General features: G+C 35.0%; 8 protein-coding genes across 12 annotated transcripts in view; 3 read left to right on the top strand and 5 right to left on the bottom strand.

Annotated features, from left to right (window-relative positions):
- The window catches only part of LOC110097283 (mitogen-activated protein kinase kinase 6), a 13,468-nt gene extending 12,132 nt beyond the window's left edge, over positions 1-1,336 (bottom strand). Inside the window, exons 1-2 of the mRNA XM_020823564.2 lie at positions 1,139-1,336; positions 878-962 (exon numbers count right to left, since the gene is read on the bottom strand). Of these exons, the coding sequence (XP_020679223.1) occupies positions 878-962; positions 1,139-1,212 (159 nt within the window). The 5' untranslated portion in view covers positions 1,213-1,336. The remainder of the gene's footprint in view (positions 1-877; positions 963-1,138) is intronic.
- Positions 1,337-4,307: 2,971 nt separating this feature from the next.
- Positions 4,308-19,703, top strand: LOC110097302 (transcription factor TCP24). Of its 5 annotated transcripts, none has more exons than XM_028695387.1 (4): positions 4,308-4,586; positions 5,790-7,047; positions 15,252-15,367; positions 18,884-19,703. In XM_028695387.1, the coding sequence occupies exons 1-2, from the start codon at positions 4,579-4,581 to the stop codon at positions 7,000-7,002; spliced, it is 1,221 nt and encodes a 406-aa protein (XP_028551220.1). In that variant the 5' UTR covers positions 4,308-4,578; the 3' UTR covers positions 7,003-7,047; positions 15,252-15,367; positions 18,884-19,703. The 5 variants fall into 5 exon arrangements, with proteins under 5 accessions (XP_028551220.1, XP_028551222.1, XP_028551210.1 ...); XM_028695389.1 differs by having other exon boundaries at positions 6,116-7,047; XM_028695377.1 differs by lacking the exon at positions 4,308-4,586 and having other exon boundaries at positions 5,645-6,442; positions 6,509-7,047.
- A 162-nt stretch (positions 19,704-19,865) lies between these two features.
- On the bottom strand, positions 19,866-21,310 carry LOC110097304 (probable glutathione S-transferase parA). The gene is made up of 2 exons (XM_020823594.2): positions 20,928-21,310; positions 19,866-20,428 (listed from the first exon to the last, which is right to left on the bottom strand). The coding sequence occupies exons 1-2, from the start codon at positions 21,246-21,248 to the stop codon at positions 20,084-20,086; spliced, it is 666 nt and encodes a 221-aa protein (XP_020679253.1). The 5' UTR covers positions 21,249-21,310; the 3' UTR covers positions 19,866-20,083.
- Positions 21,311-31,887: 10,577 nt separating this feature from the next.
- LOC110097299 lies at positions 31,888-32,615 on the bottom strand. Its single transcript, XM_020823588.2, has one exon. The coding sequence runs from the start codon at positions 32,563-32,565 to the stop codon at positions 31,984-31,986; it is 582 nt and encodes a 193-aa protein (XP_020679247.1). The 5' UTR covers positions 32,566-32,615; the 3' UTR covers positions 31,888-31,983.
- Positions 32,616-38,029: 5,414 nt separating this feature from the next.
- On the top strand, positions 38,030-53,852 carry LOC110097286 ((S)-2-hydroxy-acid oxidase GLO1). Its single transcript, XM_020823570.2, has 12 exons — positions 38,030-38,196; positions 38,424-38,577; positions 44,528-44,652; positions 45,065-45,111; positions 48,763-48,840; positions 48,923-49,047; positions 49,619-49,685; positions 49,755-49,817; positions 52,741-52,810; positions 52,914-53,014; positions 53,181-53,285; positions 53,664-53,852. Exons 2-12 carry the CDS (start codon positions 38,441-38,443, stop codon positions 53,850-53,852), a joined length of 1,107 nt encoding a protein of 368 aa, XP_020679229.1. The 5' UTR covers positions 38,030-38,196; positions 38,424-38,440.
- A 10,919-nt stretch (positions 53,853-64,771) lies between these two features.
- LOC110097296 (protein TIFY 5A-like) lies at positions 64,772-65,355 on the bottom strand. Its single transcript, XM_020823586.2, has one exon. It carries the CDS (start codon positions 65,292-65,294, stop codon positions 64,923-64,925), a length of 372 nt encoding a protein of 123 aa, XP_020679245.1. The 5' UTR covers positions 65,295-65,355; the 3' UTR covers positions 64,772-64,922.
- A 14,894-nt stretch (positions 65,356-80,249) lies between these two features.
- Positions 80,250-82,387, bottom strand: LOC110097301 (F-box/kelch-repeat protein At1g30090). Its single transcript, XM_020823590.2, has one exon. The coding sequence runs from the start codon at positions 81,776-81,778 to the stop codon at positions 80,561-80,563; it is 1,218 nt and encodes a 405-aa protein (XP_020679249.1). The 5' UTR covers positions 81,779-82,387; the 3' UTR covers positions 80,250-80,560.
- Positions 82,388-114,134: 31,747 nt separating this feature from the next.
- On the top strand, positions 114,135-116,324 carry LOC110097303 (9-cis-epoxycarotenoid dioxygenase, chloroplastic). The gene has a single exon (XM_020823593.2). The coding sequence runs from the start codon at positions 114,210-114,212 to the stop codon at positions 115,986-115,988; it is 1,779 nt and encodes a 592-aa protein (XP_020679252.1). The 5' UTR covers positions 114,135-114,209; the 3' UTR covers positions 115,989-116,324.
- The last annotated feature ends 5,150 nt before the right edge of the window (positions 116,325-121,474 follow it).

Here is a 121,474-nt window from a genome sequence, read left to right on the forward strand (position 1 = left end):
GAATTCCGACATCATTAAGGCCTCCAAATGTCCAACGAACGGTGCATGATCAAAGGATTCGATATCGGCCATCCATTCAAACCACTCCCAATTCGCCCCTGATCTCACGCCTATTTACGGGCTATGACACTCCAGAAAAACTATAAATAGTGCTCTCATTCTATACAAAGAGGACTCAAGTGAAGAGAGATAAGAATATGAGAAGAAGGAGGAGAAGGAAGAAGCTCCTCCTCAACCACCGCCGGAGCTCTTCCTGCCGCATGAAGACGCCGGAACTCTGCCGGATTTTCGAGAAACGCCAGGAATTTGCAGAACTTTGTAAACTTCCTGGAAGAAACAAATTGTATTATGATTGTCCCGACTTGTGGGACGAATTAGCCATTTGTAATATACAAAAACACTAGTTGAACTTTACAATTGGGCAAGGCCCCGTGGTTTTTTCCCTTTTTGGGTTTTTCACGTAAAAACCCTGGTGTTCACTTCTCTTTTCTGCTTGTGTGCTGAATACTCATATAACGCTAGGGCGCGAATTTACAAACTCTACCGCCGCGTATATTCTAGCACGCAACAAGATTAATTTCATTCATCATGGATATTATCATAGTCATTAAGGAATTTAATAACTTGGTTGTTTTCATCCAAGAAAAATCATGTAATTCTCTTTAAAGTCTCAAATCATCCATGCTGCGGTCAAGCAGTGTAGAGATTTGGCCAGATTTAAGAATTGGGCAACCCAGTAGTCATCAGGATTTAAACTATCATTATAAACCAAACCTAAGATTACAAATTCCTGCGTACATCCAAATGCCCCCTTAAAATCGGTTAAAACTGGGAATGAAATTTAGTTAGGAACGGATTAAGCGATAGATATGCGTACCTGGCTGCTGCTGTCTTCAGATATTAATCTCAACCCTTGCTTATTGAGCAGTAAATCCCCGTCCTGGAACGTCCCGCTCGCCGTCCTGACAACCCGAAGCCAAAATTTTCACATTACCCACCAAAATCAACGGAGGAATCACATAAAAATGGGGGAAGGGATAAACATAATTAATCTCCCACATAATGCACAGGCTTCCGTAATAACCCTATCGTGAAGATCACACACAATGAGACTGGTCAAGGAAGGCTCGATACTTACAAGAAATCCGTTACTGGCTTTTCTTGACAGGGCACCGCGAGCTTGAGCTGGCCCAGTGGATTCTTGGTCTTCATGATCGAGGGGTTTAAGTTTTCCTTCAAACCCTATTCTCGACTAGGGTTCTCTATTTTTGCCTAGACTGATGCAGAAGAGAGGGAGAAGAAGCGACGAAATGTTTTCCGTTTTTTTTTTTTTTTTTTTTTTAAATTAGAGAGCTGACGGGCGCATAATAAATTCAAATGACTAGACCGCAAAAAAAAAATTTTTTTTTTTTGGACATTTAGGTCATTTAAGACAAATTTACACACACAACGTATACATAAAGACTCGAACCCAAGATCTCTTAGTTGACAGCATAAGCTCTCAACCAACAGGCCAAGATGAGCTGTGTCAGACCGCCAAAATTTATCAAAAAAAAAAAAAAAGGTCCGCTAGACAAGAAATAAAGCAAAAAACGAAGTAGTCGACAACAACCGGAACACGAGGCAGTCGATTTATTTATTTGTTTGAGCCTTTGAGGGGGGCCAATTCATTGACGAAGGTAACAAAATACAAGTATGAAAATTTGTTTTAAAAAAAATACTCAACAACAAAAAAATACCGAGGATTCATAAATGAAGAAAAACTAAAGTTAAGGAGCATGCAATGAATTTATTGGAGGACTCCGGATACTAATAGAAAAGTAAGAGGCCACCAAATGGAACTTCAAAATACTCAACATAGAAGCATAGCCTCTAGTTGCCAAGAGGTCGTCTAAGGGGCAGCTGGAAGACATCAGCATTTATCATCATCCTTAAAAAAAACACCCCAGGCAACGACGTACGAGAAGCAAAACCGAGCAGGATCACTAATTGAATTACTACTATTTTTTACCGTAAGCATACTATTAATACAAACAATTAAAATAAATATAGATATATAGTTGAGCAATAGTTACGAGATGGTTATCAAGGAAAAGTAGTTGTGTAAAGGTAGTAAGAGGAATGTAATTAGGTAGCAAAGATTAGATAAGCGTCGTTGAAGGTTAGAGGGCCATAATTAGGAGGTAGTGGTCGGAACTATAGTAAAATGATTTTAGTTTAAGGATCGTAGGTGTGAAACCTCTAGGACATAGTACTATTCAAACTAGCCCAACCCAACTAGAAGTCAAGTAAACTGTTGAATGTTTGCATTTGAACTCTATTACATGAATATAAGAATAATATGTGTATGAAAAATATATCTACATATGCTTTAAAGTGGATTTTAGGGGTCTAAATGTTTGTTTGTTGAAATTTGAATTTAGTTTCTTGGAACGTTGGATGATAGGCTAATTTTTGTTCATAAAATATTCAAATTCACTATTCCACCCTGTATGGCTGTATGCTTAGTTTGAGCACCCTCCTATAGAGAGAGAGAAGCGTTTTAGTGAGAAAAACTCTATTTTGGGCTACTTTAGGTCATTTTCAATCATCGGACAAGATGGGAAAGTTGTTCGGGTCAAACTATGTTATATTTTTACTATCTCATTTTTTAATAATCAAATATTTTATTTTTTTTATTATTGAAATTATAATTTGGTTTTACAAAAAAAATATGATTTTCTAAAATTCTGGTAACTTTCATCGGTGTAACTTTTGATATGTTATCAATATGATCGTTCTGATCGTTTTGAATATTTATTCGAGATTTTTTATCAGACAATTTTTAAATATAGTAATTTTATAAAAAAAAATGATATATAAAAATATTGTTTTAGTTCAGTTAAAGCTTCAAAACACTATTATACACAATACATGGTAATGTGGCAGAATTCTAAAAACTTAGTTTTAACCAACTGTAGAATATCATGTGGGAAATTATTTGATAGTCATTAAAGTTTTTTTTTTTTTTTTTAATTATACAACAATAATGTGATTATTTGAATAGTGTAGAATGCACTTTATTTTTAATATGTGTGATTGAAATATTTGAATTGGCGACAAGAAGGGATTATGTTATCTATTATGTGTTAGAAATTTTGAAGTATGGGGGGCTATTTAGATATTCCCTATGAAGGAGTTATATTTGGCAGGGAGAAGGGATTTTGCTGGCGGCGAAAAGGAATTCCGTTGTTTGTTTGTATATACTGAAAATTGAGGTCTGAGAGCTAGTCTAATAATTACTATGAAATATTTGTTTATATTTTGGTTAGTCTCATTATGATTTCAGTTGTTATTTAAATGTTTATTAAAATCCAATATTTAATTATGTATGTTTCAGTTCCAACTTTCCATACGATATTTCAATTTATTATTTTAATATTTTTAGCTCTTCCGATAATTTCTATGCAATGTTATTTTATAGTTCAGTTAGTCTGTATATGATTTCAATTGTTATTTAAATGATTATTAAACATTAGTATTTGTATCTGTTTCAGTTTTGACTTTCTACACGGTATTTCAGTTTATTATTTTAATATTTTTAGCTTTTGTTTTAAGATGCCATAGCCTACTGAGCTATGTTGGCTCACTCTAAGTTTTGCTTTTATTTTCACGTTAGTGAAAAGGAAAGGAGCGAGCTTAGTGGTTTTGATATTAAGCTCTGATATGTTATATAGTTATGATTTTGGTTAGTCTTCCTTTTTGCGGGCTTGACTTTTTTAATGTCTGGAGTTTCCAGCCATGCTTCAAGTGTTTTATTTGGGCTCCTTTAGACTCGTAACGGGTCGCTTTTTTTTTGTGTCGATATAGCCATCTCATTGAAAGATTTAGTTTGACAATTCATTTGCTTAAATTGAAGTTCATGATTATGAATTTAAAATTGAAATTTCCATTTCAATTAATATGGATATATGTTGCTGATAAAGTCATTGATGATAATAAAGTATTCTTCACAATTTTTTGATCTAAATTTAAACCATTAAACAGTCATGTCTTAGACCTTACGACAGTTCAAATTATCAAAATTTGAATAATTTAATATCTTTTCTATAAAATAATTAACCTAAAATAAAAATTTTTAGCGGCATCAAATACATTTTTATCATAGTATAATTGCTTAACATAAAATTAAAATCACATTATCATTGGTTGATAAATCAATTAAATTAAAAAATGATAATTAGTTTTTTTAGAGAATTTTAATTAATTCAAATATTTAGCTAAGTTTAATATAAATATGATAGAAGGTATATTATTTGTTCTACGGCAATTTCAAGGACGGAGGTATCGCCCATCACTTCTCGAGACTCAGCTTCCGTTCTTTTTCTCTCTCTAAAAATAAATTTAATCTCGTTTAAAAACCTAAATAAAAAAGTCTCTCTTTCCCTTCTCATCCGCCTCTGGTTTGCCCTGGTTCACATCGAAAGCAACAGCGAATAATTTTCGGCCTCAATTCATGCTGGGAATGGGCTCGGCAGATCGGGAATCACGAGATGTGGTCGATCAATACGCCGAATCTGTAAGCAGATCGGCGTGGCCATGTACTGGTAAGCGTATATCTCACTGTCTTTTGCTTTTTTTTGGATTTTAAGTTTTTTAGTAGAAATTGGAAGACCCAAGTAAGTAAGAGAGTTGTACACTTGGTCAATACCAAGTTCCCCACAAATATCAAGCTTCTCAGGTGCTAATGGAGTGTTGTTTCGGCGTTGGTTTTCTTGCCCTTCACTTCTCTCTCCCTCCTCGCTTCTATTTCTTGAATTTCTTCCCTATTGACTGTCAATGGCGGTAGGTTTGATTTTACTTTTTCTTTTAATAATAAATTTGACCTAGATCCTTAAACCTTCACACCGAATTCCAGATTTATGCTAATACATATGATATCAACTGCTGCAAATCTTCCGATTTCAATATCTTTGCTGATTTCCTGCTTCGGCGGTACTGAAAGTCTGCAAACTGATTGCGCACAGCTGACAGCATTGAGAAAATAGTAGAGTTATGCAAGAAACACGTGAGACTGCTGTCAGCTATGGAGGACAGCTAAGCTCTATTTTGTTTATAATTCAAGTAAATTTAATTATAATTAAATACTTAATTAAAAATTTTAACTCTCCACCAACAAATCTAAAATGAGTTTCATAAACTCAGAAGTTATCTGGTCTCTACTCTGCGAGATCTTTTTAAAATTCTTTAATGATCTAGCTTAATTATATTTTAATAAAAGAAAATTCAATTCATAAATCACAATAAAATACTAAAAAAATATACAATTTTCGTAAAAGATAGTCATGAAAAAAAATTATTAGCAATAACATCATCTGCTGAGAATTAAATATCATACCAGATTTATATTTTTTTAAGGAAAAAATATCAGAACAGTAACTCAGCAGGAAGAGTTTCCAATTGTTCAGAACGGGAATATCAAGTGGGTTGAGTAATAAATAAGTCATTATCCCAAAAATCAGTGCTAAAATTCCGAATCAAAGCGTTAAGAGATTAGCAACAAATTTTATGATGCGCTCAAGAAAGCTACAGAAGGCTGCGAGCTGACATCATCTTCCACCTGCAAGCCTTGTCTGTCTATTTTTTTCTTAAATTTTTTCAAAAAAAATTATGTTTTCCTGTCTTTCATGGTCCCCCCTCTGGTCTCCTCTCCTTCTATTCATACACAACTCCAGCAAAATAACCCCACGCCATTGGCCTTCTGAATTGCGCTACCATTGTTCTTTCGATATTGAGTTATTGCATACACAGCATGACCTCGGGATGCAGATGGAGAATGGCAACGCTAGAAAGCGAGCCCGCTTCATCAACGGCGGTGATCCATCCATCGTGCTGGAACCGAAGGAGAGCCATCGCTACATTAATGATGGCTGCTCTGAGAAAAAGGTAAACATGGCGGCATCCAGTGCCGGCGGAAGTTTCCGGCCGTGGCAGCTCCCTTCGTCTCGAATCTTTCGCGTCTCTCGCGCCTCTGGCGGCAAAGACCGTCACAGCAAAGTTTTAACTTCCAAAGGCCTCCGTGATCGCAGAGTCCGTCTCTCTGTTTCAACCGCCATCCAATTCTACGACCTCCAAGATCGCCTCGGCTTTGACCAGCCCAGCAAGGCCATCGAGTGGCTGATCCAAGCCGCTGCCGCTGCCATTGATGAGCTCCCATCTCTCTGGAGCTCCTTTACTGAGCTTCCCTCCCCCACCGGCGAGCAGAACCAAGCAGAGCAGCCGCATCCCTCCAAGTCCGGCTGCAGCAGCACTTCAGAGACAAGCAAAAGCTCGGTTCTTTCCCTCCCTTGTTCAGAGATTTGCGTCAAGGCGATGGAACGAGCTCGCGAGGTATCTGCGAAGGAGAAGGAGAAGGACGGGGAAGACGGCGGGGAGCATTTCTCCGGCGCCGACCATCCTCATGGTTCGTTCACAAAGCTACTAACTGATCAATCTGATTCTGTTTCTGACTCGACTCCGGTGACCGCAGGCGGTCAATTTCAGACTTTGCTGCCGTCGGCCATCGTGACGGCGGACTACTTTGGCCAAGCTGGCTTTTTTACTCGACTGCCAGCCCAAACTCACTTTGTGAACAGCTCTCCGCTAGTGGAAATGGCAGCCACTGGAGACCAATTGGAGATGCAGCAATTCTCATTTATGCAAGATTACATTGATTATAATTTCAACTTTCCGGCCGCCTCAGGTCTTTCTGGTTTCCAGAGGGGGACCCTTCAGTCCAATTCATCGGTTCATTTGACACAACAGCACCTTCGTCACCAATTGCTACGGTTTTCTTCCCCTCCTTTTTCTGTCATGGTTGGACCAAACTTGCAGTTAATGACTCCGGCATCAGCCCCTTCATCGACCGAGAATTTCTTCTGCTCTGGATTAGAAGGTCGTCTACAGGTCAGCAGGGAGCTGCCGACTCCATTTTTGCTGGATGGTTACATTTCCTCTGATCTCAAAGGAAAAGGGAAGAACTGATGTCGCCATGGCAATGCCGGAGATTGCGAGGTCCTGTTTTTACCGGTAAGAAGCCAGAACGCTTGTTTTTTTTAATGATTTTTTAGCTGCTTTCATTAGTTGATAAGAAATGCTACTGTTTTCAGTAGTTATGGGAATTATTGTTTACACCACCGATTCAAATTAACATATTCTCAACGTTACTTTTAAATTGCATATTAAAAAGTTTTTTTTTTTTTTTTTAATGCCAAGCACATCACAATCCTTTCCTTTCAAGCTCAGAAGAAATAGATTTTATGAAGTAGAGATTACTTCTCGAAATTGATTTTAGTTTGTCCAGATGCGAATATGGCTGAGTATCGTGTCCCTTTTGATTTTTAAGTATTATTGACACACATGCTCTTTTTCGTGACCCTCAATCTTTGGCAGCCCTTAGTAATATTCGTATTGGTTTTTTCTCGAGCTTTTCTAGTCATTGAAACTTGCTAGCTTTTTGTCCAGCTGAAAACCGTGCTTCTTTTGGAAATTGTGAGTAGGTTTTGACGGGTGTCAAACTGGCGCAGGGAGCAACTGAGAAATGAAACACGCCAGAACACCGAGAGGATGATAAAGGAAAAGAGTTTCCACTATTCTTCCTGACTTCAGAGTAAAATCATTGCGTATATCAATCCGTTAGGAACACAGCTCACTTTGACCTATTGGTTGAGAGCTTAGGCTTTCAACTAAGAGGTCATGTGTTTGAGTCTTTGTGTATGCGTTGTATGTATGAGTTTGCCTTAAATGACCTAAATGTCCCAAAAAAAATCAATTTGTTAGGATATGGCTATACATCTGCCTTTGGGTTGCTGCGCTGGCAATGTTAAACCATAGAGTAAAAAGGTACATAGAAAACTATTAGCAGCTAATTAGAAGTAATAACAAAAATCACAAATTTAGTAATATAAGGGAAGGTGAAGTGGTATATGGTGGGCTGCATCAGGTCCCTTTTGCTTTGGAGGAACTGGACTCAAGTTTAGCAAGTTGGAGATTTCTTTCATAAGGAGGATGGCACATCACCAAAAGTTGCCTTGATTTGACACAAATCACGAGGCATATTTGAGTTGAAAATTTCCAAAATTGAAATAAGGATCATTCGAACTTTAATTTCAACAAACTTATAGTCGAACTGATTGGCTTGACATGATAAACACAATAGCACTAAAATCGGTCCAATTCGGACCTAAATCAAGGGTGTGAAGAATATTTAAAAGTTTTAGGCCATTAATTAGAAGACCAAATGATCTCCACATTTGGCATGCTTATTGTCAAATCGATCATTTCGACAAGACGAATCCAACAAAGCCCAAGATTACTTCATTTTTACATCATGAAGGCACTTAATTGCTAAAAAAAATGGTTTATAGTTGAGGGAATCAATTTAGTCCGTCTGATAGAGTGCTTCAGATTTTCTCCATATTTATGTGGCTTGCACTCTAAAAAAATCTATAGAAAGGTCCCCACTCCCTGCATGAAGAGGAAGATTGGGCCTTGGCTAAGCTTTGTGGCCCGAAAAATACTAGCGATGCACTCAAGTACCACCAACAACAAACACTTGCTGGCCATATGTTGCCAGATTTTTATCGCTCCGCTGCTGGGCCTCTGCCTGAATGCCTGACCTTCGCCCTGTGACAACCCTTCTCGATATAACCCATGGAAGGAACATGTCATATCATCTTGGACTATAATAGGACAAAAATCCTAAATCTAATTGGAGAGAGTTGCATAATTTTTAAAATAATTTATAAATTATAGAGCCACAATGTGACATATACATCACTGAATTGAACAAAAAGAGCCATCAATGTGTCCCTTCCCTTTATCCTCATTTGAAATAGATGCAGAATGTAGGCATGAGCAATCATAGCTCAATAAGTCTCATTTAACCTACTCAAATCTTTAATAGTAATTAACATGACATAAATAAAGCTGTAAAGTAAATGCATTTGTATAGAAGTTTGAATAGATTGCTTAGAACAATATATATATTAGACATCTATAGTGCAGTAAATAGTAATTCTATAATATCAATCGTAAGTAGTAAAACGGTGAGGTTGTAGAATAATAAAGTAGCAGAATAACAACACATCATATTTTTTTCTCAAAAAAGAATATTTTGCTCAAGCTATTATACCTCCCAATAGATATCAGAATCTTAGTCCTTATATCTCCTTGCCTAGCGTATCAAATAATAATCCTTTATAACTCCCAATGCATAACAACATCGACATTCAGAGATTTTAAGCTCTTGTAACTCCTAATAGACAACACATTAGAATCTATGCCATTCATCAAAATTTTTTTAGATTCACACTTTTCAAGTATACAAGTACAGAAATAAATGCATTTCAGGCTTAATACACAATATTAAATTTATTACAGAGTTTTGCAAAGTATCCTATTGACAGCCAAACAGACAGAAACTCGGTGGAAAGCAACATAAAAATAATCACATTTTTATAAATTAACCAACTTTCCACACACGTTTATAGCTATGTTTCAAATCTTTTATTGTACTATAATACTATTTATAGTGTCAGAATAATTTTCAGATCATTAAAATGACATATTTTAAAAAATAGTCAATGAAAATTCATAAATAAAATACAAAAATGTATAAAATATTATCAATTATAACATATCAAAAATTACCCGGTGAAAATTTATCGAGTGATCGGATATACTCGTTTTTACATCAAAACTTAAACTAAAATGTATGAAATTCTTTAAACTTTGAATTATTAAAAATTGATATAGACAAAACGTAATCTACCTCGACCCGGATAATTTCTCGAACTGACCCAATAATGAAAAATGTTCTAAAGCAACCTGAAATGAATATTCTCTCTCTCTAGTTGGCTGCCTAAAGGAGAAAATGAAAATAATATTTTGATTTAAAGCCTTAAAGCTATGAAAATGAAAAGGCCTTTCTTGCACACTCACATTTCACATAATGTCAAGGTGGCACCATATTGGCTCCAAAGTGGGCATTTGCCCACCTCTCCAATTTTTTTTAAGGAGATACTAATTTTTAGGAGTTTGCCCAATCTCAATTTATTATTTTGCCCAATTTTCATAAAAAATGCTCAACTTAACCCTCTACTTTACATGAATTGGCTAATTAATTAATTAAAATAAAAACTCATAACTTTCATAATCTTACTTACTTTATTGATATTATCATATTAATTCTTAATATTTTTCTTTAGAAACACTAATTTTGCATATTATTATTATTTATTTATTATATTATTCAATTACTTAAAATTTTAACTCTCCAATTCAAAATTCAAATTTGAATTAGGAGTTAAATGCCCCCTCAATTTCCTCCTTTATTAAGGAATTAATCTCAGCTTTAAATCTGAAATTTAATTTCTGATTTAAGAATTAATTCACTTAAGTAATTGGGGCCTACTTATTTGAAATCAAACCCCTCTCTCCTCCTCATTATTCTTTGCCATTAATGACTCCTTAATCACTCCCCCCTGAATTTTAGTTAATTCAAATTCAAATTGAAAGTGATTTAATCCAATCAATCCTAATTGAGAGCTATTAATTGAAACTATCTCAATCCCATCTAATTTCAGCCCAGCCAAAATATTCAAAGCTTAAGCCATTAATTACTTCCCAAACGTGAGAGGGGAATAAGGAAACAATTCCCTGAATTTTCTCTATATCCCGCCGTCCCCCCCCTCACTGGATCCTTCCTAAAATATGTCCAGATTTCACTGTTTCTACTTAGGAAGTTGTCAAAAGTTGCTGTTTAGACCCCTTGATTTGCTCTTCAAGAGCAATCTCCTACCCCGTTCTACATCAGTATGATGTTTGATTTAGTAATTTTCTTTCATGAGCAAATATTTAATCTTTTGTTTTATATTAATGATGTCTGCATCCACGCCAACTAACATATTGTTGATACCCTCAACAATGCAATATTCTAAGCCCATACAAGAACACAGCTCAACTTTAGTGGAATGTTTTTTTTTCTAAGAATCTGTTTAATGAGAAGACATCTCATTTGGTATTTGTAAGCTTACCTCCAAGCACCCATCTCTGTAGGGTCCTTGGAAGAACCATCAGGGTTAACTTTGAAGCATCCCACAGGCGATGATACCAAGTGATAACTATCAGATTACATTCCTTCTTGCTCACCAAATGGAAACCGATGTGATTAACAAAGTTTTTAAAATCTTTGAAATAGTCTGAGGTGTTATACTTAAAGATAATTAAATAATTAATCTCTTTATATATTATGTTGAAAGCATACATCTGTTTGTATTCGACAAATTTCTGTATTTCCATATCTACCAGGAGATTACACAAGGCAGAATAGAAGATCATGCCTTTTAGATGACTGATAGGAAGCACTTGAAAATTTCAAGTAAATCCTATCAATTTCGGACAAAACAACGAGAAAACTCTTCCAAACTCCAAAAAACAATAGTTTTTATTGCAATAATCAAAGACGCAAAAGGAAAATACCAAGATACAGTCGATCCTCAATTCAAGAGAAGGATCTATCTCTCCCAAATCTCTAGACACTAGAGCCCAAAAAAAAAAATAGAGATCTCAAATTCAGCCAAATTCAAGATGCCCTAACCCTAGGAAAACAAACTATTTAATGCATACAATTAAAAAGGAAATCTCTAAACAATCCCTACATTCAAATTTTCCTCCTAACTCCCTAAAAAATTCTTCCTAAACAACTCCCTTGGACCCGGCGGTCAGATTGGTGCGTACAGAAGGCAGACCCGTAGGACCGGTTGGACCAGTCTAACAAGGACTTGTTAAGAAAACCCAATATTATCAGTATTAGTCAAGTTAATGTTACAAAAGCTAGTAAAGTGATTCCAAAATTTCCTATGATATTCATTAAACTTGAAAACATGAGAAAACAATGTATCCACACAATAATAGCATTTAGAAATTTTTGAATCCCTCGTGTTTGCATAACTATCCACTAGGATGAGTTCATTAAAAATTCTCCACATGAAAATGAAAAGATAGGTATGACTTTTGTTTCATAAAGGGTAAAATTATTGTGATTTTCTTTGCTTAACGCTCCTGCAAGTGCCTTTTAAGGAGAAAAGCAATTTCAACTCATTGTTCCAAAAAATAGTGTCATTGTAATCACAGTTGATGTGCATGGGCGTGATGGTATCAAGCCAATCCCTAGGCAGTTAGTCTAATAATAGAGGTTTGTTCTAATACACATTATTAAAGCAATGATAAACCTTGAGATTAGAACTGAAATTTATGTGCAGATCAATAAGCCTCAAGAAACAACCCACCTATCAAAGCAAAAGGAAATATTCCCTTTCTTCAAATTTCAAAAGACATAATATCTAACTTATCTTTAATACTACAAAGAATACTTTAGATTGGGGAGACAATAATCTTCTTCACAATCAGACTTCTAATGTTTAGAGTAATGATATTTAACACACAAATATTTAATCCACAGAGAATTATTAAGCATAAATTTTTATTATTGAACACTAAAAATACGTCAATAATCAAAGCTGTTGAGACATTTGAATCATTGTTACCTAAAAAAGAGAAGGTATGATCCTCATTTCGTCAGATCACATTTAGATTTAAAAAAAGCACGAGATATCCTTGTTAATGATATATAATTAACAATTTGAGGTTAAAGTTTAAACCTATTAGTGAGACGTGGATGAAAACCAAATATGAAAGGTTACTGGACATGATTATAGGCCTTGTGCAATGTATAACAAGTATAGTTGAAGTGGACATGTTACATGAATTGAAGAAGGTGCTTTAAGTAGGCAGACCTGTTCCTCAGCGTCTTTAATGGAAACAAAGATATTATTATTCCAAAATCTAAGTTATCTTAAGCCCTTTATGCTTCAACCAGAGGTCAATAAGATCAAAGTCTCAATTGGAGCACTCCAATTATCATTGATAATTGAATTAAATCCTCATGTTTAGTCCACATATTACGGAACCTAAAAGGCTGAGTCCTTTATAAGAAAAGATTGTCATTGAAAAATAGAAGAGGAGAATGATCTGAGCCAGACCTATTAAGGTGTCAAATTGGGAGAGAGAAAAAAAATGGGCGGAAGAGAAAATATTCTATCAAGTCTAGCTTATTTCGAGCCATTAGATCATGTAAAAGGAGATCAAAAAGAATTTAGTTTCCATGAAACCACAATTAAGTCGTATCACAAAAGTGCTCCATAACTTCTTTATTATTTAATGAATAGCCTTGCCTTTGAATTCATTACAATATTGAAATCTCTCTCAAGCCCCAACCATGGAAGGAAGATTCATAATATGAACAATCTTGCAGAGTTCAGTCCAAAGGTTGATTCTACCATATTTTGAAATATAAATGAAATAAGCATTGATAGGCACATCATCAAAGAAGATTTTAGTGTGTAAAAGTTGATGTGAATAAAAAATAGAAACACATTAAATCGGTTCCTCTAGAAAAGCTTAATTTTATTGGATTAGTTTTTGAATGCATCCTAAAAACCTAAATGTTATTTTATAAATATTGAATTTAATTGAGCTAACCATAGGTTCTAACATTGTGATAATTTGTAGATTATTAATTTTAAGAAAATTTTTTGGTCTTGTCTTAGCTTGTAGTTTGACAATAGTTTTAATATTTCAAATCATTAACAATAACATTATTAACACTAGAAGATTATATAATTTTCATCTTAGGTGGTTGTGATCTCTCCATTCATATGTTAATTGTATGTCTTTTTAATTTATCAAAATATATATGAGTTTATTCTATCCAAATACATAATTTTGATGTTTAATGGAACATTTTGATCGTTATGCATCTATGAATGCCGGTGGATCTCACTGAATCATAAACATGTACTCGCTTCATTCATTTTGGTGGTTTACAAATTTCTGCATCCACTGCCATGGTTACTGTCGTTTCTATTCACAGCATGCTTGTTTGAGGTTGTGGTGAAGGGCCTCATTCAGTTGAAACACCAGCACAACATGCACACCCTACCATGCTGCAATCAATACTCAGCGAAACCGCCACTGCTATAGAGGTCCCTTGAAAAAGGATCTCAATCTTCGAAAGCTATCCCACCTAGAACCCCCGGCCATGAAAAGGACATCTCTAGCAACAATGAGTTCATCCCTAGCTATACTGGCAAACCTGCACATTGATTACTATCTTCTTTTGCAGACAGCTCAAATTCAATCATCATCTATGTACACGATAGGATATGTACTAGCCGGGTTGGAAGCCTTTCGCATGCTTGCAAGTGTAGCTTTTGAGCTTCTTCAATCATGGAAAAAGTCTAGTCCTCATCTTTGCAATTGGCGACTGCATTTTCTTTTAATTAGATAAAATGGTATCAAAGCAATGCACCAGTTGGAAGATCAGAATTAAGTTTCATATAAGACAAAGTGCTGTCATGGGAGCCACTTCTTGAACGCTGTATGAGACAAAGTGCTACATCATGAGAGTCACCACTTAAACTTGTAGGGGCCACAAGTAGAATCCCATCTGCCTGGTGGGTTATTCTAAGATAGGGATACTGATGAGGAAGTCAGTTATTTAAGTGGAGAAGATTGTGAAACCTCTTAAACAAAAGAAGCTATACTCTTAAACATCGAGGTGCCTTTTGGTGTAATGGTTGGAATTTCATTAAGAAACTTTGCATTTAAGTGTGCTTTGCATTTAAGTGTGCTCATTTTAGAGAAATCCTGAGATGGGTGATCTTCTGGGAAGTTATTCCAATATGACAAAACCGTGAGACCCTTAAACCAAAACGGACAATATATCGATAGGTAAGGGTTTTGGCTATCACAATCCTCACCTTTTAGCCACATCTTTTCTTCCAAAGGATGCAAATATGCAATTGTTGTGCTTAATATTGCATGCCATTTCGGTGAAAATCTTCATCATTACACCATATCTCACATATTACAGAACATAATTTGTTTATAGAGATCAAGCATGGCCAAATACTTTGGTTTGATCTGATCTGTAGCATATGTGATTGTTTTCCATTGTTCTCTTACACCTAAACAAAAACAAGTTGTATTCCTAGACTTCATTTGGGACAACTTTCTCATTGCTTTTTAAAGTAATTTTTTTTTACAAAAATTAAAAAATTTAAACTAAAAAATGCTTTAAAATGCGGTAAGAAAGCCGTCCCAAACAAAGCCTTAAACTTGACTAACCTTTCTCAATTCAAAGATTCTGAACAAGTTTATAACTGATGCAGATTGCAACAATGGTATATGCAGATGATGAGATGAAGGTGCCATTCCTAATCAGATTGCAAAGTGCAGCAGCTCTTAAATTACTGCAACAATTAGCGGTCTATTGCTGTTATTTAAGGTATGATTTTTCTATAATTATTTTTTAATTGTCATTAAGGGATATAACTGTTTATTGTAGAATGTGATCAAGCAGAAGCATCCTGATATATAAACACTCGGCAGCTCTTACTGCATTGTGTCAAACTGCGTAGCTAATGAAGTTCCTTTTTAATTAAAATATTGAGTCTTTTAATTGATATGAATAATTCAAAATAAATAAGAATGGAAATAAATGGAAAGTATTAAGCATAACAAACAAAATTGGAATGTGAGCGGTGAAAAATGCAACAAATTAATTAAGAATTTATTTATTACGATTGTAACTTTTTATAAGATGATTATAAAATTTTTATACGTAAAGTGAATTTTTTGAAAGCACTTTTAAAAAATAATTTTCTAGTATATAAATTCATGAAAATAGTCAAAAATTAATAGTTAAATAGAATTGTGATGGTAACCTTCATGATTTGGCATCTGTTGGCCCCATCTATATCTGGTACAATCAGAGAACTGTAAATCCCATTCATAATAAGTTGGATAGAATGCTTGTAAATGATGAATGGATGGAGATCTTTCCCAACTCTTATTATGTTGCAAAACCTCCTACATGCTCAGACCACTGCCCTATTGTTCTTTTGTCTGGGCATAGAGAAGTCACTCATCATAGATTTCTTTTCAAAAATCACTGGTCTAATCTGAAAGATTTTTGGTATATATTACTCTTCATATTCACAGGGAATACTAGTGATGGGCAACCTTTTTTAGCTCTTTGCTCCTTGCTTAAGCAGCTCAAACTTGCCATTAAAGGTAAAAAGTGGACAAATTCTAATTTGATGGCTGATCATCTTAGCTCTATATATGCCAAGCAAGAAGCATGTATCAACAAATTGAGCTTGGATTGTAACATTGAAGAAGTCTCTTTGTCTCTTAAAAACATAAATCATCAAGTGTCTGTTGTCTCTTCACACTGGCTCTTTTGGACTTCTCTTAGAGCAAAAATCAAATGGATCACAAATGGAGAAGAAGACCTAAATTTTTTATATTCCAATATTCGTATGAGAAGGAATTATATGAGTACTGCTATTTCTCTTTCTATGGCCAATACTTCCATCTCCTATGCTGAAGCTGCCAATGATGTTATTTCCCATTTTTCATAAGCTTTTTCAATTCCACCAATCGGTAGTCTTTTGACATCAATCTTTTTCCAGCGAGTAATTCTATTCCTCTTGAATATCTTATTTCTCTAAACATTCCTTTTACAGAGGTGGAAATTAAAAAAGTTGTTTTCTCTGGAGCATCCTACTCCACTCCGGGTCATGATGGTTTCAACTTTGAATTCTTTAAAAATACTTGGTTGGTGATGGGGCCTATGGTATGCAAAGCTGTAAAGTCTTTTTATCAAAATGCATACATTCCTCGCGCAGCAAAAGTCACTGTCATTACTCTTATCCCCAAGACTAGTCATGCAATGATCATCATTGACTTTAGACCCATTGCCTTGTGCAACACAATATACAAAATCATTGTCAAAATTATAGCTTCTAGAATGAAACCCTTTATGTCGCTCATCATACAAGGTAATCAATCTGGATTCATTCATTAAAGGATCTCCACTGATAATGTCATTCTAGCTAGTGAAATTATCTTTCACTCTAGAAATTCTTCAAAGCTTAATCTTATGTGTGCCAAATTGGATATCAAAAAAGCTTTTGATAGTGTATGTAGAGAGTTCCTTATTGCAAGATTGGTACAAAAAGGCTTCCCTAATATTTTTATAAGATGGATACTGCTTGCATCAAGGATGTCTGGTTTTCCTTATGCATTGATGTTGCTCTCAACGGCTTCTTTCCCTCCATTGCTGGGCTTAGGCAAGGGTGCCCTTTAAGCCTCTATTTATTCTGCATAGTCATGGATGCCTTATTTTGTCTTTTAGATAGTCCTATCAATGATGAACTTTTTGAGGCCCCTCAATTTGGTGGGAACAGAATATCCCACCATATGTATGCTGATGACCTTCTCCTTTTTGGTAGAGCTGACACTCACAACTGTGGCATTATTCGTAAGTTGCTTGATAAGTTTTCTGCTGCATCGGGTCTGGAAATCAATTTTAAGAAAAGCTCCATTATATTACCTGCCAACTATCACTATGCAGATAACATCAGTTATATTTTTAATATTCCCCACACCTCCTGCATTAATTATCTTGGGATCCCCTTATCCCCTTACAACCCAAAAATCTCTGATTTCGCTTGTCTTACGGAAACGATTAATCACAAGCTTGCTGGGTGGAAAGCTAAGTCCTTATCCTTTGCCGATAGATTACAATTTCTGAGGTTCACTATTTGGAATTCAATAGCTTATTGGATATGTGGCTCCATCATTCCTAAAACTATTATAAAGAAAATAGAGAAACATTGTGCTAAATTTCTTTATTTTGGTGAAACAGACTCTCACAAATTGCAACTGATTTCATGGAGAAACACTTGCAAACCAAAAATATTTGGAGGATTGGGGATCCCCTCATTACATGCTGTTCAATTTAGCTATTCTTGTGCCCTTATAAGGAGATTATACAATGGGAGCAGTCATTTAGCATCTTGGCTTTTGCATCATTATGTGTTCCCCTAGAAGCCTCCTGCCTCTAAGGCCACTTCTTTTTGGAAATACTTTTGTAAAATTGCTGCTATGGTTAAGACAAATTTCAGATTTATGGTATCTCACAAAGCCCCAATCTCTCTTTATTGGGATCACTAGGTAAACGATATGTTACTTAAAGAGGTGACTGTTATGCAAGCCTTAATTAACGGTTTTCTGGTAAATTCTAGAATTTATGTAATACTTCATGAGAACGGTTGGGACCTTCCAGCCGATTTATCGGCTGACCTCTTGTGTGCGTTATCCACAATCTTTGTTAATTCGACAAATAATGATAGCATTATTTGGGGAAATGAGGAGGTTAAACACAGCAGCTATATTAAATATCTTTATAGAAATGAGCTTATGGTTACTTGGCACCAATTTGTTTGGCACAAACATTTCTCTCTTAGATATTCTACCTTTTGCAGGATGGCCTTGGTTGGTGGCCTTAAGATGGCTAATGCTTTGAATATAAGGGGCATTACTATAGATTCATGCTGCTGTTTTTGTCATTCGGAATATAAAAGTGTCACACATCTGTTTTTTGAATGCACCTACACCTTTTCTGTGCTCACCCAGCTCATTCCTCGGATGAAGAATCATCTACTTAGACCCAATATTCTTCAAGCTTTTGAATGCACTAGTGGGACTAATAAGTGGACTATGACCTTTTACCATCTTATCATATGCTGTACGATATATCACATTTGGAGGAAAAGAAATGATAGGAAGCTTGGCAACTCCTTTGCCTCTTCCACTACTATTGCTCTCAAAATGAAAAGTATTGTTTTTGATAAGATTCTGAAATGGAAACAAGGTTGTCTACTTTTGGATTTGATATAATATATAGCAGGCGGTTTTTTCGGGTGCTCTTATTGGCTGCTGCGATGTTTTATAGGGATGGATGTGTTGTTGTATATGGGCAAGGATGATTGGATTGCCTTGGTTCTCCCTTCGGATGGCAGTATTTGGGGCTACTGCAACCAGGTCGTTAGAGCATTGGAAATTCCTGAGCCCGTGATGGGGAAGTATCTATCTTTCTTGTGATTCTAGCTATTAGTGGTTGATCACCTCAGGCTTTTTGTGGCTGTTTTTTGTTGGAGTTAATGCAATTTTTTTTGCAGTTTTTCCTTAACTCCTTGTAGGGTTTTGTAGCATATTTTTTGCCTAGTGCTATTACACCTTTTTTGGTTCTTTTACAGGTTACACATGTATTTTTCTTCATTTTAATGAAAATGGGCTAAGCCCTCAATTCTTCAAAAAAAAAGAAAAAATGCATAGTGAATTTTTTGTAATTACATCAAAATAAGTTAGGGTATATTACTATATCTACCTTGCAAAAATCATTAATATTTTGAATAAAACCAATTTCTTAAAACTAATATTGTCTTAATTTTTGACGTAACAGTTTATTCATGTTTCATTTGGGATAGACTTTTTACAGCTTTGTAAAACAGCTCTCTAGTACAAAAGCTTCTCTTTCTTGATATTTTTGTACTCGAAAATTGATTTAAAAAGAAAAAAAATTGTCCCAAAACAAAACTTTATTTTTATCGAACTTTTAAAAATTAATTCTATTCAAAATATAACATATAATCAATTAACAGAAATCAATAACGAAATTGGGTCTTATATTCTTTTGGAATGCCTATAAATTATAACACTTCATGGATCATAATTGACACCATTCAATCAATTGAAATTAGAACACCAGAAATTTATCTACAACTTCTTACTGTTTTTCAAAGCTATTTTTAACTACCAAATTTTTTTGGAAAAAAAATACTAAAAATTTATAATAAAAAAAATATTTCAAACAAAACCTTAAACAGATACATTAGCATATGAAATCATCTTAAAACATCAAAACTAGACCCAAATTGAACAATCTTAATTATCTTTTACTTCAAAACAGAAATGGATACAAAGCAACCTGAATTGCCAATCTTCTCCATCAAAAGAGAGACACAGATGGATGCAAAGCAACCAAAATTGCTGACATCCACAACAACAGACAAATAAGTAACAAAACACACTCAAACGGTAACTAAATTCAAATTCATATACCAAAGTCAGAAACCATAAATCCCACTTCACACTACTCTGCTCCATACTTCTTCCTGAGATAGCCAACGAACTCATGGATTTTCTTCGGTTCATAAAGGGTTTTGGCCACGCTCGCTCGCTCCTTGCAACGCTTCGCCCAGGACACCAGTTTGGAACACTCCTGCTCAATGCTGAATCCGGCGTAGGTCTCGTAGCTATAGAACCAACTCGTGAAGGGAACCAGAGCAATGTCGACTAGCCCGAAGGTTTCGCCCCCGAAGTACTTCTTGTCGCCGAGCTCGGCTTCCAGTGTCTTCAAGATCAGGATGAACTCTTCCTTTGCTTCCTGCAAGGCCTCGCCCTTTAGTTTCCACAGCCGGGTACCGCACTCATAGACCTGTAATTTGAATGGCAGAAGAAATAATTTTGATCAGAGTTTCCCATTCACTCGAGTGTGGAAGAAATGCTTGCTTTACTCTAAGAAAATTTTCAAACACAAAATTCCTCTGATTATATTCAATTAATGCATGTATTTTTTACTTGTTAGTGGATTTGATTTTGAATCCTTTCTATGATTTATCAATTCATTTTTGGATAATCAGAATAAATTCTGATCACTTGCAAAATGAATAACTGCAATAAATATGGCTACTTTAAGGCAGAAGAATGTAAGAATATATATAGTTGATAGCGAAGCTTGACCAACCAAAATTCTCATTCAAATAGAACAATTCAGAACAAAATCTTAGAAAATCTCATTGTTCTTTAAATTAAAATAAACTATTCGATAAGAATATATATCACCTCCACACAACACCGACATGCACTAAATCTCATTAGAAAAAAAATCCGAAACTGAAGCTCGCGATCGATCAAGAAAGAGATCCATTTCATACCTTCTTGTCGACGTAGTCGGCCCAGAATCTGGCCTGGGCCCGTGCGTACGGATCAGAAGGCAAGATGGGCGTCTTGCTGGGCCAAACCTCATCGATGTACTGAACAATGATAAGCGATTCGCAAACAGGTTTGCCATCGTGTATGAGAACTGGGATTTTCTTGTAGATCGGGTTGGATTTGAGAAGCAGCTCACTCTTATCCGACAGATTCTCCTCCTTGTACTCATACTCCACCTCCTTCTCCGCTAACGCAATCCTGCATCGTTGTCCGAAAGGGCTAGACCAGAGATCCAGCAACTTCACTCCCTTCTCCTCCGCCATTCTTCTTTTTTCTCGTTTGAGCCTCTGGGAAATATGCACGCAAGTTGTTTGATGAAATGGCCGCGAGGCTGAGGTATTTATAAGGGAGAATGAGGCGGCAAGTTGTTTCTGGAGTGTTCCGTTTTTGGGCTTAAATGTCATTGCTCGCGTCACCTGAGAAACGAAGTCGCGAGAATTAATTTTTATGGTGGATTCGTCAACTTCTGCAGGATCTATGGCTGTGATTCATTGGGATGCAACGTGCGTTATATTCACAGTAGCCACATTTAGGCGCAAGTCCTTTCAATTACTTTTTAAAAGAATTAAAGTTACAATTAATTTATAAAAGTTTATTATTTTGAGCGGGCACGAATCTCGATGCAAAATTGAATTGAAAGCTTCCAAAACTAAATCAGAGACCATATGAATTTCGATTTCAGCAAACTTATAGTTGAACTGAGCGTCTCGGAAACATGAACCCAACGACACCAAAATCGACCCAATCTGAGACCAAATGAGTCCAAATCAAATACTTGAAGCACTTTTGGAAGGATCAAACCACAATTTGGATTACCAAACGATCTTTAATCATGACATGCTTATAGTCGAATCAAGCAGCTCGATGAGACGAATCCAATAAGCCCAAGATCATCAAATTTTGATATCATTAAGACAATCAAATATCCATTGAACGGTGCATGATTGTAGGAATCAAGATTGGCCGTCCATACAAATCACTCCCAATTTACCCTTGATCTTCCACTTATTTACTAGCCATGCCAGTCAATAATTTTATAAATAGAACCCCATTTCCTCTTGAATGGGCCACAAGAGAAGAAGGAAGAAAGCTCCAGCTGTCTATCTCCTCCTCGATCACCGCCAGAGTTTTACCACACCATCGTCGGAGTTCTATCGCACCACTATCAGGTTCTGTCGAACCACCACCAGACCATCCAAGGATGTTTAAGGGCCACCCGAAGCCAGAGTGCCCCATGACGCTGTAATGCCACTACCGGACTACCGCCTGACACCAAAGTGCTGACAGACCACCATCTGAGACCTGGACTTCTGCCATACCACCACCTAACGCCTGGAGTTCTGCCGGAGTACCGCCTTATTACAAGGGTCTTTCTAACCGTAGTCTTCTACCGATTACAGTCCTTCTGACCTCCCTTGCCAGACAACGGTCTTTCTAACACTAGTCTCATGCCTATTACGATCTTTCCGACCTCCTTCGCCAAACAACAGTCTTTTTGACACCAGTCTCCTGCCGACTACGATCATTCCGACCTCCCTCGCTAGACAACATTCTTTTTGACTCCAGTCTCCTACAGATTACGATTCTTTCGACCTTCGTCTCCTACTATGGTGACCTCCCTCGCCAACTATGGTCTTTCTGACCCCGCTCTTCTGCCAACTACGATCTTTCTGACCTTCCTCACCACACAACAATCTTTCTGACCCCTATCTCCTATCGACTACAGTCCTTCCAACTTCCGTTGCCTACTACGGTCTTTCCGACCTCTATCCTATCAACTATGGTCCTGCGAACCAAACAAATATGTCTATGTTGATTATTGTAACTCCCACCATGTAATGCGCTCTATATGATATGTATTTGTGACATCAAGCCAATACCTTCTCCCAAGGATGGGCCTCATTTGTAATCAACTGCAAATACTAGTGGATTCATTCAAACTGGGTTAGGCCTCGTGGTTTTTCTCATTTTCAGGGATTTCCACGTAAAAACTCTGGTGTCTCTTATAAATACTACATCTCTCTCTCTTTCATCTGCTTGTGTGTTGGATCTTCGTACAACGTAAGACGTTAAACTATATACTTCTCTACCGCCACGAATATTCTAGGATGCAACAATCATATAATTAAATTAATATTGAGAAAATGAGTCTCGTGCATCTTAACCTGTGGTAATTTATTATTGATGTTTGAACAAGCAACACTATAGAGAGAATGCAACATCTTTATGTACCCTATGCTTCAATCATTTTAAATATTCTTGAAACTATTTTGAATTAAACCGAATAATATTTCTCACGTCACCTAATCTCTCTCTCTCTCTATCATGAGAATGGCTAAGGCAAAATAAATAAATAAATAAAGAGAATGACTAAGGCTCTGTTTGAGGCAACTTCTAAGAATTAATTTTTCACTTCTCTCAAAAATTTTGTACTAAAAAACTGTCTAAGAAGCAGTAAGAAAACTGTTCGAACAATATCTAAGTGATCATCCACACATTCTCGCCAAACTTTTACGTCTATACTCAAATATAAATATGGAATTACATAACTCCTCATAATACCACCATAGTAAATATCTCACTTATTTTATGAATGTTTCAGTATATTAATGCTTTAAAAAATTATATCCTATGAAATATCTAACTCACTCTAATATAACTATTTTCCATGATTTTTTCACTCCCTAAATTATATATATATATATATATATATATAAAATACATACTTTTTATTCATCTCATTTCTAACTTATTTTTTAATCATGCATATGTCATAATAAAAAAATCTATTAATCTAATTCTATGCCTAGAAAATATTAGGAGCTCGTAATAAAAAAATATTAGAATTTTAAAATTAAACACACTCCTTTTTTTATTTTTATCTTATTGTTCGAGTGATCATACATATGTAAAAATCATCTTTTCCAATTTGTAAATTTATTAAAAAAAATTTACATCTTTAAAAAATTATTAGGAACAGTATTAAAAATATTGTTACAAGTTAAAAATGTCTTTTGGTATAAAAATCTCTCATGCTGCAAACAAGCTTAAAATTGTTCTTTAGATGGACCTGGGCCAAAAATTACAGTTTTTTTTTGTCCTAATTTGGGCATCAAATTTGAGGAGCTCTTGGAGGCCCAAACGATCAAGCAAAATTCAGTTTTTTGGGCCTAATTTGGGTATCTAATAAGAGGAGCTCTTGGAGACCCAAGCGGTCAAGTAAAAGTTACACTGTATGTGTAATTTGTTTATCTTGAATATGATAAGAGGAGTTTTTTGAGGAGAAATTATTCTGTGTGAAGTACGGACAAAGAGAATCGTCTAGATTGTTGAATTTACTGGTATTTATAAATACTTAGAAAATACACTGTAAATAAGCAAATGTTAAATAAATACACACAAAATACACAACGAATACTTACAAATTGCTCAGTAATACTCACAAGTCACAATTGAATATTTGTCGAGTATTTACTGAGTATTTGCAAATACACGGCAAATATTCAGTAAATATGCAGCAAATTCGGACTATTCTCACCATCAAGGCTCTGCACGTAATAATTTCTCCTTTTGGAGGCCCAAGCGATCATGCACGCCACGTTGAGAGCTCATACTTAGGCTTCGTTTGGGACTGCTTTCTTACTGATTCTTAAAATAACTTTTAGTATAAAAATTTTTTAACTGAATATTTTTATTAAAAAACTGCTTTAGAAAATAATTATAACGTTGTCCAAACAAAATCTTAGTAAGCAGTTCTGTTTAGCTCACTTAAAAAATTTGCTTAATGAAATTTAATAATTGTCATCATTACTAACAAAGTTTTAACTATTAGCTCATTTTCCACAGGTTAAGCTTTAATATATTCAAAATAATATTTTTAATGTTATTCATATAGAATAAGATAATACTTTTCACGTTAGGCTTAGATGACTTACATAGCTCTACTTTATATTGTAAATATTATTAAATACCCCTAATCGATCATTACAACCATAATTATTGATGTTTGTCACATCTATATAGACGCTAATATCATATTAATAATGTTATTTATAAATAGTCCCCTAATTTTTCAAAGTATCAAAATAATTTCCGACTATATAAATGTATCAATTTGATTATTTGACTCTTTAAATATAGATCAAATTAATCATTTCATGAATTTATTTAGGTCCCTATTTAAAAAATGAAGTAACTAAAATAAAAAATTAAATAATTTATGACAATTTGGTCATTCTTAAATAGTGAGATTATCATTTTGATCATTATCACCTTAATTAGATAATGCTAAGTATTAGAATTTAGATATACTAATGTGAAAATATTAAAATTCTAAACTTGTTAGATAAAGCTCATATTTTTATCAACTCAAATTTATAAATGATTTATATAAAGCTAAAAACATTAAAAAAGCTTTCTCAAATAAAGCCTTAAATAGAATATTTTAGAATATTATGATTTATAATTTATAATTTTTTTTTTATAAAAATACATGATATTAAGTTCATCATTTATCAACATTAATATATACTATGTGGAGTTAACTACATGAATCCTTTTTCTCATTATTAAAGTATATAATAAATTGCTAATCCTCAAATTTTATGAAAAGAACAGTCATTATAAAAAATATCCTACTATTCAAAATATATTAAATGATTGAGATATTTAATTTCATCATTTGCAATTAAGATGATAATCAGGAACAAATTTGAATGAGGTTTATAACAGCCTCAATAATAATAAAAAATCTTAATTTTTAATCAATGTCTTGAAACTTTAATAACCCTAATCATTTTATAAATATAAATCATTATTTCATCTCTGGTTATAGATAATCATTATTTTCGATCAATCATTTATTGCCTATCAAATAGGATATAGATCATAATCGTCCGATTATCTTGATTAGGGAACCATCCAAATATAGAGGTCAGTGTCCTATGCATAGGGGTGTAATTGAGTCAAGCCGTTTTATGAGTCAGCTCAGGCTTGAAATGATAAATAGCTCGTGACTCGAGCTCAATGAACTGACGAGTTTAATTTGAGCGAGTCCCGATTTATCTTGTCTATTGATGAGCTAACTAATTCAAAATATATCAATATACTATACTTAAAATATATTAGAATTCAATATTTTTAGTATAAAATTACATAAAATATTTATAATTTATATTTCTCCTCCATGTTATTATTATTATTATTATTTATTAATTCATTTGAATTTGATATGTATAATTCTAATATTTTAAAATAATAATAATAATATAAAATATAAATATATTTTAGAGATTTTAGTTGATTTAAATTAAATTTTGTCTTTTCAGGCCAAAAAATAAAAAAATTGACTCATGATTTAACACAAAGTGATATGATTTGATTTTAATTGACACAAAATTTAAGACTTACTAAGATTGTCACCATTATGGCAAGTCTAAGCTCCCATGTGCTATGCTTCCAAACTTTGTTATTTTATTGTTATTATTATTATTTATTTATTAGGGGTGCTTTAGAACCTAAGATTGCATTATTTATGGAAAATAATATTTTTTTAAGAAAACAAACAAAAGCTTAAATATTTTTCTATTAAAAAAAAGGGGAGAAATGATGTTAGACTAAGACCATCACTTGATGGCTTGTTTACTTTATTTCTTTGTGGAAGAAGTTAGATATTCTTTGCTGAAAGACTCATGTAAGGGCCACCGATAAATTATTTTGTGTGGTCACCGAACGGTTAAGAGACGAATCAAAACGCGTCATGTCACCCAATACATCGGTACACAGTAGCAGTACGAAACAAAATGATATGACGTGCTCTCATTCGTCTCTGGATGCCGTTTTGGTGACTGCACATAATAATTTTTCCATATGACCATAGCCGTTGAGGTAAAATTGTATAAATGTTATATTATAGTTTCATTAGAGCTTAATTTTATTGTTAACAAGATTTTATATGTAGATTGGAGAGTTTTCAGCATATGAAAGCATAATTAAACTTATGATTAGGCTCAAATTTTATTTCTTTCAAGAAAAATAATTAATAATTACCATATATACATTAATAAAAATTTTATTTTTTTAATAGAAATTTAAATTTATATATACTTATGTTTAATATCATTAAAAAGCATATGTGAAGAGACAATTTAAGGTTCGTTTGGGACGACTTTTTTATTGATTCTTAAAGCAACTTTTTGATATAGATTTTTTTTTTAATTTCTTACAAGAAAATTGTTTTAAGAAGCAATAAGAAAGCCGTCCCAAATAAAATCTTAGTTATATGGAGTTGTTTGCTCTTGAAATTGCTTGATCATATTAGAAGCCATCAAAATTTATTGTAGTCACTAATTAAATTATTTTAACTAATTAAATTATTGCAGGAAAAGAGAAAGGAATCGCCGGCGGGAATATTGCCATGGGCCCACACGAGGGACCCACTCCGGCCTCATTGTGGTGCAACGGCACCCCCGAAGATTTTTCATATGGCCGTACAGATTCTTGTGATTGCAGCAATATCCACGCTTCATTGCCTTTGGCTATGGAGAATATATTATAAATTAAATATACCGTTAGCATTTAGCAGTTTCTTTCCTCTTTACAAAATTTATATAAGAATTTACTGCTGAAAATAAATTAAAGAAATTACAAAAAAAAATTAAATTTATTGTAAATGTTAATATCACATATGATATATTAAATTATTTTAATTTTAAATGTCAATTCAAAATTATTAAAATAAAATTTATTATATTTTATGTCAAAATATCTTAATATAAAAATTTCAACTAATTTTTGCTATTTTTATTACACTGCTATATTCATTGTTAGTTTTCTTTTTAATGAGGAGCAATATATCTTAAATTATGTTATTTAAAGTTGTCATTTTATAATTTTTTTTAAATAATTGTGCCATAATTTTTTGTTTAATAAGAGAAAATTATTTCGTTCGAATTAAGTCTTCGTTGGGGACAGCTATTTTATTGCTTTTAATATAAAAAATTTTAATTAAAAAAATTATATTAAAAAGTTGCTTTAAATGTAGTAAGAAAATTGTCTTCATTTGGACAACTTTCTTAAATCTTTTAAATAAAATTTTAATACAACAAATTTTTTGAAGGAGAAATTTTTTTGAAAGAGTTTAGATAAATGAAAAAATATATTAATCAATAACAAAATAATGATGGTTGACAATAACTTTAATGGTTTGAAAATTCCTTCTTTTTGAAAGAATAAAGATTTAAAACGAGTCATAGTGAATTTTTTTGCTCAATATTTTTAATAAAAAAGAAAAATAAATAAATTTATCTTATTTATTTTAAATATATTATTTTTCACTATTTTTATGTTTAAATTAATACTTCTCTAGAATCAACGAGCCTTTTTTTTTAATGAACATCTTTCAGGTCACCAGCTCTCTTCTTAAAATTTTTATATAAAATATTATCATTTTATATACTAATTTTTTTTAAAAGAAATGGCATTATTGAATATGCGCCTTAGCTTATCATATATTTTTTAAAATTTTTTATTAAGTGTATATCCTTAAAATTCACCGAAATTTCTCATAAATACTCTCCTCAATGAGTATATATATTCCACTTGTTGCATGTTGGAACATTCATGACGATACAGAGATAAAAAAGCTTAACATCTTAGCTTTTAATAAATATCCAACATAAAGACTGATAAGAGAGATGGTGCATCAATCAGAAAAGACACCAGATGTTTTTACATAGAAAACCCATGAAAAAGAAAAAACGGGGGGCCTTGCCTAGTTAACATTAGTCCACAATTTTTTTTCATTGATTACAAATGATTCCCTTCCTCGGGGGAAGGCATTGACTCAATGAAGCAGATAGTTATCATATAAGGTGAATTACATGATTGAGATTGGAAGAATCCAATGACATAAGAGATATTATCAAGAGAGCGTTGGTTAGTTTGTTTGGTTAGGAAGACTAAAGTGAGGCAATTGAGGTTGTAGGTACAATAGTCGGGTGACTAAAGTCAATAGATTGTTGTCTGGTGATGGAGGTCAGGGGGATTATATTCAGCTGATGGTAGTCAGAGGGAACGTAATTGGCGGGCAACTGTAATTGGAGGGATCATAATCAGGTGATGGAGGTCAAAGAGACTATAATCAAGCAATTAAGGTCGAAGGGATTGTTGTCGTGCAATAGAGGTTGTATGCACAGTAGCTAGAAGGCAACAAAGGTAAAAAAGATTGTAGTCGGTGTGCAACAGAGGTTGAAAGGACCATAATCGAACGACTGAGGTTAAAAGGACCATTGTTGAGCAACGAAGGTCAGAGGGACTGAAATTGGCAGGTGATGTAGGTTACAAAGATCTTAGTCAGCGAGTGATAGAGGTCAAAATGATCGTAGTCGAACGACAGAGGTAGGGGTGACTGTCAGTCGATGGTGGTCAGAGGTACCATAGTTGACAAGCGACTATGGTTAGAGGGACCATTGTGTAACGTTGGACAGCGGGATCGTAGTCGGCGGGAGACTATGATTGGAGGGATCATAATTATACGCAGGAGACTGATGTTGAATGACCATAGTAATAAGGATACAGTGGTTAGAGGATCGTTAGTGGGCGACGAAGGTCTGAAAGAGTTTAGTTGGTGGCAAAATTGTGGTCAAAAGAATCGTTGTGTGGTTGTGGTTTCACAACGATGGTTGGAGGGATATAGTAGGCAGGCGACGGGGGCCAAAAAAATCATAGTTGGGCAATTGAGGCTGAAGGACCGTAATCGAGTGACAATGGTCGTAAGAACCATAGATGATGGACGATGAAGGTTGGATGGATTGTAATTGGTGGCCGACGAAGGTCGGAAGGATCATAATAGGACGATAGAGGTCGAAAGATCATAGTCGGTGGGCGACGAAGGTTAGAAGAATTGTATCTGGGTGACTGAGGTTGAAGGATTGTACGGGAGACAATGGTAGGAAAGACAGTAGGCGGCGATGGTAGGAAAGAACGTAGTCGGCGGGCAATGAAGGTCGGGTAGAGACCAGTAGTTGGAGGCCAGACATAGGTCCGACAACGATGGTCGAGAGAAGTCCAACAACAGTGGTTGGGCTAAGGTACAACAACAGCGATGACTGGATGGACGTCCGACGACAGTTGACCGGTGAAAGTCGCACGACAGTGGCCGGGTGGCGAGGGATTGACGACGATTGTGCTTCAGGATTTATGTCTTAGAGGTCTCTGGAATCTCATGCCCAAGATCCCAGCTTCTAACGATCCCTTAATAATAGAATGTTTGTCAAGCATTTAAGTGCCTTAATAGTGTCAAAATTAAGCAATTTTGGTCTCGTTGGATTCTTCTCGTTGAGACGTTCGATTCAAATATAAGTAAGCCATACTTATAGATCATTTGATCATACACTTAATATTCTAAAGCTTTCAAATATGTATCAAATCATCGCTTTGAACCCATTTGGTCTCGGATTAAACTGATTTTGGTATCACTCAGTTCATCTTGTTGAGACATTCAATTTGAGTGTAACTTTGTTGAGATTGCACTTATGATGATCTCGAATTTAATTTTAAAAGTTTTCAATCGATATATATCTCAAGATTCATGCAGATCAAGACGATTTTATGTGACCTAACACCACTAAATAAATCCTTTTTAATTACAAAGAGGCAAACTTCCTAAAAATATCATTTTTAGTAAGATCATTAGAAGCGGCAATTTCATCATTACCTTAGCGTTCTGTTTATTACCAATCATTTTTGCCTTAAAACTTTTAGTCCTGAGGGATTCCATTGTGATGAGAAATATCTTGACATTGCATAGTCTCTTGAACATGATATTCTCATTTTATTGTCTTTTGATGATGCTGAGATGATTTTTATTATTTTATTTACTGTAATAATTATCACACTATCTTTATATTAATTTGAGACAAAAGTATAATCTATCAGGATGAGCTAAAGAGGTCTTAGATATATGCTGAAATTAGTGCAGTGTTGTATACTGCACTAATCTCAACATAAATTCTAAGACTCTTTAGTTCAAAATAAGTTTTGATGCAGCCACAAGTTTTAAAAAATGAAAAGTATGATTAGCTTTTCCTTAATACTCCAAATAGCTTTTCATAAAGAGCAATTCATACACTTGTCTTGATCAATCATAGACTTGTGTGACAAATAAGAATATTTTAATATATTTTTATGTTAGGATGTAAAAATAGATTATCAAAATTTAAAAATAAAGAACACATAAGGAAAAATAAAAAGTAAATAAATGCACAAATATTTGGTCCATGATATTTTTTTAAATTAAAAGGTTATTTTATTTTAATCATTTATCATCTTATTCAAATATATAAAAATGGTCCCCATACTATCTAATATTTTGTATGGTACAAAATCAATAAATATTTTAGGTTTTACAAGAAAATAAACTAAAATAAAAGCAATCCAAGTCAAATATGAATTAGTTAGGGTCTTATACAATATGATTTCTTAACTACGCAAAAGCTTAAGTGTTTTAAGGGCAAAAAACAAGTATTATTTTTGTTTTTATTGAATGTTTTCATGAGATGATGACGGCGATCGATGAGGACAGCCGGGGATGGTGGTTAGTAGTCATTAGAAGCAAGTAGTGGCTAGAATGGTTTTAGACTTCGTTTGGGACGGCTTTCTTGCTGCTTCTTAACTGAAAATCTACTTTAAGAAGCAGTAAAAAAAGCTGTTCCAAACGAAGCCTTAATTAAAATAAAAATTTGAAAACGTCTCAAAATATCTAAAAGTTATTTAAAATATTTTCGAAATTGACTCATTTATTTTTAAAAAAAAATCTTAAAAAAATATTTTTTTAACTAAAAATAAAAATAGACCAAAAAAAAACTCTTAGTAAGTTAAAATAATTGACAATTAAGGAAAATATTTGAAGAAACTAAACTTAATTACTATTATTATCAACATTAGTTATTTAACAGACTACAATAAGTAGATAAAAAAACAAAATTCCTAACTCAAATCTTACTTCCTCGCCTCTTGAAGCATAATCTCTCTATTAAACCTAATAAACTCCTCCACTCTTCTATTAAGCTCCTCATCCGACATACTCCAATAGTCACAATGCTCCTTCAACTCTGACCTCACAGAGTCCCCCAATGGCTCCTTCTCCTCTAGGCAAACCACCTCTTCTCTCTTCACACCTTCCTCAACAATCACTTCCTTTCTTCTTTCCTCTTCCTCTTCGCATGGCAAAGCCAAAGGCTTCTCCATTGGTACTATAGCCATCAAGCTTTGCTTTCTTGCTTTGTTGTGAAGCATGAACTCATCATAAATGTTGCGGCCGGTGTCGGTGCCCGTGTCATGATTGGAGAAGAAAGCGTCGGAGTCGGTGGCGACGATGACGATGATGATGGAGTTGGAGAGAAGGAACCAAAAGGCGGTGTCTTTGAGGAGGTTGGAGGGAGAAATATGGAGGAGAGAGATGTAGAAGATAGGGAGGGATATGACTAATAAGATGGTGATGGAAATGGAGATGATGGAGGTTAAGGGCTTGGAGGGAGTGGAATTTGGGAAGGAGAAGGATTTGAGGTTTTTGCACTCCATTTTTGGTTAAGTCGTGTGAGATTGTATGTAGAAATGGAAGTTGATTATCATTGATGTGTGAATTGTTAAGGTTGTGAAGTGGATGAGAGGGTTTATATAGAGGAGTGTAAAGGCAAATTAAATTATTGAGTTCAATTGGGACAATGATGGAAAGAAGGGGCCTTTGAGATTATTCCAACTTTATTATACCATTTTGGGAATTGAAAATTTTTTAGGATAAATGATAGAAATATTATTTTTAGTTTGACTTTTAGTTTGCCAATAATGTATTTCTCTTTATAAAAAAAACGAGTTATATTTTTATTTGATAACCAACTCTTTGATGGTTCTGATGAGCTCTTCCGAGGTTGGAGTTTGATCTTATTTGACGGTCCTCAAAATAAAAAATTGTGCTTGCTATGAATGATTGAGAAAGAAAACATTTATTTTATTTATTAAAAAATAATTGTAAAGCTTCTACTGCTATAAAAATGATTAAATGATTCATAAATATTAGTCCGTCAGGTCTTAATTGAGCACACAATATTCTACTATGATAACATAGTTTGGTTAACTTTATAGCATATGGAGAAAATTTTCTCAGTAGACCATCAATTGACGTAACAGTTAAACATAAAGCGTCAATATAAAAATTTTGAATGAACACGTAACTCACATATATATATATATATATATTTTAATATTTAACATTTCGAACCCTTTTAAATAATTGTAAAATATTATAAAAATATATTTATATAAATGCTTTACATATGATAAATATGATGAAGAGAGTAGGGCTTTTGAAGAGGGAGGTATGTGTGTGGGAGTGAGGAATTGCTTTGTGGTTAAGTTTTCACCAAGGAATGCCACTTTGGCTTTTTTTTTTCATGGATTCTTTGAGAATTTTGTGAAGGAAGTTAAAGATTATGGGCTTCTTAGTGGAATGGAGAATTTGGAAGGCATTGTTTTGTTGTCAATTGATCATTGTTATTGCTTTTTGCTTTTCAGATTATTCTTATTGGTTAGACAAAAAGGAGGAAGAGAAAAAAACAAAGCTCTATGCTTATAATCTTATGATTTGGTAGTTGAATTTCTATTACTCATTTGATTGAGTTAGTAAATTGTAAAGCTTAATTAATATTTTATAAAAAAATAATGCATATGGGAAATTAAAATTAATATTACAATTTTAAAATTCAATCATCATAGCTATTTATCGGTAGGTTTTGACTCAAGCGATATACTCGTTAATTTTTAAGATATTTATCTCGAGCTCGAGATTATGTAGACCCGATACGAAGAATTTTTTTTTGCTTTTGATGCAAGTTTAAAATCAGTAATTGACCTTGTGCTAATCACGTAAAAGTTTAAAATTTTGGTAAGATTTTTATAAATGTATCTTACAAATCAAACCCTATCTTTAAAAAATGTAATTTTTTGGTGTAAACAATCCCTTTAATATCAAATTACTTAGGGCATCTTCAACCGAAAAGCCCATTTTTCACTCCAAAATACAATAAAACTTCAAAATGCGGTAATTCATTTCCAATCAAACTCTATTACTTTCTTCTCTTTCGTGCGCTTCTTCATGTCACTGAGAAGGAACCGTCTTTCTCCTCTTTTGTAGGCTTCTTCCGCAAATCCCGTAAGCCAATTTTTTTGGCATTGGTGAACAATGCGTTGTTCACTCCCTGAGATTAGCGAATAATTTGGGTTGCTGATGGTCTTAGGAAAGAAAATATAGCTCAATTTTTCATGGACCAAAATTTTTAAGAATTACTGAAATTTGAGAATTTTGATCTTAAATCTTAGCTCAAGAAAAAAAAATTATATGTGGTATATATGCTCAACATTGATCAATATTGATATTAATACAATTATAATATCCATTAATTTATGATAAGCAGAACATTCTATATTTGTGTTAAGTACCATTAATTATGGACTTTGATAATTAAATGATAATACGCAATTTTAAACCTACTTATTTATTGCAACTTTATGCAGAAGAACGACATCTGGAAACTGCACACAGTATATAAATCGTTTGTTGCTGCCACTTAGAAAAAACTTTCACATCAAGCATGCTATAAGTCTTATAAGACAAAGCATTATATCCCACCGGGCTTAGGTGGGTTGGTGGGCGTGTTTGGTTGGGAACTCTCCATCCCAAGTTCGAATCCCCTCTCATACGGCACGACTCCTTAAGTGGAGAGAAAAGAACTGTGGGTCCTGCACTTGTGGGGTTGGTTGCTGGTAGACTCGCCGAGGGATTAATGGACATCGTCAAGCGCGTCACAAGCTGACGTGGCTGCGGGCTGATACCCTTGTTCCCAAAAAAAAAAAAAAAAGACAAAGCATGATTGAATCTGTCGATATAGAAATAGATAGCTTTGTTTCATCTAAAAAAGTGATATATATATATAGCAACAATGAAATATTTATTAGAGAGTTCTTAGACTTTATTTGGGATAACAGCTTTCTAAATCAAAGTTTTAATACAAAAATTTTTGAACTATAAATGTTTATACTAAAAATGTGATTTAGAAAACAATAAGAAAGCTGTTCCAAATGAAGGCTTTGTTTGGGACGGCTTTCTTACCGCTTTTTAAAGAAGCTTTTCAGCAAAAAGATTTTAATTTTGTACTAAAAAGCTGCTTCAAAAAGCAGAAAAAAAGTTGTCCCAAATTAAGCCAAAGTCTTAGGCTCCGTTTGGGACTGCTTTCTTGCTGCTTTAAGAAACAATAAGAAAGCCGTCCCAAACAAAACCTTAGACTTCATTTAGTTCAACTTTTTTACTGCTTCTTAAAGCAGTTTTATAGTTCAAAAAATAAAAAAAAAATTATACTAAAAAATTGATTTATGAAGCACTAAGAAAGTCGTTTGAAGTCTTAGGCTTTGTTTGAGACCGCTTTTTTATTGCTTCTTAAAGTTTAATTTTTATAGTAAAAAGCTGCTTCAAGAAGCAATAAAAAGCCGCCCCAAATGAAGCCTATAATCTTTGGTCTCTCCTCCTTAAAGAAGAATAATGAAATAAATAGCAAAAATCATATGAAGACAACTCCTACGCCACAAGGCTATTTCATATTACAATATGGAATCCCTTCTATATAGTTTATGTTTATTATATTATATAAGTATCTTTTATAATTATGGAGAAATATATCATTTCAATCGGGCTAGACTTTTGGTGTTTTTTTTTTCTTAATTTTTTACGTAAAAATTTTGGTCTCTATAATCTTTTTTGTTTATATAATGAAATAAATAGCAAAAAGTCATATGAAGACAACTACGCCACAAGGCTATTTCATATTACAATATGGAATCCCTTCTATATAGTTTATTTTTATTATATTATATAAGTATCTTTTATAATTATGGAGAAATATATCATTTCAATCGGGCTAGACTTTTGGTGTTTTTCTTTTCTTAAATTTTTACGTAAAAATTTTGGTCTCTATAATCTTTTTTGTTTATATATATGATGAATTTTCATACATAATTAAGATATTAAACTCTCTCTATTATCACGAATATTCTATCTTACAACAACATAATTAAAATTGGATAAGTATGAGCTTAAAGATTATTAAATTTATATTAAGATTAAATGCCATAAAATTTTTATGGATTGCATTAATCTCAAATTAATTCAGTGATTATGAGGATATCTTAACATTTTTTTTCTCTAAAATATTGTGAAGCACTCCCATTGGGCCTCCCACGAAAAAGAAAGCCCCAATGGGCTCCTGAATGCAAGCTCTGCTAGTGCCAGAGTCGGTCCATTTATAATTTGTGCTTTTGTTACAGAGCTATGTGATTCATTTGCGAACATTTTTTTTTTTTTTTTTAAATTGAAGTATAATTAGTAGGCAGATAGAATAATTATATTATTAAGAAACAAAGAGCGAACTGTTGAAATCTAATTGTGTCGATTAATAGGGTTGTACTGTTGCTTTGGACCTCAATTCCATCAGTTGAGCTTTTTTTTTTGTATAGCTGTATAGTACCCCAACGATGCGCACTCGAGCGCTCTAGTGCTGCATAGTTTGCTTGAAAAAGACAAAGAGCAAACTGTTGCGATGCTCTAGATGAGTCATTATGGCACTGTCATGCTGGCATGAGACAGAGTTGAGCACCACGACGCCCCAAATTTGGCACTACGATGTTGCAAGACGGGCTAGAAGTTTTCATTCTCGTTTTTCATTAAGTGTTGTGTCCCTTGGGGTTTCCATATCTATGTATTTGTTCTTGTGTAAGAATGATGCAATGGTGTCGAGAAACAAAGTGTAATTAAGAGAGAAGAGAAATCTATACTATTTATCCTAATATTTACAATGGATTTCTTGGGGTGGTGTGCTCCATTGTTTTTGCCTAGTTTAGGAATTTTCTCCGATAAATCCTTGTGTTATTTATTTCCATTTACTTCCCCAAACAATTTTAGACATATTTTTTCAAGAAATAAACATCAAACATATTTGACTACTTTAGAGGATTACCAGTTATATAAAGTAAAAATTTTCATATATATCATTTACAAATATAATAAAAAATTAGATGGTACCCCACCGGGCTTAGGTGGGTTGGTGGGCGTGCATGGTTGGGAACCCCCCATCCCAAATTCGAATCTCCTCTCATATGACACGACTAAGTGGAGAGAAAAGAACTGTGGGTCATGCACCTGTGGGATTGGTTGCTGGTAGACTCACCGAGGGATTAGTGGACATTGCCAAGCGCGTCACAAGCTGACGTGGCAGCGGGCCGATACCCCCGTTCCCCATGGGCGGATCCCCATAGTGTTTTTAAATTTTAGAGGGTATATTTTGAAATATTTTAGGTATTTTTGGTATTTTGCCCCCTCTTAAAATTTTTTTTTTGTCTAATTTTATCAATCATAATCATCTTTGTCCATCCCCTATTAAATTTTTTTTTTGCCCACCATAAAAAAATAAGTTGGATCCGCCCCTGCCGTTCAAAAAAAAAAAAAAAATGGGGTCCCATAAAAATACAAAGCGCAACTAAAGCGCAACCAAAGCGCAACTAAAGCGCAAGTCAAAAAGCGCAACTAAAGCGCAAGGTGACGCGGCAAATTTTTATTGGCTGTCCGAACTTATCTTTTGGCTCCGGTCACCTGACCCAATAATTTGCCCTTCACCTGAGGCGACCTGCGCATTGTTGGGGTAGACAAAACTCCGAGCGAGATAAGCCTCTTCCTTACGCGAAATTATTTATACTTATCTTCTTCTTCGCCTTTCATTGCGCCAACGAGAAGCTTGAGCACACAAATTAATTTATTTTTCATATTTTTATTCCCCATTTTCAAGCTTCTCTCAAATTTTCTGGAGATCAGCAATCGGACAAACGCGGGCTGAAAAAAAAAAGGTTTTTTTAAAAATCTGTTATTTGTGGATGCGAAGGCTGTGTACATTACCACCTTGTAAAGCTCATCTAGAATGTCGCCAGTTTATCCATCCTCCGTCATAGTAGCCCTCCTTGTCTCCATTTGAGTGATAACCCTTTCATCTCTCTCTCTCTCTCTCTCTCTCTCTCTCTCTCTCTCTCTTTCCTCTTCTAATCTCCAACTACGACATCACATTTCTTGATTTGTCAATCCTGGGGCATTTATTCCTGCTTGCAGGAGCCACTTAGGTCTGCTTCTTTTCTCATCAAATGCGCTTTTGAGGTTTTCGTCTTTTGGGAATTGATAAAAAACGCAATTTTTAATTTGAAAAAGGTTTCCTTTTCTGTTTTTAAGTTTTTTTATTCTTGATTCTTTTATTTTTTAAAGGCTGTAGATACTTGTGTAGCATGTTGCAAACTTCTGGAGAATATATTTTTAACTCATTGATTACTTAGATTTTTTTGGTTTGGTGTAGGAGATTTTACTGCGAGTATGGAGATAACTAATGTTTCCGAGTACGATATCATCGCCAAGCAGAAGTTGCCAAAGATGGTTTATGACTACTATGCTTCTGGTGCAGAGGATCAGTGGACGCTAAAAGAGAACATGGAAGCATTTTCTAGAATACTGTAAGCTTTTTTGTATTTATCTTTGCGTTCTTTCTCTGATGGTGTTTGTTTTTGCTGTTTTTGTTTGGAGTTAGTTCTCATTGCCTTAAGATTGATGGACATCTATAATATATATTTCTTCTCAGAAGCATTATGAGAATTCCCTTTTTATTTGTTTTTGTAACAAGGATTTGAATCAGATGCTCTTGGAATTTGAATTTGTTGGTGTGAGTTTCCATGAATTTTCCTTGGCTCTCAAAATCTCTCAAAATATTGGAAATAAATCACCAAAACAAGGCCGGCAAAATTTTGAGAAGGAGCATGTGTGAATCCTATCTTAACAATTGGAAAACAGGCGCAACAATAATATCAAGCTTTTATTCCACTACATTGGGTTGGCTTCATGAATCCTTTTTCTCCATTGTGTCTTATTAAGAGTCAAATTCTCATTTAAATCTAATAAATAGTCATTTCTAATATTTTATAACCAAGTCTTTTTAGGACTACGTCTCCCTTTCTTAACATTATCCAAATTTAATACATCTATTCTCATAGCAATTTCATGGGAAGGCTGACCTTTTATGTGATCAAACCATCGAGGACGACCCTTTCTAATCTTAACTGCCATTGGAGCTACTCCAACTTTTTCACATATTTACTCGTAACACATTCTATCTCTAAGAGTGAAGACACTCCACCTGAGCATGCTTATCTCTACAACACTTAACTTAATTTTATGTTTCTCTTTTAATGGCCAATATTTTGCGTCATAAAGCATTGCAAGTCTCACCACCATCTTTTAGAATTTTTTTTTAATGTTTGAGGGGTACTTTTCTATCATACAACAGGCTTGATGCATTCCTCCACTGCAACCATCCAACTTGAATTCTACTTATTTTCGGACTCCGAGAGTTTTGACGTTTGAAAATAGGGGGGAAATTGTTGCGTCTTGGAACATTCACGACTGTAGAGAGATATAAAGTTTATTGTCCTAGTTTTGTACAAAAATCCAACATACAAAAAGATAAGAGAGAGGGTTGCAACATTTATAAAAGAGACTAGAGTTCTTATGTGGAAATCCCTGAAAAGGGGAAAAAACCACGGGGTCTAGATCAGTTTGAATGAATCAACTAGTATTTGTAATTGATTACAAATGATGCCCTTTTTCGGGGGAAGTCGTTGGCTCAATATAACACATATACAGCATATTGAGAACTTTATATGGATGAAAGAATCCAATGATATGAGAGTTGTCCTCAAGAGAGTGTTGGGATGCTTATCAAATTGTTAGGGCAATATTTGGGCGATAGATGTTGGAGGGACTCTAGTCGGAAAATGATGGAGGTTGGAAGGACTGTAGTTGGGAGACAGTGATCAGAAGGATCATAGTCGGCTGTCAATGGAGTTTGAATGGATTGTCTTCATTAGTCAGAAGGACTGTAGTCGGGCGACGGTGGTCGGAGGGACTGTAGTCATTGGGCGATGGTTGTCAGAGGGACCGTAGTTGAAGGGAGACGCCGGTCGAAGGGATTGCAGTTAGACGACAATGGTCGAAAGGACTGTAGTCGGGCGATGGTGGTTGGAGGGACTATAGTTGGCGAGTGACGATGGTCTGAGTGATTGTAGCGGACAACAGTTGTCGGAGGGACCGTAATCGGCAGGCGACGGTGGTCGGAAGGATCGCAGTCAGACAATAATGGTCGGAATGATGGTAGTCGGGTGATAGTGGTCGAAGGGACTGTAGTCGGCTGACGATAGTGGTCAGAAGGATTGTAGTCGATGGGTGATGACAGTCAGAGTGGCCGTAGTTTGCAGTTGGAGCCTTGGAGGGATCTTAGTGGTGGGCGACAGTTGACGCAAGGACCGTAGTCGATGGGCGATAGTGGTCGGAGGGTTCATAGTCAACAAGTGATAGTGGTTGGAGGAAGGTTCATTAGTGGCTTCTATATGGAGGTCCGACGGTGATGATCAACCATAGATTCAACAACGACGACCTGGTGGCACAGATTCATTGGCGGTGGTGCTGGGATGGAGCTTCAAGATTCTTCAACCTCTAGAGCTCGTATCTTCTTACTTCTTCCTTCTCTCTCATATGAAGAATGTGGTCTATTTATAATTTTTTAGAGTGTCATGCTCAGCAAATATGGAGAAAGGACAGGACAAATTTAAAGTGTTCCATCAGATGGCTAGTATCAATTCCCTCGATCATGGATCGTTCCTTAAACATTTATATGTCTTAATGATGTTGGAATTAAATGATCTTAGGCTCATTAGATTCGTCTAGTCGAGCTGCTCAATTCGACTATAAGCATGTCATATTCATATATCATTTGACCATCCAATTGATGCTTTGAAGCTTTTAAATAGGCTTCGGTCAATTGATTTTGGTTCATTTGGGCTCGAATTGGATTGAATTTGGTGTTATTGGGTTTGTCTCATTAAGATGTTCAATTTAACTATAAGCTTGCCAAAATTAAAATTTGGATGGTCTGAATTTAATTTTGGAAGTTTTTTATTCATATTTGGATCGAGATTTGTGCCCGATTAAGGTGATGTTTGGTGACGTATAACTTGTAATAATATTCCCATCTATTTAACCATTACTTTGAATAATAGATTCGAGATATCTAAAACATGTACTCTTATTGATGACTTAATCACCCAAAGTCACAATCCCCCTACTAGATCTATTACTACTAAAATTATACTCCATGTAGTCGGTTTTAGATCTACTCAAATGAAAACCTTTAGACTCTAAAGTCGACCTCAATAATCAAGTTTACTTTCAACTCCCTCTCTTTTCTTACTAGCAAGAAGAATATCATCAGCAAAAAACTTGCACCAAGGTACATACTTTTGCAAATGTTTAATAAGAACATCCATGACCAAAGCAAAAAAGATATGGGCCTAAACTGATCCTTGATGTAATCCAACTGAAATAGGAAAATACTTGGTCAAACTATCTTGTGTTTGAACACAAATAACATCTCCTGCATACATATTCTTAATGACTTGAATATAAGCACCTTTCTTTTCTAGAACTCTCCAAAGCACTTCTCTTGTTTATCATATGCTTTGTCTAAATAAAAATAAGTATTATATGTGGATCCTTCTTATTATCTCTATACTTCTCTAGTAATTTCATTTCATAGTATGAACTCTGTCAACTCTACTTGCATGCTAAGTGCGGATTGGATTTAACTATTGATTTTAGGGATTATCCTATATGTGTTAATAATTGAGAGTTTGTATGTTTTTATTTCTTAATGAGTTTCTTTTGAAGACGCCTTCAAGGCCTAATGTGAACTTAAAAATCAAATTCCTAGGTATATTTCACAGTTGTATGTTCATTTGTTGATTCAATTTATGTCGATTTTGATCCTTTTGAGCAGGAGGATCGGACTTGGGATTTAAACTGTGCAGCATTCTCAGACCTTAGGCTTAAAAGTTTGCTATAAAGGTTAGAACACATGTGGGTGTACGCTTTCAGTGCATGCATTTGTGTATTTTAGTGCATTTTGCATGTTGCATATTTGCATATTATATATGTGTATCTTTAGTATATATGCATAATGCACTTACACATTCTCGGTGCATTTGCATATTGCATTTTTTTCATATGTGCATTTCAACACATTTTCATATTATATATGCAATTTTCAGTGCACTTTTATTGCATTTGCATATGTATTTGCATATTACATCTTTTGTATTCATGCATAATTCACTTGCACATTCTCAGTGCAATTGCATATTGCATTTGCACATTTCAGTGCACCTGCACCATCATCAGTGTATTTTCATGGTTATCAGGATTGAGAATTTAAGAATTCATTTTCTAACATTTCGATCCACATAGCATTCTCGGACGTCATGTTTGCATATTTGTTGTGCTCGTCAGAGCCTATGTTGACTCACCATTTTCAAGATTTATTTTCTCATGCAATTTTCAGTGTACTTGCTTTGCGTACTTACATGACTTTTAATGCATCCGTATGACATTTGCATGGGATATCCAATGCACTAGTTGCAATTGCATGTTTTTCAATTTTGGTGAGATTTAGAGCTTACCTCGAGATGTGTGTATGTGTCCTGAAAGTGTCCGAGTTTGATCACTTTGCTCACCTTTAACTTTCTTGCACAAATTTTGAAGCACTATGCATTGGAATTTGAAAGCTAATTACAAGATCCGTGTAAGCATTGATCATGTAAATTCTAATTATTCGCCTTTGTATTTTATAATTTGAGGAATTTTAGGGTATCACTTTTTGTCCGCTTATACGAGGTGTTTCGGATCCGATGGCTAAGAAAGTAGTATTTGACTATTGCATTTTAGTATATTGCGCTGAGGATTTTTTCCTTCGACTGATCTACTCGCCATAGTTTTTTTTTTTGGAAAATTTCACGATTGGAGGTTGTCTGGAGTATATTGCACAAGTTTAATATACGTCAAGTTAGCTCGTGCGATGTCTCTTCAGTCGACGTTGATCTCATCGGCTATATCGAGCTTTCTCACCTCAGTTGTTGGATGTATTTTGGAGGTCAACAACCTATTGGCTGACGCCACAGACTTATAGGGCGACGTCGCCAATTTGATGGGTGATTTGTCGGGTAGTCATCCTACTGTGTGATTGACTTCTTGCATAACGTTTTTGATGCACGGCCGAATATTGTTGACCTATGAGTAGTTTTCATGAGTAAGTTGAGGTCATCAAAGGCTTGGACTAGTTTAACTTTACTTAAATCAAGCTTTTAAAATATTGAGTGTACAGTATTGTTATTATAATAATAATTATTATTTTGTTTGACGAAAGAAATAATAGAACCAATGAAAGCCCATGGGCATTTTCATAGAAATTGCCTCATGTATGGTGCTTTCATTAAAACGGCCATGCTACGATTGTTTTCGATGAAAATGCCTACAAATAGATGTTTTCAGGCTAAAGTTAAAACCATCTAAACTCAGAGCATTTTCGCTGTTTTTTAATTTTTTTTCCTGAATCACGCTCCTATTGCTAAATTAGGATTTACATGTGTTCCTTCTTAAAATTTTGCCAAACAAATCTTTGGGACTGGTTTGGTTGAGAATTTTACTATCGGAAGCACAAAGCTGTCACAAAGAGGGTTGGATAAAAAAAGTTTAAATTGTTTCCAAGAAGAGTATTGATATACTCCCCAAATAAATCTATATAAAAAACGTTTCATGTCCATTTTTTTTTGGTGATTAAAACAAATAGGGAGCATTTTAGATACTTTTGTTCAGGAAGAGTTTTTTTTAGCCCATATAATTTTAATAATTTTTGGTATGAGTTTGTTTGTGTGTGTGTGTGTATATAGGAGCATAATATTTCTCTTTCTAGTTTTGAAAATTTGCTTTTAGAAAGTTATGTTTATAACTTGCTTTTGAAACTTTTTGATAGAACACTTATAAGGTTTTGTTTGGTACGACTTTCTTTTTGCTTCTTATAGCAGCTTGCAATTTTTGTACTAGGAAGCTGCTTTAAGAAGCAAAAAAAAAGCCGTCCCAAACAAAGCCTAAACCTTTTTGTATGAAGAGGGGAAAGTTATTAAAGTCACGGTTATGACTGTAAAGCACCTTTTTTTCCTGCTTACTTTTGCTTGTACAATTTAGTAAGAGACGGGACGACAAATGACCATTTGTACTGCTGATTAAAATGAAGCTCAAGTGGTCCTTGAATAAATATATATCAATTGGTATTGCCTGACTGAATGACTTCGGATTATAATCATTTCTGAGTTCAAATGTCCCTATTTCTATGATATGGTGATCAGTACTTAGAAGATGTCAAAGATGGGTTTATTTCTAAAAAATTACATAAAATCTAAATATATTTGCCTTTGCAAGTTATAATATTTTTCATCTTTCAGAACCTTTTGCTCAACTGCAAGTACTATGAATGTCTCTAAAAGTCTTTTATCCTTGTTGCTGCAACTTCTCCTGATTGTTTAGGTTTCGGCCCCGTATACTTATTGATGTATCAAGAATTGATTTGACCACTACTGTCCTGGGATTCAAAATCTCTATGCCCATCATGATTGCTCCAACTGCTATGCAGAAAATGGCTCACCCAGAAGGTAATTATTTCCTTAGAACTTGTACATAGACTGTTTTGAGTTTGAAGTTTTAATTCTATAGCCAATGGCTTTCCTCTTTTGGTTATATTAAGCACCCATAAGATGATAATTTCATTAATAGTTGTACACCAACTGCGTGTTTGAGCTTGAAGATAAAGTTCTATTGGGTTGTATGGTTAGCTTTGTGCATGTTTAATCGTAATTCCCTAAGCCCCAATCATTTTCCCCTTAGATATTTTCTTAAGCAGCTCTGAACGCTTTCTGGAATTTATATCTAAATATATGATTTTTTCCCCCTTCCTTTTACTTCCTTAAATGAGAACTACAAGTCATCTTTTGTTTAATAATATTTTTTAGGTGTGATTTTCTTTAAGAAATTCTTTCTGACGAATGTAATGATGCATTGCTACAGGAGAATATGCAACCGCAAGGGCAGCATCAGCAGCTGGCACTATTATGGTTTGTATCTGTTATTTATTCTTTGAATGAAAGAATAGATAAAATGTAGATCTTGGTCTATAAACTAAAATGGATTTTGTGCATGTATCATTATTACTGTAGAGAGCGTGCAGAGTTTTTTGCAGTGAAGCTTTATTTAGCCTCTGCTTCAAAATCTTTAGTTTTCTGTGAAAGAATTGGCAAATGGCATGATTTTTGTAGTAAGTTTCTGGAGTCTTCCAGGCTACTCTTTTTAGAATGAAAAATATTGGCTTAAAGAGAGTGTTTATTGACTCATTAAAGCCTTGTAGCATAATTCATGATGAATCTCTCACCGATGACCTTGAATGAAACATATGAAGCCAACAAAATAGTATTGAGGTAAATTGATGCTTAGTATCAATACTATAAAATTTATCATAGTATTTACACTTTAGAAGTGCTTTTTCTTTTAAGGTTCTTAATTGATCCATTACCACCAGTCGTACACATAAAATAGGTGGTAGACAAGCGATGTTTTTAATTTATATTCTACAGTGGAGTAAGAACCAAACAATATTTCATTAACATAAGAACTAGACAATCATATAAGGATGAAGATGGTTCTTCATAGAATACCCCTCTCTCTAGTTCTATGATTCTATGATTACCTTTCTAAAATATGAACTCTCACCTCTTTAGTTCTGAAATATCAAGTTCCCAATATATTTCTCCAATTCACCCTTTCTATTTCCTACAACATCTCCTTATATAACATGAAATATTAGTTACATTAAAAAGTGGGAAAATATTAAGTTACTTGGTATGACGACAAGTACGATGTCAAATTCGTTACAAGAAATCATGAATACAAATTTAAGACTTTTGTGTTAATTTTGACATTAATTTTGTTATCAATTGATGTCATATACGCTTTGCAACATCTTCTCAGTCACCCTGCAACAATCTTCTCAATCACAAAGTTCGCTCTGGGGCATCTTCCTCCGACTTTTTCTATGTTCCTCCCAACCTAGCCCTTTTTTTGTTTGAATTATGATAAAATCCTTTTAAATAAACAGTAATTTCTTAAGATTCTTATTAGAACTGTTATAAACTTTGTCATTCAACATTGAAGGCCCGAATGGATTCAAGTTTCTCATATCACCAAGAAGTAGTTCTCTATGAGGGCAGGCAAGGCCGATTAGTATGAGTTATCTCCGATTTCTTTAGAATTATGAACGACCTAAACTGATTTGATTTGATCTTTCTACCTTTTTTCCTTTAATCTCTCATTGCTGATGTGAAGCAATGTAAAAACTAATTTCTAATTTGTCAGCACTTTTAGTGAATTTTCTTGCTTTCCTCTAGAAATCTTTTGGCTCTCTTGAGACCTTCATCTCTACTCTTGAGATTGGCCATTGATTATGCTAAGAAATCCTATTTAAAAAGAATTTTAGATAGGTATCCTAGAACTGAAGCTGGTTTGTTGAACTATTTGATATCCTATTGAATACGAATTTGATATTTGACATAGTTTCACCATTAATTTTTTTAGTGCCTTAGGCTGAATCCTCCCAGCGGGTGTATAACAGTTCTATTTACCACTTCAGCTAGCTGTCAATTTGTGGATGGAAGCTTGTGTTCCTCTTCAAAGTAGTATCTTATCATATCCCATAATGATTTCCAAAAATTACTAAGAAAGTGGGAGGCTAAATTTTGGATGTTGAGCTTTGTAAATCAATGTGTACCCAAGCATTCTTGAAAAGAAACCTAATTCTTCTTCTCTTGTTATGCTCTACTTACATTGCCATGAGTATTATCATCTTTGAGAGCATGTCCACCACAACAAAATATAATAAAGTTACAAACACAGTATTGCCTGAGTCATCGGATGTTATGAGAGCATATCTGCCTTCTTATTATTCCCTCTCTTCATTTATCGATTAATGATGGATCAAAAACTTCTAATATATATTATATTTCTGAGGTTATAAGACTTTGCTACATTTTTTATAGATGCTTCATGAAATGATCTTTTACTATCATGACTTCAATTATTAATTTTATGAAGGAGATTTTAAATGTATTGGCTTACTGTGATTTTAATGAGATAAAAAGAGATTTTAAATGCTTAAGTGCTTAAGTTACCGGATTTTAATAATGTGTTTGAAGTTTCATATGATACTTATGATATTGGTATTAGAGGAGAGTTGAGTTAGGAAGGATATCCCATTATATTCTTTAGTGAGAAATTGAATGAAGCTAAACAAAAATATTCAAAATATTAAATGCTTAAGTGCTTAAAAGTCCCAGTTTCGCTGGTTCAATTTTTGAATTATTTAAATAATTAATTAATTTAATATATTAAAAATAAAATATTAAGTAATATTTATAAATTTAAGATCTAACCTTAATATTTTATTGATATAAATCTATAATATGATTTTAATATATTATTTATAGGTGTAAATTATATCTAGAAATATAAAATAAGTTAATAATAATAATTTATATTAAATTTATAAATTTCTATGTAAGCTAATTTTTTTTTAAATTTGAATTAAATTTAAAGATTGAATTTGTTTAAATTTAAAATTACCTAAGATATTAATGTGTGAATTCAATTATTTTTTAATTAAAAATTTATGTTATTACATGATTATTCTGTCATTTAAGTTTTATTTAAATAATTTTTATATTTATTACATCATTCGGTTCTACCTCGGTTGAACCATTGAACCCTGAACCTTTTCTTCTGGTTCTATGTCTGATCTGATTTCCACAACCTTTGTTATGATAGAAGAATACCTTGTTTGGAGGGAATGACTTCAGAATTCACCCAAACTTTTATAGAGAATGTGAAGCAATCTGGTGGTGAACTATTTAAAAATCTAATCATGTAAGATGTGGAGCTAAATGATATAGAATAGTGGAGGAGGGTTGACCAAAATTATGATGTCATTGATCAATGAAGCTTTGGTGGTGAAAGCAAGCACAAGTTTTGGGCGGGGACACCCATAGATTCCATCTTTACTCCTGCCTTGTGTAAGGATAGTTTTCGAGCAAATATCCTTGACCAAAAAGAAATGCCATAAGAATTCAATGGAAACTTTATTATTTAAAATAATTTAATAAATAAAAATAAGACTTTTCTTTATAGAGGGTACGTATAAATTTTTTTTGTAAACAAATAATGTGGAAGAAGATGAGAAAGTGGTTAAACCAAAGTGAGTGATGGGTAGTCCAGTACAATTGCCAATATGAACGATTTCGGCGGTGGAATATTCTAATGAAAGGAGAGTTTTTGGAGATATATTTTGACATGATGATAGCATTTTAGTGGTAGGTGTGGGTGTGGAGTTTTTTTGGTGTTGTGGTGGTTGGGTAACTAGATGAACTTGAGGAGTGTAGTTCTATTGAGGCTGAGGTTTGATGGGAATGTAAGTAAAGTTAGGCTTTCATTGTGCAGAATGTTTTTTTTTTCTATGGTACAATTGACATTCTCCAAGGTTAAGTCAGGCTTTTGGAATTTTAGTTTTCAAAAGTAAAGGTTGAATTTGCTTTTACTGTCTCTTGAACTGGGTTGAACTTCCTATTACCATTGCCTCAGTTATATGATCATATTTTACCAATTAATGATTTGTTACCACAGCTTTGCTGTTTAGTAAATAAGTAAGGCTTCTTTTTCTCTAGACGTTGTCATCGTGGGCTACATCGAGTGTCGAAGAGGTTGCTTCAACTGGGCCTGGAGTTCGTTTTTTCCAGCTTTATGTAAGTAATCTCCCTTCTCTTAATTTGGGAACATTGCATTAGCTAATGTACTATAGTAAGTAGATTCAACTTGTATTCTCAGGTCTACAAAGACAGGAATGTAGTTGCACAGCTTGTTAGGAGAGCTGAGAGGGCTGGCTTCAAGGCCATAGCCCTTACGGTGGATACTCCTAGACTTGGCCGTAGGGAAGCTGATATCAAGAACAGGTATGCCAAGTGTTTTTGTTTTTTTAACATAGGTTGTATATTTATGATTTTATTCACTTAATTTAGGTTTCGTTTGGGATAGCATTCTTAGTGCTTTCTAAAACAGCTTTTTTAGTACAAAAATTTAGTAAACAAAAAACTTTTGTATTAAAAGCTGCTTTCTGAAGCAGTAAAAAAGCCATCCCAAACAAAGCCTTAGACTGTTTGGTACTACTGTTGCTGTATGAAATAAAAAATTACCCTTATATTTGTTTAGAGCTTTTTCACAACTCAGTCTACATGCTCCTGAAGTCATATAGATAAGATGCAGTTACAACTTGGTGAATTTCTAACTTTGTTTCTCACATAATCCAAGCTTTTGTTTCTTCAAGAAGTTCAGTGGGAAAAGAAGAAGAGAACCAAGCCTAAGATGGCTAGTTTTCAATTGCTAAAGCTTTCTTATATCTAATTGTTAGATAGGATGCAAATATTGACTTTGATTTGTTGATGAGAGAGAGAGCAATGCACAAACGTCTTCTTGAAATGGCATTTTCTCCAAGAATGTAATGCTAACATATACATTATCATGTAGGTTTACATTACCTCCATTCTTGACCCTTAAGAACTTTGAGGGCTTGGACCTTGGGAAGATGGAGAAGGTGAGTCTTATAAGAACCACTTGCTTTTGTTAATAGGTGTTTTCTAAATTCTTTTGTGGTTCTTCTTAGTCTGATGATTCTGGCCTAGCATCATATGTTGCTGGTCAAATTGACCGGTCTCTGAGCTGGAAGGTATGCTTTTGTCTTGCTCTTAGTAAATTTTGCTTGTATATATATAATTTTTTTTTTCTGACCAACTAGAACATATGCTCACTATTAGTAAGTAGGGAGGGGTGTACAAAGGTTGAGCTTGGACAAACTTGACCTTTGCTGTGTTCGGATCATTAGATTTCATTTTGTTAAAATTCAATTCATGTTTGAAATTGTTCGTTAATTATTTCATCCCTTATGAGCTTTTTGGCCTGTGAAAATTTAAAATTTCTAGCTTCTTTTTTGTGAATTAAGCATACAGAAGCCCACTATGATCAACTTGTCAAAATTTACCAAGGAAATCAATTGATATATATATATATATATATATATATATATAAGTATACTAATGAAGTGCAGCTCTAATTGTCAAGAATTTTAAAAAAAAATGGTGCATACCTCCTATGATTCTGATAGAAGTTGTCAAGCTGATAGTACACATATATTTCTCTTGGCCTCAATGCCTAAAACAAACTAAAGCCTATTTATAGGCTCCTACAATCTATACAAATAGCTACACAAATAGCTATACTATGCCATACAAGAAACCTATACAAAAAAGCAAACCTAAATCTAGGAACAAATATCCAACAATCTCCACCTTGGTCCTAGATTTACAAAACAAAAGATAACCACTGTTCATAAAGAACAGCCAAAGAATAACCCTGTCGATCTCCTCCGCCAAAAGCGTCCACCGACAGTTAAAAGTTTCTCGAGAACTGATCAACCATCTTCTTGAGTTTCTAGCTCCACCTCCTGACAGATCTTCACCTGTCGCACTGCGTCCAACGCAGCCAATTCCCCAGCACCCCTTGCCCGGCTTCCGCGCCTTGTGCATCCACCTGCACCCTTCGCCTCGTGCCCGCACCCTGTGCCTCCAGCCAGCGTCTAACGCTTTCACCCCGCGCCTGCGCCTTGCACCCATGTGGTCTGTCTCCAACCATATCCTGCACGTATCCATCCGTGCAGCGAGCCCTGCCCCTTCACCTGCGCTCCGCTAGTCACAAGACCACGCTTCGCACTGCCGCATCCGGCCAGCACCCTGCGTGTCTTTCACCAGTGCCCCGCGCTCCTATGCGGCCTCCTCGTGCACCGCATGACCTCGCACCTCCAAGAACTCCGCACTCCCGGCACTGTTCCCCAAGAACAAGCCAACTCCACCTCAAAGATCCAATCCGATCTTCTTGTCTCCCGGACTCCACTTAATTCCAATGCATGTCGCCTGTACCTCAGTCGGAAGCTCCACCTTGAAAAAAAGATCTCCCGGACTTCTGCTACAGTCTTGAATATAATTTCTTCAGCAGATAAAGCCGCATGCCAAAGCCGGCTTCCGTCTGATCCCGCCTCCAGTAACCCCGCCGGACGTCCAAAACTCCACCGCAAATCTTCCGATTCTTCTCCGGCGACCGCGTCGGAGGATGCGGGCGCTACTCCTCACCCCTACCGGCAACTCTGGCTTCTCTTTGTTCCGCAACCAAGGCACGTTCGTTGACTACGTTGAACCAACTCCGGCTTCCAAATTCATATTGCAAGCACCATAAGCCACCTCCGGTTTCTTGCGTGCAGACCAGCGGTACCTGCCTTGCCACCGATTTCTTCCAACGAATAGCCTTTGCACGAACAAATTCTCTTGAGCAAGCACATTGGCGGCACCGGCAGCCACCACCTCCTCTCTTTTCTTGGACAGAACACCTTCCTCCTTGATCGCCACCAGGGCTCTGATACCAAATTGTTGAAACCAAGGAGGAGATCTTGAGAGATCTTCTTGCAAGAGATAGAGAGGGAGAGAGGAAAGCCAAACTCAGAAAATTCTATAAATCTTTATTTTTCTTGGCCTCAATGCCTAAGACAAACTAAAGCCTATTTATAGGCTCCTACAAGCTATACAAATAGCTACACAAATAGCTATACTATGCCATACAAGAAACCTATTCAAAAAAGCAAACCTAAATCTAGAAACAAATATCCAACATAATAATACTAACTTAGAAGATGGCCGGTTGCTCTTACCAAGGAAGATTAAATTAACTCTTTTGTTTTGTGAAAGATTATAACTTTGAGTGATCAAGTCATTAATAAGAGTACACATTTTAGATATCTTGGGTCTATTGTTTAGAGTGATGGTGAAATAGATAGGGATATTATTAGTAGAATTCAAGTTGGGTGGTTGAAGTGGTTGAATGCATCGGGCTTTTTGTGTGATAGAAAAGTCCCCTCAAACTTGAGGGAAAATTCTATAATATGTGGTTAGACCTGCAATGCTTTATGGTGTAGAATGTTGGCCATTAAAAAAGAAGCATAATATTAGGTTAAGTGTTGCAGAGATGAGGATGCTCAGGTGGATGAGTGGCTTTACTCTTAGAGACAGGATACAAAATGAGCATATACGTGAAATGGTTGGAGTAGCTCCAGTGGAAGATAAGATTAGAGCGAGTCGCCTTAGATGGTTTGGTCACATAAAATGGTGGCCTTCCGATGATCTGGTTAAAAAAGTGGATGTATTAAATTTGACTTATGTTATGTTAAGTGTAAAGGTAGATCTAAAAAGACATGGTTAGAAAATATTAGAAATGATCTTTTTTTATTAGATTTAAATGGAAATTTGACTTTTGACGGGCACAATGGAGAAAAAGGATTCATTTAGCTGACCCCATATAGTGAGATAAAGACTTGATGTTGTTGTTGTTGTTTTGCGAAAGATAAAAAATAATACTGGACGGTGAAATCAAATGATTTATAGCTTTACCATTAGGAGCTCACTGCATACAGAACCAATCTATTCATTAGAATTGCAATCATTTATGTGCTGAAAACTTTGAGCTCAGAAAACCATATTTTCTTTTGTATTTCTTTTCTATCAGCCTTTCCATGCAAGGTTCATTAAAATTTTTTTGCCATTTACCAGGATGTGAAGTGGTTGCAGTCAATCACTTCCTTGCCCATTCTTGTTAAAGGAGTTCTAACTGCTGAAGATGGTGAGGACTATCAAATCTTCAAATTTATTCTTATAAAATTACCTAAAGTTTCAAAGCCAAAATATTCATCCAAAGTTCATGCTCTTTAATTCCTAACATACAGCAAGTCTTGCTGTCCAAAACGGAGCAACTGGTATCATAGTATCCAACCATGGAGCACGCCAACTAGATTATGTTCCTGCAACTATCACTGCGCTTGAAGAAGTAATTTTCTATCTCGATTCTCTGTCGCATTTTTTTCACTTCAATGATTATAGATTAATGAAAACTTCTTTTAATATGATGAAATTCTATGAGCAATCCATAAGCCAAAGAGATTAAACATGAAATATTGCTTTCCATGATCCTTTTTTTCCTGGGCTAAATTCAGGTTGTCAAAGCTGCTCGGGGTCGAATTCCTGTGTTCTTAGATGGCGGTGTTCGCCGCGGTACTGATGTCTTCAAAGCACTAGCTTTGGGAGCCTCCGGTGTTTTTGTAAGTGACTATCCTATCGGCTATTAAGTCATATAAGAGTATTGATTTGTTAAAATATGAAGCTTTTTATCCAAATTATTCTGTGCGGACGCCGAACGCTGTCTAGAGATCAACCAAAATGTGTTACGTCACTTCTTCGCTCGGTACGGTTGACGTAACTATACCTGATTCGCCTCCGGATGTAGAGTTGTGTCTGGCATATGCACAGAATAATTTCTCTACTCATAGGCTTTAATTATTACTGGTTAATCAAATTCAACTTTGACCCCCCTTTATTTCTTCATTCTCCACAAAATACTTAAAATATTTTGTTCTTCATTTATCAGTTTTTCCTGCTGAAAAAGTTTTAAGACACTGATGCTTTAAGAACAATCTCAGATAGGAAGGCCTGTGGTATTCTCATTGGCTGCTGAGGGAGAAGCAGGAGTAAGAAAGGTGCTGCAGATGCTCAGAGATGAGTTTGAACTTACCATGGCTTTAAGTGGCTGCACCTCTTTGAAAGAAATCACTCGAAATCATATCATTACACCATCTGAGACAAAATACCCCATTTCGGCCAGGTTATAAGTCACCCTGAAGGATTCATTCCAAGGAAGAAGGAATGTCTGGTTTGGAGCATTTAATAAGCTTCAATGCTTGATGATTGTAATATATTGATAAGATTTGGTAAAAGTTGTAGCTGCCTCTATTGTATTTTCTTATTGTTGTTGCAATTATATTGAAAATTGATGATGCTATACTGATTATGTGGTTCTGATAAAAATGTGAGAAGCTTTTGCTTTTTCACTCAATTATTAATCTGTTTTCTTGATTTTGTTTATGGAGATTCTGTTTCCTGGGAGTAAGAATGGATCATGAAACCTCAGTGAAAGAAATATACATATGAGGTGTGTAAGTTTTTAGTTTAGGAGACGAGCTCTAAGGTGATATTCAGTTGGCTAAAAAAATGTAGTGTAAAAAAATAACTTTGGAATTATTTGAATGAATATAAAAAACATGCATCTGAATGTTTATTTTTATGTGGTTTGAAGTAAAATGAATTTAGTATAAAGTCTGAAGATGGTGACAGCTGGCGCTGATGCTAGTGGTGGCTAGCGATGGATGCAACGATGGTTAAGTAAGCCTGTTTGCCATGAAACCCCTTAAGTAAAAGATGTTAAACTCGTAAACATTGAGATGCATTTTAGTGTAATAGTTAAAATTTTATTTAACAAATTTCGTAGTTAAGCGTGCTTATCCTGGAGAAATCATGGGATGGATGATCTCCTAGGAAGTTCCATGAGGCTCTTTGACCAAAACGGATAATATCTCTATTAGTGATAATGAGTAAAATACCTCAACAACTAAACAAGCAAGAAAGTAAAAGCAGTGAAAAATAAATAACACCAAGATTTAATATGAAAAAATTCAAAATAAGGAAAAAAAATCACAGAGCTATATCACATCAAGAAATCCATTATGAAAATTGGGAGAGATAAGTATAGATCTCTCATCTCTATTGCTCTCTCTTTCTCTTCTCACATGCACCGTTCTCAATATCTAATATAACTAAAATTACAAGAGAGTCAAATAAATAACCCCAAGGGACAAAATCCTTTAGAATAACGAAAAAAAGCCGTCTAATTCGTCTTGTAGTGCTGCGACGCTCAAACTTTTGTCTTGATCCGTTGTGGTGCTATATCTAGACTTTTGCGGGGCTCCACTTTCTATCGTTCAGCATTGGGCGCTCGACAACACAACACTAGTGCACTAGGGTACACAAACCCAAGTAGGGGATAAACTCCTGCAACCCTCAACGAGCACGAGAAACTTGAGGTTCGAGACAAAAAACAACCCGATTGATTAACACAATAAAATTCCAAACATAACAATCTAGATTGTTAAGAGTTTGTGATGTTACAATTGGTATCATAGTGTTATGCCATGGGAGACACCTCTTTAACCCTATATGAGACAATGTGCTATATTGATTGGAGTCACCATTTGAACTTGTAGGGCCCACTTCTAGAATCTTATCTACATGGTGCATGATTCTAGGATAAAGATGCTGACGAGAACGTCCGTTATTTAAGTGAGGGAGATTGTGAAACCCCTTAAGTAAAAATGATCAAAACTCTTAAACATCGAGGCGCCTTTTGGTATAATGGTTGAAATTTTATTTAAGAAACTCCACAGTTAAGCAAGCTCATTCTAAAAAAATTATGGGTTGGGTAATCTCTTGGGAAGTTACGTTAATAGAACAAAACTGTTAGGCTCATAGGTCAAAGCAGACTATATATAGATAGCTAAGAGTTTGAACTATTACATTTGCGATGTAAACAGTTCTCGCTCAAAATTGAGCAAGTTTAGTTTAACTAAAAATGAATTAAAATAGTTTACACTACATTTACTTTATTTTGTATTCCTTTTTCATTAAATCAAACATCAATATTTTAAAATCCTTGCATTTAAAATACTTTATACCTACTTTACTTCCAACCAAATTGCTTGTAAAAGTGTTGTCAATCAGACCAAAAAAAAAAAAAAAAACACTGATATGCCTAAATTATTTCTTTCATTTTCTCTTTTCTTTTGTTGATGTTGAAATTGTAACATTGTGTTGACACACTCATTCATTGGACAATATAAAGTATATACACGGGAGTGATTATTGCATCCGGACACCAAACGTGTCCAGAGATCAATAAAAAAGCGCCACATCACTAGGCACTCGGTACCACACTCGATACCCCGCTCGATACCGACCGCGGTACCACTCGGTATGGTATCTAGACAGAATAATTTTTCTATATGCTCAACTTTTGAAGTAGAATGATTAAGATATAGGATTTTCTAATGTGGTTAAAACGATATGATGAATGTAAATTACAAGAAAAATTAAGGTTTTAACGCAAATACTTAAATTAAAAAGTGTGATTCTAAAATTTGAAATTTAAGGTTCAAATAATAATATTATAATCAAATAAATATGAAAATTTTAATTTTTTACAATCAGATTGGGTTGACTCGAATTGATCCGACGTAAATAAATTTCCTTAGAATTGGCATCCTCATGTGAACATTCAGATCGACAATATTAACATCAAAGGGGTCTTTTGAAATAAAACTTTGATTAGTGGATTCTTTTGGTACAAAATTAGAGATTTGCCACACAGCGCTTCATTTAGTGTTTGAAAGCCTTGCTTTTATTCAAGATTGTTGACCAATTTGAGGCGGTAATTCATAAAAAAAAAATAACTATTAGATTATTATAAGAACATTATTTTTTAAAATTATTATGAGGATTATAAATATTTTAATTATTAAAAATGAAATAATTTTTTTTTTGTAAATTTTATTTGATTAAAAACTAATTTTTGTTTAATTGTGCTTTAATTCGCTCAAAATTCATTAACCTCAATCAAAAGTTTCTTTGGGAAACAATTAAGTCAATTAAGACAAACTCACATACACATCATATGCGTAAGCTTCAAACTCAAGATGTTTTGGTTGATAGCCAAAACTCTCAACCAACAAATTAATATAAACTGACCCATCGAGGTTTAGGGAGGTTGGTGGGCGAGCACAATTGGGTAAAGCAAGTGTGGGCCCGATGCCGATGGGTGGCATTGTTAGGTTCCACCGATGGATTAGTTATACTGCCAAACGCTCCATTCAAAGTGGCAGCAAGTAGATTATGGGTATCAATTTCGGGTAACGGGTCAGGTTCCGGTCTAACCCAAAATTGATTGGACACTATTTGGGTCAACCCAACCTGTTTTTGCAAACGGGTCGGTTTTCTGGACTCGAGCCCGACCCGCATCGGGTCCGGGTCAACCCGACAAGACCCGAATGACCCGGTGCCACAAAAAATTGCTAGTTTTCAGGTCCAAAATGGGTCAATCTCCGTTTTTCGAGTCAATCTTTGGTTGCCGGGTGAAAATGGGTTTTCAGGTCAAAAAAGGGTCAAAGGGTCAACCCGAACCCAATCCGATTTTTAAAATGGGTCGAATTGTAGAACCGGAACCGGACCCGTTTTGGGTTCAAGTTGACCCTAACCCGAAATTTTCAGTTAGAATTCGAATCGGGTTTCCGGGTCATATCAAATATTGACAACCCTAAGGTTGATACCCCGTTCCCCAAAAAAAAAAAATCAAGGTAAATTGCTTATCTCAATCAAAAGTCGCTACGAAGCTCATCTTAATCTTTTAATTGAAAGTTTTGCTTATCAATTAAGAGGTCTTAAATATGAGTCCTATGCATATTATTGATCTATGAGTTTGCCTTGGATGGCCTAAATGTCCCTTAAAAAAAAACCTGGGTTAGTTCAGTGGCACAGATATTATTGGGGCGGCGTTAGTAATGTTATTTGCATATTCTTCCTGAAACAATTTACATCAGAAGTATGAACAGGCCAATATCGCTAATCGAGAAGCGTGTGCCCAAAGAATTGATAGTGGAAGGCCATGACCCTATTTAGGTCAATTTTTACCTATATTTAATTATTTATAATAAAAAAAGGGTGTGAACTTAAATACGCTTCGAACAAGTCGACCTGTCATTTTCATTTTTCAAAGCACGTTTAGTTATAGTTACGCGGTTGCTTAGGAGAGCAAACATTCCTGTTGCGGGTCATTGTTGGAAGAATTTTTATTATGTCCAATGTCCTGACGTAGTCCTACATTCGGACTTCAGTAAAATGGTGTCATGTGCTCTTACTCTTTTACCGCGCGGCTCGAAGACCCAACCCGGACCGGACCCGGGATTGCTATGTATTGGCTGATCTGTGCAAACCGGGGTATTGCTAGGTATGCTCGATATTGTTCGGCAATAACGAGAAATACTGCTCTGTGAAGACCAATACCGAGCAATACCGAGCAAAACCGGGGTTTTGCTCGGTATTGCTCGGTATTGGTCTTCACAGAGCAATATTTCTCATTATTGTCAAACAATACGTAGCAATACATAGCAATACACGAATATAGCAATCCCCGGTTCCGGTCCGGGTCGAGTCGTCGGGCCGCGCGGTAAAGCGTAAGAGCACGTGGCGACATGTTATTGAGGTCCGAACGTAGAGCTACGTTAGGACACCGGACCTAGTAAAAATTCCAACTTCGCAAACAAACCCAACATAATCAGAAAAATAACACAAGGCATCAGCCAACACTGGCCCCGAACGAGGCAATAACCTTCATAATTTCATCTTAAATGAATTAATGGATTAGGGTATGCCTCAGTAACTAAGTAACAAGTAGAGAATAGATGGAGACATTTTTTTTTTAAATTTACCTTTTAGCTCAATGAACATTAACCTGGATCTATTTTTATTTATATAAAAAATAATAATCTTCATTAATTAGGGTTTAATTATACACTCATATTTTTCTGGATCAGATTAATCAAGTCATATATATTATGAGCTCGAATAGGTCCAATAGATTTCTATTTGATGAACATGCTTTCATTTGATGGAATCCATATATAACTCGTTAACTCTAAACTTGTTGTTGGCTATCTTAGCGTTTGTACACAAATAAACATATGAATCAAGTAATATACGATATGTAGACTGTCCTTCCCCTCAAAATAAAGAGAAAATTTGATTCATGATTTTATCAAAAAATTCGACTTCAATTTCATATTTGATTTTTATTTTTTACATAATATATTGTCTATCAAGATTACAATATTTTTCTAATCTCTTTAAAAAATTAAGAAAGCTTTATCCCTTGACATTACTGATTCTACTTATATGAGAAGAGCTCGAGAAGTTCTTAAGAACTCCTCCAAATTTTCTAACACAACATTTAACGAATAGTATGTGAAAGAATATATAGTTAAATTGTTGGGTTATTGAATTTTTCCAATATCTAAATTTGATCTTAAGCTATAAGATTGAATTTTGTTAGAGAAATCTTAGGATGCTTGACTTCCTCAAATGGATCTCCTAAGAATCTTGGCCCTGCACAAACTGGAAGTTTTACTGAATTTCGGGTCACGGGTCAGGTTCGGGTCGAACCCAAAACTGATTGGACACTATTTGGGTCAACCCAACCTGTTTTTGCAAACGGGTCGGTTTTCCGAACTCGAGCCCGACCCGCATAGGGTCCGGGTCAACCCGACAAGACCCGAATGACCCAGTGCCACAAAAAATTGCTAGTTTTCAGGTCCAAAATGAGTCAATCTCCATTTTTCGGGCCAATCTTTGGTTGCCGGGTCAAAATGGGTTTTCAGGTCAAAAACGGGTCAAAGGGTCAATCCGAACCCAACCCGATTTTTAAAATGGGTCGAATTGTTAAACCGGAACCGGACCCGTTCTGGGTTCGGGTTGACCATAACCCAAAATTTTCAGTTAGGATTCGAATCGGGTTTTCGGGTCATATCAAATATTGACAACCCTAAGGTTGATACCCCGTTCCCCAAAAAAAAAAATCAAGGTAAATTACTTATCTCAATCAAAAGTCGCTACGAAGCTCATCTTAATTTTTTAATTAAGAATTTTGCTTATCAATTAAGAGGTCTTAAATATGAGTCATATGCATATAATTGATCTATGAGTTTGCCTTCGATGGCCTAAATGTCCCTTAAACAAAAACCTGGGTTAGTTCAGTGGCACAGATATTATTAGGGCGGCATTAGTACTGTTATTTGCATATTCTTCCTGAAACAATTTACATCAGAAGTATGAACAGGCCAATATCGCTAATCGAGAAGCGTGTACCCATAGAATAGATAGTGGAAGGCCATGACCCTATTTAGGTCAATTTTTACCTATATTTAATTATTTATAATAAAAAAAGGGTGTGAACTTAAATAAAGCTGGCATTTTCATTTTTCAAAGCACGTTTAGTTATAGCTACGCGGTTGCTTAGTAGAGCAAACATTCCTGACGCGGGCCATTTATTGGAAGGATTATTTCGGATTTTAATTATTTTTTATGAGGCTTATTATTCTAAAAAAATTTATGAATAAGCTCATTTTTTTTTTTAAATTGAACTTTGTTTGGAACGAGAAATTATTACATCCGGTCAAAAATCGAACGATCCGAATGCATACCGAGTCCAAAATATTAAGTTTTAGGTGACGTGGCACATGGTTATTGGTCTCTGAACACATTTGGACACCGGATGTAATAATTGCTCATTTGGAACGGCTATAATTTTTTATAAAGATGATTATAAAGCTGTTGTGAAAAAATAGCTTTTTAAAAGCTGCTGCAGAGGTAGCAGCTTCCAAGCACAAAAATTTATTGAAAGCAATGAAAAATAGTGGCTAAGAAAACGGTAGTTGCGATATGAAAAATGAAGCAGTAATAAAGTTAATTGTCACAAATATAGCCTCAAGAGAGTTTAGAAATTTGAGTAATATTGACATTTCACCTGAACACTATCAATAGACAACCACCACTATAGTCTTTCAACCATCATTGCACATCTTCCAATCTTTATCGCCCAAACATATGATATAAAATAAAACATAGAAACATCATGAACTCAAAACACTAATACATTCAATAGAAAATATTAACAAATATCATGCTTATTTTTCTCCTAACTCTTTCTATTTTTCGAGTATTTTATCTAAACCAACCTTTATCCATTCACCACTTTGAACAATTTCATTTGTTTTTATTACTACTTTGAACAATTTCAAAAAACTATTTTCTCCACATCAGCTTTACAATAATTTTTATAAAAAAAATTGCAACCGTCTCAGAACCCTATAAAAATTGGCAGAAGCCTCATTTATTAAGTGAAAACCACTAATGCACTTACACTCTCAAACAATCACAATAATTATATTTCATAATAATTGTATGCTGAGTTTGCAGTTAATTTAATTGATGAATATTTTTAAAAATTATTTTTGTAGTGTCGTGGAACACTCGCAACGGTAGAGAGATAAAGAGATTAATGCCATAGCTTTGAACGAATATAAATTAAATATATAGATAAAGAGAGAGGGGTGCGAGAGTTATAAGACACTATAATTTTTACTTGAAAAATCCTAAAAAAAAAAGGAGAAAAATTGCAGGCCTACCAAATTGAAAAGAATCCACTAGTACTTGTTGATTACAAATGATGTGATTTCCTCGGAGGAAAGCTTTAGCTTAATGTACATCATATATAGCATATTACATATCCGGGGTTGAGAGCTATTCTCAAGAGAATATTGGGCTATTCATTTAGTTGGTAGGGCCATAATTGGTGGGAGATGGTGGTCAGAGGTAGGAGGGATCTTAGTTGGTGAGCAACGGAGGTCGGAGAGACCGTAGTGGGCTAGAAATGGTAGTCGGAGGGACCATAGTTGGTGAGCGACAGTGGTCAAAGGGATTGTAGTCGGCATGCGATAATGATTTGAGGGATTGTAATCGGTGGACAACAGTTATAAGATGGACCGTAGTTTGCGATCGTGGTTGGAGGGATCATAGGCGACTGGAGACAATGGCCTGAGGAATTGTATTTGGTGGGTGGAGGTACGTGGTCAAAGGGATCATAGTCGGCAGGTGATAGAGGTCGAGGGGAATGTAGTTGTCAGGCGACGGTGGTGGAAGGCCATTAGTACGCATGAGAGGGACTGTAGTGGTGAGAGACAATGATCGAAGGGGCAACAATTCGTGTTTGACGGTGCTTAAAGGGACCTTAGTCAGCTGATGATGGTGGGCGGACGGGCAGTGGTCCAAAGGCTGTCGGTGGTTCAGCGGTGGTTGATAGGAGTTTGCCGACAGTGTTATTTAGGTAAAACTCTTTGATCCTTAAAGTCCCATAGCTCTCTCCAATCTCCACCCAAATGATTTCAGAATTAAGCTATCATGGGCTTGTTGGATTTATCTCTTTGAGCTGCTCGGTTCGACTATAAGCATGTCATATTTGGAAATCATCTAGCATCAAATGAAAGTTTTGAAGTTTCCAAATATCCTTCGGTCTCTTGATTTGGACACATTTGGCCTTGGATTTGACTGATTTTAGTGTCAATGGATTTGTCTTCTTGAGATGTTCAATTCGACCATAAGTTTAATAAAATTGGGGTTTGGATGGCCTCATATTAAATTTCGGAAATTTCCAATTTGAATATATGTCGGGATTCATGTACGATCAAGATAATTTTGATGACATATCAATTTTCAAAGTCTTAATTAGTTCCACTATATATATATATATATATACACACACACTTAGGCAATTAACAATACCAAAAAAAAAAAAAGCCTGTCATTTGTAAATTCCTTGTAGTGATTTTTACGCCGTACGTTATAAAAATGCTTTAAAAATTATTCGCTATTAAGGCTTTATTTTTAAGAATCAAATTATGAAAAATACGTAGAAATCTATTTAAAATTTTTAATCAATCATTCAATTATTTTTTGGGGGGGAAATTAGAGGAGTCATTTAGTATTGTTTGAAATTATATTTGATATGACGCCAAAAAAATTCTATTAATCCACTAAGAATCTCAATGTATATTTAGATTGAGAAATTTTACAATTAAATTCATGATCATTCGAACTCCGATTTTTACAAACTTACAGTTAATGAATGTATTGATAGAATGAACTCATTAACACAAATAATGATCAAATCTGAGTCTAAAGTGACTTTAGATCAAACATTGAAGCATAATTAAATCTTATTAAGGTATTTGAATATTAAAAGAACGATTGATATATAGGCAAATGAATCAATTTGGGTCGTACAATAAGTGATTTGGATTTTTACTATATTTATGAAGAGTGTTTTCTCAAAAACATAAATAAACTCCTACTCTCTGCATGAAAAGAAAAATAGGAGATTGGAGAAAACTTTGGAGGCTTAAGGAGTCTTGAAACTCTACTTGACTATCCATCGGACTACCTCTTGTAGCAACTCGATCGCCTTTGTCAGACCGGCCACTTCCATTCAATCACCATCATCTGGCCACAACCTCATGACCACCATTGTCAAATCGTCACTACAAGGCCACTTTCATTAGGTACGTTGCCACCACCCTATCACCATCGTAACTCGACTACCAGCATCAAATCACTGCTTTCAGACCACTATCAAAGGACCAATGTCATTTGACCTTCATCATCAAACCACCATCGTTATCCAAGCACCATCACTAGCGTATTATAACCCGACCACTATTGTTGCCCTGCTAATAGCAAACCATGGCCATAAAAAATATCATTGCCTGATCTTCATCATTAGACCAGCATCATTATATCCTTGTCGCCCAACCTCTATCATCAATCTCCATCATTTAGCCACAACTATCAAAGCACTTCTCATCACTTATCGCCATAGCAATATTTTTCACTTCTCTCACACGAGGATATATAGGTCAACCACTCATACTCTTATTACATGCAATCTCCAATTTGGAGAAAAAACAAATTTTTGTAACTATGACTCACATATAAGAATTATTTCAATTGAGCTATGCCCCATTATTTTTTCTCTTCTCGCAATTTTCATTTAAACACACTGGTGTCACTTAGGTTCACCTATTTTATATGTACGTGTGTTAGATCATGTTATAAAACTACCATCATGAATGTTCCAACACATAACAATATTTGTGATAACATACAGTTATTATGAATTATTTTGTTTTTCCTAATAATTAGAAAAGCCTTAACGTTTGTTGCATTGAGATTTTACTCGTAACATCTCATCTTAATTCCTTTAGAACCTATAAGTGTGTTACTAATTAATTCTTTAACTAACATATGACTAGGAGTGTCAATTAATGACATGACTTAAAATCCAATCAGAACCCAACCCAAAAAATTTGGCTTCGAGACGAGCCGTTTAACAAGCATGTCGGATTTAATTAGCTAGCATGTCATAATTTTTGACCCGTTTTAGAAATTGGGTCATGTTTAGGTCAACCCTTAATCGGCCAAAATCGACCCGCATCGATCCCCCCTTTTGCATGACGCCGCGAAAACAATCAGCACCTCAGTCACACTCGCCTACCTTGCCCTCGCGGCCCGTGCTCGAAGCTCGCTTGCTTGCACCAACGGGCAACAAGTCAGGTTTGATTGGGTCAACCAGAATAAGGGGTGGGTAGTGTGCAGATCTGGATTTATGATTGATTTTTTTTTTTTAATTCGGTTGAGTTCAAGTTCGATAATTAAGTTAAAGTTGAGATTAGATTTGTCCCAATTCAAACCCAAAAATCCATTTCGACACCCATACACAATACAACAAAAAATTGTTAATTCTAAGTTTGTCCACATTTGGAGGTTCAGGTTATGACTCTCTCCTTCATATCAAGAGCTAAATTTATCGAACTATTACCGTTATGAAACGGTAACTTTCATGGGGCGGAACCAGCCTCAATTTTGAGGGGGGGCAACCCGCCCATGCTTTCATCTAACTGAACATTTTCATGTAACTGTAGTTGCACAGCGTCTAAAGCATACTTAGCATAGATCGAGGAGAAGATCACTTGCGAGGCTGAGGAGAATCCTCATAGCAGATCAAGCGGAGGGAGGGAAGACAGTGATGAACAAGGCCGTATATGCGCCATAAAAATATTTTCTCTATCAGTTTCTTCTTCTACAACAAGCAGCTACCTAACCCCACAACTAAATAAACCAAACCAATACAAAATTACATACCCTAAAAGAACTCCAAATCATTTCTCCAATCCACATAAAAGAAGAAGAAATTAAGAAGAAAACAACTGCAGCAATGGCTGCCGAAATCCATAAGGTGAAGAACTTTCGGCTATCCTCGTCTTCCTCTTCTGAAGAAACCTCTGTAACGATCTCTTCATAGACTGCCCCGGACTCATCAACTGCGTCGCTGGCGCCGGCAAAGCTGCAGTGTTAATCTCCTCTTGTCTATTTCCACCTCCTTGTTTCTCATCCAGCCTTAATTCCTTCTTTGCCATTTCTAGAATGGCTTTCGCTTGCAACTCTGTGACGTCGGAAACGCAAACACGGCCGTCGTAGAAAATCGTCATTTGTTGCCGCCGGTGATCGTCGGAGTTGGAGCAGAGACTGAGCTGCAGCTGCATGAAAGAATTACTTCCTTCCATTAACGAATTGCTTGTGCTGCGAACAAGAAGGCTAAAGAGACACGAATTATGAATGAGAGAAGGGAAGGTGGGTTTCTATTTTTATAGGGATGATTTGCGTGCAGGGAAAGAATGAACGGAAAAAAAGCACGTGGGGCACGCGTTTTTTGTGCGTCGGAGAAGGCTGCGGACCGGGTCGGCTCCCTCGGGCCGAAGTCGTCGCGGAGGCGACCGCGGCGCGCGTGTTTTTTTGCCGTTTTTGTTATTTAATATAACTTTTTAATTAAAAAATTGCGTTAAAAAAATCTTGATATAATTACCCTTAAATTATACTAAAATTAATTTATTATAATTAAATATTAATTTTAGTATAAATTTAATAACTTCTAAAAAATATATGTATTTTTTATATTTATAAAGAGACGTTATGCCTGTGTACGTGCAAGCGACACGTGGTGAATGGATACTTGTGGTGGGGGTATTTTAGTCTTTCTAAAATAAGGGAAAGTTCTTTCTTTTTAATTTATTTTTATAAGACATGTGATTCATAATCGAATCGGATTAACTATTTAAAAAAAGAAAAAGATTAAATTGACCAAATCAAAGCATTTGTTTTTTAGTTTATGAACAGAAAGCATTTGTTAGGACATTGATGGATTTGATTTAATTTTACGCATATTATTAGTATGAAAATGGTTTTTACGCTAATTTGGAATTATTTTTTTACCTTTTATTTGATGATTTAAAATACAACATATTTAAATATGGTTTGATTTAAGGTTTTTTTTTTGAAATATTGAATATAAAAAAATGAATTGATTGTTGTAAGTAAATATTGAAATTAAAATCAAATAAAAGAAAATCAAATTGTTTATTGTATGTCACATAAAAATCAGCTTGAAATTGATTTCAATACAAATTTGTTGTGGGCTAGTATATTTGCGGCTATAGATTGAGATAGTTTTTCGTATTAGCAATGCATGGATATCCAGTTCACAAATAGATAGCTCGAGAGAGAGCAAAGAGACATAAAAAAATTTTTACTTGGAAAACTCAAAAAGGAAAAAAACCACATGGCCTTACCCATGTGAGAAGATTCCACTATGTTTTGAGTTGGTTGTAAATGTTGGCCCGCCCCTTAAGTTAGAGACGGTGAAATTACAATAGTTTGGAGAGTTGGTCGAACTCCATATGGATACTCAAGAGTTTATAATGATCATGGTTGGATGACAGAGGTCTGAAGTCTGGTGGCAGCAGCTGGGAGAAGGTCCAGTAGAGTTCAGCAAACAAGCGAAGTTTCAGTGGTATTCGGCGGTCGAGTGGAGCTTTGATAGTGATTGGTGGCCTGACCACCATCATTGGACTGAAATCGCCCAATAGAGTATTTTAAACTTTGGCTAAATTTATGTAACATGTCATTTTCAAAATATACAAGTATGTTGTCACTCTATGCATGAAATGGAAACCCATAACTTGAGATTCAAGAGAGCTAAAGACTCGAAGAATCCTAAAGCTCCACTAAACACTATTGTAGGGGTATCGCCTGATTACTATCGTCGAACCATTGCCTGACCATCGCTATTGGACTAACTTCTATATGTTGCAGTCGGACCACGATCTAACTACAGCCACTCGATCTTTGCTGTCAAACAAGAAATGCTCGACCTCCTTATTAGACTACTATCATCATCGAACCATCATCATTCGACCTATGTCACCAGATTTTCCTTTCCAATCACCAGATCTTTCCTTTCCAATCTTTTTATTTGGACCAATGTTGTCATTAGACATCACTATCACACCATGACCTTTATTATTGAATTGTTGTCACCGAACTAGCATTTTCGGATTGCTGCTATTGTTCCACAATTGTCGGTTTGCAGCTACTCAATATTTATTGATGGACCACCATTGCCTGACTATCGTATGCAAATCGATGTCGCTCGAACACCATCATTGGACCGTCATCGCCTAATTATCATCTTTGAACCTCTATTACTTGACCACAACCATCTAAATGCCTCTCATCCTAACTAGCTCTGCGACCTTCTCCTTTAGCAACTCATACTCCTATAATCCTGCTTTCTCTAATTTTAGAGGCTAGTAAATCATTGTAATCAACACTCACTCATTGCAATCATTTCACAAGAGTTAGGCCCAATAATTTTTCCCATTCCTTAATCTTTTACATAAAAATTTAAGTGTCTCTTACATTCTCTTATTTCGTCTATATGTGTTATGATATTTGCACAAATCTAAGACATAAAACTCGCTTGTTCTATTACGATCGATTTTATACTACTCAATAAATTCATATAAATTAATTAATATTTATTTTAAATTAGCATGAAGGATTAATATAACTAATATATTTTTTATATAAATAAATTAATATATTTTTTATGATTTTTGTTAAGGTAGACGAAACAAACCCAACAACATCAGAGTAAAAGATAAAAAAAGAAGAATAACTTTATTTCATATCAATCAATTGCATTAGTGCTTCTATGTAACCTTAAGAGAGAAAGGAAAAAAGAAAAAGTGAAAAACAAGGGACACATGTGGCTATATATGTGGCTACATAATAAGATAGACATCCAAAGGGTAAACCAATGCTTCTAGTAACCTTAACATAATTTTATTATTTAAAATTTTAATAAATAGAATAAATTTTATGTTAGTAAAATATTTTCTAATATTAAGATATATTATTTAATTAGGGTGATATATTAATATCGATTAAATAATAGAGTGATATCGGATATGTTAATGATTATGGAGAATTATATGAATATCGTAAATAATAAAATTAAAGTAAAATATCAGTAAATATATTAAAATTTTTTTAAAACGATTATTTACTACAAGAAAATGGGTCAATATCAACCACTATTTGTTTATGTCCTTGATCCTTGTATGCTTCAAATATAAAATGATGAATTATATTTACTATTTGTTGGAGACAATTGCCTAAAGATCATAGTATTTTAAAACTTTTAGAGAGGAGGGGCAGGGAATTGCCTAAGAATCCTTGTAATAATGACTGAAAAAAGAGGAGGACAATTTACCAAAAAAATCATATAATAATTTTTTAAATAAAAAAAATATTTTAGGGGGGCCCTGTGTCATCCTCTGGGTGTCAATGATTGACCTAGCATGTCAACCAGTCCTGAATTTAGCACGAAAATTTTGGATTCAAGTTTACTCGTTTAATATACAGGTCGGATTCCAGTTGTGTTTTATGACTGTTTTACTAGACAGGTCTGTGGACCTCCGAAAGAGTACCGCTCGTGGGGTACGAACGCAGAGGGTACGACCGCACTATCAATTAGGACAAAATGATCGTAGGGCTCTATACTCGACACGAATAGGTCGATGGAAGGGCAGATTGGATCGTGCATACGACTAACCATTGAGGATAGAGGCTGTCGCCAACACACCCCGATGGGTAGTAATATACTCGACCTAGTCAATGATTTCCCCCGCCCGATACAACAGCTCGAGTGGGGTTTAGTAGATGTGGGACCGAGTTTCACACGGGCGCAAGCCCCCGTGGTTAATTACATCCCAGGCCGGAGCTCGAGAAAACTCTCGATTAAGGATCATACATTATCCCTTCCTAAAATGAGATTGACACAATGGTATAGACTAATAAGTCCTACTCAAAAGAAAGAAAGGTCCCAAAAAGGCTCAGTCAACATGCGTGGCTCATACCAGCATTCGGATGCTCTATGGTACTAAAGAAAAACTGGAGAAAAAAAGATCAAACAATCAATCACATGGGTAAGATATTGGGCTTACCCCAGCCTGGATTGGGGAGCCAACTAACCACCTAATCACTTTAAAACCATGATATCAAGTCATTTATGAAAGATGGGTGGATGGTATAGTTCTTTGGAAATAGGACCGACATCTAAAGAGTTTCCTAATTGGTCATGAACTTATGTTGGGTAAATGCTCCTAACTAATGCAATTAAAAATTTTATTTAATTGATTTCTAATGCAATGCATGCAAGTTGAAGAGGCAAATCATGAATGTTTTAGATTTTAAAAACAGACTTATAGAAAATAATTTTTTGAAAAGACTAAGTCTCCCTAGGACCGGCACTTCATCATCATACGCCAGATTATCCGAACTCTACCCGCAGGCAGGAAGATGTCTCATGAGAAGGAGAGAGAAGAATGCAACATCATGTATGCGACCCCGAACGATTCCGGTAGTTCCCTAGATTCATTAAATTTCTATATTATTTAGACTTAAATTTTTAGAAATTAGAGTAGAAAAAAATATTTTATAGTCCTTAGAGAACCTAACGAAGTCCAGGCGAAAATAAAAGCGACATGCAAGAAAGAAACCTAAGAAAAATAGGTAATTTCTACTGCACACATCAGGAAAATACATCAATATAAATCCAGAATAATCAACTAAATGTCCATAGGCAAACTGCCCTTATTACAACCCAGGGTATGCAGAAAATAAAGTGACGGGGCACCACTGCCAACAACCCATATTTCTAAACCTATGACAGACGCCAACAACTTTGAGTGAGATATTGGGTCTTCAATCTTCAGTATTCTGGATGTCTTCTCTTTAGATTCTTTAAATCTCTCCTCCTTGGACTCCTTAGATCTCTCCTCCCAGATTTCTTTTTGTTTTCACAACTCTTAATAATTATTACATACAAATTTACATCGAATGAAAAGTAGTAAATTCTAAAGTCACTTAATGAAAAGCTAAATAACCCTAAGTGTCCTAGACTAGGGTTGAGCTTTTACCTCAATCCACTTGGTGGATTCGGGAGATCTTGGGCTTGTTGAACTCGTAGACTCCTCACGAACAGGTTCTTAGTTGACGTCGAGGTCCAAAACTCCTCCGATCAGCCGGAATCGGTCTTGGAACGATCCAAGCCTCGGGTTCGCCTAAAGATCACCGCCGGCGAGCTCTAAGCGTCGGGTTTTGATTGAGAAAGGTGGTGGAAGACTCTAGGAACCCTCACATGAAATCTTAGAGCTCATGGAGGTCTACAGCCGGAGCAATAAAAAAAAAGACCTAATTTTTTATATTTAAAGCTCAAGGATACAAACTGACGGCCATGATTGAATCTCCTGATAATTTGGAGGGAAAAGGAGCCTAGGGAGCTGTGGTTTTCAAATTTTAGCCAATAATTAGGAGTTAAATCCATTTAATGGCCCTCAATGGGTTTAAATAGGTCATTATTGACCTATTTAAGACTTGGGTTGACCAGTCAATGGTTGACCTGGTCAACCCTATCAAATAGGTCAAAGGGGCGTGGGGAGCAAGTCATGGAAAGGTTTGAATGGATTAGAAATTAAATTAGGCCCATTAAGGCCAATTGAGTCAACCCTCGTTGACATGATCAACCAAGTTGACCCAAGTCCTAGGTATGGGCTCAACAGACTCACTCGACTCACTTAACTCATTGGAGGGGGTCTGGGGTATGACTTTGTCAATTTGACCAAGTCAACCTCCTTGACCAAAAGTCTGGGCAAAGTCAAGGTCAACAAGGTCGGTTTGAGTTGACCTGCAAATTAATTTTTTTACTCGAAAATGACCTATTTAAAATATTATATATATGGAATAGAAAATAATCTTTTTTTTTTTCTTAGAATTTAGGCGGACTATCTTTCTTTGTTAGATCAATCACCATCTAGCAAATCTATCAACTAGATCACGATAATCTTCACTTAGTTTGCTCAACGTATCAATTTAGACCTTTCCAAATTTCAAAATTGGAAAATAAGAATGCTACCATGCAAAAAATATAGTTTTCTATATGTTCATAAATTTATTGGAATCCAATGAAATAAACCCAAAGCAATCGAATGAATGAAAATGATCTCATATAAATGCATATTTAATAAATATGAAGAAAGATTTAAGTAACGTTAGGGAAATCAAAAAATTTCTTCATTTATTTTCTTAAATGAGAAGCAATTACATTTTAATATTTTAAAATTATCAATTAATCTTAATAAAATAATAAAATCAAAGATCAAGATTCTACTTGGATAATTAAAATGAAAGAATGGAATTTTATCTAGGAAAAAATTAAAACGACTTTTATAATAGTAGTATAGATATAAGGTAAACTAATAAATCCAATTTACTTTGATGTGAACCAGAGATTTAATGTGAACTTAGAGGCAATGATATATGTTTCTCATATTGACAATGACATAGATCAAACCTAATATGTTTATTCTCCAAACCGAGTTATCAGAAGACTGACGTTTTGTATGACCAAATCTAATATATTTATTCTCCTAACCGAGTTATCGGAACACCGACGTTTTATATGACCAAACCATCTAAGGCAACTCTCTCTAATCTTATTTGTCATTGGAGCTACTCCAATATTTTCACATATATACTCGTTTCGCATTCTATCCCTAAGAATAAAGCCACTCATCCATCTCAGTATTCTCATCTCTGCAATACTTAACTTAATTTAATGCTTCTCTTTTAATAGATAATCAAATTTTAAAAAAAAAAATTCACATAACATTAATAAAATCTATCCCTATCATTGTTCCTTTGATTCCCAACATGCCTGACCAAACTTAGCTATATATCCAATCACAATACTGACAGCCTATGAAATATTCAAATGTGTGCATCTCATAATATATGATGCTTCCAACTGCACCAGGTCAAGTATTGTGCTTCTTCTAATGAATGAAAAGAAGCTACTGCAAATACGAAAGACTATCTAATAGAGAACAAATAGAACAAATAAAAAGCGCATTAATGCTTCTTATTATCTTCATTCAGGAAAAAAAAACAGTAGCCTCAACATATTTCATCTAAAAAATTATGCTTACATCAGCTTCTAGACTTCGATTCGGATAGTTTGTTACTAGTTTTTATAGTAACTTTTTAGTACAAAAATTTCTTAGAAATAAAGAAAAAATATTAGCCAAAAAGCCATTCCTTAGGTTTCGTTTGAGTCGGCATTCTTACTTATTCTTAAAGCAGCTTTTTAGTATAAAAATTTTAATTTCTAAACTAGAAAGCTATTTTAAGAAGCAATAAAAAAGCCGTCCCAAACGAAGCTTGTTTCTAAATTTGTCTTATATCTCTAGTCATAATCAATGTATCATAAGCAATTTGCTTATGATACAAACGATTATCAAACAAAGTTCTACTAAAATCATGAAACATACAATAAAAATAACAATATCAAGCATTTATCCTACTATGTGGGGTCGACTATATGAATCCTTTTTTTCCATTGTCCTATGAAGAGTCAAATTCTCATTTAAATCTAATAAAGAAAAGTCATTTTTAATATTTTCTAACCAAATCTTTTTAGATCTACCTCTATCTTTCTTAGCATAGGACTACAAAATTTTATGTACCACTCACTGTCTTGGAAAATTATTTCAGGTTATAAAGGGACTTTTAATAGACGCATGATATTTCCTTCCTGTAACTTGGAATCCTGGAAATTGCTCATGTAAATCTACTCATCAAAAGTACTACGAAGATAAGTTATCTATTTAGTTATTCAAATTCAGGTTCTATATCGCAACCACTAGCAGTTTACATCTATGTAGCTATAGCCCTCTGAACCAACTATCCTTCACATTTGATATTATCTTCACCTTAAGTTGATTCATTGTGCTTGAAGATTCACTATAGCCAACTATTTCTTCTATCTTGAAGGTTTAGAAATGAACTAAGGTTTTATTTAGGACAATTTTTTTATTGTTATCTAAAATCTATATTTCAGTAAAAAAATTTCTAGTTCAACAAATTTTTATGCTAAAAAATAGCTTTAAGAAAGCTGTCCGAAACGAAGCTTAAATCTCAAATTTCTTTTTTCTACAGATCTACTCATTTACCAGAGCTGTAGGTCAGTTGTTTATTCTCTTCATCTGGCAGTTTTCTCAAATTGGATGATCTTAATCACCATTAGACATCACAAAACTTAGAATATATGTAAGCATAAAAAGTCATCCCAAACGAAGCCCTTTGCTTCTAAATTTGTCATATATCTCTAGTCATAATCAATGATACAAACGATTATCAAATAAAGTTCTACTAAAATCATGAAACATACAATAAAAATAACAATATCAAGCATTTATCCTACTACATGGGGTCGACTACATGAATCTTTTTTTTCCATTGTCCTATGAAGAGTCAAATTCTCATTTAAATCTAATAAATAAAAATCATTTTTAATATTTTCTAACCAAATCTTTTTAGATCTACCTCTATCTTTCTTAGCATAGGACTATAAAATTTTATGGAAAATTATTTCAGGTTATAAAGGGACTTTTAATAGACGCATGATATTTCCTTCCTGTAACTTGGAATCCTAGAAATTGCTCATGTAAATCTACTCATCAAAAGTACTACGAAGATAAGTTATCTATTTAGTTATTCAAATTCAGGTTCTATATCGCAACCACTAGCAGTTTACATCTATGTAGCTATAGCCCTCTGAACCAACTATCCTTCACATTTGATATTATCTTCACCTTAAGTTGATTCATTGTGCTTGAAGATTCACTATAGCCAACTATTTCTTCTATCTTGAAGGTTTAGAAATGAACTAAGGTTTTATTTAGGACAATTTTTTTATTGTTATCTAAAATCTATATTTCAGTAAAAAAATTTCTAATTCAACAAATTTTTATGCTAAAAAATAGCTTTAAGAAAGCTGTCCGAAACGAAGCTTAAATCTCAAATTTCTTTTTTCTACAGATCTACTCATTTACCAGAGCTGTAGGTCAGTTGTTTATTCTCTTCATCTGGCAGTTTTCTCAAATTGGATGATCTTAATCACCATTAGACATCACAAAACTTAGAATATATGTAAGCATATAAGATGAAGAGGAATCCTTGTAATCAAATCTTTAATGTGTCTAATCTATCTCTTGAACCTATAAAAACAAAAATTTCTTTTGATTATGGTGGTATCACCACCTAAAAATGTCCATATAAAGGAAGCTGATATGATGAGCTATTATCTAATAGTACATACTCATCCTCAAATCTGAAATGTCTTTCTTCTTTTCAATCCCCTCTAGAATCATTAACATATTAACATTTAGTGAAATATTGATCGACTCATTGAGCATAACATCCTTACTGGTCAAGATAGGGTGACTTGGTTTCAATACACCATAGTTTTTATCCCTTCACCTGATCTAAATATCCAAAGATCAGAAACTTCTTGACTATATGGTACTCTTTCTGACAGAAGCATAAGTCAAGAACTCTTAAAACTAAATAATTTGCAGGACCCAACCACAGCTTCTCAAGAATCTCCAACTCAATAATAGTAGCAGGGAATGAATTCACTAAACATGCATACCCCATAAGTAACACTTCAATTTATGATGCTTTCCTAAAACATAATACTCATAGAACTCTAAAATTCAATCTTAAAAAAAAAATCTCTATGACTTAACTTCAATAGGTCCACTTTAACATATGCTTATGCTTCAAGTATCATAGTATTATCAAATCAACTAAGAGAATAAGTTATATTGCAACAATCATTTGTAGACCTAGAGGAAGTAGAGATTATGAAGTTTTTTTTTTTTGCTCTCATCAAAATTATTACACTCCTAGAAACATGTAATTCTTCACCACCAAAAATGTATTTTTTTATTACACTCCTAGAAACATGTCACTTTAACATATGCTTATGCTTCATGTATCATAATATTATCAAATCAACTAAGAGAATAAGTTATATTGCAACAATCATTTGTAAACCTAGAGGAAGTAGAGATTATGAAGTTTTTTTTTTTTGCTCTCATCAAAATTATTACACTCCTAGAAACATGTAATTCTTCACCACGAAAAATGTATTTACACCTATTGAAGTTCAAACAACTCAAAGAGATACGATTCTTTAAAGTTGACAACTGTTTGACCTCTCAAAAAGTCCTTACAACTCTATTATATGTCTTGATTAGAACCTTCCTCATCCCAACAATCTTACAAGTTATGTCATTTCATATGAGGACACTTTCACTCACTTTTGACAAACTAAGAAGAAAATCAATCCCCATGTCAAGTCATATAAGAAGAACATTTAGAATTAATGATTCACTCTTTAATAAAAGAAACATCGTTGTTAAAATTAGATCAAACCCAATTTTTTTACTTCACACGTCTCCAGAAAATTCACATGATCAACATGAACATCGAGGCAATATTTGAATTAAAAACTTCTAGAAATAAATTCAAGACCATCCAAACTCTGATTTCAATAAACTTATAATCGATTGGAACATCTCGATGAGACAAGCCCATCGACACTACAAATGATCTAATCTGAATCCAAATGAAATGAATCAAACATTTGAAGCATATTTGAAATTTTTTAACATTAATTAAAGAACCAAATGCTCTCCAAATTTTACGTGCTTATAGTCAAAGCGAGCAGCTTGACAAGAAGAATCTAATGAGCCTAAGATCATTAAATAATTCAAATGATGAATAAATAATCTATGATCAAATGATGAATAAATAATCTATGATCAAGAGGATCTATATAGATCATTTGATAGATAGTTTTGGATTCTCGCTAAATTTACCAAGATGTCCCTCTCAATAAAGATTATACATAAGGCTCCATTTTCTATGTGCAGGGAAGTTCGAGAGCTACAGAGCTAAAAAACTATATTGCATATTCTGGCAATCATTATCGACAAACACTATCATCAATCCCTATCGCCATCCCTAGACTTCTGTCATTTGATTGTTGTTGGGTTTTAACTCTCCGCTTGTGAACACCCGATTTCTATAATCCCTATAATGGAAATCAAGCAGTTGTTCTCAAGTGTATGATCTCATCTTTTTGATTGTGAGAAAGTAAAGATTCTTATATCTTTCATTATATAGTGGATTCATTCAATGGAGACATAACCCATGATGTTTCTTTTTCTGGATTTTTCAAATAAAAATTCTAATGTATGTTACATACTTCTATCTGCAAGTGCTAAATATTTACATACAGCTAAGATATTAAATGCTCTACCGTTGCAAAGTTTATAGCACGTAACAATACTACTTTATTATTGATGCTGACGGAGAGGAGCCATATTTCTTAGCATAAAACTTTAATCCATTAGATGGGACTATATCCTACATTTAGTTAAACTTTGTGACCAACTTGTTGAAAAAAAAAAGCCAAATTAAATATTTTAGAGAGCACCAAAGAGAACAATAGGATCAATCTAGGAAAATAAAAATATTACGGTATTACCTCACACGAATACGATAAAACAACAAAACAATCATATAAAAAATAAGCTAGAATTTACATGATTCAACCAAACAAGACCTAAATCCAAAGGCTGAGGAGGTACAAACAATCCGCTATCAAAATACATCAAGAAGAACTAAGAAAAAGACCTGAACACTAAGGCTTCGGATGGCTTTCTTACTAATTCTTAAAGCAGTAAGAAAGTCATCCAAAATGAAGTCTAAATCTTCTTAAATCAAAACTAATGAGAAGAGTTCAGACCACCAAGCAAAATCTTAAGGAAATATTTCTCAAAAGATAAAAAAAAAGAGAAATTTCTTCTTACCAAATCTCCGGGAAGAGTTACATCTCTAAATCCCTTAAAAGAGAAGTTCTCAGCCACCAATATCCCTCTAGTCTTCTGTTAGACCGGTCCACGCGGGACCGACCCAGAGGCAAAACAGCAGAGAAACTCCACCTGCTGGGATGCCGCGCGAGCCGCATGCCGTGTGGGAGCCATTTTAGGAAGTTTTTTTTAGATTTTGAGAGGGAAATTTGAATGTAGGGACTGTTTAGGGATTTCCTTTTGATTGGTATACATTAAATACTTTGTTTTCCTAGGATTAGGGCATCTTGAATTTGGCTGAAATTTGAGATCTCTTAGTTTTAGGTTTTCTTTGGACTCTAGCGGCGTCTAAAGATTTGGGAGAGATCGATCCTCTTCTCGAATTGAGGATCAAGTGTATCTTGCTATTTTCCGTTTTCCTTTCATCAAACGTGGTTTTGTGCTGACTTTTGTGAAGGATTCTCGCTGTTTTCCGAAGATTGATAGGAAATACTTGAGATCTACAAGTGTTTCTTATAAAATTGGTATCAGAGCAAGTCGTGGGACCAGTGGAAGGCTGATTTCGGCAAATTTCAGCGGTGATTAATTGTTCGGAAGGAAGGGAAATTGCTGTTTTGAAGTTCTAAATCCAGAATTTGTGATTTTACAAACATCGGATTGTGATGGCGGCCAAAAAGGTGGATGCTATGGAGGAAAGGCTTGAAGAGGAGATGAATCAAATCAAAACAACGGTGGAGGAAAGGATTTCCTCCATGGAAGGACAAGTCGCCGATCTCCGAGACATGATGAAAAAAAATGTTAGAAATTCAAAATCAAACGACGGCTTCCATGGCTAGAGGGGACGGAAAAAGTACGAATTCGGAAATTCTTAGGGAGGAAGATAAAGTGGAAATAATGGAAGGAGGAAGAAGAAGGCCCAATCTGGAGCCTGTCCAGAGGGAAGAAAGAGGGGGTAGATATGGGGAACGCCAGGAGGGATACTATGGTCGTCGAGGTGCTGATTTTAAAGATAGAATGGAGGATTTCGAGGGGGGTTTGGGCTATCGAAGAGCAAGGGAAGACCGGGAAACATGGGGTGCACCTAGCACTTGGGAGAGGGGAAACTATAGAAGAATCCGGGGCAATGGGGGCGACTAGAAGGTGAGAAAGTTGAAGATGCCTATATTCGAAGGAGAAGATGCGTATGGGTGGATTTACAAGGTGAAGCGATACTTCGCCGTCACTGAACTAACAAAGGAGGAGAAGCTGATCGGAACCGGATTGTGTTTGGAAAGAAAAGCCCTGTCGTGGTATCAGTGGAGAGATCAGAGTCGGCCTATCAAGAACTGGAGAGAATTCAAAGACTGCATAATAGAACGTTTTCAAGTCGACCGGGGAGGAGATTTCTATGATCAGTTCTTTGCTCTGACACAGGAGGGATCAATAGCAGACTACCGGGAGCAGTTTGAGCACCTAGCCAGTAGGGTGGATCAATTATCAGATACGGTACTTGAGGAGAACTTCATGAAGGGGTTGAAGGCAGAGATCCAAGCAGCATTGAATGTTTTGATGCCTCGTGACTTGGGGGAGGCCATGAAGTTAGCCCAGCTGGTGGAAAATCAGAAGAATCTAGAGAAGAGAGCCAAAAGCAACAGCTCAGGAGGCTCTTACAGGACGACGACCACTCTTCTAGCACCCAAGGGGCCTGCATCAGGCAACATTAATGAGACCACCAGGGAGAAGTTAGTAGGAGGGAGTGGGAAAAATTTCAAGAGGTTGACAGAGAAGTAGATGCAGGAGAGGAGGGCAAAGGGGTTGTGTTTCAGATGAGAGGAGAAGTATACGCTAGGACATCGGTGCAATGACTGAACTCTTCAGGTTCTCATCGTCTGTGATGACGAGGAAACTGAAGAGGGAGGTGATGGGAAGTTAGAGGAAGAGAGGGAGGAGAAGTTGCATTTGGATATGGCCGAGGTTTCCTTGAATTCAGTAGTAGGGTTTACCTTGAATCATACGATGAAGGTGAAGGGAGAGATAGCAGGCATGGAGGTTGTTGTTTTGATTGACAGTGGGGCTACCCATAATTTCATTTCCACTCAAGTTATCAATCAACTGGGAGTGAAATTGGTGGACACCGGTTGTTATGGGGTGATGATGGGTACAGGGAAGGTGGAGAAAGGCCAGGGGATCTGTAGAGGAGTGGTGTTGACCATCCAGGGGATTCAGATAAGGGAGGATTTTCTCCCACTAGAGTTAGGAAGTACTGATGTCATCCCCGGAATGAAATGGTTGCAAACCTTGGGAGAAACAAAGGATAATTGGGGAGCACTCACGATGGAATTAATGGTGGATGGGAGAAAGATGGTTATAAGGGGAGATGGAGGGCTATCCAAAGCCATGGTATCACTTAAGACCATGGTTAGGAGCCCACAAGAGGTTGGGGAAGCTTATCGGGTGGGACTACACAAGCTGAATGTGATCAGGATGGAGGAGGGAGGGGATTTTTCTCTTTCAGGGAAACACCTACTTCAGCAATTTGGTAAGGATTTTCTGCCACCTCAAGGATGGACACCTCCACCGGAACACGAGCATATCTCCACCTTGAGGACAAGTAAACACGGTCCAGCCGGTCCACGTGGGATCGGCCCAAACGCAAAACAACGGAGAAACTCTGCCTGCTGGGATGCCGCGCGAGCCGCACGCCGTGCAGAAGCCATTTTAGGAAGGTTTTTTAGGGTTTTGATAGGGAAATTTGAATGTAGGGACTGTTTAGGGATTTCCTTTTGATTGGTATGCATTAAATACTTTGTTTTCATAGGGTTAGGGCATCTTGAATTTGGCTGAAATTTGAGATCTCTTAGTTTTAGGTTTTCTTTGGGCTCTAGCGACGTCTAGAGATTTGGGAGAGATCGATCCTCCTCTCGAATTGAGGATCAAGTGTATCTTGCTATTTTCCATTTTCCTTTCATCAAATAATACAAATTATCTATTGTTTTTGTGGTTTTGTGCGGACTTTTGTGAAGGATTCTAGCTGTTTTCCGAAGATTGATAGGAAATACTTGAGATCTACAAGTGTTTCCTATCATCTTCTTTGGTACAAGATATTGTTCGCTCACATGGAAAAGGAGCCACAGCCGGTCCTCTAGATCATACTCTTGCTCATCCAGTCAAGAAACTAGGGTTGAAGTGTGAACTAACAAAATTACCTCAAGGAATTTAAATAATTCTTACACTTACCCTTATGAGCAGCTACAATGAGGCGGTAAGCATAAACCCAAAAAAGGAAAAAAGAGGAAAATGAAATGATCCAACCCAATCAAAGAACCAGGCAAATGATATATTCTCCATATTTGATTACCAGACTGCATAGACAGCCAAAACCAATTAAGTTAATGAAAACTTAAATGAAACAACTTTTGCATCAACAATTCAATCCAGACTCTTAGCTAAAATTAAATCTCAACACTAGCATTCACTAAGTTGTAGCGAATGAAACTTCTGTATAACCACAAAGTAGCTTTAAGCTAAGCACACAAGATAATAACAACTTTCATAAAATTTAAATAAAAGAAGTAGTTATAAGTTGTGTGCAACTATCTAGAAAATCCTTGTCAGTTTCTTCACAAAATGACAGCAGTAAATCTGGAATACTTGAAACTGTACAAAGCTTGATGTCAATCAGATTCAGTTCACAAAAAGCAACAAGAAGCAGATAAATAGCAAAGCAAAAGCTAACCAAAGAGAACCTGTGTGCTGGAGGGTGTCAGGTCACAAAAGGTAAGCGGAACATCTATTTCACGCCACCGAATTGAGAAGGTTGATTTCATACGATTGCCAACAGATACAACAGACCTTTCCCTCTGCACAAAACCAATAGCTACATGAAGACCTCGGCCGACAACATAGATTGTCCAACCAATAGCGTTGACAGAAAAAGGCTTTCTTATTCTTTCTGGCACAGAACAACCCTCAATAGTTCCCCATGAATCAGATTCTGTATCATAAACCTTAACTCTCATCCCTTCATGCTCAGAAATCACAAAAAGATGCCCATCCAGAATCACACTTAAGCCTGTCCACCCTTCTCGCATACCAGCAGTCATAGACTCCCAGGTATCCGTCATCGGATCATAAACTTGCCCCCTCGGTGAAGACAAGAACGGCCAGACCCATCCTTCTGTGACATAAAGCTTTCCACCAAGCACAGCAGAGTCATAGGAAGACATGTTGGTCAGCATCCTCGAAACTGGATGCCAAGTCCCTTTAGCCGGATCAAAGACCTCAGCAGAATCAAGCTCATATTGATCAGTACTAAACCCCCCAGCAACATAAACCATTCCATCAATCACCCCACCAGCAAAGAATGACCGTGGCGTGTGCATTCTCGTCATAACAGTCCACCGATTTCTACACACTTCAAACTTCAGTACCAAATGGAGAGGGCAGTCCATGTCTGAAACAATCCCTCCACAAACCAAAAGAGAAGCCTCTTGTGGAATTGCAACACAACCAAATCCATGAGGACAAACACGGTCTCGGCATGGCATTGCTGGAATTGTATGCCAAGAGAAATGAGCGAGGTCCATAACCTGCCATTGGATCCTTCCGTTGCAGCGGTGGAAAGCAAAGGTAAACAAGAAGGGGCTGCTGAACCCAAGAGCTCTTCTTTGAGTAAAGAAATACTCCTTCCGTGCAAGGAGATGTCGCCACCGTCGGCACACAGCACGGCAAGTTGAATGGAAGTCGAGGGGCAAACGGAGGAGGCAAGTAAGGGCAATATCATCAGGAAGACCAGGAATTAGAGGCCCTAATTCAAGTGTTAAAATGGAATCTAATGGACATGGATGAGGTGGTGTCATTTGCAGTCTAAATTTAGGAGATAGCCTCATCTGATTATCTCCAAGCTTGTGTACTGGGGATTGATGGGATGAAACTCTAAATCTTTGCATACTTCCCACTCAATTAAGAAAATGATGAGGATCTAATAAGGAAATCCTACTGAAAACCTAAAATTTCCCCCTTTGTATTGTGTTCTACATAGTTACCTGTTCGCCTAAGTGTTGCTAGATATAGATGAATCTAAATCTAGAAACCCTAGCTCAACCGATACAGAAAAAGCCACCTTTATATAATTGGGGAAACCCCTAATTTTCTTCGGTACTACTATAACTGGGAAGGCACAAATCAATCATAAAGCCCAAATTAGCACTCCACCTTTGGCTTTTGATTTAGAATGTAGCTTAGACAACACAACTAAGAATTCAAAAGGATTGCTTCCAACATGCCACATAAAAATCAGAACTTTGATGTTACCTCGCAGAAATATTATCAAATGGTGGAACCTTCAAAAACCCTAGAATCAAACAAGATGAACTGCGAGAAGCTCAATTTATCAGCGAATTTGCAAGTTGAAGCCGACAATGAGAAGCAAAAGAAGAAATTCTTCTAAGCCATAGCCAAAACCTAAGGGCAACTGAGCAACTCTCGGGGTCTCTCTCTCTCTCTCTCTAGTCGGTTCTCCACTTCTCCTCTTCTTTCTTCTTATCTCTCTTAATCTTGGGGCTTAGCTCTTTTTTATTTTTTATTTTATTCTTGCAAAAGGACAATATAATTATAGAAATGGTAATCAAATCAGTTTAATTAGAATTTTATAAAAATTATAAGTAGAATTACAGATATATATTATCTATAAATTATCTATTTATAAATTAATTTTAATTTCTTTTGTAACTATCGAGTTCGTATATTTATTTATATCACAATTAAATATTAAAGTTTTAATAACAATGTAAAATAGTAGTTTAAATTCTATTGTGAAATTTAATATTTAAATGATAATCTAAAAGTAGAAATAAGATAGTATTAGTTTCATAAATATTTAAAATAAGAATTTAGTATATAATTGCCCAAATTAAAAAAAAAATTCTTCAAAAAAGATTTCTTAAGACAATTTTTTTAAACTTTAAAAATAAAAATGTTCCAAATGACTTCCATTAATTAGGATTTCAACTTATTTTGATAATAATTATTAACTTAATTAAGTTGTTAATCAATGTGCCTTAAATGATTAGGTCAGGATTATATGATTATAAAAATATAAAATTGACTAATAATGTTTCTTAAGCCAATGGTGATTAATTAGCTTTTCTTTAATTTATTTTATATAAATTAAAAATGATATGTAAGTTATTAAATAGTCACTAGCATTATTTTTTTTATTTTCATAATTATGTAATAAGTAAAATGTATATAGTGATTAATTCTTAACAATTTGAGCTAGCAAAAAATTCAATTATGTAAAAGTGATATATCAATTACATACTAATTAGAGAAATTTACATACATACCACTTTATTTCAAGTTATTTATATATCTAACACCTAAAATATTAATATTACATGCCTACCACTCATATAAAACTTTAATATCAAATATATCACTTATATAATTCATTCATACCATTTATATCATCATATAAAATTTAATATTTCATTCCATGCATCCAAATTTGTTATATGGGTGATAGACATGTAATATTAATATTTTAAGTGTTAGATATGTATATAGCATGAAAAAAGTGCTATGCAAATAGTATTAGAAGGTTGATGTTCGACATCAACAAAAATGTCAATGTAGTCACTGCAACCAAAGTAGACATAAGTGATGACAATCATCATTGCCAACAAGTCTGATGTCTGCAATCAACAACAATTTTGATGCATCGTTATCATCAACACTCCCGATGTTGGATATGGCCAATAAGGTCGATACGTGATGTCAAAAAGAACATTGGTATCTCTCATTCCCCACCAAAACCCACTAAAAACAATAACCCCAAGCACCTTCATTGTTAATGAGGTTAAAGTCTACCATTGATTGACACAAGCATCAATGCCCACCATCTTCATAATGGCTAATGATCACTGTCATGAACAAAATTGATGCCAGTTGCCAATAAACTCAATGATGTCTTCATTAACCCTTTTTGCTTGTTCTTAGTAATATTGATGCTTTCCTTCTTTAACAATATCAACTTTCATCATTAGCACCAATATCAAGACCCTTTGTCATCGCCCAAACTAATATGCATCTTCGTTAACAAACCTTGATACGGATTATCACAAATAATGTCGGAACAACCCGTTGACACCAATATTGACACTTACAACAAAAATTGATGTTCGCTCTCCTCAATAACCCTAACATCCCACCATAGTGTAGACGATTAATTCCCATCATCAACAGTAATGCCGAGGCCTATTATCCTCAACAAGGACGATACTTACTATACTATAAACAACCTTTATCTCCGTCGTCGCAACATGCTGATTATCACCATTAACACTAGTAATAATGCATCACATCATTACCATGGCTAATGCTCATCATGGTAAATAACCTTGAATACTATTATCACCAATAAGGCAAATGCCAGCCAATCATCAACAAAAACATGCATATGAGAAATTCTTCACTTATTTGCCTGTGTAGAATTTTTCTTTAATGTAAACATAAAAAAACTCAACCTACCCAATGAATATTCTTGATACACCACCAAAAATTGTCTTGGTTGGGCATGAATCTCGATGCAAATATGTGTCGAAAACTTTCAAAATTAAATTTGCAACTTCTACCCGGTCGGCCACCACTGGACGGAAACCGGACGCCGACCGTCGGCGGACTTCCACCCGACTATCGTCAGATCGCCACCTGTCCGCCGAACTTCCACCCAGATGTCGCCGGACTTCCGCCTAACCGCTACCGAGCTTTCTCCCAACTCTCTAAATTATTATAATTTCACCGCCCCCAAGTCAAGGTACGAATCAACCTTTGTAATTCACTCAAAACAAGTAGAATCTTTTCACCTGGGCTAGGCCTTATAATTTTTTCCTCTTTAGGTTTTCACATAAAAAAGATATAATATTTTACTACTCTCTTTCTCTTAAGTCACATGTTTATGTGTTGGATATTGTGCATCGCTAAGACGAAAAGTTTAATTACTTTACCGTCGCGAATATTCTCGCTTGCAATAATTATAATGTATAATAAATGTAGTAGTATCTCATTTCTAAATTCTTAAATCTTGCCTCTGGTTAACTTTGTTGAAGGTTCAAATTCAAATTTAAATTAATAAGCTGTATTAAATAAAAAAATTTATTGAAAATTCTCAAAATCTTGAGGCAAAACATGAACTATATGGAAGAAAAATAGGATTAAAGCATCTTAAGCATTTATATCTCATGCTGGAAACCCTCGAGGCAAATTGACTTGGTAAAAAAGAATCCTATTTTTTGTTGATTTTTTTTTTTTTAAATTTAAATGAGCTGTAACTTTATTTAAAACTTATATATATATAAAAGTAGTTAAAAAATATCATATTTGGCTTTTAAGGTTAAAAAAATCTTATATAATTATATAATATAAAAACTATATTATTATTATTATTTTGAAATTATACAGGTAAATTAAGGACAAAGTCTTTAATCTTTTATCAATTAAAATTTTAATTATATCACTGATAACTATTTAATTAATAAAAACTTTTGATTAAAGAAAACTCTAATGTGCTAATCCAAACTTAAAAAAATTAATTATCAGAACAGATAAAAACTTTTTATGAGAATAAAACATCGCTATTTGGCTTCTAATATTTTGGTTTGGTCAAACAAACAAAGCACAAAATATAATTATGTCAAAGAGGAGTTAACAAAAGAGATTAGTAGTTAATTATAACTAACTAAAAAATTGGCTGAAACGATCTTTGTAAATGAAAATAATTCGGGGTTAAGCCCAATTCACAGAGCAAGCCCATTGGGCCCCTTTTATTAACAAAGCCCATCAGGTCCTGTCTAAAGTTCCTAGACAGGTTTATTTCATTGTAAGCCCTTTTTTTAGGTCACATCATTTATTGGATTTATTATTCTGTGTGGAGTGTGGAGGACGTCTGGAGATCAAAAAAAATATGCCACGTCACTCCATTGCTGAGTACCCAGCTTGGAACATGCACTTGGTAACCCTAGGTACCGCTGGATATCCAGTGTTTAACCGGACGGTTCTTCTATCCGGTGTCCATACAGAATAAAAGCTCCCCCTATTATATTTTACATATCTCAAAATAATTCCAATGTTCTAACTAATTCTAAAATTTATCATTCTTAAATTTATATATTGATATTCACATCTTTTTTTTTTTTTTTTGACATTTGAACGAATTAATTCACATATCACATATGCAAACTTTAAATTCAAAACTTCTTAGTTGATAGCTTAAAATAATTTTGATAGAGTTGTATATATTCCCAAATTGATGGTCAGGATTTGTTTGGGACTACAATAATCATCTGTAAAATAATTGTGGGAATAATAACATTTTTTAATTTATTATGTGTATTATAGATTATTTCTTAAAATAATAATTTTCTTATAATTAATGCAATTTGTAGACTTATGATCTATTTGGGACAGTTGCAGTGTTTTATAAAGTTAGTTGTGAAGTTTCATTAGGAAAAGCAGCTTAGCTACTCCGATTGCATAAAATAGCTTCAATCTTAAAAATATTTGAAAAATAATGACAAAGTAGTCGCTAAAAGAAATTATGGTTATTATCTGATAGTCAAAATAATGAGAAAATTGCCTCAAACATATTCTTAATTATGACTAAATAGAAATATGCCAATGATATATAAAATTGTGTTTAAATTCTAAAATGAAGAACTAAGACTAGAATCCCTCCCAAAATAAGTCTGAACAGAATTTGGGATTATGAGCAATCAAACTTAGTCCAAAGTTAATATTTGTATATTGCAAAATAAAATTTTCATTTTTGAATGTTCATCTCGTTAGTCGTTAAGATTTACATTTGCATCAAACAAGCAGCGAAAACACCTTTTTAGTTTTTCTTTTAAGGTTTTGTTTGGGATAACTTTTTTATTTCTTTCTAAAACAACTTTTTAATACAAAATTATAATTTAAATATTTTTTATGATAAAAGCTTTTTTAGAAATCAATAAAAAAGTTATCTCAAATGAACCCTAAGGCTTAATTGGTTTGGGACAGGTTTAGACCATTGCTTGTTCACTGTCTTTAAGAGCTTTTTTACTTAAAAAACTAATTTAGAAAGCTATCCCAAACAAAGCCTAAATTAAAATACAACAACTAAAATCCTTAAGAAGAAATGCAAGAACGCTCTTCTGCACTTGTGCTTTGGCTTCAACACGAAAATTAGCGCATTAGCCGTGCATCGCTGTTATTCAAAAAGTCAAATTTAAAACAAATAAATTTTTTATTGGAAAATAGCCAGTCAATTATCCGAATTTTCTTTAAGCTCAGATAGTGAGTGGGGTTACTGTAACTTTTTATAAAGGTGATTAAGAAACTATTGATGGTAAAATAATTCTTTTCAAAATTATTGTACATTTTATAAATATGTTCTTTTTTTCAAAACTTAAACATCATTTTTCTTACAGTTCCACACATTAATAGATATGAATATATGATTATAAAAAATAGATTCAACTACAAATACTTTTAAGAAATAACGAGGAACTATTAGCCATATGAAAATGTCAATGCTATCTAAAAAATAAAGTAGCACAAAGCTGTGCCAAATAGGCCCTCGATCATTTTAACAGCTTCAGTCACATTTTTTTTTTTTTTTTTTTAAAAAAAAGAAAAAAACAATAAAAGAAAATACAATGAATCAGAAAAAGTAGGCTCAGTAATTGGCCGAGGCTTCCAGCCCCCCGAAGCCACGTACCGACCTTCCAATTTGGTGATGAACGTTACGATAACAACCGAGCAGAAGGCATCAAAAATAAGCACCAAAGGTTGCCAGGATACATAACATCAAGGAGCGAGCCCCGGCCACATCATCGCCTGTCACAACCATAACCAACCAAAAAATTCGGACGAATCAGCTTGAAATAAACCAATCACAGAGCACAGAGCCAAATAAACTAACGACCCCGTCTACCCCTCCCACGGGGTCTACCACGAGAAACGGCACAAACCGGACGATCACGAACAATTTTGAAGTCATGTCCAGGGTCCGAACCACCACCATGATCCGAAGAGGAATCAGATTCAGCATCCGATGAACAATGAAGCCAATCGAGGTGAAGACGCAAATCCACCCCAGAATTATCACCCATATTATAAACCAAAGCATTTGTCTCAATTAATTTCACAGGCACATCCACAAACGAGTTGGGAATAACTAATCCAGCACCTGGATTGATCTCACTACTAACAACCTCACCACTCAGAACTGCCGCAGAAGACCGCACCACATCAGCAGGTAAGGAAGAAACATCAGAGTCCAAAGCACTCTGAAGAACATCAGATACCGGAGCCCCAACCCCCACATCGATAGAAGAAGGGACCCGATTACAAGCACCTACCGCAATTCCCTCCAAATTATCCACCCGCAAGCATTCCAACTCAGGCGACGAAACAACCAATTTATTAAGCTCAACCACACCATCACGATCTACCTCAACAACAGCAGGTAATGTGACCGGAGCTTTTCCAATTGTAGAATCCCCAACAGCAAGAATACCCCCAGATACAACATCATGCTCACCCAACGAAACAGAGGGTGAGCCCCCAACCAACACCACATTAGCATTAATATCACAATCCATCACTCCCTTAGCCAGAGGAATTTCAACATTAACCATATCACAAGCAGAAAGAGGGGAAATATTAGAAGTAATAGGCTTGACTGAGGTCCCAGCAGGATTAAGATTCGGATCAGCCACCGAGGGAACAACATTGACATTAGGACAAAGATTGGGGAAAAGCTTAATGCATTCCGTTCGTTTATGCCCCACGGCCTTGCAATGTAAACAGTAATTAGGCAAACCTTCATAAACAATTTTTTGAACATAACCTAAATTCTCCGGACCCAGCCAAACCGAATCAGGGTGAGATTTGGAGATATCCAATTCTACAAGAAGACGAGCTACTGAAGGTCGAGAACCCACAGCAGTAGCATTATCAGTTTGAATAGGGCGACCAAGGATTGATCCCAAACCAAACAGGATTCGGGGGGAGAAAAGATGCGGGCGCAGACCAGGAAAAGAGACCCAGACAGGAACGATAGGAGATTCCTCCGACAAATCCAGAAGAGGAGACCATTTGATGATTTTCATGAAACAACCAAACACAAAATAAGAGCGATGAGCGAAAATCCTTCCATAATCAAGATCATTCGAGAGCTTAATCAGAACGTTTGATTGATCCAGCACAGTGACAGAGAAATCACCGGACAATTTTAGGTTAAAGAAAAATTTTCGGATAGAGTCTAAATCCGGACGCTTAATAGGAAATTTCCCCACCAAAGCAAATTCAAAAGGTTTGGCTAGATGCATAAATTCTTCATCAGAAAACCACAAAGCCGGCAACCCTCGGATCGTAGAAAAACGAAAATCCGGAAAACTATTTGAAGCTTCAACACCAGACAAAGCATCTTTGAAAGATTTCGAATGCTTACCCACCAAAAAACCGGGATCTAACCGTTTATTAGCCATCGGAAGCTCGGCACCGGAGAAGAACCGGAGACGAAAAAGAGGTGGCTAGGGCATACTAAGAGAGGCTCTATTGAAAGGAACTTGCTGACTAAGAGAGGCATACTAAGAGGGCATACTAAGAGAGACTCTATTAAACTTTATATAAATGTTGTTGCGTGTCAATATATCTAGAGATTAATAATAGAGGAAAAACACTATCATTTTAATATTATATATAAATTTTACATGCACACAACTTCTACGAAAAATTATTCTGTGCAGTTACTGGACGACATTCAAAAATGAATTAAGAAGCACCATGTCATTTTTTTTCTTGCGTACCGAGACAAATCAAGAAGTGTCATGTCATTTATTGTTGTGTACTGGTGCTGTGTATCGTTGTATACCGAGTGATGTGGTGCATTCTGATTGACCTTTGAACTGTCCGGTGACCACACAGAATAATTTCTCCAACTCATAGGCTCAGTTAGAATTTTAAGTTAGATGGAATGGAATAACTTATTCACAATTTATTACAGGACGAAGCTTCTCTAATACATGTGATTGCAAGAAAACGTCGTATAATTTTCTTAAGATTAAGGAATGGATTTTTCCACTAATGTTTATCGAAGAAGAATTTTGTTTACTTGAAATTTTTAGAAAGGAAGAGAAGTTGTGAGTCGTCTATTACGATAAATGTGCTTCCTCATAATTGGTGAAGATATTAAGATAATATAGTAGGTGACATATTGAGAATTTGACTTTCATGGTGGAAGTAAAAAGTATCACAGCAAATTCATAACCGAACTAACTTTATAAAACACTATAACCGCCCGAAGCAGAACCTTAATTGCATCAAAAGATATGCTTAAAAATATCTTTTTTATTTTGAAAAAATTAATTAAAATATAGTTTTTAATATGGGTTAAAATTGAATATCTAAATATAAATATTAGATTTATAAACTCATAAAAATTGTATCATATATAGAAAAATCCCATATAAAGTTTTATGCCTCTATTATTTATTTAATTATTTCTCAATCTCTTTTATAATTATCTTTTGATGCATCATTTTTATTATAATTACGTTTCAGTCCCTTTCAATCAACAAATATAAATGCAATAATCGAAAAAACATTTTAAATAATGAGATATTGTAGGCATGATCCCTAATAACCACGTGGAGAAAAGACATTTGAAGAAGGGAATAATATTTATAAAATAAAATATTATGTCATTTTCAATTAGAAATTTGATTAATATCTTCTACGTATAATTTTCAGCTTTTTAATAAAAAAAAATTATCGTAGAAATAAATTTGAGGTTCGGAGCCATCGAATGCCAGCGAAGCAATGAGATCATAGAATTTAGAAAAATGATTTATTTATTTATTAATAGCTCAGTGATGATGCTTCTTTGCATGTTCCCAAAGAGGATGGCGTATTAATTCTATCCTTCCAATAATTATTTTCTATTAATTTTTTTTTTCTTTGAGAGTAGACATTAATGTTGGTTAGTTAGTTGAAAATTTTATTTTTCTGAAATTTTTGTAAAATTGAATACAATTTATTTTTTCAGTTAAAAAGACATGCATATCTTATGTGGCTTCAAAAATTTTATTAGATTGGTAAAAATCTTGTTGCATTATTTTATATAAACAATTTTCAAAATTAAATTAGAACCATTTAAATTCTAATTTTAGCAAAGTTATAGTATAACAAAGGGGAAATTATTATGCGTGGTCATCAGACCGTTCAGAGATGAATCAGGATGCGTCACATCACCCCGGATTGAACTGTACACAACACCGGTACATAGCAAATGGTGATGTGGCGCGTCCTTATTAAGGCTTTGTTTTGGATTATTTTCTTAGTACTTTCTAAAACAGCTTGTTGTAGTACAAAAATTTATAATTCAAATTACTTTTATATTAAAAAATTTCTTTATAAAAAGAAAGCTACCCCAAATGAAGCTTAAATGTTTTAGCAACACAAATTCAAGGACAATAAATGCGATCTGATCCAAGTCTAAATAAGCTCAAATCAAGCACAAGAAGTAATGTTGACAAATTTTAGGACATTAATTGAAGAATCAAACAACCTCCAAATCTTGTATGCTAGTCAAATCAAGCAGCTCGAAGACATAAATTCAGCAAGTATAAGATCATTCAATTTTAAGGTCATGAAGACGCTTAAATGTTAAATCAATTATTTATAATTAAATAATTCAATATGAGCTCACAATATAGTGTTATAGAATTTTGATGAAATACATCAAAATGTTACTCTTAAAATATTATTATAGATCCCTGTTCTCTACATGAAAAACATCTAAATTTGATATTCGAGAGAGCTTAGAGATTTGAAGAACTCTAATGCATTATCGGACATTTGAAGCCGACAATTACTACCAACAACTACCGTCATTTGATGCATCTTCCTTAATTGTGAGAAAGAGCAGACTCATATGATCTAATGCTATAACTTTATAATAAACTAATAATATTATTAACATTTATAATAAATGTTAATAATAATATCAAAATTTTATTAAAAAATATCTTATGATTAGAATTATTTATTTTTACTTATGAAATAAAATTAATAAATATTGTTACTATAAGCCTAAATATATTATATATTTAAAAAATAGAAATTTTATTCATCTAAAATATTGATCGAATAGAGCACAAATCCTAATATAATATTTCTTAGTTCTGAATGAGTCCAATAAATTCATTGAAAGTAATACAAGTTAGGATCATCATAGCATCATTTTAATCAAATTTATTGTCACAATGAGTATCTCGAATGGTCAAATCTGATGAGCTCGATATCAAGAAGGTTCATATGAACAATTTAATAGAGTGTTTGATTTTCAATCAAAATGATCAAAACATTAGTGGCCGAAAATATACAAATAAAATCAACTTCTAGACATTTGGCAAGGTTGTGTGAGGCCCCAAAAAGGATTCTAGATCATAGAATCTGAATCTCTACCTATCAACACCCGATGTCTATTGTCACTAACAAGGTTAACATTCACCTTTGCAAATAATGTTGAAGCCCACTGTCACCAACAGGGCATACTTTCACCATCGCGACCAAGGTTGACACCCATTGCCAGGGTTACATTTATTGAAGGTGGACAAAATAATTAAAATGTTTATTCTTATAAGGAAAAAAAAAAAAAGATTTCAGGGTGGGTAATTCCCTAAGCTTTTGCGGGTTCCTCACCTGCCTACCGCCACCGCATATGCACATACTCGAAGTTGACAACAACATTTTCGCCTGTTGTCGCCAACAATCTCGACATTTCCCATTGTAATAAGAATGACATTTGACGTCTCCATCAAAGTCAATGCCAACCAACGACATCAATACCAATGTCAATCATTGCCACTAAACTTAATGCTTGCTATTAAAATCAATACAAACACATGATGTCATTAATAAGCCCTTATCAACAATGTTGACATTCATCGTTACTAATAAGGCTAACATCCACCTTCATCACATAGGTTGATACACATTTTCGACACCAACATACATGCTCACTTTTGACACCAATGTAAATGCCCATCATTGCACCCAACATAGACGCTGGGTTGGGAATACCATTAGTGCGAGCGATGATCACCATCAGCACAAATGTCGATGTCTACTATAACTATAAAATTTGAAGCCCTTTGGTCACACCAAAGCCATCATCACATGTAACTGTTAACACAAATGCTGACACTCTCCATCAACACTAATGCAAGTGCTTACCATATTTAATAAAATGCAGATCTATCATCACCACTAAAGATCATGCCCTTTATTGACACCTCAATCAATACCAATATCAATGCTCATAATTATCACCAATATTTATATTCATCATCACCATCATCATGGAGATCGATCATCTTTACCGAGGCTCATGCCCATTTCCTAGTCATCAATTTCTCCTAGCCTCTTATAATACAATAAATTTTAAGAAAATAATCTCTTAATGATAACTCATCTCATAGTTCTTTTAATTTTATCATAAAAATATATTATTGGACCGCAATATCTATCTAAAAAAAACATTTCTTTTTTTTTTCTTTGTTAATGGAAGTAAAATTTAAATTCAAGAACTTGATAATAATTTTTAAAATATTTATGAACTAAATTAGTTCACACTAACTAAAAAAAAAAACTAAAGAGTCCAAATGGAACACCTTTTCTTTTAAAAAGTAATTAATTAGGACCGATATAATACAATAAAAAACTGATGTCCAAACAAGCACTACATTCCCAAGTACGTACAAAAGTTCATTTAAATTAAACTAAGCTAATAACGAGTTGTTTGACCACTCTGCAAAAGGTTGATACAATGAATATATAATATATATCATCTGATAATGTGAGCACAATGGCAGCAGCGAGCAGATGCATGCATGAAGACTATCACACTAATATGAGTGGACCAGCTTTGTGTGGAAGACAAGCAAAAGTGGTAATAATGCCAAAATGGGGATGTAAGGGTTAGGGATATATAAAATTCTATGACAACAAGAACAACATCAAGTCTTTGTTCCACTATATGAGATCGGCTGCATGAATCTTTTTTCTCCATTATGTCATGTTAAAAGTCAATTTCTCGTTTAAAACTAATAAAGCAAGATCATTTCTAATATTTTGTAACATGTACAAAGTATTTTTAGGTCTACATCTACCTTTCTTAATATAAGTAAAATCTAATATCTCTACTGTTCTGATTGGGTCAACGGAAGGCCGCCGTTTTATGTGATCAAACCATTTAAGGCGACTCTCTCTAATTTTATATTCCACTAGTGCTACTCGAACTTTTTCACGTATATGCACATTTTGTATCCTGTCTCTAAAGGTAAATCTACTCATCCACCTGAGCAACTATATTTGAGTATATATATAGAATAAAGGAGTCTAATGTTCGTTTAGGATAGTTTTCTGACTTCCATAATTTAGTTGGGCTACTATTTTTCAGAAATTTTTGTCTTGGGTACTATTTTTTATAACCAAAATCACTAATGATCAGTGCAACAACGAAAAAGTTGATATCTGATTTTTCAAAGTAATATATTTATAATATCCACAACAACAATTTGAAAGAAAATTTAAATTTTTCACAATAAATTGTTTATAATCAACTTGACAAAATACTACAATCATCCTAATTAGATCAGTTTTTTCACAACAAATTTACCTTAAACTTTACAAAATACTACATCCATCCAAATTAGATCCTAAGTAATTTCCAACACTCCTGAAAAGCCAAATCATTTGGTTATTTTATACTCTTGTTAAAATAATACATCAAAAGAGCTCACATAGCCCATCCTTTATATAACTTGTATCATAAGAAGAGTTCAAATTTCTTCTCTCTCTCTCTCTCTCTCCTCATATGTCTATATTGGCCAACCATTTCTTTTCATGAATTAACAGTGAATCATGACGTCCAAGGTGCAAATTATGTACTCTCTATAAATGTATGCATAAGCGAGCAAAGACAATAATAAGAGAACAGATGTGATTGCCATATTTCCATGTGATTTCCCGTACTGATCACTGCAAGGTGAGTGAAAATGCCAGCCGGGGCCTGCTCGAGGAACTCTCAACTCCATTCTTCTTCTTCTTCTTCTTTATCTGCTTGCTCATATTATTAGTTTTCTTCAATCATTGGTGCACTTTTGAACCACAAGTTCATCGAACTGTTCTTTTAGGCCGTTGGACTTAAATTAATAAAAGAAATATTGCATGGTTGGCTAAAGTGTTCTGAATAGAATAGCAAACATAATGTTGGAGTAGATGCATGAAATTTATGCCATTTAATTGATATTATTTACGAGCTATTCACCATTGAGTGTATAGGACAAATCGTTTCACAGAATGAGCAATGTAGCTAGCATTGTTTGATATATGCTCACCAAGTCAGCATTTTTTTCTAACACACTTTTTTCTTTTTGGAAAAAAATATAAAACATTTTATTGATGTTATGATCAGTAATGTAAAACTGCCACAAATCTATAAGAAAGAGTAGTTTTCAGACTATAGTGACGATTATGACATCCTCAATTTTGTATATTCGTGGCAGATAATTAAAACTGATGCTATAATCATGTTCACTTCAGTTGAATCTGCCCCAACAGTTCTGAAACCACTACGAAATATCGCTGCAGTGTATTACAATCACAATGGTCGTGCAGGCAAAGAATTTTTTGGCGGAGAGTGAGAGAGGAATTAAGAGAGAGAGTGAGTGGGAGAGAGAGAATGGGGGGAGGTGATCGGACATGGCAGCTGGTAGTTATTTCTTATGGAGGAGCCTAACGTGCAGACAATCAGTGTAGGGAATCCTGCCATGCATTAAGTTGGAAGGCACGCCATGATACATAGAGTCACATATGAAAAATCTCCTCTGGTAGATCTATCACAACCTGCAAATAAATAAATAAATATTTCAAAGATCACTGTTCAAAGTTCTTGAATTAAGAAGATGGATGCATTGACCGATCGATCAGAGAAATGAAAAGAATAATAATATTTTATATTAACAAAAGCTGATGGTTTGTGAAGGCAGCATCTATATATAACAAAGACTTGATTGACTATGGAATATTAAGAAACAATTCTCCATGAATTCCAAGATCAAGCTCGGGATCATGCATGGCTCATGCATTTGGGCCGGTTCATGTTCTTCCATGTGCAAGTTCACAGGATTCTAAACCGGCCGGCCAAAGGGAAGAAGGAAAGGTGCATTCTAAGATTTCGTTGTAGAAAACACTAAGAAAACTATCCTAAATGAAGCCTAAGCAGCAAGTTAGATCAGTATGATTTTAATTATTGAACATTTTTTTATTTATATATATTGACTTAAACTACTTGTTAATCCCTTAAAGTTCACTATTAATTAATTAAGGTTATCAAAAAAGTTTAATTTATTGTACACATTCGAACGTGTTGGTTCAATAACTATCTAATGATCGATCAGTTGATTTTTATTAGCACATATTTTAAGAATCAAATATGGTTAAGACTTTTTTTGATCATATTTGTGAGTAAGTTTATATATATATATATATATAGTGCTAATTGCACCGGTTAAAACCGATTCTAAAAGTCGGTTTTGGTAGCGGTTTTAAAACCGCTCCTAACATCTGCTGCGAAAAATCCAATTTTTTAGTAGTGAGCGGAAATTTAATTTAAGTATATTTATGCAAGCTTAAGTAAAGAAAATTGGTAAGTAGTTTACATTAATAGGACATGTCAAAAACATTTCATAAGCTCATCAATAATTATCATTATATATATAGGCCTCATTTAATTAATTGCTTTTAAGTTAGAAATTATGTTTTTAAAATTGATGAAGTATGCGGGTCACGAAGGAGAGACAAAACTCTCAACTGGACAAGGAGTTCAACGTAATTAACTATAAATTCATTAACATGTTTTTTTTTTAAATCCATACAAAAAATATTATGCTCCATTCAATGAGATAATGTTTATAATTTTTTTTAATGAATTTTAGTTTTATCTCTTAACAAACAAGTTTAAATTATATTAGCAACGATATGCATGATGATCACTTACCTAACTTTAGATAAATAAATAGCATTTTTGGCAATAATTAATTTTTTAATGATGCCCCAATTGCACCAACCACAATAAGAATAACATTTATGGCTATAATTAATTTTCTACCTTATAAATTCATAATCCCACTCATCAATAACTTAGGGATGAGGTTTTAGATTGAAACTTGTAGATCAAAGACCATTTGATGATTGAATTGATTTTTAGCTTGTGTTGAATTGAATGAGTTGATTAATGCGTCAAATTCTTGGCTCGATGAGATTTTGATCAGCTGGGCCTGTATCGGATTGGAAAAGCTCAAAATTAGTTCAAAATGTTAATAATGCATATATTATACATACGTGCAATTTTACATCCAAGAAAAAATTTAAAAAGAATAAGTAAATGGTTAATTTTGTTTCAACTCAAAATCAAAACACAAGTCATCTCCCTACAAGCATAGCCACATATTTATATGCATGCTCATATATGTTGACCATATTCTCTTGACAAGTAACAACTTTCAAGCCATGTACAATCGCCTTCTTCATATATAAAATCACTTCTAAATTTGTAATTTGGGCAATATTTTTGAATCCCTTGGCATCCAAATCACTCCCACAAAACTGTTGATTCACATAACCCAATCCCACTATGCCCAAGCCCTCCTATATAGCGAGTTGGAATGAATATTTACAAATTGTTGCTCCCCCCTTATCCAAAAAAAGCAAAACATCAGACTAACTCCATTCTAGCATTCCTTAATTGGTCCCATTATCGACAACTAATAGAGCCAATTCAATACCTTACCCTAACTCGTCTTGATATTTGCATTGTTGTCAATAAGTTGTGCATGTCAGCATATGTGTACCAACTCTCAAGTCTTCACTTTCAACAACTTAAAAGACTATTTTAGTATATAATAAGCACTTTCTCATATGGACTATCAATTTACAAAGACAAACATTTGCTTACATATGCCTACTTAAAACTTTGATTTGGATGGAGACTCTATAGATCGAAAATCTACAAAATGATATTGTTCCTTCTTAAACGATCCCTCATATCATGGTGTTTTAAAAAGCAAAGCACTATAGAAAGATCATTCGCAAAATCAAAGTACTAAGCATTGGCAACCACAACAACTAACTTAATATGGCTTCAATGGCTGCTTAAAAAATTATACATCCCAATTCATAAATTTATATTCTACTCTACAAAACACATTGAAATAGATTGTCACTTCATAAGAGACTGAATCAAAACATAACAAATAATTACACATGTCAGGATCAACTCACCAATGACCTCACCAAACCTCTCTCTATGGCATAATTCACCAAACATAAAAACAAGCTATTGAGTTCTTGAAGTAATCACCTTGTTCGGGTGTTAGCACATCATTATACCACTCTTTTCTCTACACAAAGCAAACCATCCTTGCCCCCTCAATCTCCATCATTCCACCAAAATAGCCTATCAAATCACAACCATTCCTCTACAATAACATTCGATCCTCTGTGCCAAAATACTATCAAAACATTCTTATAACCTATAATATTGTATGGATAAACAATAAAGTAAATTCTAGGTGATACATCATCACAAAATTAGCTTGATCAGGCACGAATCCCGAGGCAAAAACTAGTTGGAGACTTCAAAAAATAAATCCGGGAGCATCCGAACTCCGACTATAGTCTCTTCAATGCTATATTCTCCGTTCCTAAGTTCTCATGATCATTCACAAAATCACACACCAAACCTAAGCATATATTTCTTAAACTTTAGTTAGGGACAACTTTCTTATTGCTTAAAAATTTTCTTGAACTAGAAATTTTTGTATCGAAAAATTGATTTAGAAAGCAATAATCGAAAAAGTTATTCCAAACAAAACCTTGATCCTCTTTTCCATTATTTGAACTTCATATGAAACTCTTTCTTGTTCACCGTTTTTCATTTCATGGATCAATTATCTTGAGTCAATACTCACAAGATTATAAAAATCCAGGTCAGATAAATTCTAATCAGCCTACGAATTAATTAAGCTTAATTATTCTAATAAAGAATTTTTATTCTTAATTATTGTCACAAATATAACTTTATATTGCATTTCACGTCAATTTATTCATTTTGTAGCGAATTCAAGCTAATCCAATAGGATTCGGCCATTCGGGTTTTGTCAAATAAGATTTTTTTTATTTACATTTTTTACCAATTCAAATAACACGTTGTTTTCGTGTTATTTTCATTCAGATCAAATTTGACTTCAGCTGAAATTTTTATTTTAATTTCACTCAAAAGTATTTAAAATTAGCAAATAAATAAATAAATTATTTTTATTTGAATCAAATTTTTAATCAAATAAAATAGTGTGTGTTTTTTTTTTTGCATTTATTTCTATTAAATTTTAAATTATTGGAAATTTGTGTTTTTTTTATTTCTTTTTAAGCATTTTGAAATTGTTCTAATTTTTACCTCAGAATTTGGGAAATAAAATGTGAAAAATAGTTAAGTGATATTTGGGAATATATCTCAAATTTTTTATGATATAAATAATATTAATATCGATGACTTATATTCCAATCCGAGGTATAAAAAAAAAAGATTTGGAAAGATTTAAAATATAAAATATTTTATACAATAAAAATACGTATAAATTTATTTTATTCTATAAAATAATAATAAAAGTCATAGACTTGACAAAATAATATTATCAGATATTTTAAATTAAATAAATTTAATTTTATATTTGTCTTATTTTCTTTGATTTATCAAAAATGGCCACTGGTTCCTAACATAATCTTATCTAAATTGGACTGGAATAATCCACATGTGTTTTTGTTTGGTAATTGGAAAATGCTAAACATTTTATTAAGAAAAAAAAAAAGAGATTTTTTTTTTTGCTGAAAGCTCCTTTCGAATAAAATATCCCGACAATTTGAATAGATTCTGCAATTTATATAAGAAACCTTTCAAGCAAGAAATTGACTGAATCATCCTATTTATATAATTTTCTTTTTCTATTATATTTCTCATTCATAGGTAAAATTTCAATGTAAGGTATTTGTCTCCGTATTTGTCTCTGGTTGATTGACTAGCGATTGTCATTAAAGGTTAATGATATTATCTGTTTACATTATGAACCCTAAAATAATTCGTTTTAACCTTGATATATCCTCAAAAAATTATCTTGATCGGGCACGAATCTCGAGGAAAAATTTACCCGGAAACTTCAAAAATTAAATTCGAGATCACTTGAACTCCGATTTCAGCGAACTTACAGTCAAACTGAGGGTCTCGGAAATACGAACCCAACGACACCAAATTCGACTCAATCCGAGTACAAATGAGTCCAAATCAAGGACCCGAAGCGCCGTTGGAAAGTTCGTACAACAATTTGAGTTACCAAACAGTTTTCAAATTTGATGAGCTTATACTCGAATCGAGAGGCTCGACGAGACAAATCCAACGAGCCTAAGATCCTCGAATTCTGACATTATTAAGACCTTCAAATATCTGATGAACGATGCACAATCAAGGGATTCGATATCAACCGTCCATTCGACCACTCCCTATTTGCCCATGTTCTCACGCATATTTACAAGCTATGCAACTCCAAGAAATCTATAAATATGCCCCTCATTTCTCATGAGAAGGACCCAAGGAAGAAGAAGAGAAGAGAAGGATATGAGGGAATAACTCCTCCTCGACCACTGTTGGAGTTCTGCCCAACGACGGAGTGACGCCGGAATTCTGCCGGACGCCCGAGTGACGTCGGAATTCTTCCCAAGTGGCGCCAGAATTCTGCCCGACGCCGAAATTCTACCGAACTTCCAAACAACGTCAAAATTCTGTTCAACTTCAGAATGACGCTGGAATTCTACTCGACCTCCGAAGGTCGCCAACATTCCGCCCGATCTCCAAGTGACGCCGGAACTCTGCTCAATGTTGTAACTAACTTTCAATCCTAAAGAGATTCATTGTAATCTGATCGTCCTAAATTTTAAGGACGAGTCATCCTCTTGTACTTCATGCGAACACTAATGGAATAATATTTCAACTGGGCGTGGCCCCGTGATTTTTACCCTTTTCAGGGTTCTTCACGTAAAAATTCTGGTGTTATTTTATCTTCTGTTTATGTGCTGAATATTCATGCAACACTAAGACGAATACTTTCTAATTCTACCGCCGCGTATATTCTAGTCCACAATAAACCTTAATCAAAACATGTTCGTAAACGATCAAATATTCTTCAAAGTTTATTTGCATTTCAATTCCGAAATTGAATAATAGTTAAAGAAGTTCAATCAGATATTTTAAGATGGTTTGATTAACGAACAAAAAATGTTGATCAACCCTAAGCCCTAATCAAACAATTTCTATAAGATCTAATAAGGTTGATTAAGTTCTGATCACATGTTCGATGAAAACTCAAACAAAGTTTGAATTTATTGATTTGCACTCATCTTATCTTTTGTGATTAACTCAAGCTAGTCTTAAGCTTGTATGTTGAGAGGAACTCAACTTGGGTTATGAATGCTATTAGACTCAGGCTTCGCTTGTGACGATTTTTTTACTGCTTCTTAAAGCAGTTTTTTAGTACAAAAATTTTAATTTTTGTACTAAAAAATTAATTTAAGAAACAGTAAAAAATCATCCCAAACCAACCCTTAAGCTCCGCTCGCAAGTTTATTGATGAGTCTAATACAAACTAGTTGAGCTCACTTACACCCTCGGCAAGATGTTAAAATCACATGAAATCTCTATAAAATCTCACTTTATTCTCTAGTATGTTACCTTCATCTTTTACTAGTAACTTTTATTCCATTAAATTAAAATTTTATTTAGGGCGCAACTACAACTATTTATAAAAATAATTATAAAATTGCTATACAAATAAATTTAATATTATTCTGAATATTAAATTTATTATTTATTAAAAATTTTGATAATAATTTTCTTACCAGCATCACACACTCATAAATTTAATTGTAAAACGTCCCCTGTCATCCCAAAGATATTTAAAAATAACAAAAAGATTATAACAAAATACATTTATGATATTTATCTAAAAAATAAAATTATGAAAATGCTATATATATTTATTTTTTATGATGAAACCTAACCTTCACGATTTAGGGTTTTTTTAACATTTTTTAAAACAGTTTTTAGTATAAAAATTTTTGTTAAAAAAAAAAGTATATTTGTTGCGTCCAGGAGTATTCGCGGTAGTAGAGAAACATAAAATTTAACGTCTTAGCGTTGTACGAAAATCCGGCACGCAATCAGATAAGAGAAAAGGTCTAGCATTTAGAAGACATCAACATTTTTACGTGGAAAACCCCTGAAAATGGGGAAAAATCACGGGGCCTAGCCCAGTTTAAATGAATTCACTAGTACTGTAGTTGATTACAAATGAGGCCCTTCCTTGGGAAAAGGCCTTAGCTTGATGTACATTTTATAGAGTACATTACATTATGTAAATACAAAGAGTCACTAATGACGTGTTCGTTTGGTCGGGAGGATCATAGTCTGGTGATGGATGTCAGAAAAATCGTAGTTGGCGGTCGACGGAGGTCATAAAGACTGTTGTCTGGCGACGGAGGTCAGAAAGACTGTTGTCTAGCGACGGAGGTCAGAAAGACTGTAGTCGGCGGGCAACGTAAGTTAGTAGGACTGTAGTCGGCTAGCGATGGAAGTCGGAAAGATTGTAATTGGTGGGCAATGTAAGTCAGGAGGACTGTAGTCTGCGGGCGACCGAGGTCAGAAAGACTGTTGTCGGCGGGCGACGTAAGTCTGGAGGACCGTTGTCGGCTGGCGACTGAGGTCAGAAGAACTGTTGTCTGATGACAAAGGTCAGAAGGACGACGTCAGGTAGAAGTCCAACAATGAAAAGAAATCCATCTTCTGATAGAAGTCCAGCGAAAGTCCGATAACCGGTAGAAGTCGGGCATCGGGTAGAAGTTCGACGTCTGTTGGTGGCCGAGGAGAACTCCGGTATCACTTGGGTGGAGTTTCGGTGTCGGGGGGAAACTCTGTCGTTACTTGGGCAGAATTTCATCATTTCATGAAAGTTGGGCGGAATTCTGGCGTCCCGTGGAAGTCGGGCAGAATTCCGGCGTCATTTGGAGTTCAGACGTAACTCCGGCAGTGGTCGAGGAGGAGTGTCTCCCCTCCTATTCTTCTCTTCTTTTTCTCTTCCTTCTTGCTCCCCCCCCCAATGAGAAATGAGGGTTCTATTTATAGATTTTCTAGAGTGGCATAGCTTGTAAATAGGTGTGAGATCATGGGCAAATAGGGAGTGATCAAATGGACGGCTGATATTGAATCCCTTGATCGTGCACCATTCGTCAAACATTTGAAGGTCTTAGTGATGTCGGAATTTGGCTATCTTGGGCTCGTTGGATTTTTCTCGTTGAGCCGTTCGATTCGACTATAAGCTCGTTAAAATCGGAGACCGTTTGGTAACTCAAATTGTGGTACGAACTTTCCAACAGCACTTTGGATGCTTGATTTGGGCTCATTTGAGTTCAGATTGAGTTGAATTTGGTGTCGTTGGGTTCGTATTTCTGAGACGCTCAGTTTGACTATAAGCTTGCTGAAATCGGAGTTCAGGTGCTCCTGAATTTAATTTTTGAAGTTTCCGTTTTGATTTTGCATCGAGATTCGCGCCCGATCAAGATAATTATTTGACGACATATAATATTAAAGATTTATTTTTAAAAATAGTAAAAAAAATCTGTCACAAATGAAGCCAGTGTATAGACATTTCGGGAAATTCGTGAGCAGAGAGGCCACCAATAATTGAGCTCCAATTGTACTGTGCATCTGACGAAACAGGACAATAATCCATTCAAATATCCTATTAACGTTTATCCATTTATTTCAATACAAAATAATAATAATAATTTTTTCCCCAAAAAAAAAATAATAAATTTTGCAAAGCAAATAAATTAAAAAAAAATCAACGAGAGGAAAAGGCTGAGTTCACGTACTACATTGCTATGAGAGTATGGATAAATTATTTTTTACGCACATCATTTAGAGGTTAATCATAGCACGTCAAGTTATTTTTTTTGTTCAGTATCAGTGCGGGGTATCGAATGACGTAACGCATTTTGATTAATCTCCAAATTTTTTGGAGTCCGTACAGAATAATTTCTCGAGTATGCATAGATGACAATGTACATCCTCAAGCAATCGTTGCTCTTGATTTTTCTCGTGGATTTTCAAAAATTTTAGTTATTCCACTTCGAGCAACCTTTTTCTTTTTCTCCCGACTTTCAACAACTTTCGCTGGTGTTTTCATCATCGAAGTCGCCCTCTTTTTTGTCATCCCCCATAATTTTTTTTTTCTTTTTCTTTTCTTTATTGTTGAATGCATAGAGGGCCCTTTCCATCATGTTAAGAATGTCTGCTCGCTTCGTATATTAAAATATTTTAAGTTGATCCAGGCTGATTCCTGTCCTTTCAGGAAAGATTCATGTTGGGGAAGAGGGTAAAACACTATGATTAAATGAACAAGAAAGTAAAAGCAGCGGAAAGTAAATAACACCAGGATTTAATGTTAAAACTTCCAAATTAGAGAAAAAACCACGAAGCATCGTTGATGATGATAATTCTTTAATTTCTTGTATTTTGACATCTCTCAGTACAATAAAATGATATTAAAATATAAAATTTTCAATATGGATAACACTTAGGTTCAATATAGGCAAATTTTATAGAAAAAAAAATTTTTTTGAACTATGCAAAACTAAGATATATAGAGATCAAAACTACAAGCTCTATTAAAGTAATATAGCAAGCAATATAGGCTATATGCTTCTTAGGGATACTGAGATCCCTAAGATTTATATTATAGTACTATGGGGGTTGAACTTCAAAGCCAACTATAGAGAATTAAATTATGATAAAATAAAGAAAATGAGCTTCCATGCAATAGAAAAATTATAGACCAAATTCATGCTTGAAATAAAATAATGGGAAGATAGGTGGATCATGTTTATAATGTATGCTTTTTTTTCCTAATTATATTATTAGAGCATTCAAAAAAGGGATTGTAGTAATTTCATTAGAGATAGGGTACACAACGATGTTTAATGATTCCACTTAAAAGGTCAGTATTTGTGCTACATAAATCTTACTAAATGTTGCAAAAGGTTTGATAAATAAGATTGGCAGTTGTCTTAAATATACGACGGTTTAAGGGCGTCAAAATGGGTTTATGGGTTGAGTTCGTGCTGAGCCACTTAAGCTAACCCAAAACAGACCCAAATATTACTCAGTTTCCTCAAATTCGAATTTCCTTGGGGCCACACTTTTACTAGAGAGAGTATTAATTGATCAGCGCAAATAAAATAAAACATAATTCCATTTTTTCCATGAATTTCCTACAATAAACAACAGGGCTTATATATTGCCTCCCTAGAAAGTTGTCTGTAAATTTACTTAATTAGAGTGATTAGATTTTTTTTATTACTTCATTTAGACATTTTCCTACCCATTAGGTCATACTATTTCCATTGGAAGTGGCTTCGGGATGAGAATCGATCCCGGTATAGTTCTACTAGTCTTCCAACGAAGCATCTATTATATATAAATTCTATAATTTTATACTTCATTTGGGACAGCTTTCTTATTGCTTCTTAAAACAGTTTTCTAGTTTAAAAATTAAAATTTTTATACTAAAAAGCTGCTTTAAGAATCAATAAGAAAACCGTCCCAAACAAAACCTTAATTTCCTCGAAAATTCGGTTTCATAAACATCTTCCCATCTTGAAGCTTCACTTCCATCCCAATTTAATCAAAACAAATGAAAACTATAATCAAGTGAAGTTAGATCGAATAATTCTACAATATAAACAAATAATACCAATCATGTAAAAATAAGAAAGGATCTGCTGAGCCAAAGAAGGCAATACAAGTGGCATCTGTCTAATGTTTATTTATTGATTGATTGGACCCATTGTTCGCTGGAGCAAAGCCAACTCATTATCCGTTAAGTCTCTTTCTCTATCATAAATGCATAAATTTAAGCCAGATAATTAGATGACTCTGGCCTTAATCCAGAAGGATCAAATGGCCAATTGCGCAGCCAAGCACGAACAGATAATTAAAGTGTTGTACTGTCCTGATATTATTTATTTGAATTTTGATATGCCGACACAAAATTTATCTTATCCAGCACGAAATTTGATGTGATTTTAGCTCTGAAAGCATATAAATATTATAATAATTTTGAGATTTTACGTTGTAGATTTGAGAGAGCTATCGACATCTAATGCTCATCTTCTCGATGTTCATATCGACTAGCAATGTCTAACATTCATCTTCGTGATCAACTTGTCTCTTATCTTATTAAGAAAATGGCCTGGCAAACTATCTAACGTCGTCGGGCTTCTAATATTACTCGTCGATATTCTCGGGATGTTTCGGTGCATTCAGTTAAGCATTCAAAGCAACATTCTTGATGTCATGAAGTTCTTTTATTATATTTCGAGTGTTTGATTTAGAATCATTTAGATTCAAATCAAAGAATTTTTTGTTTCGTTGGATTTGCCTTGTCAAAGTGTTCATTTTTTAGTCGTAACTTTGTAGAAATTAGAATTTAGTCGGTCTTAAATTCAGCCCTAAAAATTTCAAACTCAAATCTTACATCAAGATTTGACTTAATATGATAGATTTTCTGGCGACATTTCAAGCGGTTAATAATTTTGATTGAAAAAGTATATATTTTTTCGAAACGAATTTATGTCAACACAGTAGTTTATCTTGACTAGAATGTAGTAGCTCTACAAGTAGGTCCGCATAGTCCAATACATACCAATCGCCGAAAGTAGAACGACAACAAAACTCTCATTTTCTTCAATTATAAAACTAAAAAAAAAGGCAAATCAAAACAAGACCTTGTCATAAGAAAAATGTGATGAGAATTGAAGCGACGTCGGCCAGCTTATTCATTCAAAAAAAAAAAATCAAAATGATTATCAAAAAATTAAAATAAAATTCCTCTTATATCAAATTTATGCTCCCACTTAGGAGTCAATATTTAACTCGACTCAGAAAATTAACCTGAAAAATTTCTGGTTAGGGTCAACCCGTTTGGAAAACCGGGTCAGATTAGAATCAACAAATTTGAACTCGGGTCAATTCCAGGTTCTACCTAGATCAAACCGAAACCCGATTTTAACACCCCTACTTCTACTCATATTTCTACAAGAAAACAGTTTTTATTTTTTATTTTTTTATTTGGCAGCCAATTAGATTGTAACAGAGCAAGCACTCCATCGCCATCAAAATCGTTAGCGGACAAATCTCGTCACGTTTCTCACTAAGCCCATTCCTCCCCTTCTATAATAAAGCCACAGAATTTGAGGGCCACAAAACCCTAATTAATGGTGATAATTAAAAAGAAAAAAACAATGGACGAAATTGTTGAAAGAGTCAGAGAGTCAATTAGAGCGCGCCGACCCTCAATTAACGATCAATTACACAAATCCTTTAACGCGTTAAGTAAGTCATCGTCAAAAGCTTAAAACAGAGCATGATTTGTCGAAAGCGATTATGGAGATGAGAGCACAGAAGCGGGGATGTTATACGTGGGCGGTGCTCGGCGTACCGGCGATGTGGGTCCCGATCGGCTTGCCACCGACGTTGATATTTTCGATGTGAACTGCAGTTGTAGAGAGCGGACATGTATGCCCGTTACAATTCATTTAGAGGTGTTAAATTCGGATTGCGGGTCGGACTCGGATCGAATTCAGAACTTTTCTGACGCTATTTGACATGATCCGAACCGATCTGTTTTTATAAACGGGTCATAAAATTCAATCTGGACCCGGCCTATCGGGTTTCCGGGTTGACTCTACCCTACACAAAACATGTTATGACGGAAGAAGGTTGCAAATGGGAGGAAGGCGACTCGTCTCGTGACTATTGTCGAAGCCGCAGGACTATACAGAAAGGAACGTTGTCGTCTCATCGAAGCTGAAGAAGAGGAGAATGTCGTCGGCGGGACGACATGTCAGCATTTCGGCTGTCGGCTAGCGACATAGGGTTCAGCCTAGGAAGGAATGTCGTCGGTGGGGCCGTGGGATGGCGGGAGAGGCAGACTGCGAGGCCTTCAGGCCGAGTTGACTCCCTAGTCGCTAGTGCAGGCGGGAATCGAATTAGCATTTTCAATTTCGTGTGCAACTGGAATTTTCGGTATATGATTTTTAAATAAATGTATATAATATTTTTAATCAGTAAAAGATATCATTTTTGTATAATTGATACATTTAACTCAGAATTAGCTCAAATTTTGACTTATATTTGATAAAAAATCTAAACTAAAAACTCTTTGTTTGAGTTGAAATAAACTCACTCAAACTCGGCTCAATATCATTCTAATAAATTCACTTAGATCTGAAAGACTTGACTTCCGGATCGAAGCAATATATTAGTTTTAGATGCATTTGAAATTGAATTAAAAGTATGATCTTTTGAGGAGCGTTATAAATCGAGTAATACAAATTGATAAAAAAATAGTATGTATATTTGTTAACACTTTAGCGTCAAGCAATATATCTATTCTGGTGCTATAAGCACAACGGGAGACATAAGGGGTCAGAATCCATTGAGATTCTGTCTGTGTCAGGGAAGGGAGGCATAAGGGGCCAGAATCCGTTGAGATTCTGTCTGTGTCAGGGATATCTGAAATCTTAAATCTGATGTTATTTGAAATCTGTTGTTTGATATTTGATAATCTATTTTGTGACTTATTTGATCTGTTTTATGAATTATCTGGTTCGAATTATCTGATATGAATATGAATTTATCTGAATTCTGATTTCAGTACGATTCTGATTATTCTGTACGATTTTGTCTACTCTGTGACTTACAAACGCTTTATGATATCCGTTCTAAACTCTGATTTGAAATGATTTCAGTTTTCTGTATCCGTAAGCTAATTTCTGATTGATCAAGTATCTGTTCTGTCTATTGCATGATTTCTGTGCGATTGTTCAAATTCCGTACTGATACGATTTCTGTTGTGAGTTTTTGATGATTTTGATTGGTGATTGATGTCTTGCTGAGCTATTAGCTCATCCTTATTTTCTACGCGGTTTTCAGGTTCTGGGAAAGGAAAGAAAGTCGTGGATTAGCGGTCCAGAGTCTGATCTGTGATTAGGTACTTGATACTTTTGATTTTTGTACAGTCATGGCTTTTCTGTTCTGTTCTGTTCTTTCTGTCCGTAAGCCATGTACTGTATCTTTATATGATTATTTTGGTGAAAGAAAAGATAGATGAACTGCGCTGCATTTGGATATTTTTAGTAACTCTGTATTTTTTCTGTCTGTGTTATGTTTGGAAGAAAGTTTTGAAGCAAATTCCAAAGCCAGATTCTGAATTTGTTGGCTCTGTCGCGGCCCGATGCGAGCGGGATCCGTCCCGGTCGGGTTGGGTCGTGATAACCCGCATGCGGGGAAGTGTATTAAAGTAAAGAGAGAGAAAAATGCGATAATGTCATATAACCCCAGACAATTTTGACTATTTCCTAGATATCGTTAAAATTCTATATTATTTAATTCCAAAAATATTAAAATTTAGTTGTAAGTAGAAAAAAATTTAGTCCTTAAAGAGCCTAGCGAAATCAGGCTACACACATGCAAGAAAGAAACATAAGAAAAGCATGTCATTTCTACTGCGTAAATAAAATAAACACATCAATATAATGAAAACCAGCAGAGTAAAAAATAAAGAAAAATTTTATGGCAAGCGCCATATATAGTACAATTTAGGGTCTGCAAAAAAGTAATAGTGGTCAGGCCCCACTGATAACCTGGATTCTAATCTTACTGAATGACACAAGTCTTAAAAGCAAGACATTTCATCTTCATCTTCGTCATTGAGTCCTTCTCCTGATCGTCTTCCTTGGATCTTCATACGATACGTCCTTCAGGAGGGTACCCAAATGAGAAAGAAATTCCCTGTGACGGACCTTTCTTTCTTCATTTGGATCACTGATCTTTTAAAGACTTTCACAACTAAATACACCAAATTACATCAATTGTTAGCTTTTTAGATGGTCATCAGTCATATCATTTATCATTTATTTAATTAATCAATTATCATTATAAGTGGCTTTACTAAATCAATAAAGAGTCATCATCATTTGTTTGTCAATGTAATTAGTCAACAATTACATGCTACAACTAGCATAACACTATAACCTATCTTTCACATAAAGTTTGTCAACCCACCTTTCTACATATGGTATGACATTTTAGTAGCGAATCTAATTTATAATGTTAACTGTCAGCCTTCTTTACCTATACAAATGCCACAATCAAAATATGATATGAAATAGTCAATTCTGTCTAATACAAGAAAATATTATATATATATATATATATATATAAGAAAATCATAACTTTCTTTTTTACTTAGTAGAAATAAATAATATTACAGTCAAAATGTTCATAAAATCTTAATTTATCATATTTGAAAAGTTATACAATAAAAACTTAGTAAATCAGGAGAAAATATAGTTTTTATTAATTTAGGTGAAAAAATCCGTCAAACATAAAATCATTGAAAAACTAAAATGAGATTTGAGTTACAATGAATAGAAGAAATCTTTGAATAAAATTGATTAAAAAAAAAAATACTACAGAAAAATCATCCATTACCAGCGGACTATTTTTCGGCAAATTAATTTTCAGACATATTTCCAAAGGATTGCGATGGAACATTTCCGACTAATTTTCATGCCAATTTCCCAGCGGAATTTCTAGCGAATTTACTTTTGACGGCTTTTCAAGTGAATTTTAATATTTTTTGAAAAAATTGTATATTTGTAATTTAATTCATTCACATTTTTTATGACTTATTTTAATTTTTTATTAAGTTAATAACTTAGTTTAATTAATTATTAATTAAATAACTTCTTTTAATTTTAATTAATTAATAACTTAAATATTTTATTTTAATTTATTTTTAAATTTTAAAAAAGTTGTTAAATTAATAATTAACTTATTTTTATTAATTAATACTTTAATAACTTATTTTAATATTTTATTTTAATTTATTTAAAAAATTTATATTTCTACATTATCGTATTTAAATATAAAAGAGTTTGCATTATTACACATTTTCTTCCACGATAAAGTGGTTGAGTACTTGAAATCTCATGAATATGTGCTGAGTTCAAATCCCACGGGAGCCACTGCGTGGGTAGCACGAGAGGCAGCCGGGAAGCGCGGGCAGGTGGCTGAGCAGCCCTGGTAGGCATTCAAGCAGGCGGCAGATGTTAGCTTCGATGGGTATTTTCCAACATTTTTTTCAACCGTACTATCAAAAAAACTTTTGACGAAAATCTGCAGGGAACAATTCAAATCCACCGGAAACTTAACAATTTGCAGAAGAAACAGGAATGGGGGCTGGGGAAAATTACCCGAACATGACCAATAGCTTTACAAAGATCACAAAAAGGAGGAAAAACCTTTATTTGCACTTCATGGATGTAACCCAACTTTTAAGGATCGAGCCACACTTTATCAAGATAATGTTTAGTGATGTCCAGTCTGCCAGAACACGTGCCAAGGAGGGAGGCAAGCCAACAGAGGTGGCATTATCAACTTCTAGAGGGCAACCAAACAAGGAACCCAACGCATGAAGGATACGGGAAGCAAACATATGGGGCCTTAAATTGGGGAAGGAAATTCAAAATGGGTATAACCGGGGATTCCACACTGATATCAAAGGAAGGAGACCATTTTATAAGTTTCATGTAGCAATTGAAAACTAGGTAATAACGATAGAAAAAAAACTCTACTATAATCCATGTCATTTGATAATTTAATCAACACATGAGAGAGATTAAGTAATGTGACATAAAATTCAGCAATCAACTTAAGATTAAAAAAATTCTCCTGATAGTATCCAAGCTAGGCCGACGGGAGGGGAAAAAACTAACCAAGACAAACTAGAATGGTGCCGCCAACAAAACAATCTCCTCCTCAGAGATCCACACAGCAGGCAAATCATGAAATGTAGTCGTTTTGATAGACAGGAAACAAACATCCAAAACATTAACGAATAAAGCGTCCAAAAAAGATCGCGAGTTCTTCGATCCATCTAAAAAACAAGGATCCAAGAAACACTTCGTCGCCATGCCGGCCACTAAGGCCGAAGGGGATGAAGTAGGAAGCAAACAAAACACAAAAGAAAAAAACAAGGAAATGAAAAACTCCCTTGAAACTAAAGAATCAACAGCAGGAAGATGATGAAAAGCATTCGCCGGGAGAGACCCAGGCGAAGGGGGGCGGGAGGCCCAATCACCAAAAAACCCTAGCTCACAGAAACAAGTGAAAAACTACGACCACACTTTAATTATAAAGTATCTCCTTCTCTATTTATCCATACTCATGTAGGTTATCAGGTTAAATTTGAATCGTCTCCTTGTAAGATAGGGTGTCACACATGGATAAACTTAGATCCAACACAATGATTCCTAATTCATTATCTTAGACATACCATTATAAAATTAATGCTTTTTCTATAGCCTAAGCAATTACAAGATGACCCAATTTTATCACAAATAGTTATTAGAAATCATTTACCTCAATAGAAGATCAGACACAAAGCTACTCATTGCAAATTAGTTCAAGACCATCGTGAATAGTTGCAACTGTATTTCATGATGAGCTCAAGTTGCAAAAATAAGGCCATAAATTTCCTCCCAAAATCATAATGTCCATCTAATCACTTCTGCAATACTCTTATTTCCAGCATCCAATCTCAAAACCATTCAAGAAATAACCAGCATTCCTAAAGTGTGTTAACATTTTACCTCTTCCATTCAGGCCAAAATTTGATTAAAGTTTTACTCAATTTAGTCTTAATTCAATTAATACCCGGTCTATTAACTCGTATTCAAGCAAAAAATAGATCAACACAAAGATCAAACCAAATAAAAATTTTCTCATGACTTTAGCCATTCAACTAAATTGAAATATGAATAGAATCCCAAAAAAAAAAAAAAAAATCAGATATTTGAGTTAAAATCACATGCCGAATTAGCCTGTCTTAAAAGCTAGCTAGCTTCTTTCCAATCACAGTTCCCAACTACTACTCCTAACAATACCTCCTTTTTAGACTTGGAATTACCTTTCCCTACACAAAAAGACTTAGAATTACGAGTTAGATGCTCGAATCAGTACTTGTTCTCTTCCTTTTTTTTTTTTGAATTCAAACAGGACAATATGGGCAATTTGGCATGGTAATCTGGGAACAGATCAAGCCTTGTGCTTGGAGTTAGCCACCTACAGAGCTCGCCAATAATCGTAGGCACTACACTACGCTCCCAATAATAGAGAGAGAGAGAGAGGATGGATGATTTATTTAAAAATAAAATAAAAAACTTCAATGAAAAATATGCTAAATAAAAAATAATTATAATATATCTATAAAAATGTTGACTGATTTTAAATATATTATACCAAAAATTATTTAAAATTTATATTATATTGCAATTTTATTAATTATTCTACTTTTAAAATGAAAGAAAAATTAGTAGCATCATGATTATTATATTTTGCCATATTTTTTCTTACAAGATGAATAATTATGGCAATGATGATGGCGGTCTGCAGCAGCTGTGGCCGACAACGGAGATGGCTGGCAGTTGGCGATGGTGGCTCCAGCGACCTGGAACGAGTGGGTGTTGCTACAAGTGGATAGGTGGGGCTGGGCGGTGGTGGTGGCCGAAGGAGGGTGGAGGTGGCTGGTGAGGGAGGCGGCCGGCGAAAGTTGTCGGAGGTGGGTGGAGGCAGGCTACGGTTGGTAGCAATCAAGCAAACTTCATTTTAGAATGACTTACACTATATCTATTTTATTTTATTTTGAATTTATTTTGCAGTCATCCTAATCAGAATTCGATATATAGCAATTTGTAAATATCATTTATTTTAAAATGATGTATCATAATTAAAAAAATAAATTAAATCAATTAGAGGCCTTTTTCAGTATTTTGTTCCGACATTTCAAAGTAAAATGCCAGCCCTTTTTCTTCCCCCTGAAAATCCACCACGTGGGCTTCTCTATAATAGGTCTAATACGCCTCCCCTCCATAACCCCGGGCCGCTCCTCGTCCGCTTCCGAGACTCCTTCAAACTCTATATATTTCCAACAAATGCCCATACCTTCTCACACACCACCCTCACTCAGCTCTACTAACTCTCTCTCTCTCTCTCTCTACCCTTCACTCTCAATACGCTGAAGCAGAGCACGCAAAACCAGAGCCATGTCCTCTTCCATTTCCATATCAATCTCATCAAACCTAATACAAAATCCCCACCACCGCCAACATCGCCGGACCTCTGTGATCAACAATCTCAACCATCCGAACGCTCTCAGTAAACCACCCGGCGGCTGCCGGAGGCCAGTCGGAACCACTCATTGCTCGCTCTCCTCCCATTCCGTCCTCGAACTCCCCGCATCCTTGTACAATCAGTGCTCCCCGCCGTCTAACTTAAACCCTTTCCAGCTAGCCGCCGCCGCTGCGCTAGACGCCGTCGAAGAACGTTTCATTGGAAACTTCCTCGAACGCAATCACTCTCTCCCCAAAACCGTCGACCCCGAAATCCAGATTGCGGGAAACTTCGCCCCCGTCGGCGAGACGCCCCCGCGCCACAACCTCCCTGTTTCCGGCGAAATTCCCTCTTCTCTCAACGGCGTCTACGTCCGCAACGGCGCGAACCCTTTCTTCGCCCCTCGCGCTGGTCATCACTTGTTCGACGGTGACGGAATGGTCCACGCCGTGAGGTTTCGCGACGGCCGCGCGTCCTACGCATGCCGATTCACTGAAACAGAGCGGCTACGGCAAGAGCGGGTCATGGGGCGCGCTATCTTCCCGAAGGCGATCGGGGAGCTTCACGGCCACTCGGGGATTGCCCGTCTTCTCCTGTTCTACGCGCGCGGGCTCTTCGGTCTCCTCGACCCCTCCCGCGGCGTAGGCAACGCCAACGCCGGGTTAATCTTCTTCAACAACCGTCTTCTCGCCATGTCGGAAGACGACTTGCCCTACCACATCCGCGTCACTCGCGCCGGCGATCTCGAGACGGTCGGACGGTACGACTTCGGCGGACAGTTGAAATCCTCTATGATCGCGCATCCGAAGCTCGACCCGGAGACAGGGGAAATGTTCGTCCTGAGCTATGACGTAATCAAGAAGCCCTATTTGAAGTACTTTAGCTTTTCCCCTTCCGGGGAGAAATCCGCTGACGTGGCGATCCCGTTGGATCAGCCCACGATGACGCACGACTTCGCCATTACGGAGAATTTCGTGGTTGTGCCGGACCAGCAGGTGGTGTTCAAGTTGCAGGAAATGATCGCCGGTGGTTCGCCGGTGGTTTACGATAAGGAGAAGACGGCGCGGTTCGGAGTTCTTCCGAAGCGCGCCGTTGATGGTTCCGAGATGATTTGGGTCGATGTGCCGGATTGCTTCTGCTTCCATTTTTGGAACGCGTGGGAGGAGGCTGAGACAGAGGAGATCGTGGTCATCGGCTCCTGCATGACCCCGGCGGATTCCATCTTCAACGAGTCGGAGGAGAACCTGCGGAGCGAGCTCACGGAGATACGCCTCAACCTGAAAACAGGCCGATCGACCCGACGGGCCATTGTCGGGTCCGCAGGGCATGTTAATCTCGAGGTCGGAATGGTGAACCGAAACCGGCTTGGGCGGAGAACCCGATACGCCTACCTTGCAATAGCGGAGCCATGGCCCAAAGTGTCCGGATTCGCCAAAGTGGATCTCACCACCGGCGACATGCAAAAGTTCGAGTACGGGAAAGGGAAATTCGGCGGCGAGCCGTACTTTGTGCCGGCAGCCGGGGACGAAGAGAATGAAGACGAAGGCCATGTGATTGCGTTTGTGCACGACGAGGAATCGGCGAAATCAGAGCTGCTTATAGTGAACGCCTCCGACATGAAAGTGGAAGCTGTCGTGAAGCTGCCATCGCGAGTACCTTATGGATTCCATGGAACGTTTGTCAGTGAAGGGAGTCTGGAGTTTCAGGACTGAATGGGAATTACTGGTCGATTACATTTTTGCAGGAATGGAAGCTACCTGAGGGATTGGCAGTGGAGATCCCCGGAGTTGTCCAATTCCTTCTTCTGCTTCTGCTTCTGCTTCAGTGAGTACCTACCTACATATTCTAGTTGTATATAGATTATGCTGTGATGCAGATCTGTAGAGAGAAATTTGATCTATACTAGTGAGGCCGGTTTGTAGCGCTTTGTCGAGCTCAGCCGGCCTCTTCTTCTTCGTTTATTTTTTTAAATTTTAACGGTTGTTTGTTTGTACAAATGAAGTGGAGGTCGCAGCTGGCGCTGTGTGGAAGCGCCAGGGGTTCCTCTGTTTCTTCTTTTTTTTTTTTTTTTTTTTAAATGACATTTTTTTTTTTTTTTTTTTTTTTGTAAATGACATGTTAGAGCATATTGTTATCTGTTATCATTGCTGTGTGTGAAAAGTACACTGCCTAGCTGGTCTTTTTTTATTCATTTATTTCTTATTTCCTTAAAGGCCCGTTTGGTCAAAACTTATTGCTTATGATGCAGCTAAAGTAGGGCCTTTCTCTGCTATAATGCGTTTTATAATCAATTAAAAAAACACACAAAGTTTACAGTTGCAGTATGCTAATTTTTTTTATTAATATTTTAAATTCTTTTTTATTACCCATGATTAGTTTGATTGGTGGGCGAGTACGGTTGGGAATTTTCAACTTGTGCTCGATTTTCCTCGAGCATAAGCCCCTCTTAAGTGGGGAAAATTATTACGTGATGAGGCGTCCGGATTCATTCGGAGGCGAATCCTGATACGCCACATCACCCGGGGCTTAGTGCATACGGGTAACGTGGCACATTCGGATTCGCCTCCGGATGGTCCAAACACCACACATAATAATCTCTCTCCCAAGCAAATGCGGGGCAAGAGGTTTATGAGGTGGGTGCCTCTTATAGATCAATCGAGGATTAATCACGTCGTCATGCCCCCTTTCGAATTATTAGGTGCGGAGTGCGGATGGGAGAACCATCCGCACAAGCACTATGTACCTAGCGATACCCAGCGGTACCGAGTGCGGGTACCGAGCTGGATACCCACCAATGAGATGACGTACGTGGCGCATTTTTATTGGTTTCCGGACGCACTCCGCACCTAATAATTTCTCTTTTGGGGTGGCAACAGTGGATACCCGTTCCAAAAAAAAAAAAAACTCTTTTTTATTTTCTTACATACCACCCTAAAATAATAATAATAATAATAATAAAACCAATTCCTAGCTTCCTGATAACTTCTCAACCGCTTGTTCTCGAAGGTCGGTTCCTCCTGTTGCCTGTTGACTCCTCCTGTTGGAGAGGAAGAAAGTGATGCGCACTCTACCTCTCTTGACCCACATCCGTGCAAGTCGCTCCCTGCTTAGGGGCCTGAGGTGCTCGCCGATCCAGCGCGCGATCCTCGCGACCTTTCCTCTCTCTCACGCAAAGCTTCCGCCTCCGACCGGCTCCACCATTTGAGGCTCTATGTTTCTGCAAATTATTACGTCCGGTGTCCGGATTCGTCCGCACATCAATCCAGATGCATCACGTCACCAAAATGCATCGGATTCCGGTATATTTAGATGATGTGGCGCGTCTGGATTGGATGTCCGGACGTCCGGTTACTGGACATAATAATTGGCCCTATGTGTCACAGTAGCCCATCGGTTCACATTAGAGAAAATGAAACGAAACGGAAAAGATAAGCGTGATATTTTTTACCAGATTTTAAAAATTGGATCGGACAAACTGGTTCAAGTAGTTCAACCATGAACCAGTCGGCAAACCCCGCATGAAGATAATTTCAGAAACGTGATGCCAAACACTCTGACTTTCCAAGTGATTTTCTGGAAGAAATCTCAGAGAGAACGTATGGATTTTAACGAGAAAACAAACAGCTCCGATCCCCTTCGAAAGCGACTCTGTATATTCTTTTATAATGAAATCGCTCACAGTGAGAATCAGACAGAATACTAACATTCTTTATATCACAATCAGTCCACCTCTTGAGAACTGATGCTTCTCAGATCTCAGCACTTGTAGAGTTGGGAGGCAAAAAGGATCGATCGCCACAGCTAATTCTTCCACATGTACTCGCCTACGCCCACATGAAGATAATTTCTCCAACTTTTTTAATCTTCGCCCAAAAAAAACTTTTTCATAAATTCAAAAATGGGCGGCTTGATGATAGCAACGAGTAATTTGTTTTTACTGTAATTTGGGCTTCGTCTAAGACATTTTTCTTACTGTTTTTTAAAGCAGTTTTTCAGTAAAAAATTTCAAGTTTAAAAAATTTTTGAACTAAAAAACTGCTTTAAAACTAATATAAAAGCTATCTCAAATGAAATCCTGGACAAACAAGAGCTTCTAACAAAGTTGTAGATTCAAATTCAAAATATCAAGAGAGCAGTAGTTAAATAGAAATATGATTGTTATCTGAAACACTAAGTAGGGATAAAACTATCCCAAACCAACCGTTAACAAGAATATAATTTTTTTTAAAAACTTCATAGTTAAGCGTTCTCATAATGAAACTGACTCTTGATAAGAACTAATTTCTTAAGTTTCAGTTTTGGTATTAGATGAGCTGAGTAAAGAGGAACTCCTACTAGACTTCTAAGAACAAATAAGTGAAAGAAAAAGCCAAAATCCCACAACCTTAATGAAACATTAGAGCCACACCCACTTTGCATAAAATTCCATTAATAATCTCTGCTTGTGACCCTTAACTAGTGGCTTTAATGCAACCTAAGTGAGCAGAAATAATGCACTAACTTATCTAATTAAACTATTGATCAATTATGAATGAAATTCATCATCACCATGCACTCAGAGGCTAAAGCCCAAATACTAGGCGAAGACTAACGCCAACTCGTCCCTCCTTCCACCAGTTTGAATGGCCACCATTTCCTTTGGAGGACTCCTATTTGGGGGAACGAGGGTATCTACCCGCTGCCACTCCTGTAGAGAATGCGCTTGGCTGAGTAACTAATTTCTCGGTGGACCTAGCGGTAACCAGCCCCACAGGTGCCGGACCACGAACTTATTTTCTCCCGACTTAAGGAGTCGTACCGCATGAGAGAGGAATCGAATGTGGGTTGGGGGGTTCCCAACCATGCTCGCCCATCAACCCAGCTAAACCCGGTGGGGTGCTGTCACAATATTCAGAAAAAAATTTTAATGATCTGATAATTTTATAAGCAATCATCTAATAAGGAGAAAAGCTGTGGCTCTCCCAATAGAAAAGAATAGAAGTGGAGACCGTTATGAGAAAAAAAAAATATTACATGGTGTGTTAGTTATCCATGCATGCAATATCTACTGATGGAGACCTTCTAATAAGCTAGTGAAATCTTAAATGAGTTAGATTTATTTAAAGATGAGAATAAGACATACAAAAATAATAAAACAATTTTTTAGTACATAAATTTTAATTTTTGTATTAAAATTTTGATTTAAAAATTAGCAAAAATGTCATCCCAAACAAAATCAAAGTTGAAAGAAAATAAATTATTTCATAAGAATGTGTCTGAGAGCTTATTAATAAAAAATATGGCATTAATAACCTCTAATAATCTTCTTCAACAACAATGACCTAATTACTTAACAAATTCTCAACCCCCATATAAAATTACTGAATATTTTATGAAATATTAAATTTATTTTTGCATAAATTTTATCTAATTTGTCATTCGTTCGACCTTTATTTTTTATCAAATTATTTAATTTAATTTTATTTGCTAATCTTATTAGGACTTCTTCAATTCTCTTTGGCATATGTCAAAATCATTAAAATTTATTTTTCATTATCTTATCTTCAATAGAATAACTGTCATTACCCCTATAAGATAATTATCATTAAATAAATTACTTATTTAATTATATCACAAATCCATGTTTAACATTCCTATTTTTTCTTTAGTATCTAACTTTCACATAAAAAAAATTATAATGATCTTAATTACAAATTTAAAAAATTACATCAAACTCTACAAAATATTCCCATATTGCATCATATATCTTAACACTAAAATTTTTTACACTTAAAACCTTATCAATTATTCTAGCAATAAATTGAAAATTTTTAAACTACCACATTCAAATATCATTTTATCTATAAAAAATAATAGAAGATAATTATTATTTGAATTAATCTCACAGGACCACCCCAGCATTTGAAAATTTGCATATAAATAATAATAATAATGTTGAAAAGCTTGTGGTAATCACTTCCCCATTCGCTGAAGAATAGATGGCCCAACTTAAGGAGAGATTATTCTGTGCGGACGCCAAACGCAACTCTACATTCAAATACCAACTAGAATGAGTCACATCAGCGATACCAAGCCACAGTACCGAGCCCCAGTACCGAGCCACAGGCTTAGTTATCCGGACCGGATTTGACTTTCGCAGAAAATATTTTTTCTAGCTTAAGATCATTGAGGAATGAGTAAATGTTAATAATAAATAACAAAAGTAACGGCTCTTTTACATAAGACTATGAATGTGAGTGGCAAAAGAGCAGTCAAAATTAAACCTTTTTTTTTTTTAAGCAAAAATAAATCACTTCTATGATAGAAAAATCTTCTGATAATTAAATAAAGAGATTTAGGGTATGCTTGGAATAGCTTTTTTGTTGCTTTATTTTTTAAAAATCAAACACATTTTTATTTGACTACTAGTTTTTTTATTGAATTTTCACTATTTTTTAAAAATTTCTAATTAGAAAACTACTTTTTATAATCAAAGTCACTAACAATCTATTTGGGACAACAGTCAACAGTATCTTTTTTTTTAAGGTAACAGTAAATATCTTGTGGTGAAATTAAATTTTTTTTTTTTAAATTGCAATAAAAAACAACTTCTTAACCAAGGCTTTTAAAACCGGACCAGTCAATGAACCGGAAGAATGAGAGGTTAGAGGTTTGATGGCTCGACCGGGGTCGAACCGTTGTCGAACCGGATGACGTAATAAATATTTATTATATTTAAATATTATAATAAAGATACAACAGAATCACATCTATTTCGCTCCAAAAACATAACAGATCTGTAAGATCAAACAAGATCCATATATGAATCAAATATAATAGCATTTGGTAATAATTAAACATGTAAAAATTTATGATTTAAGACTACATGGAAGGAAGGTACAGTGGAAGATAGTTGCGAACAGAGGATTTAATATTTTAATTTATTATGCTTCCACAATGTGCTGCACATTTTTCATGCTTTGGAAACTAATTGACTTTGCTCAAGCTTATACATGTGCTTATCCTTATGCAGGAAACAAAGAACCTAAAATAGATCAAGATGCTCCTTCAACTAGCCATGTACACATTTTTTATTTTTCTTCTTCAAATAAGGGGTTTTATCAGAAATGAGAAAACTTAGTAGTAACTCACTAAATCATCAACTTGAATAATGAAAGTCGAAAGCAATGTAAATCAAAGGGAACACGAATAATGAAAG

This window comes from Dendrobium catenatum, unplaced genomic scaffold, assembly GCF_001605985.2.
Source record: "Dendrobium catenatum unplaced genomic scaffold, ASM160598v2 fragScaff_scaffold_71, whole genome shotgun sequence".
Taxonomy (NCBI): domain Eukaryota; kingdom Viridiplantae; phylum Streptophyta; class Magnoliopsida; order Asparagales; family Orchidaceae; genus Dendrobium; species Dendrobium catenatum.

Excerpts from the sequence above, each read along its gene's own strand:
- LOC110097302 (XM_020823592.2), top strand. The coding sequence starts at position 5,650 with ATGTTTTCCTGTCTTTCATGGTCCCCCCTCTGGTCTCCTCTCCTTCTA.
- LOC110097299 (XM_020823588.2), bottom strand. The coding sequence starts at position 32,565 with ATGGAGTGCAAAAACCTCAAATCCTTCTCCTTCCCAAATTCCACTCCC.
- LOC110097286 (XM_020823570.2), top strand. The coding sequence starts at position 38,441 with ATGGAGATAACTAATGTTTCCGAGTACGATATCATCGCCAAGCAGAAG. Across the intron at positions 44,653-45,064 it reads GAAAATGGCTCACCCAGAAG|GAGAATATGCAACCGCAAGG; the intron begins GTAATTATTTCC and ends GCATTGCTACAG. Across the intron at positions 53,015-53,180 it reads CTATCACTGCGCTTGAAGAA|GTTGTCAAAGCTGCTCGGGG; the intron begins GTAATTTTCTAT and ends GGCTAAATTCAG.
- LOC110097304 (XM_020823594.2), bottom strand. The coding sequence starts at position 21,248 with ATGGCGGAGGAGAAGGGAGTGAAGTTGCTGGATCTCTGGTCTAGCCCT. Across the intron at positions 20,429-20,927 it reads CCGACTACGTCGACAAGAAG|GTCTATGAGTGCGGTACCCG; the intron begins GTATGAAATGGA and ends TTCAAATTACAG.
- LOC110097296 (XM_020823586.2), bottom strand. The coding sequence starts at position 65,294 with ATGGAAGGAAGTAATTCTTTCATGCAGCTGCAGCTCAGTCTCTGCTCC.
- LOC110097303 (XM_020823593.2), top strand. The coding sequence starts at position 114,210 with ATGTCCTCTTCCATTTCCATATCAATCTCATCAAACCTAATACAAAAT.
- LOC110097301 (XM_020823590.2), bottom strand. The coding sequence starts at position 81,778 with ATGCAAAGATTTAGAGTTTCATCCCATCAATCCCCAGTACACAAGCTT.